We start from the raw sequence: 138,432 nt of genomic DNA on the forward strand, positions 1-138,432 counted from the left end.
CATTCCCATGTGTCCTGCCACTGGACGTGGGGGAGAAGAGCTCAGCGCCTCCCTCTCCCCTTCCCCTCCTCAGGAAGCTGTACAGAGCAATGAGGCCGCCCCTCAGCCTCCTTTTCTCCAAACTAGACAAGCCCAAAGTCCTTAGCCGCCCTCATAGGACATTCCCTCCCGCCTTTTCACCAGCTTTGTTGCCCTCCTCTGGAGGCATTCAAGGACCTTCACACCCTTCTGAAGTTGTGGGGCCTGGCACTGCACACAGTACTCAAGGTGAGGCTGCACCAGTGCTGAATCCAGCAGGATTGTCATCTCTTTTGACCGGGTGGTCATAGTGTGTTTGATGCACCCCAGGGTGCAGTTTGCCCCCTTGGCTGCTGGGGCACACAGGTGACTCGTGTTGAGCCTGCTGCTGACCAGCACCCCCAGATCACCCCCTGCAGGGCTGCTCTCCAGCCACTCCTCTCCCAGTTCGTACTTGTGCCCAGCATTACTCCATCCTAGGTGCAGAACCCATCATTTCAACTTGTTAATGTCACCCCATTAATCATCGCCTAATGCTCTAGTCTATCTAGATCCCTCTGCAAGGGATCTGGTCCCTCAAGAGAGTCAACAGCACCTCCCAGTTTGGTATCATCAGCAAACTTGCTAATGGTGCATTCAACTCCTGCATCCAGATAGTTTACAAATATGTTGAACAGAACTGGCTCTAGAACTGAGCCCTGAGGAACAGCGCTGCTGACTGATTGCCAGCCACATATAACCCCATTCACTACAACTCTTTGAGTTCTGCCTTTCAGCCAGTTCTTCATCCAGCGTACTGTGAATGCGCTCATCCCACAGTCAGACAGCTTGTTGAGAAGGATGTTGTGAGGGATGGTATCAAAAGCCTTACCAAAATCCAGAAAAACTACATCCAGCACCTTCCCTTCACCCACTAAGCAGGTGACCTTATCATAGAAGGTCATGATCTTTATCACATCAAATTAGTTAAACAGGACCTTCCCTTTGTGAACCCATGTTGACAACACTAGTTGAATGTCGGCCTCACATGGTGTCCAACAGGGCAGCTGCTCTGCCCAGCCTCAGCAGAGGCTGGGATGCTGGTGGTGCTTCTGGCACTGTCACACCAACTTTTGACTGCTGCTGTTCCCACTCCAAGGACTCTCCCCAATGTTACAAATTTTTGTACTTCACACATAAGCCTTCTTAAGCTGACTCCTTCATTGTTTTGAATTCTTTCTAATTCCCTGGTCACTGTTCAGTCCAGCTAGTTGCTGATGTCTTCTTTAACATGATCAGTTTTAGGCAAGTGATGGCAGTTTTGGGTATTCTGCTCCCCCATTGTGTAGGCACTCACTTTCTATCTTAACAGCTGCTTTTAACCAGGCCGTTCTGCAAAGACTGCACTTTGTGAGCACCCCCACAATTCTGCCAAGGGGGGAGCTTGGTGAATTTGCCCGCACCAACCATTGCAGTGAAACTCTGCAGCCCGTCCTACCCTGTCCATTGGGCAACTAGTCTCTGTGCCACAAAACTCTGTTTTGCCTGTTCACTGACTGCTGACCTCTACTCTCTTCTTTGCTGTGCAAAAGGGGCTGTGTGACCTCCTGAGGTCCCACTTGACACCTCTGTCTCCTCCCTTTTCGTATCTCCTCCCTGGCATGGAAATCTACCTTCTTTCCTTGCCTTCCTCCTCCTCCCCAGAATTGAGCCCACCCATCATCCTTTCCTTGCCCACAGCCATGTGTGGCCATACTTTCTGGGTCTTTAGACCCTGGTCCTGTTTCTTCCCTACCACTTTTGGGCAGAATTCAGTCATAATCATATGAAGGTCTCTTGGGTGGCGCTGAGCTACATATAGCCAGCCCTCTGCTGGAAGATGCTCAAACAAACTTTCCCCTTCCAGATTTACAGTCTTCTAGATTTCACAGAAAACAAAATAGACTTCTGTTCATTTTTGCTCAGGACATCCTCTTTGAAGTTGTGGAAGAACGTGTTTGTGCATGTGTTTGCTTTTCTGTAATGACTGCTCTAAATGCAGTATTAAAGAAACCAGAACCACCATTCAGTTATGTACTGCTGGACATTTGACTGCAAACACATACGTGGTCTGTATTTCTCATCAATACTCTTTATTATGTTTTCTTAGCCTTATTCCCCACCATGTGCCTTAATATACTTTGTTCTTTTCCTGATTTTTTTTTTTTTTTTAGCAAATCCCCAAAAGCAAATGATAAGCATGAAATTGAGTTAGGTAGCAACAGTAAACTGAAGATATTAATAGTCCTCAGCTTGGCATTTATAAGAGATGAGGATTATTTTCTGAAGTGGTACCCAATGAATGGTCAAAACAGTTTCTTAATTAACAGTATTAGGAGAAAATTCTGGGTATTGCCATGTGGCTTGATTTATATAAATGGGTCATGGAATGTTTTTTCTGTAGGTCTCTGAAACAAAAGGCATGTGCTGCACAGCCTACTGCTCCTCCCCCCATTTCAAATCAAGCAGAAGACATTTCAGTAGACAGATTTTGTGTTTATCCTATTTTTGGATGATATTGTAATGTTTCACACAATTTGATTTAAAGGGGATGGATACCTCCTGTTTACTTAATGGAACACTGTTGAACGTGTGTGGCCTTCTGCAGCAGACGTTTGACTAACTCCCATGTGCATCGCAATGCCTAGGTAGGCAGGCTGGCACTGGAGGCTGCTGCTGCTGCCTGTTACTATCAGTTGCACTGGGTAAGTTTTGCGAAGCATGTTCACACTGCAGCTGAGCCATCCATCTACCTCTCCCTCCCTTTTCATTTCCATCTGGTTTATTGTTCTGTCTGAATGGCCTTCAGTCCTCACCCTAGCCTCGCTCCTGGAAGACACGAATTGCCCAGGGATGGTCTGCAAGCACTGCAGCGGGGGCGCAGTGCTAAGGCTGGCACAGGCAGGCGTCAGCTCACAGCTGGTGAAAGTTCTGTGGTGTCATAGAATGATACAATCATAGAATCATTTAGGTTGGAAAAGAATTTTAAGGTCATCAAGTCCAACTGTTAATCCAGGACTGCCAGGTCCACCACTAAACCATGTCCCCACGAGCCACATCTCCATGTCTTTTGAATACCTCCAGGGACAACAACTCCACCGACTCCCTGGATAGCCTGTTCCAATGCTTGACAACACTTTCAGTGAAGAATTCTTCCTAATATCCAATCTGAATTTCCCTTGGCAGAACTTGAGGCTGTTTCCTCTTGTCCTATCACTTGTTATATGGGAGAAGAGACCGACCCCCACCTGTCTACACTCCCCATTCAGAGCGATAAGGTCTCCCCTCAGCCTCCTCCTCTCCAGGCTGAACACCCCCAGCTCCCTCAGCTGCTCCTCACAGGACTTGTGCCCCAGCCCCTTCCCCAGCCCCGTTGCCCTTCCCTGGACACGCTCCAGCCCCTCGACGTCCCTCCTGCAGCGAGGGGCCCGACACTGAACCCCGGGTTCGAGGTGCGGCCTCACCAGTGCCCGGTACAGGGGGCGGTCACTGCCCTGGCCCTGCTGGCCACACTGTTTCTGACACCAGCCAGGACGCTGCTGGCCCCTTGGCCACCTGGGCACACTGGGGGCTCATGCCCAGCCGGCTGTCAGCCAGCACCCCCAGGCCCTTTCCCACCGGGCAGTTCCCAGCCCCCTGCCCCAGCCTGTAGCGCTGCCTGGGGCTGGTGTGACCCATGGGCAGGGCCCGGCACTGAGCCTGGTTGAACCTCACACCACTGGCCTCGGCCCATCGGCCCAGCCTGCCCAGACCCCTCTGCAGAGCCTCCTGCCCTCCAGCAGATCAGTGCTCCCCCAGCTTAATGTCTGGCCCCAGTACTGAGCCCTGGGGAACACCACTTGTGAGTGGCAGCTGAGCAGATCTAACTCCATTCACCACCACTCTTTGGGCTCGGCCAGCCAGTCAGTTTTTTACCCAGAAAAGAGTAAGCCCACCCCAGTGAAGAGTGTCACTCCATCCTCAGTGGTGGTAGCTGCCTGCACGGGTTCCCTCTGCCAGCAGCAGTCCTGCTGGGCACAGCCTCACGCTTCACTGCCACTTCTGCCTCAGCACCAAGGAGACAGTAAGCAGCAGGATGACAGCCCAGCTCAGCCCACAGCCTCTTGTGCACAGGACCTATGGCCCCCTTTATCTCCCTTTCCTCCTCCTTCATAAAGGAAGGTCTCCTTCAGCTATGACAGTAGCCTGACTGTGGATCCCTTCCTGGAATAAAGCCCATTAATTCATACACTCAGGGACAGATCAGGCAAGAAGAAAGAGCATTTCAGTTGCTAACTGTTTATCCTTTCTTCCACTGCAGCAGGAAAATCCTATCAAAAGGAAGTTAATTATTTAAATGCCTCCTCCATTAGAATTGTTCATTCAGAGACGTTTCTTACACCTCAGTCACCCTGAGGCTTTACTTGCTTTGAGCAAATCTGTTGTGGGTTTATATTATTTACCAAATAGCACTGCTCCTGACCAAAAATTTAATAAAGATCTACTCAAGACAAAGCAGCCACTGTATTACAATACAGTTTTAGTCTGCACTGACTTAAAAAACGTTGTATTGTGCTGAAGATAATGGCACAGAGGGCAATTAGAGAAGCTGGAGAGGATCAAACACAGTAATAGGGATATAAAAGGAAACCTGCCTTCTTCATATGCTACTCCCCATGCATGTGAATACTTCCCTTTTATCTTTTTACGGATGTTTCAAATAACATAGTAATTACAAATTCAAAAGGATTTTTTTCACATAAAACCATCTCATCTTAGCCACTCTCCTGGGTAACGTTAGAGCAACTTCCCAAGGCTTGCAGTTAAGTTACCTGTCACTGCAAACACAGGATAGTTTTGTACAGGATATGGTGTAGTACTTTTGGGGCTCAGGTCTTGACCCAGAGCCTTCTGCAGGAATCAGAATAGATGATTACAGTGTCTTCTTCTTTTTTTTTTTTTTTTTTTTTTTGTCTATTGAAAGATACAAACTATCTTGGGCAGAAAACTGATTGAGCTGAATATTACTAAAGTATCATTGCAATCTAAACCAGTAGTCAACTGACTGAGAGTGTAGTGAAGTGTTAAGATAATTATGTAAGTAACTTAGTTATCATTTATAGCTGCCCTAGAAGATTTGTCCTACTACCTAGGATAAAAAATCAGCACTAGTGATTATGGAGTGACTTTGGGAGGTGCAAAACAGTGGATTGGTGCCCAAGGAGTATATGTGGTGGCAGCTGCAAAAACACTGTGAGAGGAAAGGTGATTAATAGGCATAGAGGGAGCCTTCAGTTTAGATCTGAATCAGTTCTGCTCAAAACCTGTAGGCAGCTAGGCAAGTCTGTGGAGCACACAGGACTGCATTTCCTTGTAAAACTTGCATATGGAGACTTCCAAGGGTGTGCATCTATGCATTGTTGGAATTTGGCTCAACAGGTAAGAGCAGAGATACGGTAATAGATACTTTTTCCTTATGAGCCTCTTCAAGCAGAACTCTGTTGCAAAGATAGTTAAGGGACTCAGTCCAAATCACCTTGAAATGAGAGTTTTCCCATTTGCTTCAGTGGGCCAAAGCACATTTATCATGAGCACTGAGTGCCACTGAAAGGGAGGAGGGCTGCCCATGTGCCCTGGTCCACAGCACGCTCATGCTGGCAAGCAGTGTTAGTGGAGAGAGGGAAGGAAAAGGTAGTAGCTGAGGTTTAAGACCCCCTAAGTCATCCTAATAAATTCATCCCCATGTACTGCTTTTGTAGTTAAATTCTTCCAAAACCAGCTGTTCTGAAAAATGCTGCCGCATATTTTCTTTGCAGTTTCTACAACATTATTCTTTGTTTGTGTGAGGAGTTATAGGAAGTATTTCCTTACTATTATGCTGCTATTTAACAGAATATTTCTCAGAATTGTTTTATACTATACAAAATAAAAGTAATCATAACAAAATGCCAATGTTGCACCTTGCAAATTTTGTCTTGCTTGTTTGTCAGCAAGGTCAGCACATAACCAGAGCCTTTTCAAGCTCACATCAAGTCCTGTTTTTGAGATTCACTTCCTGGCCTTTGAGATACTTAAAAACCTCAATTTGTCTCTTTTTTTCAATTCTCTCTCTTTTTTTTTTTTTTTTTAATAATTTTAACATTCTTGATCAGGTTCAAGGATCAGCTTTTTGGAGTGTCATATTCCATGAAATTGGAATGGCCAAGAAGTTTCTGTTCAAGAAGTCTCTCCCTCTGTCTCTCTCTGGAAGCACCTTTACATGTCATATGTGTTGATCTAGAGTTCTTAGAAAATATGATGATTATAAAAGGATATTTCAGGAGAGAGAACCCATTGGTTATAATACCTGTACACTGTGTAACATAAGTAAATTAATCACCTAAACAAAACAAAACTTTGAATTACATGCTAGGATTAATAGCTTGTCATGATCCATTTTCAATTATGTTTTTGTGCTTCTGATCACATGAAAAATGGATGTCCCTTATGTCTTCTGTGATAAAGAATAGTATCTCTTGAAAGATTGCGGGGGATTATACAAAACATGATATGCCCATAGCAAACGTGACGTACAGCAGACACGAACACAGGATGAAGAGCCTTCCCTGTGTTCAGCTCCTCTTGTACTTCCTGAAGGGAATGGCCTGTCAGCTGCTGTGACCCACAGCATCTTTGCAAGTACCAGTGATGTCTTCTGTTTGCGGGATGAAATCTTCTCTTTCTCACTTCCCTGAAATAAAGTCTGTGGAAAAAAAAAAAAAAAGGGGGGGGGGAGGGGGAGAAAAAGATCAAGGCAACCCCCAAATTTTCCATTTTCATTTGTCTTCCACTGATGTATGTGGCCTTGCTTCTGATATTTCTTCTTTTGCTAGGAACTGGCTCAAACTGCTTGGCAACTTCGTGGGACTAATGATCAAACCAGCAGACACTCTTGTGAAAGAGAAAGATTTGGTGTTTTCACTCACTGTAAAAATGGTCTGGATATATACTCCTATGTATCAATGCCTTCTGAGCAGAACCGAGTTTGAAGACATAAAAGTCTTTTGTTGTATTAATACCATCAATCATTAATTAGGAAGATATTTTTCTGTTTAAAGAAAAGGATCAGAATACATGGCATAAGCTTTTGCCAACTTATGGCCTTCATGGAGGGTGTTTTTCAGTGTGATTTAGTTTACAAGGTCTCTGGGGTTCTTTCACCACCACCAAGTATTTATATTTATGCTGTAAACAATAAATTGTATAAATTTCTCTTTTGCTGTTGTGCCTCAGAAATCTTGACAATGAGCATGCAGCCGTGCACCAAGACCTCTTCCTGACAGCCTGATGTTGCTGGTTTGCTCTGCCATGTGTTGCCTCTTAATTTATACATAGGTTGTTATTTATTTGAGACAGGCTTTTCGTACTTGCTTTTACACAGAACATAACACAACGAGGTGTAGTTCACACTGAAGAAAGGTGCATTATACCATGCTCCAACTGGGAAAAGGGGCAGGAAAATTAATCGGTACTGTTTTGCTGGGACTCATTTCATTAGGAAACGAGGCACTACAAATACACACACACATGGGAACCCTTAGATTAATAGAGGATGGGCTGGCAACAACATATGTACCAAGGATGCTCATTGGCTCTAGATCATGCAGCTGAGCCTGATTTATTATCACCAAGCGGGATGCCAAGAGGTGATTCTGACATACTGGGAGCTGGGGACATACAGAAGAGTGAAGAAATAGTATTATGCAGCTCAAGATGTGTTGTGTATGAATGTATTTGTAGGCTGGCTGGTGTGCGTTCTGGTTGCACTAATGTATTCCTATTGATATAAAATACTCGGGGTAGAACTGGACACTTAAAGATTAATCTAAATGTGTTTAAAAAGAAAGTAGCAGCAGAATCAGCAGGGAAAGCATTTGGTTTCTTCCTGTCTCCCTCTCTGTACCAGAGAAGAGTGATCTATGCACAACTCCTACAGCCTTTGCTCCCTTGATGCTGGAATAGCAGCAGAGGAACTCCAGGGTCATGCTTCTGGAGACCACCAAAGGCCAATTTGTGTTTAGCAGCACTTACCATCAGTTCTCTCAGCTGGGTTTTAAAGGCCTGAGCTTTTATATACAAGATATGGCCCAAAACCCAATAGTTCCTGAGACACAATAATGTTTGTTTGGGGTTTTTTTTTCTGTATTAGACTCTAGCTGGAAAGCAAGGCATGCAAATTGTCCTTGTTTTAGGTGAGATTTTGAAAAGATCACTTGGTTGACCACTGTCTTCACCCTTTCCTCGTGGATTTGCTTACATGGCAAGGTTCTTGGAGTCCACTTCTTTTGAAAATGAGAGCCCTCAGCTAACTGAGGGCATGTATTAAGAGTCCAACTGATCTGTCTGTTCTGTGTTGTCTCCTAATCTGTGTTCTCTGCCCTGTGCGAAGAAAGAAATACATTGATCAAGTGCCTGTGACACTGCAAAAGGAAGCTGGGAAAAAGCAATGAAAATAGGAGAAATTTATCCTTTTCTCTACCACCTTGTCTTGAAGTCAATGCAAGGGTATTCACAAACTGCATCCTTCCATTTGTGGTGTCTGACACTGCCATTAATCACAGCTCAAATGAGAAAAAAAAAAAAAAACAACCAAAAAAAACCACACCACCAAAAAACCCAGCCCAAAATACAAAGACCCACAGGATCTTTCTCCTGTGCTTTCTAATGCCCCACCAGTATGCTGTGCTGTGCAGTCCTGCCATCTGCCCTATAGACTGTGTCCACGTGCCTCACTGTGCCCACACTGGGCAAGTGTACATCACCAGTAATGGCACTGAAATAGGAGGAATTAGTGCACACCTGCAACATGTTCCAAGTTAGAGAGGTGAACACAATAAAGTGGTGGTGAAAGACATTCATCAGCTATTTAATGGAAATGTGACTTACACGTCAAATCCATTCGCTGATTAGCATCACCCTTCCTCTCAGGAAAGAAGGCTCCAGTATATTTTTCAGACTTGATTAATAATTTATTTGGCATCTGGAAGTCACAGCAAAACAGCTCATATGGAAAGGGAGGATGCAAATTGTATGCCTCTCCCAGGCACTACCAGCTTATTATTCACAGCTAGAAAACTATTTGTAAAATATTTGTGTAATTAATATTTTAAAGAGCATCTCTGGCACTTGGGTTGATTTCAGCATTCTCAAGGTGGAGGGGGCTGTGTGTGTGCTACAGATACCGTCATCTGGAAGGCATGCTCTCATCACCAACTGAACCAGACAAAAGAGGATTTAAGTATGTGAGGGAGCCGGCACTAGAATAAGGGGAGGCTTATTGCCTTTTGAATGGATGACAACCATCCATGGAAGACAAGGAGAACCTTTCCAAACTGGGACATTGGTCACGCACAGAGGGCACACTCTGCCTACCGTAAACAGGGCATTTGTAGAGCTCATGTCAGAGCATATTTAATGCAATAAAGCTGCTTACAGATTTTACAGCTGTACAGGTGATATATTACTGTCTTTCTGCAGGTATCACTCGAAGATGACCTCAATCATGTTGTGACAGCTTCCCTGATTGTCTTCTAGGAATTCATCTTCTAGAGTAATACACTATTTTTAGCTACTTCTACTGCCATGCCACTTGCTGTATGGTAGCTGCAGTATTTCTTCTCAGAGTTGTAATTCTGTTTACCAACCACAGATTCTCATGAGTTGCTAATAGCTCTCATTGTCGTATCAAGAGGATTTTAATAGACGAGGCCACTTAATCAACTGAAAAGGGAAAGAAAACCACTAAATGCTGTGTCATATTCAAGCTACAATTTTTCTTTTCTTTTTAAGTTTTTTTTTTCTTTTTAAAAGATTGAAGTTGCAGTAGTTGAAAAGGGGTAGCTGCCGTGCTCATTCTTGGTTTTTACAACCATGACTTTCAGAGTGCCAAAGTTTATATACCTAAATCTACAACTTGACCTACACAGTAATAGAAACCAAATATTCTCTTCTGATTATTTAACCCTGGCATGTGGACTGTATTCTTGTTATTATTGTTCACCACTTCTGGGGCCAGCATCCATTGGGTCCAATCCAGACCAGCTTTCCCCTACATTACACTCTGCACATATGTAGTCCAAGATAATGAAGAACAATTTGCCTGGGGTGGGACGATGAACCAGATGACCTCTCAAGTTCCCTATGAAGACTTGGTGTGCAAAGGTGGTGGCTGGGGACAGTGCTGACCTGAATGGCAGCATGTTCACATGCATGGCTATGTTGTGTGAAAAACTGTACCTTGTGGTGGCAATCTTATGGATGTGAGTTACAGATGCCTAAATAAGCATCTGGAACACAGGCAGTACCCCAGAAACAAAGATGACAAGAATAGGAAAGGAAGCAAAGACTTACCAAGCAGTCTGGTTGCTATTTATTTACCCACGCTGCCTCTCCTGGCTAATTTGACAGCCTGAATGAAATTGTCGGTGAGGAAAGTACTGTGAGCATGCAGAGTGTGCCGTGATTAGAAATGGCACTGTTGGGGAGAGGAGCATCAGAGCAGCCCAGCAGAAGTTATCTCTGTATTCCCTCTGCCTTTTCTCCTGAGAGATACTTGCCTTTTATTCCCAGCTCCTTTGCTTTCAGTCCTGTTGCAGCTTGCACCTCGTCAAATGTAAAATGCAGTTGCTTTCAGTGCAATGGAGGCAAAGGGAGCTCATGGTCCTTCTGCTCCTGGGTGGATAAAAATGCCACAGCGCTGATTCTGCATTGCAGGGAGGGGACAACCTCAATAACCAAAACAAGTCATACAGTTATTGAATAACTCGGGATCACTGGTTATCAAGATCTTTTTTCAAGTTCTCCCCATACAGAATATAAATGCCCCATAAAAATATTACTGCTTATTGACATTTGGCCACATTTATAAGTCAGTTGTCAGCAGCTAAATCAAGCCAGTGCTGAAGTGTTTAATTCTGGATACAACAGAATGCACTAGCCTTTGGCTATTCCACCCTGCTTTAAGCAAAAAGATAATGCAAAGTTTTTTCCTAAAAAATCACAAAATTACATGGGCTTGCGCATCCCTTGCTGTAACTATTTAGGAGCATGATTTAGAGTTGTTGTGTTCTGGAAAGGGGAATGTGGTTTGAGCTGAGGGTCCCAGAGCCATTTCACTTCAGCAGGTCTGAGAGGTTCTGCGTGAATGTGTCTTCCTTGCTGGTGAGGAAGCAAGCAGGGCTTGGTAACAGACCCAGGACAGTTTGGTGGCATATTCGTTCTCCATTACTACTAGGGTGCAACTGGGGATCCCAGTCAATGACCAGGATTTGGCATCCTTGACTCAGAAAGGGGTCCCATGTGTTGCCTTAGGGTCAGCCCATCTCCTTGTCACATTCTTGGAGTGCCATCACCTATTTTTATTGTCTCTTCCTTAGTAACAATACTTGGGCTGGAAACAGAGGCTTCCTGCACTTTATCCTTCCTCAGAGCACTGGCTGGGCACACATATGATTTAATCTCATGAAATCTCTTGCTGTATCTGAGGGGAAAAAAGGAACCAGCCTTGAAGAAAGGGTAACCTGCAAGGGTGCAAAAATGCATTCAAGAGTGTTGTGCAGCTGGCAGCATCTGGATGGTCAGTGGAGAAACCAGGTGGAATTTGTTTAGCTGAACACTTAGCACAACCTTGAAAAACTACAGACAGACTGTCCCTGTTCTTTTAAAGATCCAAATTCCCATTTTTTGGTGGCAGGAGAGCAAGAATTTAGGAAAGAAGATTTATGTATTTAATCCCTTCAGCTCGGTGAAGGGATGAGCTACATTCCAAAGCAGACTTTCAGAAGCTGAGAGTACAGCAGTGATTGACTGCATATTTATCCCAAATAAACATTTCCCAGGATGAATGGCACAGTTCAGAAGTTATTTCAGGAAAGGGACAATACCCTCAAAAGCACTAAGAAGCAAGCAAGCAAGCAGATACAGCAGAAAACACAATTATAGTAAAGCCAGCTTTGAAAAGACAGAGACCTTACAAGCCAGGGTTACTTTAGCCTGCAGTAAGGGAAGATTAATAATGAACATAGATTGCTCAAATGAATCATATCATAATGGATGTCCTCAATGTCTTGTGATGGATGGCTAGACAGCATTTAGTGCCACTAACACTGGTGATTGAACTGGAATACAAAGCAGGTAGGAAGGAGGTTTTGGTCAGGGAAGGGCATCGGCAGTGTCTGTCAGTAAGAGGGCAAAACCCACCTCCTGGGGAACAGCTATAGCCTCCAACCTGTGATGTAGGGGAGAAAACCAATGAGACTGGAACAGCCATTGCTTGGACAAGGACAGCAATGTCAGGCAACGCAGAGACTGATGGATGTGCTCAGGAGCAATCTTTATCACCTGGAGCTTCAGTGGACAGTTGCAGAGTTACATTGCATTAGGAGATTGCATGAAACTGGTTTTCTGCCCTGTGGTCTGCTTAAGCCAAAAAGCATTTTGCAGTTTGGGTAGAAGCCCAAGCATTTCATACTGCTTCGCTGTAGACCAGAGATAAGGCTATTAATAGGTTCTCTGTATATATCTTTTCCTAATACAGCAAGTAGCTCCTCAATTCACTAGCAAAGGTGGCAGAGTTTGCTAGCTGGCACCTGATAAATGCCGTCTCTGCCTCCCTGGCTTACCTGCCTGTAAATATATTCAGTGCAAGTTATTGAAAATTTGCTAGGTGGCAAAAAAAATGTCATGCAGGACTGGCTGGCTGGACCAGAGAAGCCGGAGTTTCTGACACTGTCCTGCACTACACACCCCTACCAGCCCCACCAGGGCCAGTTGTGTTCTTCTCCCACATCTCTCTTCCCAGGCCATGAAAATTATAACTGACCCACTAGAAAAAAAGTCAAAGCCTGTGAAACTGGAAAGAGCTACAAAAAATGTAGTAGTGGAAAAAAAAAAAAAAAGAGCATAACAAATGTTTCCTGCACAGACGATAGCCACAGTCAGAAAAAAAGAAAAAGAAAAAAAAAAAAACAAAACAACACCAGAAAACCAGAGAGAAAGGCTTTCATTACCCTCCTTGCTGGGTAGAAGCAAAACTAATTAAAAAAACAGTGGGACAAGGGGTATGCCATAAAGTCTCACCGCACAAGCATGGCCCCTTTCTTCTTTTTTTTTTGCTAAAATTTTTATACATTTCCAAGTCCTGCCCATCAGAATCTGTAGGTAACAAAGTCGAATAAGTTGCTAGACCCTGTCTTCTCTTCTGGGACCAGTGTTGCTGCAAGTGTGAAACAAGAAATGGAGGCGTTCCCGGTTGCACCGTGATTGCTTTTCCCCTTCTGACTGCACCATAGCCAGCTGGCAACCATAGCCACTGCTAATGGGGAAAGCAGTTTAGAAAGGAAGGAAAGTGTATCAGCAGTCTGGATGCCGTTCCAGTAGCAGCACTTAAAATGAAGCTGAAGTCACAAAATCGGTCAGCTCACCGTGGTCCTCAGCAACTGGCACCTGTGTCAGCACACCACAGAGGCAGAGGGAGAGAGGGAACAGGGAAAGAAGGAAGGAAGGGAGGAAGGAAGGGAGGAAGGAAGGGAGGAAGGAAGGAAGGAAGGAAGGAAGGGAGGGAGGGAGGGAGGGAGGGAGGGAGGAGAGAAGGAGGGAGGAGAGGGAGGGAGGAGAGGAGGAAAGAAAAGAAAGAAGGAATGTATTACTGTATAAAGACATGGGAACTGTGTGTTATATAGTGTCATTGATACTCCAGTAAACAGCATGATTATAAGCAACCTATTGCTCAAACAGGCTCTATGGTTAATAGCAAAAATTTACCAGTTAAATGTAACGGCCAAGCATCAATTCCCCTGTTAAAAAATGTCCAGAAAGTTTATGACCAAAGTCTCACTGTGGTCCTGTAATATGTGTGAAGTAAATGTAGCCCTTCAAATGCATTCGTAGTCTGATGCAGCCGTTACTTCTCCAGGCACTGACTCCTTGTCATGTCCGCTGTATTGAAGGTATGAGACAAAACAGCCGCTGGAAATAAAGTCTGAAAACTTTGCTCTGAAAAACAGCTTTCTGAAACTATGCAGTCCTATATTCAGCAGATCTCTGTCGGTCAGATCCTCTCTCAAGTGATTAAAATAAGCTCTCACCCACAGAAGAGCTGACACAGCCCAGAAAATTATTGACATAATGCAGAATGAGAAGAATGTATTCATTATGTTTCTGCTGTGATTAAGACTATAATATGAACTGACCGCTCAAATATCTTCCTTCCCCCAAACAATTGAGGTCTGGGCGTGCACTCTCAGCTCAGGGAAGGGTCCTTGGTGCCTGCTGCCCTACAAGGTACCACTGTCATGTGTCCTCCAGCTGCAGGGCCAGGCCAGTGCAAAATGTAGGGGCAGGAGAGGGAGAAAGGCCATAATAAAAACCTGCAATTTGGGCTTGGATGTTGTAAACATGGGCAAAGCGGTAAACACTGTGAGCATCTGACCTGGTGCACACAATCTGTGTGGTTTGAGCCCTGTGTATAATTAAAGAACACCTTTTACTCCATATACATCAGGGCTATGCAGCAGCACAGGAGCTGTTTTCCAGGTAGTACTCCAGGTCACTATCATTTCTACCGCAACAAACCAGCCCATTTGCCTGACGGAAAAAGACAGCAGCGCTGGGATGAACAAGCATGCAGCAAACTGTCTCACCCAGATCATAAGTCTTTATTTATCTTCAGCTCTGCTTGCCAGAGCAGGTGGTTTTCACATCTTTAAAAGCTCTTTGCTTCAGGTGTCTTTTATCACCTTGGATATGTTTACGAGACTCCTTGCTCCTTCTGTGCACACTTAAATTGAATTTATTCCCACGTTTTCTCCCTTCTTTGTTTCCACTCCTCCCCATACCTTCCCCTTCAGCAAGCTCATCCTGAGGAGATACTCATTTTGGGGAAAAACTCATGTCTGATTTTATGAGGATGTTTGTATGTATGCACAATCTCTGCAAGTCTCAGTTTGTTGGTGGCTTCTTCATGTCCCATTTTATTCATTTTTGAAGCTTAGAGCTGGGTTTCTACATCCTCTTCTGGAATCCTAATACGCAGCCTGAATTTCAAGGTCGTAAAGCTCTCTATAGATCTTACTGAGCTCTGAAATAAAGCCCCCAGGAACATGGTCTGGGAGAATAGAACGGAATAGTATAGAACAGAACAGAATAGAATAGAATATGATTTGTTTAGACTGGAAAAGTCCTTTAAAATCATTGAGTCCCACAGTCAACCTAGCTCTGCCAAGTCCACCACTAAACCATGTCCCTAAGCAGCACATCTCCATGTCTTTCAAATACCTCCAGGGAGGATGACTCAGCCATCTCCGTGGGCAGCCTGTTCCAATGCTTGACAACCTTTTGGTGAAGAATTTTCTCCTAATATCCAATCTAAACCTCCACCACCACAACTTGACACCATGTCCTCTTGTCCTACTGCTTCTTACTCGGGAGAAGACACTGACCCCCATCATGCTACAACCTCCTTTCAGGTAGTTGTAGAGTGTGATAAGGTCTCCCCTCAGCCTCCTCCACTCCAGGCTGAACCACCCCAGTTCCCTCAGTCACTCCTCACAGGACCTGTGCTCCAGACCCTTCACCAGTTTCATTGCCCTTCTTTTGCTACAGCACCTCGACGTCCCTCCTGCAGCGAGGAGCCCAAAGCTGAACCCAGGATTCGAGGTGCGGCCTCACCAGTGCCCAGTACAGGGGGCGGTCACTGCCCTGGCCCTGCTGGCCACACTGTTTCTGACACCAGCCAGGATGCTCAACAGAGGTGTAACATGGGATTGTATCTCAGACTCAATTCTAGGCTTGAACTGTTCAACTGTAGCTGCAGAACACTGCAGTAGGGACATTGTGAGCCTCCCAGCCATAAAATAAAAACAGATGATGCCTATTAGTGTTGCTATAGAGCCAGAGTGGCATTTTAGGATTTAAGGAGATACATGGTATTGCAGACGTTTTCTGTCTGTCCTAGCAAGAGATACAGGCAATGGAGTGCTGGAGCCCACTGCCAGAGGTGGAAAGGGTTGGAGGCATGAGGCTCAGGAACACACTGATGCCCCTTTGCTGGCCTCAGGGTTTGACTACAACTAATTGGCAGCACTTTATATCAAGCGAAGATGAAAACCCCAAGGTTCAGAAGCCAGGCTTCCCATGGAGAGAGGTCATGGAGGGTTGCTGAACATGCACACAAGTCCTGGCTTAACAAAATGCTGCCTAGCTTTCAGTATCAGAGGAGAGACCCTATTTCAGCTGAGGGAGAGCTGCCCAACAAGTAATTGCCTGGGAACAGAGTCACTGCTGGCACTTTGGGGTAATCAGGCAGAAAGGAAAGAAGGGATATGAGAGATGAGAAAGGTCACTGAGTATATGAGGACCAGTGCTTTTTGACACATGGGATTTGCATGTCCCAGAAACAGACAGGGTCTAATGAGGCAATCCAAAGGTTGAACAGGGGACTGAAGGTCTCCTTGAACTATTAATAACCAGCCACTGGGGTAGATTCTTTCAGCTCCACTAAAAACATAACTATCCTTTATTTCATATTGCAGTAAGGCTGATCTTAATACTGTTGTTGCTGAATTACTTTATTTGGCTTTGTTGCTTTTACATTGTCAAGACTTTATTTCTGTTGAGCAGCATGTACTCCTCACCTTGTTGCATGCTATACTAATAATGCTTTTATTATGTATTTTTAGATCCTTCCCACAGTGTGCAGAGATCTGTAGAGCTTTTTTAGCCCAGAATATCAACAAAGCTTACTGCCAAAGTTCCTGGTAGAGGTACTGCATCAACTTACTCTGATTGTCCCTTGAAAAAATTAGATTGTTGCAATGTGAGTGCAGAGCAGGGGTCAAGGTCCACTGCATATGAAAATGGAATTGATTACTCCCAATGAATAGAGGCTTGCAGCTCTTAAGAACACTATACAATAAATATATTGGCACATACTATGCATTTGGCATGCTAAACAGTTTACTGAACTACTCCCTGCAGCATATTTTAATGAAATGCTGACAGTTTGGCATCTTATTGGATAACTGCGTTCAGTGGCATCGGTCACAAATGACAGATGTTAAGGAAGGCATACAAAGCACCCTGTAAGATGGCAGCTCCTCTGTGACTTTCTGCTCCACGTTGCTACACTTTTGGAATTTATCATAGCCAGCAATTAGAAATCAATAATGAACACATGGCATTCCTCCAGTTCACCGTCTAGAAACTTCTGCCTCTAAGCTCCCCCACAAAAAAAAAAAAAAAAAATGGTATGCAGATATTCTTCCGGAAGAACTTGGTCTTATCTGCTGGAGTAATGGCATTAGCATTCCATGTTAGATGAGATGTGAGAAAGAACAACTTGCTGATGGAGGGGCTCTGCCTCTTGCTCCGGTCCTGCTTTGCTGGCTGGTACACAGGGCAATGCAGCTGATGATGGAAGGAACAGGAGATCCGCAAGGGCCACTCCCAGCTCCAGCTGTCTCTTAGACATGGCCAACACTGGCACAGAACCTAGGACTGGCCCTACCTCTCCACTGCTTTTCTGTCTCTTTTTTTCTGTGCCTGAGGAGAGGGTTTATTCATGACAAGATTAAAAAAAACACAACCCAAACACCTTTGTCACAGGTGGGGATTTTTTAAGCTGAAATAGTTCCACAGTGGAAGTAATCAAACTTTACAAACACTTCTTCCTATCTTATATCCTCACCTGCTCCTAATGCTACCATTACCTGAGGTCTCGTGCTACGATAATGTTTTTCTTACAGTCGCTGCGTCAAGACTATAAACAAATAAACCGGTAGGACCTCACCTCTCCCAGGATCACAGCTGCTTTTGAAGAAGGAAAGGCTGGAGACGTGGCCCTGATTCTTTATGTCGTTGGTGCCACCCGGTGTTGACAGACTGGAAGTGGCACTGCAAAAGCACCCGCTTGAGAAGTCTCGGCCGATGGTGCCTCTGGAGCATGTTCTGCAGCCCTGATGGCACTGCCAGTGTTGTGACCGAGGTGTAGGGAAGAACCAGGAGATGAGGATTTTTTTTTAAATTTCAGATGCTGGTTGAGATCGATTGGCATGAAAATGCATATGGGTGGTCGTCTAGGTATTTAGTATCTGCAGTAACCAGAGATCTCTCAAGTTAGTCTCCTCTGTGTGAAATATTATGCATTGGGCTGCCTGGCTGGAGAGCAGCCACTACACACAGGAATATGGTGACACATGATGAATTCACATGTGTGCCCGGTCCCGTGTCTTAGGCAAAGGTCTCCACGTTGAGAATGCCACATTGTAGGGGTGTCCTGTGTGTAGGTCCCTGCCACCAGGCACAGTCCTTGACTGAGCACTGTGGCCTCTCTCCCTAGGTTTTCCCATTTCCATGTAGCTGATGGACTCATCACACTGTGAGCAGCACACCACTGGTGCAAGTGATGGTAAGGAATGAAGGAACTGGGCACCTTGTGCAGAACCTGTAAGGTATTAAAAGTCCACACATTGCCAAACATTAACAGTTACATTCCATTCTCAATAACTGATATGCCTTTCAGATGGGCTAAAACGTTTTAAAAGGTCATGGTGTCTTTCTACAGTCTTTAGTGACCACCTCTCTCATGTACCAGCCAGAGATGCACTTTAAACAGGAGCCTTTTCCAGCCTGTTTCCACCCATTTCTCTTCATCAAAAGGCTCGTCTTTTCTCTAACACTTTCCTAAGTGTGAGGAGAGTGACTATGGGGGACACCAGCTGGTGTTCTCATGTGTGTTGAATGGATCTTAGGACCCATATTGACAGGAAAAGCTAAAAGTTCAGAAGCCTGCAGGAAATACACTCAGGACTTCTGGTATGGAAGCCATGCCCATTTTGATGGCTTATCCTTAAATCCAGCCTGGCCTAATTCTATGAACATTTCCAGCACCTGCAGCGCATACATTGTTACAGATTCAAACTGAAGGAAAATGGAAAGCATCACCTCGGCAATGCAGAGTGAGAGTCCTAGCTTCATTCTTTTAGTTGTGCAAAGAGCATATCTCACTCTGGGGGGTGGCATTCAGTTAACTGAACAGGGGGAAGCATGGGGCTGCAGACATGAAGTGTAACTGTACGAATAATTGGTTGCAAAAACACCTGTGTGAAAAATATGTTATGACCTCTTTACACAAAAACTGTTACTCGGTGTCACAACCCAAAAGGAGTTGTTTAGGACAAACTCACTCCCCTTGGGACCAGCAACCAAGGTCATGATACCCTTAGACTGAATTAAGGTGAACTGACACCAACCAACTAGTTTCTTGACTTACTAATACAAAATAGAAGGCATGCGGTTAGATACAATAGCTCAATGGCAGTTACTTTAACTGGATGAGCTAGTCCCATGCCACATTTTGTTACCTAGATGTGAGAACTATTCAATAAAAAGAAAGGGGAGGGGAGGGTGGTGGTGGTGGTGGTGGTGTGTGAAGAGGGAGAGAGGGTGAAGATACCACCACACATGGATCAAATTATGTCCTGTTGGTCTTCTTCACCCCCAGGTGCCTTGGTGGGGGGGTCCCACCCAAGCTTTCATCAGTTCAAGTTTTATGCTCTCAAGAGGACACCTCCTCATTTACATACAAAGTGAGGGTGGGTGTAGTCTGTGTAAGCTCAACATGTGAGCAGTGGTCAGTGGTCGAAGGGAGTCTTCATCAGTGGCTGTGAGGGGTTTAGGTAACCCTTGCTGTGCACATGAGCAGTTGCCAGATGTTACCACAGGCATTTCTTCCAGGAAGAGCTAGCTAGATCTCACCTTTGTGGAACCTAAAAACTTTACATCCTACATCACCTCCTTGTGGTTACAAAGTTATGCAACAGCTTGTTCCAGTTCCTCTCCAATCTGAGCAGAACCACTTTTTGTGGCAACAGCTCATTCCAGTCCCTCTCGAATTTGTGCACTAAGCAATATTTAAGGCAATTATCAATATATAAGTTCCTTGCACTAGGTAGAGTCCAAGTCACACTGTGGAAAAAAAAAAAACAAAAACCCAAAGAGCATCTCCATAAGAAAAGAGAAGAATGGCTTAATGATAACCTGCAACTTGCCACCAAATCAGGTGTGGATGACACTGACAAGGGTCCAAAATGGACCGGTCCCCTCTAAATGTGAACCTGTCTCAGCACAACACATATTTCTATCCTAGATGGATTATATATATTTTTGGTAGATACCTGAGGGGTTTGTCTCCTTTTTGAAGTTGGCAGCATTGTGTAGGTTGCTATGCCAATTCACTTCTCTCCGAATCGAACTGTGCTACACCATGACCCATGCCTCTCAGACTGCATTGAGCCTGGGAAGTTAGTTTGGCTTCAGATTTATATCCAGTGAGGAAGTGAGGAATTTTCTACCTCAGTGTTGTTTTGACCTTGACAGACAAGTCTTGTGGGGACAGTGTCATGGTTTAACCCCAGCCAGCAACTAAGCCCCACACAGCCACTCACTCACTCCCTCTGCATCAGGATGGGGGAGAGAATCAGAAGGGCAAAACTGAGAAAACAAGGGCTGAAACAAGGACAGTTTAATAGGTAAAGCAAAAAAGTTAATTCATTCACCACTTCCCATTGGCAGGCAGGTGTTCAGCCATCTTCAGGAAAGCAGGGCTCCATCACACGTAAAGGTTATTTGGGAAGACAAATGCTGTTAACTTTAGCCCCCGCCCCCCCTTCTTCTTCCCTCAGCTTTTATTGCCAAGCATGATGCCATATGTTATGGAACATCCCTTTGGTCGGTTTGGGTCAGCTGTCCCAGCTGGGTCCCCTCCCAGCTCCCTGTGCCCCCCCAGCCCACTCGCTAGTGGGGTGGGGTGAGAGGCAGAAAAGGCCTTGGCTCAGTGTAAGCACTGCTCAGCAGTAACTAAAACATCTCTACATTATCAACACCGTTTTCAGCAAAAATCATAGAATGGTTTGTGTTTGAAGGGACCTTAAAGAACATCTAGTTCCAAATTCCCTGCCATGGGCAGGGACACCTCCCACCAGACCAGGCTGCTCACAGCCCCATCCAGCCTGGCTTTGAGCGCTGCCAGGGATGGGGCAGCCACAGCTGCAACCTGCTCCCATGCCTCACCACCCTCACAATAAGTCCAAAGCATAGCCCTGTACTAGCTACTATGAAGAAAATAAACTGTATCCCAGCCAAAACTAACAGAAACAAGTACACAGATGTCTTAAGGAAGAAGTGTCAAAGAGGGCATCACAGGACTGTGTCCTTTCTCAGTGGTACTTAGTCTGATTTTGGTGCAACAGCTCTGCATTTCATCTATCAGAGAAAAGAGCCAAGTGCACTGTCACCAGTACTGGAAACCAAAGCTGCTGAAATAAGGCCACAGACCAAATACAATATATTATATGTTACCCTTGTTAAGAAGGGGTGTATATAGGAGAGCATGAGAAAATACCCAAGCAGTTGTGAAGGTGGGGATTCTTCTGAAACTCAGTGGAACTGCAGCTCTGAATTAGGGTAGTTCCAATGTTAAAGGCTATTGCTCTTACCTTCTGAAGACCTCCTCATTCCCTTTTTCTTAGTTCTTTCATATTACACTTCCTCAGTTCTAACAGATGAAGCCATCCACCTGTCCAGATACAAGCTTCCTCTTCTCCACCTGAACATTCTACTGCACTTGCAGGTCTTCTGGATACAGATTGTCCACTTGTCACTAACTTTGCTAAGTAGTTTGCACCCTTAGCTCCACCTTTGGCTTCTCCCTACGTACAGGTTTTGATCAAGAAGCCATAACTTTCCTTACGAACCAGAAAATCATCCCAGTAGGTTTCTTCTCCATTTTTCAGAAGTCCCGTGCTTGAGTTGCCCTTGCTTGGATTTCATTGGTTGAACTGTGATCCTAAACCAGCTTCTTCCACAGACACCATGACTTCTACTTTCTCTGACAGAACTAGGCACCTCTTGATTAGTGCTAAGAGGCAGAGGAATTTTTTTTCCTTGAGTGTTTCAAGGTTCCTGGTCCCAACCATTAAGGGAATATTGCCATCTACCTCTTTAAGAATGATTCTGTGGATCAGTCACCCCAGATGCAATGTTACCCCACTGTGATAAATTACCTTCATATGCAGTTTCAGCCAAGAGGAGTAACAGGGTACCTCCATGCAGACCATCCAGACCTTTGCGTTGTTAGTGTTTATCGATATGAGACAGATAAGAGATGTGAGTCAGTGCATATACATATGTTTCAGAGTATCATGGTGACTGAGTCACTAGAAGAAAGCTTACTCTTTCTTGAAGGATCACTTGATAACTTCTTGCCTAAAAGCATGAGAAAAGACATCTGACCTAAGAGAGAACCATGAGCATCTCTAAGCTTAGTACTACCTGTTCCCCAGATCCCAAAACTAACTATTCCCCATCTTCCTTTTCCCTTGTTATGTATGGGTCTCTGCTCTTCCAGTGGCTGTCATCCACTCCTAAATTCTAGGGACTGTGGCTGACCATGCTGTATGACAGTGTTTGACTGGCCCGTTACCCTGTGACAGGCCATATCTCACCTTCACTCACCTCTTGTCAAAGGGTTCATGCTGTCCACATGGATCAGCTGTCCCAAGTTAGCTCCAGAGGTGAAAAAACATGTTGTGGCTTCTGGAATTGTGGTAACTGGTTTATTCTTGGATTTCCAAGGCAACATACTGTCTCCCCTATTCATTCACACTTTGACCATAGACTTCCACTCCATCCAGTTAGCCGAGTCTCTTCCCTAGGCCTTCACAGAACAATGTCCTGTGTCCACTTTGCTCTTTTAGAGGTTGTTGCATAGTGTTACAGAAGTTAGAATAGCTCATTTACTATGTTTTACAATACATTTTCCCTTTTTCATTTATACTACCTTGACACAAGCCTACCTCAGCAGTAACTCACTGCACTGCCAGCTGGCAGTCTGACAGCTTGTATAAGCCTAGATTTGCAGTCAAAAACTCTGGGCAAACAGACAGCCATGGGTTACAGGGGATGGTTTTGACTCAAAAGCCTTACATGCAGTTTGTTAATGCATGGACACTGACATAAACTCGCAGCTTCAGGAAGTCCGGTTCTAGTCCCATTGCCCAGAAGGATGCCAGCAGCAGCACAAAAAGAGAAATAAATCAATCAGACAGTCTGTAAGTGCATTGCATAACTGGACAAATAAACAGATACTAGAAACAATAAAACACTGTAGCTATTTTCACCTTATCAGGCCGAGCCTTCCAGACAATCAATAGGGAGAAAAGGAAAGGTCACTGACTGCCAGAATAAATCTTACCCAAAAACCACAGCCAAACAGCAGTAGCTCCCACTGAGAAGAGAAAGACATGGCCTTATTGGCATAAAACCAAGATTAAAAAGTAGCAGTGAACAAAAGTTAAAGCATAAACACTATAGACTACAGAAATTATGTAGAAAAACAGGATATTCAAAGCATTGTTGGGGGTTTTTTTTATTATTTTCTCAGTTTCTTATAGCTACAGAGGTCTCTATTGCCTTTTGACACATGGAAAAAGAGTTTTGGAATAAAACTTGCTGAGCTAACCTGATCAATGCACTTGTAAAGTAATAGCTTTACATATATTTTCATGTTCTGGAGATTTTTTTTAGTTATAAAAATCTGAATATATTTAGAGTCCTAAAGATATTGTCCAGAGTAGCTTATTTTTATGTAGGTCAAATGCTGGTTTAAAGCTATTTCAGGACAGATTTTGGAGTCAAACTCACCTTCACTGAAGCAAATCGCTCAGGAATCAAGTGTTACTGAAGACAGTCTTCTGCCCTGTGCATAAGAAAAACTTGGCTGAACCCCCTGCCCAGCGATGGTGATGCTCGCCACAGGGTCACACACCTCAGTGGCTGCACTCGGGAAAGCTAACGTTAATCATGCTGCAAAGGAAGCTACTACTTGCCAGCCTGTGTTGGTTAAAAAAGTACAAGCTTCAGCTGTGAACCATTCACTTCTGATCTTAACCCACTATCTGGCACAGTTGTCCTCTGCTGCTTTATACCAGTCCAAAGCACAGAACATTTATTTCCCTGCTGTGTGTTACAGTGAAACCACAGTCCAGAAAATCTACAGCTTTATGGAATGCTCTGTCACCGCATGGGCCACACAAAGGCCTGCAACATGGCAAGAGATACTGCTATATGATCATTTACTGTAGAGAAATGAAGCTGACTTAATTATCATTGATAATATACAACTGTGGGCTGGCTTCAGGGGCAGCGGGTTGGCCAATGTAGATAAGATGCAGGCGGCTGGTTCTGTTAAGTGGTTGGGCAGCCAAGGAAAAGAAAGAACACACATCCTGAATGAGGTGAGACGAGGAGAAGGCAGCAGAGGGACTGACATGAAGAGTATGTTGGTATGAGATGGTAGAAGATCTTGTTGCAGCTTGATAGTCTGGAGAGTGCTGTGACAATTTACATCTTTCAAGCATCCTCCAGCAGTCTACAATTCTGCTTGGGTGTTAGTAGCCACCAGCTCTACATCCACCTGTGCTGTTAAAACCTAAAGTGATTATACATTGGACTCAGAGTTTGTTAACAGCTATAGACAGAAATCCTCATTTCTTTATGCCCATAAGTGTGCAGAGACCGGATCAGGAATCAGCCCTGCCCATTCAGCATGCTGAGCCAACACTAGATTGTATCCCCAACTACTTCAAATAAAAGAATTATTATGGCTACTTCATCTCTCTTTGTTGACACTGGCAACAAACAGATCCTCTGACAGAAGGAAGCTTTGATTAAAAATCTGAGGGAAAAGGGGAAGCCGTGCTTCCTAAGCTAGGTGTCCAGATACCATAGTTTAACCCCAGTAGGCAGCTTGGCAACTAAGCTGCTCGCTCACTACCTCCTGCACCAGGGTGAGGGAGACAAGAGAAAGGGTAAAGATGAGAAAAACCATAGGTTGAGATAAAGACAGTTTAATAAGTAAAGCAAAAGCCACATGTGCAAGCAAAGCAAAACAAGTAATTCATTCACCGCTTCCCATTGGCAGGCAGGTGCTCAGCCATCACCAAGAAAGCCAGGCTCCATCACATGTAACACTGTAACTCCAAACATCCCCCACTCCTCCTTCTTCCCTCAGCTTTTATTGCCGAGCATGATGCCATATGATATGGAATATCAATTTGTTCAGTTGTCCCAGCTGCATCCCCACCCATCTTCTTGTGCACCCCCAGACTACTCACTGGTGGGGCAGCAGATGAAACCGAAAGGGCCTTGACTCTGTATAAGCACATCCCTGTATTACAACACTATTTTCATCACAAATTTAAAACATAGACCCATACAAGCTACCATGAAGAAATTTAACCTTATCCCAGCTAAAACCAGCACACCAGGAATACTCAGGACTATTTTTTTCATTACCTTGTTAAACATCTAGGTCTTAGTAAAAAGCTTATGGTAGTAATAACCAAAACCTTTCATGACTCTATAGTTGTGAAGACAGGAGTTAGTGAAGGTAAATAGGGCAAAACACCTGGCTTTTTAGTCTGGTACCTAAATGAGATTTCCCTCCCTTTATTAGCAACATTATATAAATAAACAAGTATTTAACAGCAAAATACAGGAGTACCCCTGCAATGCACCTGAGGATAACTTGCATTAAGTGATAAATAACCTTCACAGAGACAAATTAAATTAATTGAGGTGATCAGGTATCACAGGCACAAAAAAGGTGTGGGCTGGATTGTAGTGGTTGCTTGTGGCAAAGAAGATCTTGCTCTACTGTCCTGTGACCGTACATCAGACTGAGGTGCAGACAGGGGTTTTCAGCAATGCTTTCTGAAGTGCTGATAACATTTGGATAAGGTGCCTGTATGAAACTTCTGAAGTGCTCATATGAGGAAAGCCTTGGTCCTTAGTAACTGTAAGTTGCTTGTCATCCTTTGTCAGCAAGCTCTTGCTCATTGCTGGCAACCTGCAGGAGGAAGATAGCACTATCTGTGTCTGTGCAGGCTAATGCCTGCCTGCAGAAAAATGCACTGAGCCTTTGGGCTAACAGAACATTCCACTTGCCCAGCCTGAAACCACTGGATGAAAATTACTAAAGGGGATGCACTATTATCTACCCAGTGGCACTAGAGACCTAGTAGACCCTGGATGGGTCAGGATCAGGAGCATTGTATGCCTCTCAGGAGAAGATCACTCTGGGCTGGGAGGTTACCATGGCAGGGTAAGTCATGTCACCTATCCAGTTGTGGCAGAAGCGATGCTATCTGTGAGTGAGTAGTTTGCTAGGTAGGGGAATCTCCATCAACATAAAGTGCAACATCAGGCAACAGTCAAATCTGTTATTTGTATGTGAACCTGACTACAAACAAGGTGAGCAGCTCCTGAACTACCTATGGACCAGCTGCATAGCTCTGATTAACACTGCCCAGAAGGACCTGAGCTGGGCAGCACCAGCAATAACCAATTGCTCTCTTCTTCAGAGAAAAGCAGTGTCAGGAACACAGATTTGGGCAGTCACGTAAGATTAACCATGGAGAAATATTAACTGTGCTGTAAATCTGAATGACAAAAGGAAAGTATAATAACACAAACATAGCCCATGCACCCTCAAAGTGACCTGCTCTTTGCAAAGATATTGCTTTTTGCCATGAGAAAAAGATCATCTCACAGAGACTACACTGAAAATGCCCTAAGGGAAAGAAAAGGCACATTGGTCAATGATAGGTGCAGAGACGGAATAACTCAGACTATAATTAAGGGGGAAAAGTTTCACTGCTCTCCTGATCTATTCTTAATATGCCAAAATGATTTATCAGAGACTTTAATTACATGAAGGAGTTAAGAGCTTATTTCTCTTTCCTATGAAGGAAAGATCACTGATGAGCTGCAACCAGGGGAGCATGCCACACTGAGACAACAACCTTTGCTAAAATACTTGGGAGAACAGAACCACAGTTTGAACTCTGCCCACTGAAAATAAGATTAAAGGTTATTGCTCATTATAAGTGCATGCTAGAGAAAACAGAAGAGCTTGTACTGATATTCACAGGGCTAAAAAATGGGTTGCAGACTTAGAACTTGAAGCTCCTGTAAGTTTTATGGGAATGAGGAAAAATCTACGTGGCTATAGGCCAAGCATAGCTCCTGGGTCTCTGTACATGCAAATAAGTTGCACCTAAATTTGGCATATGAATTTTGCTGATTTCATTCTGAATATTTTGCACAACATTAGGAAGTGTTGCAAAGCATGATGTCAGTGAAGAATGAGGAGGGAAAATACTGACAATTAAGTAAGCTTCAGAAAAAGCTATGAAAACTGCATAGCACAGCCTGCACAAGATCTTTCAGAACCAGTGCCTAAGTCTCTGTTTGAGCTCTTGTCCTGCTTGAGAGGTGTCTTAGTGCACGCAAATGTTTTGCTGATTGACTGGATACCAAGAAAAAATGAATTCCAAATCAGCTATAAGAACAAATGCAGTTGTTTATATAGCAATATAATAAAGGAAAATAGCATACAATATGATAAAAGGATTCAGTACTAGTTATTATGCACAATATGATGAAAGAGCAATAGGAGCAAAGCATGAAATCATTACTGCACAGCATTACAGAGACTAAGCAAAGGATACATCACCAATTACCACTTCATGCAAGCCCCATTGCAGGTGGCACCAGGAGTCTCTCAGTGCATCCACCTGTAGGTGAGGCTTCTGGCCCAGTCCCAGAACTTGCCCACCTTTATACTCAGTGAAAACCAAAAACAGTTTACCTATCTAGTGTATGTAATTTTTTAAGTTTAGGCTAAGTGCAGATGTGCACTGTCTCATGATTTGTAAGATACACACATGGTGGAGTGTTGGCCAGGCACCCAAGTATGGTGGAGTTGCCGTCATGACATAGCTGCACACAATATTTATTGTCTGGATGGTTCTGCTCATATCTTGCTTGTTCAGGGGGCTCAGGACAAACACCACCTGCTCATTAAAGTTGTCCCTGAGCTCTCTGTCCAAGACTTTTTCAAAAGCAGCAATCAATTAAATAGATTTTGACCGCACATGAGTGTATGTGCTACTGTATTACCTGTGTGTGCTTTTAGTCTCTGAAAAACGAGGTGCCACAAACCAGATGCAGGGATGTTTAGCTCCATCTTCTAACCTTATCCACAGGAGGCAAGAGACTAGAATAAAAATGTGTTCTCTGTGCCTACCACCTAACTCTCACACAACCTATGATACAGCTGTGCTGTGGGACAATTGCAAACCTGTAATTTCTTCCTGCGGATGAAGGCCCTGGGGTGATTTACAAAGCAAGCAACTGCAGCTGTTTTGGCTAGCTTTCACCATTTTGAATCAGATCCTGTAATTGTTTAGCACATATCTGTTTCATGCAGCCAGGAGTACAGTGTCTGATGGCCTGAGGCAGAATTTCTAATTTGCCCAAATAACATTCAGCATAAGCTCCATATGATAATTAATCAGTGGTCATTAAAGTAAGAGATACATATGATGTCTCTGATGTTTATTAAAGCCTTTTCATGTCATTTTAATCACAGTATTGCCATGGCAGGATTTCCTTTTATTTAAAACAAATTTTGTGCCTTACAAAGTGTTTTGGGGTTTGGTTTTTTTTCCCAGGTGCCTGAGAGTCATTTCTAATGATTATTTCTCTCTCTTAATAGTTTAGGATAATGATTATGGAAGCAGCACTGTGATAAAAATAGTCCCTAGATCAGGAGCCTCATACATCTCAGATGCAAATGTTTGGGTTTCCTTAAGCTTCGGTACAGACATTAGGCAGCATTACTGCTCCAGAACATTCATTCCCCAGAAAATGCAACAGGACTAAGCCTCTCTGAAGTAAGAACAGATAAAGTAAAAAAGACCAAAAAACAGGGCGGGGGGGGGGGGGGGATGAAACAAAATCAGCCAACTCAGGGATCAAAAAAGGAGTATCAGATTTTCCAGAACTCCAAACTCACAATTTAAAGCACGATGAATTTGCAGTCTACACTCACATCAAATCAAGAAGAAATTGATTTTTTTATGAGGAAAATGAAAGGTTATCCTGCTGCATGTTTCAGTGTCTTGAACAACAGCTTCAAAACTCATTTTCACAAGGCATCTGGGGATTTGGGGCCAGATCCTCAGTGCTATTTAGGTATGAAACTGACTGAAATCGCCAGCAGTGAAGGAAAAGGGAAGGAAGCAGAGCACTTGGCTCTAGTGACTCCTCAAGACAGGTGGGAATAAGAGGAGCCTGAGAATGCAACTCCTGACTGGTGAGGACAGGGAATATTTAAGATGTCTGTGGTGCATGAGATAAGAGCTGGGCTATTCAAAAGAGCAGAAGTTAAGCTTTACAGGAAGTTTAGGCAAGGTATTTTGTGTTATTTCTGTCCTGTTACACTCTCTCAAATTTTCTTTTGGATGGTCCTGTGTTTACACAACAGAAGGTGAACACAGAGATGAGTTAATACCTTTCATTACTAAATCAAAGCATTTGCTCTCCATCAAGGGATAAAATATAGCCACAAGACCAACTTTAGCTCATGACCTGCCATGGCATGATAGTACTCTTTAGCGTTCTAATATGGCATGGCAAAGTTAAGATTCTAATTGCAGTAGCAAGCTAAAGGGAAGATTTAGAAACATATCAAAGCATACATATACTTTCTACAGATACATTTTCACCTTTACATATTCATTTTTTTTCAAGCCTTTCCTGATCTAGTTTTTCTTTCTGCACCACAGTATCTGAATTTTACAGGTTAACTGTCTCCCACATATATCGTACCAGCTTCAGCACTTTTTGACATTATAGTAATATCACTTTACAGTTTAAAGCTTGCACTTGGTTGCTACCCAAAACCAACCTCCTAAATAAGTCCAAGCATTGTAACTTCAGAGAAATGTCATGTCTTCAGGAGGGATATTTTTCTAACAAGCAAAATCACTTTAATCTTTTCTTGGTAAAGAACTAGCTGCTGCATATATCATCCCATCTGCAATTCATTCGCTTACATTGAATATGGGCCTCTCAAGCAGCTAGTTTCTTCTACTTGTAGCTCTGCAGAGCTGAAAATCTTTGAAGGGCTGGCACCTACCAAAACCCCCACTTCAAGAAACTGTGCTATTTCAGACAGTTCATCTGTATCTATTGCATGCTCATTTTGGCTGGGATGGTGTTAAGTTTTGCTTTACCTATTAAACCGTCTTTATCTCACCCCACTAGTTTTCTCCCCTTTACCCTTCTGATTCTCTCCTCCATCCCGACATGGGGCGGGGGGCTTGGGGAGGGGGGGTGCGGGGAGTGTGCAAGTGGCTGCATGGTGCTTAGTTGCCAGCTGGGGTTAAAACACGACAGTCCTTTTTGGTGCTCAGTGGGGGGTTCGAAGGGTTCAAGATAATGACAGATTTGATTGGAATGTGCCAGATCAAATTTATAGCTGTTATTGCTGTTTAGCTATTGGCAGGCTCCTGTGCTTGCTATGGGGCTTGCTTGCTCTTTGTATATTTCAGTTTAACACTTGTTAGAAGCTGCTTTTTGCTTTCACTGCTTGCAGTACTGGCGTACTGCACATCATCTTACTCTGCTGTGTCTGGGAACATTTTGATGACAGCAGTGGCAATGCAGCTGGGCTGGCAGGTGACCAGGACATCGCAGCTGTTTCTGTGCTGCCATACTGGACAGGCTGGAACTCCAGTGTGAACTCAAGGCAAAGGGACTGTGACCTATGGATGAGTCCACATGGAAGCAGGACACCCCGAAGCATCCGTGGCCATGGATAAGTCCACACCAAAGCAGGTCCACTGTAGATGAATTGTAGAGGAATTATAGAGGAATGAAGCTGGGTTAATTAACATTGGTAATATACAGCTGTGGGCTGGCTTCAGGGGCGGCGGGTTGGCCGATGTGGATAATGTGCAGCTGTGGCTGGTTCTGTTAAGGGGTTACATAGCTCTAAGGGGTATGGAAGAGGTGAAGAGAGACCTGGAAGAAGCAGAGGGAGGAGATAGAGTATCCTGCATGCAGGAGAGACAGGGATAACCCCTGGGGGAAGAAGGGTGCCTGGATGAGGAGAGGCTGGCTGGAAGAGGAGTCTGGAGAAGAAAGAATACAGATGCAGCAGAGGCAAGAAGCAGGGTGGACTGACCTGAAGAGGATTAAGAAACAGCACGGACAGTAGATGAACTTCTGAAACCCTGTGGGGGATTAGTGGTTGTGCCGGGGCAAGGTCTGAGAACTACTAATTGAAGTTAACCTGGTATGGGGTGGTAAAAGCCTTGTTGCAGCTGGCTAGTTTTGAGAGTGCTGCGACAGTCCACATCAGTGTGTTTGTAGCCAGTTACGTCTGTGCCGCAGCAGGTATACCTCTGAAGGGATTGTGGCCCAAGGATCAGTCCGCACGGGAGCAAATACACCTCAAAGCATCTGTGGCTGTGCGTGAGTCTATGCTGCAGCAGGTATACCCCTGGAGAGACTGTGGCTCACAGATAAGGCTCCACTTGGAGCACATACAACTCTAAGGGGTTGCAGTCTGTGGATAAGCCCAAGCTGGAGCAGGGAGAAGGGGAGAAGTTCATTGCAAAGTTAAATGTGATGGTCTGGTTCAAAGGGAGATTGTAATGGAAATACCTTTAAATTGCTGTAACCCATTATTTGAGCTACAATATTTGACTTGTAGGAACCACCTGAACCAATAGAGGACAAGTCTTACAAGAAGCAGTGCAAGTGCAGCAGTGACCTGACCTGAGCTGTCTTTGGTGCCCAGTAAGTCCATGCAGCACATCACCTCTCCTGTGCTAAGTGGCCACCGTAACAGATAGAGCCCAAAGTCATGGACTACATGAACTCAGTGGACACTTTACAGGGCTGTCCCATGGACTAGGGGACTGATCTGTGTATTATATCAAAGAATGGGGAGGGTGGCTCTGGTTAATGAGGATTTATTGGATAACATGGGACCTAAGGATGATGTATATGGTATGGAATAAGGGGTAGAGAATGTCCTTGTTTTGGCTGGGGTAGAGTTACTTTTCTTCATGGTAACTTTTATGGGTCTATGTTTTGGATTTGTGCTGAGAACAGTGTTGATAACGCAGAAATGTTTTCGTTACTGCCGAGCAGCATTTACACTGAGCGAAGGCCTTTCCTGCCTCTCACCCCATCCCACCAGCGGGGGGTGGGGGGAGAGGGGGGCGGGGGCACCAGAAGCTGGGAGGTGACACAGCCAGGACAGTGACCCCAACTGACCAAAGGGATATCAGTACCACATGGCATCATGCTTGGCAATAAAAGCCAAGGGAAGAAGGAGGAAGGGGGGATGTTTGGACTTACGGTGTTACATGTGATAGAGCCCTGCTTTCCTGGTGATGGCTGAGCACCAGCCTGCCAATGGGAAGTAACGAGTGAATTCTTTGTTTTGCTTTGCTTGTGCATGTGTTTTTTGCTTTACCTATTAAAATTCTTTTATCTCAACCCATGAGCTTTCTCAGTTTTACCCTTCTGATTCTTTCCCCCATCCCCACACAGAGGGAGAGAGTGAGCAGCTGTGTGGTGCTTAATTGCTGGCCAGGGTTAAACCATGACACATTGCCACAGAAATCATTCACCACAGTATTGCTTTTGATGCTAAAATAAAGTGGCAGCTCCTAACAAAATCAGAAGATAAAATGACAAACTACTTAATCTGTTTCAGCTCCAGGGGTTCAGACTTCTTGTAAGTACTTACTTTAGCCCTTCACCAGGACTAAACTTTACTACTTGAAAACCCCACCAGAAGAGCTCTTCTTACCTGACCCCTGTCACGTAAACACACACACAACAGGATTACTCAGGCAAGAACGATTTGGGTAAATAAATATAACATAAAGATTACATGTCATTCAGCTGATGTTCTCATAGGCTACCATATGTGCTACTTGGAACAGTGAGATGGATTTTAACACAATAACTTGAAGTATTTTACTATTCTTAATATTTGGTACATTGATGAAATAACATTCATGTGGTAAAGCAAATACCCATTTAAAATTAACAGAGACAATGCTCTATGAGACAGTGTAGTTAATGTTACAGAACCAGGTTTTATCTTTCCTTTTTGATAAGGAAACAGCCAAAATATATCCTGTAATATCTGCTGCTATGCTTGCAGAATCCCTTGGTGCAAGTGGCTTGTTTAAAAATTATGTATTTTAATGCTGATTTCTGTGGTTCTCAGCAGGATTTAGGGCTTCAAACCCTGAAAATTCTACAGGGGAATTTTGCTTTTCCAGCGTCTTCTTTTGATGAGCTGGTTGGTTGGCTTCTTAAAAAAAAAAAAAAAAAGGGGGGGGGGGGGAGAAGAATAAGATCTAAATACAAGTTTTAGAAAAATGTTAACCCTAAAAGGTAATCCAAGCAAGAGCTTCAATAGAGTAACACAGACATATGTTTGAAGAGAACATTATAATGCTCTGGTTTTGCTTCAAGCTCAGCATTCTTTTTCACTTACCCTTGCAGCTGTGTAAAGTAGCAAATACGGGAGGGGAAGTCAATGCTGGCAGCTTTTCAACTCTCTTTCTTATGAGCTGTTTTCAGTGACAAACTGGGAGCTCCTCTGTGCTTTTCCTAAAGAGCCTAGAGATACCTTTCCTCTGAGATTGGCTGGCAGGTACAGAAGATCCCATTCTGGCAGAAGGTATCAGAAGTGGTTGTTCTACCACAGGGCATCTGTGAGTCCTGGGACCAGGAGTGGGTCTCAGCAGCCAGCTCTGCACGTGCCTTTCACCACCTTGGTCCTGGGGCTGGTCACCAGCCACTCCACACAGGGGCACGAAGCTCAGAAGTGCAGAGGAGTCCCCAGGCTGGGGGCAAAGCCTGAGGAGCACAGCATGGAGACCAATCATCCTGTCCAAGCTGTCAGTGCTCTGGGGCAAAGCATGAGTCGAGCTGGGGGCTGTGACAGTTTGCCTGTTCTGCAGGTCTGGGTAAGGCTGCAGTGGGGAAGATGCTCGCTGTTTGACAGCTCAACATCTCTGTTATTGTGCAAGGTGGGAGCAAGTGCTGGACAGTCGCTTCTTGCCCACAGGCTGCAGTCCTCTTGGTCTTGTTTGCACATCTTGGTTTGTTGATGTGTCAGCGTCCCCATAGTTGCTGAAGCAGCAGTCTTATTGTGCTGATCTTTCAGTCCACTGTTCCTTCTCTTGATCTGAACATGCTTTCTATGGGTAGGGTGCTCCTCCTGGACAGACAAGGTCCAGCTACCATTATGCTCTCCTGAATTTACAAATGCCTCATATTTAATTTGCCTGCTATTCTTTCAGATATTGACAAACTTTCTTTTATTTCTTCCTGAGTCATGGAAGAGGGAATGAAGTAAAACTTGTACTGTAATGACTGGGGCATGGATGGTGGGTGAGGAGGCCAGGTCTCGAGGAAAGGACCTCAAAGTATATGCAGGGGACACTGCAGATCAAGACTCCTTCCCAGCAGTCAAAGCATCTCCCGTGAGCAGCCCCAGGGTCTACTGCCCTCCTGATGGCAGCCTTGCTGGTGGCCTTGGCCATGTTCTTCACCTGGGACTGCTCCACTGTGCTGGGCAGTGGAGCATTGACCTCTGGCTTTCAGCCCCATGTGCAAGGACAGAAGGTCATGGCTAAGATCTAGAACAGGAGTCCTCAAACTTTTTAACCAGGGGGCCGGTGCGCAGATGAAGTGGCAGGCAGTCATCTGCGGCTGCTTGGTTCCCCCTCAACCCCCGGCTCGCGGGGGGGGGGGGGGTGGGGGGTGGGGGCAGGGGGGTCTGTAAATACCGGGGGCTGGATTTAGGACCCTGGGGGGCTGTATCTGGCCCGTGGGTCGTAGTTTGAGGACCCTGATCCAGAACATCCATTGGGCCAGGGGGAGGCTGAGGGACCATGGACCATGAGGGAACCTATGGGACTAAGACTCATCAAGTATATCTGGGGACTTGTGTAGAAAGACTACACAGGACATGTGGCAGAGATCTCTTGATCCTGAGGACAGCCAGAGCTGGAGAGGGGTGAGGGGAAGAAAACCCCCAGGTCCCTGGAGACACCAGAGTATTTGTAGAGCTGAGACACCCCGAAGATCCCTGGGGCACAGAGGGATATGCACATGGGGTGGGGGAATACCTTGGGGTAAGGATCCTCGGGACCATGGAGGATCTGTGGGGCAAAGACACCAGTGGAATCACTGGGGAACCCAAGGAATGTGGGAGTGGGTGATATCCATGGGGCCAAGGCACCCCCAGATGTCACCGGTGCCAGGGGAGGCCAGGGCTGTCCCACAGCATGGCAGGATGGCCACACACCCCAGCAGGGCTCTCACACCCCTGCAGATCCTAACTTTTGTTCTTGCTGAGGAAATTCCACCTCCACCCTGCGACAAGAAGGAAACAAACAAGGCGCCGACGCGTCTTGGATAATTTCTTTCACTTTCCAATGATTACCGAGAAATGGCAGCTGGCAGACCCAGGCGGGTATAAGAGGCTGCGACAGCCCAGTCCGGTGGGGAGATGCACCTGAGGTGGCCACAGCACAAGGTAGGGGCTGGCTCTGGGGCTGGGGACTCCCAAGGCTTTTGCACAGACCTTTTACAGACTTTAAACCCAAGAGAAGCAGGAGGATTTTGGGGGATATTTCTGTGGGTGCTTTCCCCTGGCAGGGTCTCCAGGCAGCCCCACATCTCTCCTGGGGCTTCATCCGCTCTCTCCTGCCTCACTTGGCCCTGGGGCTCACCCTGCAGAGCCTCAGCTGCCTCCGAGCTGCCACTTCCAGCCTCAGATCCACAGGCTGCCTGGGCACCCATGGGGCCAAGAAAGCCTCCCCATCTGGGTGAGGGCAAGGGGGGCTGACCCTGCCCCAGTTTCCCCTGTCCCAGCTCACAGCCAGGCCAGAACAGGGCACTGGGTCTCCCCATGCACCTGAAGCAGAGGCAGGAGGGTTTACAGCCCTGTTCAAATTGTGCTTGCCCATTCCTGCATCTCAGGAGAAATACTTGGCAGGAAAGGAGAAAAAATAATTTTGAATTGTTTTCTAGTTTTGCTGTTTCAGAGGAAAAAAACATAACTGCAAGCATGGGAAAGGTACTGAACAGGTGTAAAGCTTTTAGAGACCAAGCTAGAGAGAGAAGGAGCTGAGCAATGTGCAGTATGGCTGAGCGCAGTATCAGGGATGAGGGAGGGGAGGACACCAGAAAAAGTGTGAAGCAGGGCACAGAGTCTCCAGGACAGAAACTTCAGCTTTTTTGTTTTGCTTTCACAAATTAGAGCTGGACTGAGATGAACTGTGCTCATATAGAAAGTCTCAGTCCATAGAGGTTCCTTAAAATGCATCCATGAAGTCACATTTCCAGGAAAGGGTGTAAAAAACACCTGATTTTTCCATGAACATTTTTCCGGAACATTCTCAGAGGTGCTGACAAACCCCTACATGGCTTGAAGATGGATTTGAAATGAGTGAGGCTGCAACCACTAGATGAGGTTCTCTGCCTCACTGCATGAGGCAGGGGTAGGGATGGGGGAGATAAAACGACCAGACCTGGCATTCTCAGGCTGATCTTTATGTTCTTTTAACCTTTCCTTCAGATCTTTAGCTCTGAAGCTGCAAGTCTCATTGCTGAAGTTTTCTCCTTGTCTGCCCCGGTCTGAGCTACTGCAATGGAGGGTGTAGAGGGTGACAGAGAGGGCGAAAACAAAGAGAACCCTTATCCTGTTCCTCCTTCCACAGAGGAAGGCAGCAGTGACCTGCTACATGATAAAGAAGGTAACAGGAAATGTTGTGGGTGGAGATTATGTAAAACAGCCACCAACCGACCCCGGTGTTTATAATCTAGCAGCTTGCTTCTTCATACAGTAAGGAAAAGCCCAGTAAAACAATGAAAGCCTATTGAAGGCTTCCAGCTCCTGTAATGGAGGGTGAACTTTATCCTATGTTTAAAATATCTGAGCATTATTTTTAAGAAAATGTATATCAAGCTAATCTCCCATCAGTGCTACCAGGAAAAAAAAAAAAAAAAAAGCTGCTTCGCTTGGTAAAAAGAAAAAGATGGTGAACTCCCTTCGGTCTCCCTAGGCCCAAAGAAAGGTTGTCTGCAAGAAGCAGCACGTCATGTTATGTGACAGCCGGTCTCTTACCCCCCGGGGATTTTGTCAGGGAGCCTGCAGAACTAGAAGCAAAAGATGCCACAACTTGCATTAAAGGCCCTGTAACTAACTTTGTCCCCAGTGGGGACACAGACCCTGCCTTTACATTCCTATGCTGGTCCCAAACAATAGGGAGGAGCAGTGCTGATGCGTGCGATTTTACAGTGCTGTCAGCAGGTGGGACGGCTGGATGAGCACCACATTGCAGGCACAATCTGCTCTTACCACACAATTTAGACACAGGCAAGTTTGGTTCGGGGTGATTTCCCTTGGAAGGGCCAGAAATGTGGCAGAATTTCAGCAGCAGGAATCAAGAGCTTCCTGACTTCATAAAACTTGGTGTAAGCCCTGCCCAAAATGAGATCTTCTCGTCGTCTTTTCCATGTGCTTCTCTTTTACCCTTTTCAATGACATTTTCCTTCACTGCACTATTGTTAACTTGTCTCTACTAAATCTAGATAACTGGCTTGGATTAGATATTCCAGCTTTCAGCTGGCTCAGATGAGCCCACTCACTAGGGTGGAAAGCTGGGCACTCTGACTGCTGGCTCAGCCCAGACCTTTCAACAGATTCAAACTGGAAAAGGGGAGCATTCTGAAAACTGTTGATGCTCCTTCATTATTAGGAGCAAAGTGAGAGGGCTTGGTATTATTGTAGCAGATATGGTAAAGATAGACACTGGGCTCAATACATGCATTTTCTTGCACCAGGAATGAAATCTGCAGAACTGAAAAACAACAAGCAGCAACCTCTCGGCACAGACCATCTGACAGCTACCATGCTTGCACCCCAGGTATAAGCTATAGGACCGAACACTGAGGTGGGAACTCTGTTTCTCTAGGTCCAGGGTGGCCAAGTTACATAATTTATGAGCATCACTTAGCCAGGGTCTGGAGCTGCAGGGGAATCCAGGGACTCATCCCATATGACCTGAGCTTCACCCTATTTGCTGTCCCACAGAGAAGCTGGCAATATGAGTGGATACTTGCAGGTTGTAGACTCTCTTAACGACAGCTGGCTGGCAAGGGAAAGTAGTTACGAATGAGACAACCACATGCATTAGATCCCCAGAGCTGGAATTCATAGTCCTTCCCTGTGAAAGCCAGTCCTCCATAATCTTCTTTGAAGAGTGTATCCTGATTTTTAAAATATTCCCAAAGGAAAGCTGTGATACCACTTCATCTCTGGGATTGGTGAGAAGCGAGCCCTCAACCGAATATGACAGCAAGTCCTGGAAGATATTGCCCACCAATTCAGGTACAGCGTGTCTGGGAAATATCTTGATGAAGCAGAAAAGGTTAGGAAAACTGAGGCAAAAAGAAGGTCAGTATTCAATCTTAAGGAGTAGAAGGGCCTTCCTGCTCTCTCCTATATATTACCTTGCTGCTGCTCCCCTCACTGCCTGTGTTGCAGCATCATTGATTCACTTCCTGGCTCCTAAGAAGTGAGCCTGTGAGACAAAAGATGGGGCCAGCCCTGGGATTTGCCCTTTGAAGGGAGCACCCCTAAAAAGTGGCCTGGCTGAGACCTCTCCTGGATGATCGTTGCTCTACCCAGTTCTCTGACAAGTTAGTCTGCAGGTTCCTGCAAGCAGTGTTTCAGGCCCCAAGGCTTCCTGTGTGCCCCTCTGCTGGCCAGCTGGTGGCTTTGGGTCACAAAGGGAAGGGCAGGCACCAGCAATGGGACCAGGTGGAAACCTTGATCTCACTTTGTGCTCAGCTCCAACTGCTGCAGAGGAAGAGAAACTCCAGGTACACACAGCCAGTGCAGAACTCTTGAGAGATCATCATTCTCAACAGAAATCATTCTCCCAGTCCACAGATGACACCTCTGTCAGAGCTAACGAGGTGAGTTTTTAATTGACTATCACTGATGTCCAATGAATATACTCAGGCCAAAAAACTTGTGACAGAAGTCATGGGGTGAGAAAATTGTGCTTTACCTAAGACATTTCACTGGTGACTGAAACCCTTAAACTGAGATATTTAATGCTAAAGAAGATATATGCTGCTTCCTGTCTCACTAAAAAGGCCCCGTTAAGAAGCCTGAGTATCATCCTTGCTTGTTCTTCCAAGCTAGTGATTCCAAAGGGATGCCATGCCCCAGCACAGGGCTCTGGGAATGCTTTTGGGTGGAAGAAGCAGGAACAAAAGGATGGCTCTGACAATACTACAGAGCAGCTTGTACTCTGAAGAGATTTCCATATGGCCATGTCCACTCAGTATCCAGTTGTTTTATGTCTTCAGGATAGTTCTGAGAACTACTTTGACTTTGCCTTCTTTTTAACCATCATCATGGCAAATGAAATCTGGTGTCTTTCTGCTTTTTCTTCACCCATATAAAACAAACAAAAATCTAAAGTTTGAGGTCTGACCTATTTTTTTTCCCATGGAACGAATCCATCATGAGAAAGCAGTTTGGAGAAAGATAATTTCTGCTGAAAGGCTGTTTAATTTTTCTCACATAAAAAGTAAAATCTTTGCTTGAAAATTCAGATTTCCCACTGAAATTGGGAATTGATCATTTCCCACTTCATTGATCAAGCCCACTACCAAACTATAAAAGTTCTAGCCTAACAGATTGTATTGATTTATTGCCACGTAGAAGCAGGGTAAAATCTCTGAGTGTAAGTACACCTTCAAATTTCAGAACTTTGTGTGAACATTTGGGCATTACTGGATTAGGCTAAAATATTCTGAGAGGCTGGAATTTCTGTGCTGCCAGTATTCCTGAGACAAACAATATTAGGCCTTACACTGTTTATATCTTTTTCTTGCCTGCTTCAGGAGAAGTTATTCCCTGGCCAGGCCACAGCCTTGCTTTGCTTTAACATTGCCTCAAATGCTAGAGTTCTTCCAAAAGTCCTTTGGCACTTACGGAAGCCTGGGCTGATACAGCCCACAGCAGGGAGACTAATTATGGCCATTAGTACACATATTCTTCTCCTTGCTGTGGCCCAGCAACTCCACTCCAGGAAAAGGCCCATGCCCAACAAGTCCCAGCATACCAGCAGCAGTCTGCTGTGTCTGAGCTCACAGGGCAAGCATTATTTGAATGCCAGTTCCAGTCGAGTGGAGCTATCAGAAATCAAGGACCCCCAGCATTCAAGGAACTCAGAATGGCTTCTGAGTGGGAATCACACTGTAACTGTTAAAGAGCAAACTCAGTCATGGCTGAACTCCATGGGGACCTCTGAGGACAATGGGTGGAGGCTGTATTTCCCTCCCCTATACCATGCAGGGTAGCACTGTCACTAGCATGGAGTTTGCAAGGTGACACCTTGAGTTCAACTGCAGTTACGCTGAGATGCAGCTCTTCTCTTCACACTCATAATTTGCTGCATGCAAAGCAGAAATGACAAAAAGAAACACTGGCAGAAAGGCTGAATGGCTTCAGCTCTGCACCATCCCATGCCCTGTGCCTCTTGTGTTGTTTGGACTTCTGTGTTTGAATCAATGCTGGAGTTCTCTTTTTCTTTAATTTTAAAACTTTATTTTTGCAAGAATGAGATCGTGGATCACCAGAGGAGAGAGGAACTGGTAGAGCAAGAAAACTGTAACAGAAGAGGTAACTGATGAGTGTTTTTTAGCATTGCCATCGCTGCTCTAATGTGAATCTGATGCAAACTACTGTGAAGAGCAGGCCTGAGTGTGCAGGTCCTGGCTGGGAGTCAAAGGCTCCTGGCAATGCCACATGATTGTTAGATTGTTAGAATGCCTGGAGGTACTTGGCTTGCTGTCATGAACTACCCGTGGCAAAAGACAATTGATAAGAGAAGCCTCAAAGCTGATTGTTCAGCATAATTGTACATGCTGTCCTTCCACCCATTGTTCCCATCCGTAACTCCACCAATGTGGGGTGTGCTAACTGTTGTCCTTAGGCCCATTCTTTGCCCTCACTCTCACCCCCAGCAGAACAGATTGCTCCATGTCACTATCCCCAGTACAAAGCTGTACCAAGCATTGGTGGAGCTTGGCAAGATAGGTGGGAGGTCACACAAGTGGGCTGAGATTTTTGGTTCAAAGACCCAGAGGACCATACCCAAGCTGTGAGGATTTTAACTACAAGAGCTTCTCTCCCATTCCCAGTATGCAACTATCTTCTAGTTTTTCTCGGCCTGGTGCATCTTCTGATGATGTTAACCCAAACATTCTCCTCCCTTGCAGATGAACATGAAAGCAAAGAAAACCTAGGACCCAAGAGCAGGTTCGTTGATGTGGAGACTTATGCTGTGGGGTTTCCCATCAGACCTCAAGGAGCTTGAGATCTGGGTGCTTGCTGAGAAAACAGCTGTCTTTAGGAGGGGGTTAGCTTTAGTACTGTAAGGCTACTCCACCCTTAAACTCCTTCCTCAATCAGCAGATGGAGATGGAGACAAGTAGAGGCTCTGCAGGACAGGAGTTGGTCTCTGCAATGCCTCTTGGTCTACAGCATGCTGTCTGTATCTGAGTTATTCATACAATAGGTTGATACTTGCATGTAAGCAGCGGGGACCACTGTAAATACTTTATGGTAATCAGGATATTTCCAGGACTGGAGGAAATTATGCAGAAGACACTCCTCTTCCCAGAGCTGCAGCCAGAGGCTGGGAGAAATGCATGTGAGTGTTTGAATGATGCCCTGAAGTCCTGAGGTGGATCAGGTGAAGATGGCGACAGAGTGGTGGAAGGCATCTTGATGTGGACCTTACATTATTTCTTTCCCTTCCAACAGCTGCCTGGAGAATCCCTATCTGTCCAATGAAAGACTTCGAACGGAAGAAACAATGACCCTAGAGTTTGTTGCTGTAATGTCAAAAAAATCCAGGTTTTCTGAAAATTCATCCAAAATCTGTGTTGCTTTTTACAAGCAACCTGGGCAATACCAGGAAATTGCTCTTCTGAAAAAAAGGTAAAAATCATACCTAAATGTATGTTGATGCCACACTTTTCAAAAGCATATAGCTCACTCCAGATTTAGGGTCCCACCCTGGCCTTCAGCTCCAGACAAAGGCACCTAAATGTAGGTATCTGTATAAACGAGTTACAGCATTAAGTCTAACTTCTGTAGGTCCTGCATCAGATCTGCCAGTTCTTCACAGAGGTCTAAAACGTTACAGAGCTTTTCAAATGTCATCAGGTGACTTGCATGAGAGAAAATGGAGTGAGTCGAGACCTCAGTTCTGGTACAGTTGCAGCACTCAACAGGAATATCTCTAGATGTATTTCCCATTCTTTTTAGAAAACTAGGACCAGGGTTGTTCACATCAAGATGTCTTACCAATTATTTTTATTTTTTCCTGTCTGACAAACCTTCAAGCTCAGGTCAGATTATCAAGTTTTTGTCTGCCATTACAAAGGCCAGAAGCATTTTGTTGAACTTTGCATTTTGAATGTGAATGTTGGTTGCTCATTCTTGCTGTGTGAACTGACTTGTACAGCTAAAGGCCATCTGGGATTGAACCTGAAGGAAGCTTCTTATGGCATAGTAACTAATTCATCTTCTTCTTTACTCTGTTCTAGAAAAAACCTGATTGTGGGCCAAGCAATAATCCCCATTTCTGACCTACAGAAAGGACCAATTTTTTATAAATATGCTATCCTTAACCAAGTGCACTCAACTGACCATGAGATGAGATTATGTGATTTAGAGCATATATATGAAATGGACTCCAACAATATTGAGAGTCAATTACATCGAGTCATTAACATTCCCAAGGAAGAGATCAAAGCAGATGGTAAGTGTTATACTTTCTTCAAAGGCAGGACTGTAAGAGTGAAATATGACCAACAAATCCTCGCAGGCAGCAGGTGAACTTGAACGCTCCCTTGTTTTGCTTTGCAGTAGGGCAGCCCCTGCTTCCTACAATGGAAACATTGTTATTGTGGGGATTTTTGATGCATAGGCTTATAGGCTATTTATTTAACACAAACTGATTCTTTATGTAACACAAACACAAACTATTCTGCAAGGAGTGCTTAAGTTATTTAGCTTTTTCCCAGAATAAATTCAGGCTTTTCATTGTTGGGCAAAGAAGAGTGTGTAACGAAGCCTTGAATACCTTTGCATTTACCATCAGGCCTTCAGTTGCCATTCCAGAAGGGTGCAGGTGAGCTGGAGGACCAGTGTGAGATCTGATGTTTTGAATATGCCAGGATAACTGAAAAAGTAGGCACGTATTGTTAGGGCAATAGAATCAACCATGGGCTGTGCACACCAGACTCTAGATCTAAAGTACAGGTGAGATATCTAGGGCTGAATAAGCACGGTGAGTTCTGTGCATCAGTGGCTCAGTTATGGCTCAGCTGGGCTTGGCATTCATATAAAGCAATTGGTATCATTAGCTCAGAGTCAGTTTAAGACTAACCCTTTATAGGTTTGAAGGTTCATTCACAAACCTTGATTCCTCCCCAGGAACATGGACCATTTTTGAAAACATAAAGTGCTATTTTCATGAGGAGAAAAAAAGTTGCTTCAAATACTTGTCTTCCTTCAAACTTTGGTCTTCAAATACATTGCCTCAGAAGTCAGTCAACTTCAGTATTATAGAATACCTTGCAGATGAATTTCTCTGGCCCATCAGGCTCCAGAATAACTTTAAGACTATAGAAAGAAAACTAAAGATCTACACAGAGACCTTCAAAATTTATCTTGGGGATGCTGTGAAAGGCAAACCGTATTTTCCAACTGATCTTACTGAGCAAGTGGTAAGTATACACCAAGCCAAAGTAGCAAGTAGCTCTCAGGTAGACAGACTCATGAAGAGAAATTTCTGCAGCTACCTCTAATTCCATGTAGGATTCTGAACCACAGCCAGAGAACATCAAAAGGCTGGACCTTATTCTCATTGCTTTTTCCAATTTTGGGGTTGGACCCAAAGCCTGGTAAGGTCAAAGGAGATCTTCTATTGGAATCAGACCCAAATGGTGTCATTTGTAGAACTAGCTTTGAGGCTGATCCATGGAAAGACTACCCTGTTTTTGAGAATCCTGCATGGAAAAAAAAAAAATTTTACATGTAGTTATGTTCTGACTTCAATATCTGATTTTAAAGTCTAAAATTAGAGTCCAATTTGACTTTTTTCTCAGGGGTATGAACCAAGGGTAGGATGCATTTTAAGGATGCAGACACCTAAAATGAAATTGGCATACTAAAAAATAACTGGGTGCATACATGATGAATTTCTTAGCTCCTGTTGTAGGTGCTGAAAAGTAGACAATAGAGTCATTGAAGGACTGGAGAGAGAGTCAACCATTCAGTAGGCACTGATGTTTAGTCAGAGGAATGGCCTACCAGTCCTTATCAACTACAATGATGGATCCTGTCTGGGCTGAAACTGCTTCTTTCAGGGTTTTACTTTCCTGGGATGAGAACCACTTTCAGTGTGAACAGGTCCATCTGAGCAAGCTCCCCCTCCCCAGTTCCCTTAATTACCAGCAGAGACTGATCTGCAAGGGACAAAGGGGAGGCTGTTTGTCTTATCCTAAGGTGGACAGGTGGGATTTTTCCCTGGGCACATCCATCTCTTGCCATGGATTGAGCGGGAATCCTGGAAGAAAGTTCGAAGTCAATATTCTCATTGTTCATGGAAGTGAATCCCTTCCCTGCAAATACAATAAAAAGCCAAAATCTCCATGGCTAACAGAGACCACTGATGTCTCCTCCCATCCCAGCATGGCTTCTAGCTGAGATGGTACTAGGTCTGGATGGGATGGAGTTAACTTTCTTCATAGCATAAGGTGCCGTGCCTTGCATTTGTGGCTAAAAGCTGGAAGAGTGTTGATAACATGAATGTTTTGGCTACTGCTGAACAGTGCTTGTACAGCGTCTAGGCTTCCTCATTCTGCCCACTCCCCACAGTAAGTATGCTGGTGGTGGAGAAGAGGCTGGGAGGGGACATAAGCAAGACAGCTGACCCAAACCGACCAAAGGGGTATTCCATATCATATGATGTTGTCCTCAGCAACAATAGGTGAGACTGATGAGGAAGGAGGGATGTTCATAGTTATAGCTTTTGTCTTTCCAAGCAACTGTTACGCATGCTGAGACCCTGCCACCCAGGAAGGAGCTAGAAATCTTCACGCCAATGGGAAGTAGCATATTATTTTTTCTTTTTGCTTTGCTTACGTGCACAGCTTTTGCTTTCCCTATTTAACTGTCATCCTCTATTCATGACTCTTCTCACCTCCCTTGTGTTTTCACCCTGGCCCACAAGAGGAGATTTGGTGAGAAGCCTGGTGGGTGTTAGGCTGTTGGCCAGGCAAAACCCACTAGTGCTGTTCATGAGCTGAGGTGCCACATCCACCTGGCATAGTCTGGGGCTTGCCTCAGAGGGAGTCAGCAGGGTATATCCAGAAGAGAACTAGGTGCCTAGGTTACAGTCAGCTAGGTGCTGATGTTGTCTTACGCTGTGGATGTATCCTAAGAGGTCACACACAGTGGAAAGTTCGAAATACACCTGGGCTACTCAGGATGTAGAACAATGCCTTGCAAGTCACCCACAGGGAAATCTTAGTGAGAGGAGTTGAGTGACAGGTGCTGCATCTGTGTTTAGGTGAAAGTGTTTATCTGCCCTTTGGGTTTCTCAGTCATGGAGTTATGTTATACTCCTATACTAAGCTAGACCTCTGAACGAATCTCCATTATTCCTTTTTATTCCCTTTGATTTGCCAGCTCAGCTGGGAGACTGAAAATCTGTTTGCCTATACTACATCTGTGGTAGAACTTGAGCATCCTAGAACAGGTGGCTAGTATGGTCCTGGTGCCGGAGTGGATTCAGCACACAAGATCTGCTTGGTCAACTTCTGACAGCCAGGAGAACATTCTCCTTGGGCAGTAGGACGCTATGGAAGCTGAGAAATTTCTTAGCTGTTGCAAAGGCAGGAACCTGTCTTTAATTAAGTGGTCTAACTGCAAGGCTTTTGCCTCCAGATAATGTTTCTTAGCAACTTCCATCTTCCATCCTCCTTCCTGAACCCTTCCTAGCTCTTCAAGTAAAATTGTCTTGTCAGTCTTGGTGAAATTCTCCTTATTCTCATTTTCCAGTTGCATGATAACATGATAAAGTTCATGGACAAGATCCTTGAATTGCTGGAGACAGAGGAGCATAAAGATGATGGGCTGCTTTTTGCCTTACACACTTCATTTCATTATAAAATCCCACTAAGCAAAGAAGTAATCATCAAGATTGAAAAACTCTTCCAGGGCATTGGCCCGTTTCAAGGCAAATTCAAGTACCTGAAAGGAAAGAGGTAATTAAAAGTGCCATCCTACTTTCTTGAGTTACAGATCCTTCTGTAGCCATTCAGTTGTTTGGTCCATTTCGTCTATGAAGAAATTATGTGAAGACAGAGGTAGAATGTCATTCCCCAACACTTTCCCCTTCACTTCAGTGCTTCCTAGCTGTATTTCTGCCACTGGCTGCCAAAACCTGTGAAGCCTGTCCCCTCTGCCAGGTCTCCAATGGAAGGAGAGCTGCAGGTCCTGTATTTGGCAGGCAATCTCTTTGGTTTGAGATTCAGACCCTTACATTTATGCACATCTGTAGGTGTCTGGGCTTTTGTTATAAGCTTCGGAGATACAAGACTCAGGTGGGCATCTGTGTTGCTTTAGCTGCCATTAGGTGCCATTAGCTATCTCATCAAGACACCTGCTTGGCAATTGGAAAGGATTTTTATCTCCCAGAAGTTCTGGTTCATATCTGAAAACCCTGCAGGTCTACCTTAGATGTCCCAGACACCTCAAAGAGAATTAAACACTTCTGCATAGACAGTTGAATTGAGCCTTACAAAAATGGATATATTAGACCAAAGATTACTATATTCTGTCATGCCGTTTTGATATAACCTATAGAATTTGAGTTCTTTAGATTTTCCTTTGCTACATACAACTTACGGAGGGAGATTGTTACAGGAAAGCTGGGTGGGATTCATTTGTTGTAAATGAATGTCTGCTGATAAGGCTTCTAGAAGCAAGCTCTTGCTCTTTTTCACACATCTTCATGCAACTACATGTTGGCAAGATGAATGCCATTGGGTCAAGGGGAAAGGTTCTTAGGAAACATCGTAATAAGTGTTTATGGGAGCTCTGACCACTGACGGAGATTTTTGGTGATTTTCTTTTCAGCAAATATGTTTCATCTGTGAAGGGAATTTGCTTAAGTAATAAAAATGACACCTTGTGGATTTGGCTGATTCCATTGTTATATGCAATCACAGAGAAGACAGAGGATACCTTTTTTTCACAAACCATTCCCTTACAACATTTGTTGCAGCTGAGAAATGATGAAGAGAAGCAGAGGTAGGTTTGAAAGGGAGAGACCATCAAGGCTGGATTAGGGAAATAAGCTGTTCTACAATTGAAGTATTTTTGCATTGCTTTTGCTTGTGTACTTCTAACCACCAGAAACTTTGTGTTTCTTCCCTGGAATACAAGCCTTTGCCTTTCTCACACATCCTACTCCTGTCCTGGGCTCTTGACTAGATGACGAGGGTGTTTGAAGGTGAATGGAGGAAGGGGAAGACTAAGCTGAGGACTGTGCAGTCTCATTCAGACAGCTTGTTGTGAGTGGCTTTAGGGAGAGAACTATCCCTTGATCCTCATTTAGGTGTTGTTTCACAGGGAGAAAGGTGGATTGACCCCAAAATATCCTATCTGCAGGCAAACTGTACAGGGAGCAAAGGCATATATGTGCACTCACACGAGTTTCAAACACAGACTTCCTTCTTTAAAAGCCTCAAAAAAAAAATAGTCTTACTGTGTAAATTCACTTGCTATAAAATCCCAGATATCCCATTCAGCATCCAGCAACCTATTCTTTAAGCCCAGTGCCATGTTTGCCAGCTGCAGGAAAACATAAGACAGCACAAAGTGCTTCCTGATGCTCCAAAATTCATTTGCTGCTGATGGTCCATTTTCATAGGAAAGTCATGGCGATGATAGAGATTCACAAGTCATTCATTGAAAACTGCTTTCCTCTGGCAAAGACAGTCTTGGAGATGTTGGCACTGAAGAAATTCACCAAGGACTCTCTGCTCCAAATCAAGGTTCCACCTCAGCTCTTCCTGGATACTGTGTACCAACGCATTGTTAACATCGTGTCTAAACCATCCCAAGTGCATGTAAGGCAATCAGACAACATACACAGTAATAGATCGATTTCTTGTTACTGTTTCTTTCCTAGGCTATGGAAAGTTGTGCAGTTTTTTACAGGTGAGCCAGAAAGCCTCCTTGGCTCCTGAAGAAATTTTCAACAAATCCAAAAGGGTTGAATCGTAGGACCCTGGAATAAGAGCTCAATACAATACCCATGTTTTGAGAGAAGTGGCAACAGAGAAATGGCAAGGGGATCTCACTGGTTTTTGGCCTCATTGGAAAAATGGCTAGCAAATGCTGTATTGAGTGAATTTTAATTAGAAACTTTAAGCCATTTTTATATCCTGTCCCCAAAAGCAGCACGCAAAATGAACTCTGTGGAGATCAAGCCATTGAAACTTTGTTTAAAGCTGGAAAAGGATGAAAGAAGGAAGTTAAAGATCTAACTTGCATTTTGAGGGGAGTGATTATTTTTAAATCAAAATTTAGTTTGTTTGTGGGATCCTACTTCCTGCCATTCTCACTTACGTTTTGACTAGGCTGTTGTAATATCCTCTGAGGCCCTGGAGAGGAATTCCACTTAAAATCTACTTTTTTATGCTTATTATAGGATTTACGCCCAACACGCTCTAATTTGCACTTGAAAAAATCTGACCTAAGCACTCCCACACCATCCTCCAAACTTCAAAGATCTTGGAGACATGTGGCTTCTGTGGGACCTAAAGCAATTGTTTTAATAGCAGCTAGATCTGCCTTTCCATCTGGAAGTACTGGGCTTTTGGGCAGAAAAAAAATTCTCATAAGGTCCCACACTTACCAGTTTTCATAGGATACCACCTCAGCTATAGGAATAGAGGTGTTTTCACAGTTGTTTTCAGTGTATGTTTTTACCTTCTATTCAGGAAAAGGATTTGAATGGAGTTGTGGACAACATTGCTGAAAGGATGGCATTCTGGTTCAAGGACTTGTAAGTGCTAACCTTTTAAGAGGAGAAATACTGGGACAGGTCTGTAGAGGAGGCGAGAAGGAATGGCTATACTTGCAGTTGAGCAGAACAAGGGAGGTTGTAGTAATTTTCTTTGTTAGTTGTATGTCACAATCTTTTAAACCCCTCTGGGGCTGAGGAGTATATGGGAAGGAGTTTCACAGGGGAACTTGTCCTGTCAAACAGTCTACCTCCACCTCACCTTGTGGGATTCAGCTCCAAATTCAGACACATAAGTGGCTGTGGTTGGCAGAGACTGCGTAGCATTGTCCAGCAAATAGACAGTTAACCTTAAGTTTGTGTTGACTGTTATTCAAATGCTATTAGAATTAGGCATGGAGTGTACTGTGCTTTCCTCTGTCCACAGGTGCCTGCCACAGGGTTCCAAGCAGCTGATGAAGCCCACACATGAGGAGGATATCTTGCCATGTCTGAATTCAACATACGCGTTGCTTTTATTTTCCTTAAAGCACAGTTATGCAATGCCTATTACCTTGATAATGTCACTGCTACGGATACTTGACATGTTTGCTGAAAAATCAGATGTGTTGCAAGAAAATCAGGTAAACCCAACACCCATAGCTTTCATGAAGACACATACCCATGTCTTTTCATGAGAAGGGCCAGGATTTCAGGTTTGCTTCATTCAGGCATGGCCAACTCTTGGAATGACAGCAGAGTATGTAGCTACCTTTCTCAGTTACTTATTCTAACACTGTTGGAATTTGTGCTGGCGCAAATGAGGAGGGTGTGCATGAACAGAGAGGTGCAAAGAAAGATGGTAGTATCTCAAAGTCTGCCAGCCATTTTTTTTCTTGGAGACCCTTGATAGTTATGGGAAGAACTTCATTTTCACTCTGTACGTAGTAGTTAAGAATCAAAAGCTAGAGTGAAAATCTGGCTCTTCTTGCCAATTCTCTCTCTTTTTTTTTTTTTTTCTATTTATTTTATTTTCCAAGGAATTTCAGCAGTTTATCTTAGAAAGGTTCAATGAGTATGCAGGTTACATCAAGGAGTGGCTGGGAAAATCCTTGTTCAGACCACTCATGGGAAATAAACAGCTCCTGGAAACTGTCAATGTGAGTAGCAAGAACCCACAGAAGGGATAATCACCCACCCTGAAAGGTCTATCTATACCCTGAGGCCCAGGTGACCAGCTTTGCTTTTTTTGCCACAGGTGTGCCATGAGCTGTTCTCATTTAAGATCCTCTGTGTGGAATGGACTCAGAAATGGCAAAGCCTGATATACAGCATGGTAGAAAGTTGGCTGGAGAAAGTAAGTTATGGTTACTTAACTCCAAGCAGGAAGGGGTGATGCTCAGACTTCTCCTGATCCCAGGATGCTCTGTTTTGTCCCAGTCAGTGTTTGGATGATGAGGGCTGAAGCAGTCAGCTCCTTGCTAGTGTAGAAGCCTCCTGCACTGTGAGAACCCAATGATATTTGGCAAGGCCCCAGAAAAAAAATGCAGCTTAAGTATTTCCTTCTTGCAGGTAGATAACAGAAAACGTCTGGACCTCTACTTGGAATTCATGAAGAAGGACAAGTGTTGGAATACAAATCTGGAGAGCTGCTTTACAGATTGTGTCATTCAAAGTATTAAACACTTTATGAAAAGTGAGGTATGGAGTTTCCCTCTAAATAGCAACATCCCTTCTTGCACAGCTGGGAGTCTCTACCTACTGTCACACCGAGCTGACCTACCTTGCTAGCTGTAATCATTTGGCCTGCAGTGGGTTAATGGAGTGGGAGAGGAATTTTCTGTAAAGGTACAGGTTCTGCAAAGCTTATTTACAACTAAGAGGATAAATTTCTTGTCCTTACAGGAGCCCATCTTAGGAAAATTGGCTTCTGAAGTCCTCAAGAGAGACAGGTCAACTGCTAGGAAAGTGCTTTCTGCTGTTGCTGAGAAAATATTCTCAGACAAGATGAGCATGCTGGAAAATGTAAGCTTTGTTGACACCAGAGAAGCAGTTCTCACAGAGACGCTCAGCTCTCCTGTGACCTGTGATGTACTCTACGCTGTCAGTGAGTTTCCCACAGAATGGCTTTTTTAAAATTCTTGTTTTAGAAGTGAGCTTTGGTGGGCTCTGAGAGCCAAGCAACATCTGATGCATGTATCACTAAAATCCCACACCAAACAAAAGTTCAACCATGGAGCTGGGTGTAGTTTCTGATCAAGTTCTTTCTTTTGCTAGAAAGGAATATGAGGCTTCAGTAGCTCTGTTCAGAGATCTGCCAAGTTTATTGGCAATGCAAAATGGAAGAGGCAAAATAATCACATATCCTGGAAAAATTATGTTTCATTTCAGAAACTAAGAAGAATCTCAGTTTCTTTTTGCAGTTGAAATAGTGTTTTGTTGCACATTCATGGGAGGTGTTTCATTTTCTAAATAAAAATATGGGTATTAAAATAAATTACTCTCTGACAATGAAAAAAAGTAACAGAAATGCTAATTTTTAAACACCCCAGAGGTTTGTCTCAGACATGAAGGAGGATTATAACCAAATCTAGGCCAGAGTCCTCAAAAGACACGTTTTGTTTTCCATGTACCTGAAACAATTGAAAAATGCTATTTTACACTGACTAAGAACAATGCAACATTTTTGCCAAATGCTGGTGTTGGCCACCTAAGTGGAAAACAACCAAATCTGTCCAGTTCGCAAAGGTGGCTATAACAGATCCCCTTGCTATTCATGCCTTGGAGGTGGGGTGCTGTGAAGCTGCTAGCTCATCTTGGGGATGTATGTTAAAAAGGAATCTAGTGGGGAAACTGCTTCTTTTGAAATCACTGCTCTATCACTAGATTTCATCTATTTTACAGAAAAATCAGAGCACAAGCTTCAAAGTCAGATCAGTGAAAAAGTAAAAATCCTGCTTTCCCAGTTTTCTGATTTCTTCTACAATTTGAAGCACCAAGTTTTCTCAGGAGACATCTCCTGCAATGTACTGTCCATCATCTTGCAGCATCAAGAGCAATTTCAGAATATACTGTGCATCTGTGGTAAGCTCACAGTTTCCAAATTTATTTCCCCAAACAGTAGTTCCATGTGGTGTGTTTTCCCATGCAATGGGGCAAATAGAAAATATATCCATTGCAAAAGTATATAAAATACAAAGAAACCAAAAAATTATCTGCAAGAGAACAAACACAAAGGCAAAAAATATGAAAGCTGAATATAGGCAAGATTTTTAGCCCTGTTAACACTATGAAGGACAGAAAGCCACGCTTTTCTCTGTACAATGGATAGCAATTAAAATATTGAAGTGTTCTTATGATTTATTTAGAGAATTCTATTTGTGGTGTTAGAATCGCAGAAGGTTGGGTTGGATGGGACCTTTAAAGGTCATCTAGTTCAACCCTCCTGCAATGAGCCTGGACATCTTCAACTAGATCAGGCTGCTCAGAGCCCGTCCAACCTGGCCTTGAATGTTTCCCAAGACAGGGCATCTACCAGCTCTCTGGGCAACCTGTTCCAGGGGTTCACCACCCTCATTGTAAAAAATGTCTTCCTTACATCTAGACTGAATCTACTCTCTTCTAGTTTAAAATGATTACCTCTTGTCCTATCACAACAGGCCCTACTAAATAGTCTGTCCCCAAGACCCATCCAAGTATTAAAAGGCTTCTATAAAGTCTCCCTGGAGCCTTCTCTCCTCCAGACTGAACCACCCCAAGTCTCTCAGCTTGTCTTCATAGGAGAGGTGCTCCAGGCCTCTAATCATTTTTGTGGGGCTACTCCGTGTCTTTCCTGAGCTAAGGACTCCAGAGCTGAACACAGTACTCCAAGGTGAGGTCTCACCAGAGTGAAAAGATGGGCTGAATCACCTCCCTCAACCTGCTGGCCAGACTTCTTTTGATGCAACCCAGGCCACAGTTGACTTTCTGGGCTGAAAGCACACATTGCCTGGTCATGTCCAGCTTTTCATCCGACAGTACCCCTAAGTCCTCTGCAAAGCTGCTCTCAATCTTTTCATCCCCCAGCCTTCACTGATACCAGGGGTTGCCCCAACCCAGGTGCAGGACCTTGCACTTGGCCTTGCTGAACCTCATGAGGTTCACATTTTGAACTCGTCCAGGTCCCTCAGGATGGCAACTCATCCCTCAGGCATGTCAACCACACCACTCAGTTTAGTTTAGTGGGTTTAGTTTTTATTTTTCTGTTGTTATTTATGCTGATTACAGAATAACCTTCAAGATCACAGGCCAGTTTCAAAATAAATCAAGTAAATTTTACAAAACCTGGAAGAAATTTCTTTCAAATTCTTCTGCAATAATAATCTTTATCCATGTGTTTTAGGCTTTGGCAGTGGTCACATCAGAACAGCTCCGGATTGATACTGCTGCTTTTAGATCCAGCGACACTGCCTTTGTGCAAACTCAGGCTTGTGTTTTGGTTTTTTTTGTAACAGCAATGGTTATGTTTCTAGAAGCTCTTCTCTCTCTCCAAGTGGTTTTCTCAAAAATCCTTTATATCTGGAGGTCTGGGCATGAGTGGTTTTGTTTGTTTCTTTCCTCAGATTCCTCTGTCTCCAGCTGTATAGCAACAGTGCTGGAAGTCAGAAGGGAGGAATATGCACAACTGGAAGAGCAGAAGCAGCAGAGACTCTCATTTCTACATCTATGCAACAGCATAGGGGATGTGATAAGAGGTACCATACCATTCTATTTGAGAGGATTGGACTGCCTGTATGGTTTTTGAATGGGAACCTGTCTCCTGAAATAAAGACCTGGTAGCAAATCCTCCAAGAGATAATGCTGCGTGACTGTCTAGTGGCAAGCAGTAGCTGGGAAGACAGAGTAAGCAGGGAGTTCTTTAAAGAATAAAAGGAATGAGGAAAGTCTGGTAGGGGTTTATATATAGAAGGAACTCAGAATACTGGAAAAATCTTTCCATTGGGGAAGATTAAACAGTGCCAGGTATTTCATTTCTCTGAGACATATGAGGTTGGGTTAGCTACTTCAACAAGTGTTTGTAGGGTCAAAGTGCATTTCAGACAGGACAAAGAATTTCACACAAGATCTGGGACCTGAAAAGAGGACAGAACTAGCAAAAGGGAAAAAAAATGTATGTTGGTTGGGAAGACTGACCAGCGAGCTCTTTCTGCTGGACAATGGAACATGCATGTCCCAGTGTTGAAGTTCTTGGATTGGGTTCAGGAATCAGTAGAAGTGATTCTCCAGCTGGGGTAAGCCAAATGCTGGCGTAAGTCTCCTCAACCTCTACATCAGGGCCAAGCTGTTTTCCAACAGTACAGACTTGTTTCATGTTCCACAGTTTCAAGGCTATGGTTTGAAGGTTCCCTTCCTCATCATGGAACAATTGATTTTACCCCTTGTTTGTTTTGGTGTTGATCTTGGATTCAGTTTTTACCCAATAACTTTGCCACAAAGACAAATACACATCTCCCCCTGCCACACAAGCCCACACCCCTGCCTCTTTGGTGTTGCAGTCAGGTTCAAAATATTTCCATGCTTTGAGAGCAAGTGTCTTTCTAGCTGGAGAAATGCACTGAATTTTTCTTGTTTCCATCTTATTTAGTGGATAGAAGAGCTGTGAAGAAAAGCATCAGAAAAAGAGGATGTTTTAAGGATCAGATGTCTGTAAGCAGATTTTCTAACAATGGCAAGAAGAAAGCTCCTGAATTGCACTTCCTTTCTAAATACAGTGACATGATGAAAAAAATTCATATCTTAAAGGAAAGCAATTATTTTCAAAGACTTTGGAAGCAAAAAGCAGAAGAAATCAAAGCCAGAATCCCTGAAGAGAAAATTCTCTTGATAGAAGATGTGCAAGAAAACATTTATAAGCCAGCTGCTGCAGACTTTCAGAGTACCTATCTGGCCCTCAAAGACTTTTCCATCACCCTTGGGAATTTGCAGAGCCATTTTGAGAAGCAGTTAACAAATGAGAGTCAACTCACAAAGGAGTTTAGAATTATGGAGATGAGTGAAGGGAAAGGGAGTGGAAAAGCTGCCTGGGTAGATGCTGCAGTTGAGAAAATTAAAACCTACCTGACCCTGTCTACAGTGGTGAGCACTGCCAAGATGATTGATGAACTGCGGAAGACACTTAAGTTTAATGGAAATTTTCAGATTCTCGACGACTTAACAAAATACGTAAGTAGGACACACTTACTTACTTATACTTACTCAGTATAAGATATTCATATCTTATACTGAGTGCTCTTGTGGCTTCTGTGTTGGCAGGTCTGAATGGGGGACCTCTGCTTTTGTGTCTTAACTTTTAACTAAATCATACAGGACACAGTGGATGGAATTTTTCTTCTGGGATATAGATGTCACTGTTGTAGCAGTGTCCCTTTTAGCCTGGCACCTTTATAGTGGAGTAAGTGGAGTCAGGAATGTGATTCAGCTCACCCCTAGTCAGGCTCCTGCTTGTCCACAAATGAGTTCCCAGTGCCATTAAAGATGCCCAAAGGCATCTGAGGCAACTGTGCGAGGTGGATGGATGCAGGCATCTGTGCATCAGCAGCCAAATTCTGCATCAAGGGATCCTTATCAAGTGATTTGGAATAGACAGGGAAGTATTCTTTTCCCCAACCTCCATGGAAAGTTTCTGGCAGAACCAGGAATTAGAAACTCCAGGAGTTAAATAACAGATCCCAACCAAATATTCTCCACCAACACCAGCAATTCTTCCTTTGGCTTCCACATGTTCTTTATTGCAGATTTCCAATTCTGATTGCTCCAGTCCTGTAAAAGCTAAAATGTTATATTTTCATAACCTTGTTATTATAGTAGCAGTGATGGGGCACTGCAAGTGTAACTCCCAAGGAGCAGCTAGATATTCTGTAACATTTTGTACTCTGGATAGCTTTCCATGTTCTGTACAGGTTTCCCCAGAAATTTAAAATTTGAGCAGACCTTTTAAATTTTGTGGAAAGGTCCTTTTAGTGATCAGGACTTCAATGCAGATGTCAGACAAGTTTTATATCATAACTCTGTGCCTCTGCTGCATGGACTTGTACTGAAATAACCAGACTGGGTCTATTACATAGATTGGATGAGAGCAACAGAAGTCCCTGGGGAGCTGGCCCTTTGGAAAAGACCCTGAGTGGCTGATGAAACTTGGATGTGTGGGGTGGAGGCAGAGGTTAGTTTCCCTCTTCTCTTACCAAGGGACAAACATCAGTATGTCTTGGGTTTTTTTTGCAGGAAGAGGTGGAATTTAGGAATAAGACACTTGATTGTATGACCCAGGACTTAATGAATGTGAAAAATAGTTTGAGCAACCTTCCAGAAGCGGTGCTGGATTTTTTGAGGGAACTTCTTGAATGCACAAGGAAAGGCTTTGTCTCCTTGATCAAAACCATAATAAAAGGTGAGTTATACTGGAATGTAATAGAGTCATCAGATAAGAGCCATAATAGAAAGGGATCAGTTAATCCCTACTTGTCACAACAGCCAGAGGCATTGTATTAATCAACAATGTGAACTCCTCAACTATGAAGCTCCTCAACTATGTGTTTCGGGTTTTGATTTTATCTTTTTTTCTTTTTTCTTTATTATTTACAGACAAAACGGAAATCCCTGCATTTGTGGAGCTGGCCTCAATTTATGCAGGTGAAAATGACATAGATATTGACAAAGTGCAGTTCTTCCGTGATGCCGTGACTGCTTCAGCACCCATCATATTTGACCTGGGACCCACATCTGGATTTGAACATTTCTCTGCAGCCCTGTCATTCATCAGTGAAGCCACTGCAAAAGACCATAATCTGCCCAAGAAGCTGGTGAGTCTACAAATCCCTTGTTCCAAAATTACTCGCACTTGTACTAGAGGAATTAATTGCCAAAGTCTGGTGCCACGCCCTGGGGGAGTCAAGACATCCAAGTAGGCATAGCAAATATGAGGTAAAATTTATGAGAAATTGTCATGGTTTAACCCCGGCCAGCAACCAAGCCCCACGCAGCCGCCCGCTCACCCCCCCTCACCCAGAAGGGTGGGGAGGAGGATTGGAAAGGGATGTAAAACTCAAGGGTTGAGATAAGAACAATTTAATAGGTAAAGCAAAAGCCATGCACACAAGCAAAGCAAAGCAAGGAATTCATTCCCCACTTCCCTGGGCGGGCAGGTGCTCAGCCATCCCCAGGAGAGCAGGGCTCCGTCATGGGTGACGGTTACTCGGGAAGACAAACGCCGTAATGCCTCATGTCCCCCCCTTCCTTCTTCTTCCCCCAGTTTATATACTCAGCATGACGTCATATGGTATGGAATACCTCTTTGGCCAGCTTGGGTCAGCTGTCCTGGCTGTGTCCCCTCCCAATGTCCCGTGCCCCTCCAGCCCTCTGGCTGGCAGGGCCCAAGGAACTGAAAAGTCCTTGACTTAGTACAAACATCAACCAGCAACAACTAAACCCCAACATTTTTCTCACATCATAGCCAAAACACATCACTGTACTAAGAAGAAAATTAACTCTATCCCAGCTGAAACCAGGACAGAAATCTATGCTGTTTGGGACTGAAGTTCAGCAAGGACACCTTAAAAGACCTCACATGCCTCTGTGAGGGCAAATGGAGGAAACCCATTAGGTGTCATGTGCAGAATACAGTGAATCCAATGCTCTGTATTTTGGGAAAGTCTAGTCTAGCACTGTCTTGCATAATCCTCTCCACAGAAACTCTAACATCCTACTCGGGGTACCATTTAACTGACTCCCTTCCTCCAAATTGCCTAAAGACTGGCAAAGAACAGCAGCTTCACAAAATACTTATTCACTGGCTTTGGCTTTTGGAAAGCTTGTCAGATAGATGCAGACTTGGGTGCAACAGCTATGCTTTGTCTCTTCAGGTGCAGCAGGCACAAAAAAAACCCCATTCTTACCAAAATCGTCCTTACAGAGCTGACAAATAGGTATTAGCTTTCATTCTGTTGTGAAGTTTTTTGTGTTGCTTTTTATTTTTTAACAGAAAGATTCTTGTGATAACAGAGAGTGGATACAGATGGTTCATGATTCTTATGGCTCTATAGAACGTTCCTCAATCTCTCAAGCCAGAGACATAAACAACAGAGGGATTTTTATCATCTCAGCACCTCAAAAATTCAAGGTAATGGTTCTCCACACTGAAGAGTGCTTTCCAGTGGGTTGTTTCTGCCTAAAGACATTAATATCCTTGAAATTCATTTCCAAGGAGTATGTCAGATAGCAAATAGATCTCTAGTCAGGTTTGAAAGAAGCACAACCTTGTGTCACATTTTCCATTAATCCTTGGTTGTTTTCAAGGCAAAACAGACTTTTTTTATCCCCAGGGAGGAAAAGAAGCAATATTTTAATGCAAAAAATAACTTATCTGCTCACTGAGAAAGTAAAAAAAGGAAAAGGAAAGATTTAAAATGAGAACAGCCAACTCCATTTTTCAAGGAAAATGGTGCTTGCAGCACTCCCTGAAAGAGTGAGCCCTGCACAACAGAAGAGGGAAGGAATGATACACATCTTAAGACATGGGAAAACTTAATGTTTGGCTGTGATATGCAAGAATGTACTACTACCATTCTTAAAGGGCCATTGCACAAGGATGGGGAATTACACAGAAAAGAGGCAGAACGAGGCTGATCCTGTTACCTGCTTTCTAGGCTACCCTTGAGGACTGTGTTTCACTGCGATTACTGAAGGATGCCACAGAGGAAGCATCTCAGACAGATCAGAAGGCTAAAGGATACAGTCTGGCTCAGCTCATAGAGCTTCAGAACAAGCTTATGTTGGTCACCACAAAAGCTGAGCAAGGCAGAGAGGAGGCAAACCGCTTCCTGGAGGTAAGCCACAATGCAACACCAATATGTGCTTGGAAAACAGCCCATAAGGCTTGGGGTGTTTTGCTAAAATTATTTCATGGAGACATCCTTGGCCTTCAGCTCTGGCTCTTCAGGAACAGAGGTACCAATCTTGTGTGTAAGGCAAATTATAATTACAGCCTTGCAAGCTGATGGTGGACTGTGTGGAACTCTGACTTTCTGAGGTCTTGGCCTCATTCTGCATGTTAATGATGTGGGTATCTCCATCCAAGCAAGCTATCTAAGCTCCTGCTGCAGTGAATGAAGAGAAACAGGAGACTCCAGGAGTGTGATGGAGGTCACCCCAAGGTGCACACCCACCCCAAGCCAGATGCTTCACATACAAAAAACGGCTTTTTCTTATTTCTTATACAAGCTGTTTATTCAGATGTTTGAAGTGAGGTGTTCTCTCACATACCTGAGGACACACTCCAACTGCTTGCTCTCTGATCAATTGTAGGCAGGGCAGTACTTCAGTCAGAGATGAAGAAACCTCACAAGGGCCAAATATCTTGAAGGTGGTGATTCAGTGGGTGGGATACAGCTCATTATAATCTTCAGGGGTGGGATTTGCTTGCTACCTGAGACAATGGAGCTGTCCTTCCTCTATGGACCTCCTTCCCCCTGTAGGCATGTGCACGTTACTATGGAAAAGATATTTTTGAATAGTAGTAGAAGTCTTCCAGGAAAACACGCACTTCTAGAGCATTTCCTTGGCCAACAAATATATCCTGGGAAGAAGTATAAAAATTGAGCCAAACCCTTTTTCCTTTTTTTTTTCCTTTTTTTTCTTTTTTTTTTCTTTTTTCTTTCTTTTTTTTATCAGGTTTTACTAGATCTTTGGAAGAAAATGTAATGTGAAAAGTATTCAGTAGTTGTTGAAAATACATGATAATCCATTTCCATGTTTTGTCTGTGGCATGTTATAGATCCTGGAAAAAGTTCAAATGGTTGCAAAGCTGTACCTGCATCTTCTCAGAGCTGGCAATATCCTCTTCATAGACTGGAAGGCTGACATCTACTGCAATCCCCAACACAAAGTACAAGTTTACACAGAATTTAGAATTACTGGCACCCTTGTTCAGAGCACCAGACCCGTCCTGGAGGAGCTAGATGGGCTTTGCAAAGCAATGGAGTACTGCCTGGTAGAATGGAAGAAATATCTGGAGACTCAAAGGGACACCTACTATCATCTCAACCTGTTCACTTCACCTCAGCTCTTCTATTTATGTGGCCAACTAGCCAAAGCCCATAATAGTGTAATAGAGCCACAGGTTCTTAATATGCTTTCTGTCGTAAAGCGTGATATTGAAGCAGAAGATATTAGAAAAGCCCTGGAACAAGCCCTCATGACTCCACTCGACTCTGTCAACACATCAGCAGGAGAAATATCTGTTACCTGGCATAACTATGTCGTTCGTTTTCCCCAGCTCATCAACAGCCTGGCTGAATCTGGCTACGATGCAGCAGTGGCAAAGGCAGCGCTGCAGAGCTGCCTTTCAGACTCTGATGTTACAGAGCAGAACCTCATGAGTTTTGCCTTTCAACAAGGTGATGACAAGGAATTGGTTGAAAATCTGAGCAAATTATATGATGAGCAGAGAGAAGCCTTTCTGCAGAAGTCAAGGAAATTTAAAAATAGGAACATAGATGTCAACAAGGAATCTTTTAACACCCTTGCAGAAGGTGAACTGATCACCTTCTTTGAGAGTTTGCAATTCATCTGTGACAAGGTGTGTCTGCTCTGGAAAGCTTACTGGGAGAAATACCCTGAACTTGTATCAGACAAATACATCAGCCTGGATGTTTTTGGAGAAACACTGAAGCAGTTAGCAGCTCTTGAAACTACATGTATCAAGAGAAGTTTACCAGTAGGCCTTGAAGCCAGGAAACCTTCTCTCATCATGTGTAAAGAAGAGGAAATGTTGCTCTACATGCTCTCCGTTTACAGACACACAGAGACAGCACCTGTCCCAACATATGATGAGGTTCTGGTGTGCACACCTGACACAGAGGAGGAAGAAGTGGAGCTGATAGTTAGGAGAGCTCTTTCATCTGATTCTCAAAACCAGAAAATCTACTGCTTGCTAGGTGCTGAGAAATTAGCGTACAAAGTTTCCAAACAACTGGAGACCCACTTCTTCAGCCTGCTGCAATCTTCTACAGTCCCTGAGTACAGGTTCATTATCTTTTGCGATGCCAAAGCTCACAACTCTTACGTTATCACAGCCTTCAACACCTACAAAGTTACTATCCCGTGCTACTCTAAGACAGAAATCCAGACATACTTGAGCACACATCTCAAAGTGCCTTGTGGGACAGCCCCCATGGCTCAGGCCTTCGAAGAACCCTATCAGCAGAATGTGAAGTTCATCATTTCAGATCAAGCAGGAATGGGTAGGTGTTAGTAGTCCTACTGTGAGTCATGTCTCAAACCAGGAAGCTTTGAGAGGACCATGGCATACAACTGAAAGCCCTCTACTCTCCTCACATATGCTTAGTTTTGGGTAGTGAATTTCAAGAGAGGTTTTAGGCCACCTGGAAAGACTCCAGGTGACTGGGGAATGACAATGCAGTCTAGAAAACATGAACTTTGAGGGAGCTACAGTTGTCCAATTTAAAGAGAAAAAAATAATGGTGTGAGACTCTGGGAAAGAGCAAGAAACAAGACTGTCTCCTTAGGATAAGCTAGACCATAGAGACAGGAGTCAGTTGCCTGAATAAGCCTGGATGTCTTCTGAAGGACCATAGGCTAGCCCAGCTAGTGTCCATCTGCCATTCCAGAATGGGACAAGTGTTCTGTAGGCCCTTTGCAAGTCTCAGCAAGGTGTGCCATGCTTCCTACCATTTCTGAAACCTTTCAAGACATGTCTCCTTAGACAGTGAACTTTTCTGATATTTTATAGGGCACATCTAAGGTGAGTTGGTCAGGATCCAGGCCTTCTGGCTATGTCTGTACTAGTAACCTCAATGGGGCTGCAGTGGGGGCATGAGTTTGATCTTGCAATGGGCCATACTGCTGAAATTGTGAGCATAGACTTGGAAGATGTCCTTCATGTGACTGGGATCTGGTCCCAGGTATTGTTGTAAAGAGATTGTTGAGAGACGGTTACTCAGTTTGAAGGGAGTTCAGATGTCTGGAACAAGACTGTACTGTGCACAGGAAAGGGAGAGACTGACTCTGATGGTGAATCTTGGCCGTCTCTTCTGCTTCTGTTCCTTAGGGAAGTCTCACTTCGTGAACAACACCCTCCAAAAGATCCATGCCCAGCTTTGTGATTTACCAGTGGTTCACAAAACCATTAGGCTGCTGGAGTCAGAGATTGATTTCCAGTTCCTTCTGAAGGAGCTACTCTCTGTTGAGGAAATCCCAACTGAAACTCGGCCCATTGTCTTCCATATTGATGTGTCACCAGTGGTAAGAGTCTTTGTCTTGGTGGCTGAACATGGAGTGTCCAAGATCTCATAAGCTTTTATAGAAGAGGGTATTTGTGCAGCCTCTTGTGCTGGCTTATTCTCACATACAGTAGTAGGAACAGGTGCTTAAAATTTAAAGTGAGCAAGAGTTCTAGATACAGTTTGGAAGCTCAGGTGCCTGCATTTGCCTTGTTCCATGCCCACAGGTGCAGAAGCTGTATGATGTGGGTCCCATTTCATAAAAACAATCTTTCCTCTTACAGTGTACCAATCAGAGTGTAGGGCACTGGAGGATGGCTGAATTCAAACCAAGTGATCAGACACAGAAGCCCCCATACACAGGAAGCTCCATCTCACATCCAGTCTGGTACTTCTCTGGAAGAGGCTTTATTTAAACAAAAGGTAGCGGGCTTAGGGCAGAGGGTGAATCCACACAACCTATTTCTACCTCAGAAGGTCAGAGCACCAAGCATCCCATCATATTAACAGTTACAACTGTCTCAGTGTTGGTAGAATAGCAGTCCTGCACAAGAGTTGGAGCAAAGCTGTAACCTGGCGACAGGTACTACTACCTGCTGTGGTAGTAGAATAAGTGTGTTTTGATAGATATTTCCTTCACCAATTTGCAAATGTTTCTTCCCTGGCAGGTGTCAAGAGGTCTCTACCGATTGCTTATTGAGCTGTGCATCCTAAGACACATCCAGAGTCCCAACGGCTTGGTCTGGAAGTGTAAATCCTCTCATCTTTACTTGATTGAGTACCTGGCAAAAGGGAGAGGTGTTATCAGGACAAGGGAACAAGAGGTACTGCTTTGGGAGTGGTGTGCTCAGGTCAGAGGAACAGTAAGGGAGGATGTTAACATAACTAGGTCTGCACCTGCAGTAAAACCGCTAAATCCCAAGTCACTTTTAAGACTATGCATAATTTAGCATCTGTCTCTCCAATGGAGTAATGGCTTATCTATACAGAAACAAGCAGCTCCAGCATGTGCCTAGTCCAGAAAGGAAATGTAAGGCACTGTGCAGGGTTTGGGGCTTTTTTTCAGTTCATTCCTGGTGCAATATAGACATCCCACATGTTCAAAAAATAATGGAAGTCTCTTATATGAGAAATTAGCAAGGACACCCAAAAAGAGGAAATTAGGGATATGATGGAGAAAGAACATTATGAGTGGCCAGGAGAGGGTGAGTGGGGAGAAAGCATCCACCATCTCTTCCAACACAAGAACCAGTAGCATCAAACAGTATTAACAACACCAGCTCAGAACAAATGAAAAGGGAGTGATTCTTCATGGTATGGGTCATAAACCTGTGAGGGTCCTTGCCAAAGGGGGCTGTATGTGCCCCCTTTGGCCGGTTGACACAGCTGCAAGGTGAGTCTGGCCAAGTATTTGGAAAGGAAAGCTATTGTGGCCTACTAATTAGAGAAAGCAGATGAAGGTGGAGAGCACCCTGTGCTGAAACCTATCTGTTCGGCAGATCATTTGATGGTGGAAATAATCATGCTTGCTCTATTCTAGCTTTTCATTGGGCATCCACGCAGCACCAGGACCTCACAGGTTATGGGCAGGCTGGTATATATCCACCTGGGAGCATGCGTGGAGGCTTGGACAAATTTGACCTACATATGCTTTTCCTAGCTTCCTGACTTATTTATGTACAGAATAAAAAGCTCGTGCAGAAGGCTGGGCAACTGTCCTCATTGTAATGTGTGCATGCCTTACTGACTTTCTTTTAGGTGTCCAATGAAACAGAAGAAAAGTTCCTGGATCTTTTTCCTACAGTGAAATGTGTATCACCAATGCAGGTACTTGACCTGCTGGAACACCCCAGCTCTCGTTGTCTTTCTGAAATGAAAGAGGAATACTTCGATCGAGACATGTTAAAGAGTGAAGCTTTCCAAAGGTCTTACCAGTACCTCAGGAGATATAAAAGGGAGGAAAACCTTGACAGTTTCCTTTTCATCCCTGAGAGGACTGAAGGGACAGAGAAAGAGTGCCTGAAGATCTTACTGGAGTTCTGTGGGAGGCACAACCCTTCCTGGACTGAGCTTAGCAACTTCACTCATTTCCTAAACTTCCAGCTAAGGAAGTGTGAGAAATCAGTTTTCTGTAGCCCAGCAGTCGGAAAAGATTTCCAGGGGTTTAAAACATTTGTGGTAAAGTTCATGATCACCATGTCCAAGGACTTTGCTGTACCCTCTCTTGATATCTCTGATGAGAGTGTGTCTAGTGTAGGAAATGATGATGAGGAAAACAGCATTATGAGACAGTACCAGCTAAGACGAAAATGGGAACAAGAGTGCCACCCCTATATATTCTTCCATGCAGACAATCACTCCATGGAGTTCTTAGGTTTCCACATCAACAATAACTTGGATGCTATTGATGCCCATTCTCAGGCTGTTTTAGAAAGTAATGTTATCAAAGGTAATTTATACCATACCTTGAAAGCCCAGAATGTTCCTTTCAATAAGAAGTTTGAAGACTTGCCTAGAACAATGCAGCTGGAGACCCTCTGCAGAGTTTTTGGTGTGAGCTGCACCCAGGATCCAGATGAATCATACCAGCTGACACTGGACAACACCATGAAGATGCTTGCCATTCACCTGCGGTTCCAGTGTGGGATCCCTGTAATCATCATGGGCGAAACAGGCTGTGGGAAGACAAAGCTTGTGCAGTTCATGTGCAACCTGCAAAGGGCAGGCAGAGACATGCAGAACATGGTGGTGGTACGCGTCCATGGTGGCACTACCTCCAAGACCATCCACAAGAAGGTTAGGAAGGCAATCGAGCTGGCACTCATCAATGAAGAGAGGCACAAAGTTGACACTGTACTCTTTTTTGATGAAGCCAACACATCAGAAGCTATCTTTGCGATCAAAGAGGTGCTGTGTGATCACAGTGTAAACGGAGAGGTTATCACTGACTGTTTAAAAGTAGTAGCTGCTTGCAACCCTTACAAAAGGCACACAAAGGAAACCATAGAGAAACTTGAAAAAGCTGGCCTGGGATACCGAGTCCGGAGTGAAGACACACTGGAGAAACTGGGCTCTATTCCTTTGCGGCAGCTGGTGTATCGGGTCAAGCCCCTTCCACCTAGCTTACTGCCTCTGGTCTGGGATTTTGGGGAGCTGAATGAAAATACACGGAACCTGTACATCAGAGAGATTGTAAAATCCACCATGAAAACCAAGATTGCCTTTGGAAATTTGGACATCTTTACCAGTGTCATTTCAGCCTCTCAAAAGTTCCTTAGGAAGAATAAAGATGACTGCAGAATTGCCAGTCTTCGGGATATAGAGCGCTGCATGAACATTGCACTGTGGTTTTATAATTTGAGAGACCTGCTATTTCCGAAGATTGATGAGAAGAAGTATGAAAAGAAACAGAAGCCAATCTTAAATGATGCAGAAAGGGCCTTGGTCCTTTCAGTAGGAGCTTGCTATTATGTATCTTTGGAGAACCGCAAAGATTACCTGGAGGAGGTCGCAAAATGTTTTTCTGTCCCTGCATCCCAGCTGCAGCAAGAGATTGAGCTTTGCCAAGAGGTATTTCTTGATAACCTCTCTATTCCTGAGGCAACTGCCCGTAATGATGCTCTGAGGGAAAACATCTTCATGACAGTTCTATGCATGGACTTACGAGTTCCACTCTTTCTGGTTGGGAAGCCAGGAAGCTCAAAATCCCTGTCTAAAACCATTGCAGTGGATGCCATGCAGGGCAGGCTGTCCAAAAGCCAGTTGTTCAAAAGATTCAAGGAGATCCAGCTGGTGTCTTTTCAGTGCAGCCCCCATTCAAAGCCAGAAGGGATCATCTCCACTTTCCGACAATGTGCACAGTTCCAGAAGGGGAAGAATCTGGATGAGTTTGCATCCGTGGTCCTCCTGAATGAGATTGGTCTTGCAGAAGACTCAACAGAGATGCCACTGAAGACACTGCATCCTCTTCTTGAAGATGGAAGTGTTGATGATGAAAACCCAGAAGCTTACCAGAAAGTTGGTTTTGTGGGCATTTCAAACTGGGCCCTAGACCCTGCCAAAATGAACAGGGGTCTTCTTGTATTTCGGACTGACCCTAGCAAAGAAGAGCTCGTTAAAACTGCAAAGGGAATCTGCTCTGCATGGCCTCACCTTGAAAGCATTGAGAATTTGTTCCCTTCACTGGCAGAATTCTACTGCAAGGTGCTAAAAACACAAAAAAATGAGTTCTTTGGGCTCCGTGATTTCTACAGCTTGATCAAAATGATACTGTCCTACACCCAGGACAAGAAGTGCATCCCTCAAGAGGAGATTATTATAAAGGCCATTCAGAGAAACTTTGGAGGCTCTGATTTTATCAATCCTGTTGAGCTCTTCCGAAACTGCATCAGTGAGGTGTATCTGCCCCCTGACTTGGAAACCAGCCACACACTTCATTTACTGAAGGAAAATATGGGCAAACAGCAGGCAGGACTCATGTCTCGATACCTCCTGCTGCTGACAACCAACCGTGCAGCTTTCCACATCATCCAGATGACACAGCTTATAGATACTGAGAACTGTGAAATCATATTTGGCTCTGGTTTTCCACAGGACCAAGATTATTCCCAGGTATGCCGGTCTGTCAGCAGACTGAAGATCTGTATGGAGATAGGCAGGCCTGTTATTCTTTTAAATATACACAACCTTTATGAGAGCCTTTACGATGCACTCAACCAGTGCTTCGTTACCCTGGGGGGAAATTACTATGTGGACCTGGGTCTTGGCACTCACAGAGTGAAAAGCCGTGTGAAGGATGAGTTCAGACTCATTGTGATAGAGGAAAAGAATGTAGTCTATGCCCAGTTCCCCACACCACTACTGAACCGTCTGGAGAAGCACTACTTGGATATGAACACCATCCTAAACTGGCAGCAGCAACAGCTGAAGCAGGACCTGCAGACCTGGACCAAGCTGTTTGTCTCCATGGACAGCAGCAAGTTCACCAATGTTTTGTCCGCCAAGCCCAGCCCCAAGGAACAGGATGTCTTCATCGGCTTCAGCAATGACACGACTGCAACTGTTGCTTTGGAGAGCACTCAGGGCAGGTCCTGCGGTGTCCTTGAGCCCTATGAAGAGTCAGCACTCTCTATTGCCAAAAGGAAACTTGTTCAGTGTGCAACCCCTGACTCCATCCTGCGCCTTAAATACTCCCTTCTGGATGATGCTGAGAAGATCCAAGACTTGTACTTCAAAGAGCAGAAGCACAACAGCCTTGCTAATGTTTTGGAAGAGGCAGTTAAATGGCATCCAAGGAAAGAGACAACTGCTGGGCTCTGCCTACAGGTATGTGTGCTTCACGGTAAAGCAGTGAGAGTAGTCTTTATTTTCCAGATGAGGAAGGTTGCCATACAACCTCCATTAAGACACTGGATAAATTCCATTGCTGAACAGTGACAGGCTTCTGGCTGTCCTCTTTGGTCCCTGCTCTGTCAGTTGTATCATACATGTGTCTGGCTTCTGCATTGTGGTCCTCTGCAGTCAGGGTAGGCTCTGTTTCTCCTCTTGAGCCAGGTGTGGTGAATCTGTTAGCAAACAGAGAGTGGATGCCAGCTCCTAACTCTGAAGGCTTTGGAGGTTCAAGGCTAAGATATCCGGGCATCATTCATTGCCTGCAGACAAGTGACAAACATCACTGGTGATGCTGTGGGGATCTCAGCAAGCCTCCAGCAAGACTATAGGTAGTTCTTGAAATTCTGCAGGTTGTGGATCAAGTCCACTGCCCCCTGACATCTATTTTCAGTTGTGCATGCCACAGAAAGCATCCTGATCAGTTCTCCAGTGACTATCACAGGAGCTCATGAACCTGTGTTCCCTAAAAGGGTAGCAGCTGAATCCCCAGACAGAATCTACAGTACTAGGAGCCCACAGCCTTGGGAGAGTCAGCCCAGTAGAGTCACATGTGGATACCATCATGCTAGCCCCCTAATTTTGCATGGATAGGCTCTTCCACCCTCAAGACTTGCAGTGCTCATGCACATCTTCCAGCAGGATTCCTTTGGAGTCAATGTCTTACAGCATCTGAGTCATTCCTAAGGATGAAGCTGAAGTCTAAGTCTTGTGGCATGAGGAATCAGGGCTTTTCTGGTTATTGACTATATTCACAAACTTCTTCCCTGTAAGCAGGGCACATTTCTGAGTCTTGACTTTAGGAAGCACTGGAAAAGATCCAGAAGGGGATCACTTCAATTTTCCCACCTGTTAGGGATAGTAATACAACAACTACACAGTATTTCCCTGGAATTTATTTCCCTTTCACGGCAGGTTTCTACACATGCAAGACTTCTAAATGAGAGAGATTTAGAAAAGATAAGGAAGGCACTTAAACTTCAAAATAAAATCTACTGTCTCTTCCTAAGCCAGTTTGACACCGAATACTCTTTCCGGAAGGAACTCAGGTGAGGAAATATTTACTTCTCAACTTTCTTTGTTGCCATTATAGATTGGTGTTTTGGGGAAAGGGGCTGAGGGGCATCAGGGAGAGTGAAGAATAGATATGGTTTTATGAATAAAGTAATAACAGACTATTTCATTGTCTGCAGTAATTTTTTTGCACAATCGTCAGAAGGAAAATTCCTCCTCATCCAGTTTCACTTTGATGAGCCACAGAGCAGCCAAAGGCTTCTAGCTTGTGCCAAGTAAGCATCCTTACTTCTTTCTTCTCTCCTTCTGTATTTCCTTAGTCAGATGCAAAGGTAAGGGAAGATGCAGTAGCCAACTAGCCATGGGATATAGTATTGGTTTACTTGTTCAGTGGAGTCATTGCAGATGTTCTCACATATCTTTATGCGTGTATCTGTGTGTGCACACTCATGCCTATGTTCTGTAGCTTAAATTTCCAAGCCTGTGTTTGTTAAGATGTTAAGATAAAGCATCCCTAACATCTCAGCTTTAATTTGTCTAAAAAAGCATCTTCTTCATTCTGGAAACATGCTTTATACATCCTTCCCACATTAAAACCACCTTCCCCCATCACGGTTGACATACACAGCACAAGCTACTCCAAACAGGGCCTAACACAAAATAACTTTTTTCCTTTTATTCATCAAACCAAAGGACTTAAACTGACATCTGGTGCCATTTGAGACATCCTAGGGAACCAAGACACTCCTCAGGGCTGGCTGATAGGACACAGGGCCTTCAGAAGACTTAAACCCTCCTGGGCACCAGTGAATGCTGAAGTCATTGACAGTAGTATTATATGAAGTTGGTCTCAAGCCCTTGAAGTACATTAATGACATTGTCCCCCAACCAGACACATCCTCTCTCAATATGATCCCTCTTACCCTCTTTCTTACTCTCCCACATTTGCCGTTCATATCCTTTCTTCACCATCTCAGCTAATGTGCATGTTGTCTCCTGAAATGCTGTATTCTCGGTGGATTTGTGCTTTTCTAGAGAGGTACTTGAACTTTTCTGCTCCTAATTCTAGGAAAGCTATACTAGGTTTTGGCTCATTTCCCTGCAAGTCCTGGATTGGTCTGTGTTGTGGCTTTTGTTGTCTAATTTGTCTGTATGTTTGTGGAAGATATTGCTAATGTTATACCTGTGACTGCTTGAAAAATATATGATTGGGCAGAGACCCATACATACAATAAAACAAATCTAGATTAAAATAAAGATTTGATATTCAGCAGTAAGTGAAATTCATCATGAAAGAGCTTGCTGAGGCATGTGACTGAATCATTGTTTAGAGAGGGTGTAGGAGCCATATATGAGCATGGCTCTTGAAGTAGCCAGCACCATCCTTGGCTCTTGGCCTTGCCACTACAGCACAGTCACACCTCAAGCTGTTGGTCTTTCCTAAAGCTCTGTCAGAGCCCTGGAAAGGCAGGGGGTGACTTTGGGAGGCTCTCTGCCCAACTGACAGAGAGAACGGACATTTTAGCCTCTCTGTTCTCTTTCTAGGTACTGTATCATAGATGAGAGAAGGAAATCAACAGGCACAGGCCCATCACATGTTGTGCTGGCCACTCAAGTTCCACGAGTTCTGGGAGGCTGCAGCTACCTGGCATTTGACAGTGGTAAGGTTGCATTTGTTATTTGGGTCCAGGGAGAAAGTGGGAGGGAAGGGAGAGGTTGTGCAAGGGCAAGAAGAAGGATCCAGGAAACTACAGACCAGATAGCCTCACACTGATCCCTGAAAGATGATGCAGCAAATAATCACAGAATCACAGAATGTTTGGGGTTGGAAGGGACCACTGGAGACAATCTAGTCCAAACCTATGCTAAAAGCAGGTTTACCTAGAGCAAGTTGAACAGAATCACGTCCAGGTGGGGTTTGAAAATCTCCAGAGAAGGAGACTTTATAACCTCTCTGGCCAGCCTGTTCCAGTGCTCGCTTGTCACCCTCAAGGTAAAGCAGCTCTTCCTCATATTCAGGTGGACCTTCCCATGTTGCAGTTTGTGCCTGTTGCTCCTTGTCCTGTCACTGGGCACCACTGTGAAGAGCCTGGTCCCATCCTCTTGACACCCACCCTTAAGATACTTGTATGCACTGATAAGATCCCTCTCGGTCTTCTCCTCCCCAGGCTAACCAGGCCCAGCTCTCTCAGCCTTTCCCCACAAGGGAGATGCTCCAGTCCCCTCATCAGCTTTGTAGCCCTCCGCTGGGCCCTCTCCAGTAGTTCCCTGTCTCCCTTGAACTGGGGAGCCCAGCACTGGGCACAGCACTCCAGATGGGGCCTCACCAGGGCAGAACAGAGGGGAGGATCACCTCCCTCCACCTGCTGGCCATGCTCCTCCTGATGCACCCCAGGGTCCCATTGGCCACCTTGGCCACAAGGGCACACTGCTGGCTCATGGGCAACTTGCTGCCCACCAGAACTCCCAGGTCCTTCTCTTCAGAACTTTTTTTCCAGCAGGTCAGCCCCTTGCCTGTACTGGTGCATGGGATTGTTCCCCCCGAGGTGCAGGACCTTACGCTTGCGTTTGTTGAACTCCATGAGGTTCCTCCCCACCCAGCTCTCCAGCCTGTCCAGGTCTCGCTGAATGGCAGCGGAACCTTCTGGTGCATCAGCCACTCCTCCCAGTTTTGTATCATCAGCAACCTTGCTGAGGGTGCACTGTCCCTTCATCCAGGTTATTGACGTATAGGTTGAACAAGACTGAACCCAGCACTGACCCCTGGGGAACACCGCTGGCTACAGGCCTCCAGCAAGACTCTGTGCTGTTGTTCACAACTCTGAGCTCTGCCATTCAGCCAGTTCTCAATCCACCTCACTGTCCACACACTTTCACCCACATTCCTGATCTTACCTAGGAGGATGTAATGGGAGGCAGTGTCAAAAGCCTTGCTGAGGTCAAGATAGACAACATCCACTGCCCTGCCCTCGTGTACCCAGCCAGTCATTCCATCGTAGAAGTCTATCAGGTTGGTCAGGCATGATTTCCCCTTGGTGAATCCATGTTGACTACTCCTGGTAACCTTCTTTTTCTCCACATGCTTAGAGATTCTGGAAACCTTTTCCAGACGCATGGAAAGCGGTAAGTCAGCATGGATTTATGAATGACAGATCAAGTCTGAGCAACCTGATAGCTTTCTGTGATGAGATGACTGGCTTGGTGGATGAGGAAAGAATGGTAGACAGTGTTTATCTTGACTTTAGAAAGGGTTTTCACATTGTCTCCTGTAACATCCTCACTGACAAACTAATGAAAATGGGCAAGATAAATTGTGAATTTAACAAGTAGCTCTCAACTGCTGCACATAGGAGGTTTTGCTCAACAGCACGAAGTCCAGCTGGAGGCCAGTCACTAGTGGTGTTACCTTAAGAATAGATACTGGGACCAGTACTGTTTAACATCTTCATTAATGACTCGGATGACGGGACAGAGTATACCTTCAGTAAGTTTGCTGATGATACAAAACTGGGAGGAGTGGCTAATACACCAAAGGATCATGCTGCCATCCAAAGGCACCTGGACAGGCTGGACAAATGGGCTGATAGGAACATCATGAAGTTCAATAGAGGGAAGTGCAAAGTCCTACATACACTGAGGAATAACTCCAGGCACCAGTACAGGCTGGGTGCTGACCAGCTTGAAAGTGGCTTCATAGAGAAGAACCTGGTGGTCCTGATGGACTTCAAGTTTAACATGAGCTACCAATGTGTCCTTTTGGCAAAGGCAGCCAACATAGCCTTCATTAGGCAAAGTGCTTCCAACAGTTCAAAGAAGGTGATCCTTCCCCACTACTCAGTACCGGTGAGACCACACCTGTACTATTGCGTCCATTTCTGTGTCTCCCAGTATAAAAGACATGGACATACTGGAGGAAGCCGAGTAAAAGATCATGAAGATGTTTAAGGGACTGGAGCATCTTTCATATGAGGAGAGACTGAGAGAGCTGGGACAGTTCAGCTTGGAGAAGAGGAGGCTCGTGGGATCTTATCACTGTGTATACATGCATGACCAGAGGATGTAAAGAAGATGGAGCTAGATGCTTCTGTGGTGTCCTATGACAAAATAAGAGTCAATGAGCACAAACTGAAATAAAGAAATTCCATTCAAACATAAGAAAAAACTTCTTTATGTGGTCAAACACCTTTTGGGTTATAGGATCATTTTCTTCCGTAGTTAATGGGTGAGAATGTTAAGGCACCTGTGCACATTAGCACTGGGAAGATGGAAAGGGAGAAAGAGAATGATATGAGAAGCATGTCCTCCCTCAGAGCACAAAAGAAACAGGACATGATAAATCTTCCATCTCTCGATATCTTATTATCTAGGCTGCTGGTAGGGCAGGGCAGCCAAAGTTTCTTGATTTTTCTGGATGTATGTGATACACCAAGGAAAGCAGATCAACTGTTCACAGCAGTTATGTCTGGTACTACTATTTCTGTCATGTTTACTGTCTCCCCAGGTGAATGGATGTCAATCCACTTGGATGATCTGATGCCCTCAGACAACTTTACAGCGAACCCAGGAGATCTTGCCAAAATGACTGTTGCTAAGATTTTCAACAACGCTTGCCAGGGGCATAGCCTAACAGGTAATGAGCCACTTGCTTTTAACCTGCTACCTGCACGTCTGTGTCCTTTCTTCTGTGTCCCATTTGCTCCTTCTACAGCTTTAAGTTCAGCTAGATCAAGTGGGCTGTGGAGGCACTGCCTCTGAGTCTCAGCAGGACGTACTGTACTTGCTGTTTCTGAAGTCCTCACAGCACTGCATTTTTTATTCCTGGTCTGAAAGCTGTGAGCGTAGGGTAGCAGGGTACCTGAGCTAGTTCTTCAGTTACAATAGCAAATTGGCTGTAGTGCTGTGGCATTCAGCATACAGCAGACACACACTTACTTTGCTGTGATTTCCAGCAAGCCTTTCTGCTCACCTTGCACAAATAAAGCCACTAAATATTCCTGATCTGTTGAGTTCAAAGGCAACTTAATACATCCCTGCCATTGTTTCCAGGATGTGTGGACGAGGGGAGGCAGGAGCTTTTGGGGAGGAACTGCACTTCCTGTCCTGCTACACCCGCACTTCCTATGGGGTGCCAGCCAAAGCTGAGATCTGGTTACTGGGCAATTCTTCCCAGAGGGGACAAAGCCCAGGCTGAAATGTATGAGGTTGACAGCTTTGCAACCCTTTGTTAATTGTTAACAGATTCCAAATGCTTCCTTTGGGTAGAGGCATCTCTTTGTCAGGTTTTGACATTTTTTACAAAGGCGTCTTATGAATGATTGTGATTTCAGGTCCTCCAGAGGAATCTGCTGCTCTTGAAGATCCAGCCAAGTCCAGTCTTTCTACAGAAGGAAATGTATGCTTCATTTCTTTTTTCTCATTTCAGCTGCCTGACATTACACATGAACTGGTTTAAGAAACAATAGCTTTCCCAGGCATTTAGGGATTCCGTTATGCTGGTCCCTGGTTTAGATAGTACATTGGCTACAGGAAAAAGTAGTTGCAGGTCTTTGTGGGTCACACAATGAGGGTGAAGTGATCCCCACCTATAACAGACAAATACAAGGACAGAGGAGGCACATTTAAGCCTTCTGTGGACTTTGAAAAAGCATGAAATCACTGTCCCCATTTCTCCATCCCTTGCAGGGCTTTTGTCACTTCTGTGTAGTATTGGGATTGATTTACTAGGGATGGGATGGTGAAGTAGACGTACACCTGGGAGTCTATTGTGTCAAGTTAAGTAGGAATCGACAGAGCAAATGCAATGGAGTGTTAGGCAATACAATAACGTCCAAGCTTCTCCATTCACAGTTCCTCAGCATGGACTCTATGATCAAAGAGAGCATCCAGAAAGCTGTGATTCAGTTGGAAGACAAGACAGACAATAGTCGGCGTGCCATTAAGAGAATCACGATCATTTACAACTTACTTTTCCAGGATCATGGTAGAACCACACGTGAGTACAAACAAAGGCCCAGCGTGGGTTGGGTTATTTTTATTTCTGCAAGGCTGCATCTTGCGTATTGAAAACCATGAACAGGGGGAATGAAATGAGTGGTTTAATGATCTGTCCTGATGCTTGTCTATGAAAATATGTGGGGAGATCCCAAAGAAGAAAGGACTAGGTTTGCCTAGAGCCTCTTCTTCTCTCTATGCACCCCAAGTTGTGTGTTCTCAGAGTTTGCACTGGAACATCCAGCTTTTCACATGACCTTTGATGGAAAACTTGGTAGAAACATCTGAGGCAGAAGCCACTTTATACTCCCATGACTATTTCGGAGTCCAAAGTGACCCAAGTGATTCCTACATAGAATTGATACAAATTATTTGTGCAGGTGATGTGGTGTCTTCATAGAAAACTATGGCTTCAGCAAAATGGAAAGGGTCTGGTTTCAACAGAAAACAAGAACCAAAATCCTTGTAGATGCATTTGGAAATTATTCTTTCCTGCACATCGAAAGACTTTGTCACTGTGGTGCATGACTTGCTCTTTGAGCAACAGGTTCCTGTCAGGAGCCTAGGATGTTTGTTAACAACTGAAAAAGAAAAGACACCATGTTGCCACTTCAAAGATGTGGTGGGTCTGGAAAGTCCTTATGGTCACATGGCTAAGGCAGAATTTATTCTGTACTAAATTTTGATTATAAGAAAATTTCCCTTAGGAAAAGATATTTTCTTGTGATTGCATAATGACACCTTCATTCCTCAGCACAATACAGGATGAATTTTGCTTGTGGTGAAGCAAAACCATCAGTTTTATTTTATATTGATAACAGTGTCATCAGTGTCATACAGATAGGAACAGGATGCCAACCCTTCTGCAGTACTGTGACTATTCTTGTGACATACAATACTAAACATTTCTCCATATCAATATGAATATCAGAGTGTTTATACACCATAGAACCTAAATCACACAATTATTTTTAAAGAGAGAAGTGGATTTTCTTTCCTCCATCAAAAATGGCACGTGTTCAACAAACGTTGCCCCCAAAATCAACTCACTGAAAATAAAGAGGAAAGGGAAGAGGCTAGAGTAGAGTATAAAGCACTGGATTTTATTGTGGAAGAAAACCAAGAACTTTCATAGTGGTCGCTTTCTATGACTGGCTTTATGTTGACTGAAAACTTTGCATGGAAACGTCTTTCATTCAAATGTTTTAATAAATGTTGTTTTATAATTAGTTTCTAGTTGTTTTATGAATGTGCTGAAAAAGAGAATTTGCCACCTCCTAGAAGAACGTGAGAAAATAAGCTTTGAGCCAGGGGAGTGGGTCTTCCGCAGAGCTGTCTCCAGTGAGTTCATCCTTGAAGAAACTTCATTCAGGTACTTTTACCTGTGCAGCTCTTTCCAAATTTCTAACACGTCTGTTTCTGAGAGCATTAAAAAAGCTGTGGTGTGTGAAGCACAATATTTAATGGGGCTCAGATATGACAATTAGGAGGGATTTTGCTGTCTAGTATACAGAAGTAGATGTGAGTTTCTGATGAATAGAGGATTGGTCAGGTACAAGGAAAGCACTTAACAGGCCACGTTATCACTTCCAGGCATGCTCTGTGGATGCATTTAGAAGACATTGTGGCAAATCTGTTTGCTCAAATTCTCGCAGTGGTGGATGCAAACAACAACCTGGATCATCTCTTTCCGCTGTCTCCATTCTCAGAACTGTGGCTTCAGATGTTTGCAGAGGACTCATTCTTGAGTTTTAAATACACCAGCAAGTAAGAGACTTGGTGGGGAAATACAGTATGTACATTAGTGGAATTAAAACCTGCTTTCATAATCCAACCCTCTACAAAAAGAAATGGTAAAACAAGTCTGAAGTTAAGATAAGCTCACACAGCTCATAACTTATCCGTGATAAGTCTTTTGGGTCATGATTTTGGAATCAGAACTTTCCAGTTCTCTTAAACCTTCAGCAACTCAGGAATATTAGCAAGGAACTCCAGTTCCTTGGAATAGCGATTAACACAGAGTAAACTCAGAAACAGTAGGTCCGCATTTTAGCAACTTGAATTTGAGTTCCCTAAGGTAAGAGCAGATGAATCCCTTCCCCAGCATAAAATGTATCTAGTGTCCAACTATCACATTTCAATTGATCAGTCATCTTATTCTGAACAGTAGCTGTGGCAGACACAAGACAGGTGTCTGACTCGTTTGCCTTTCCCCTGCTGCAATGTTTTTTAGCCTTCAACTCCCAGTGACAGCAATTTTTTCTGGTCGTGCCTTGTTTTCACTGTTGCTGGTTTTTACAAAATATTTTTCTGTACTTTTTAACCTTTTAAGCAGAACATATACTAGTGGCAGTCAGAAATTTCTCTGTGATGCTTCAGTTCAGTATACACAGAGCACATTACATGTTTGCTTCATTCTATACTGTTTAAGGAAACAAGATGCTAAGATTTCGGTGTTGTCAATGACTGAAGACCCCAACACATCCATGTTTTGCCAGTTCCCATTCAGCTGGGTTCTGAAGGCCTACCTGGAGGAACTATGGGAGAAAGTCTATAATACGAGAGGTAACATCAGACTTTTCAAACAAGTGTTGTTCTTTAATCCAGGGAAGGTGATCTCCAAAATTTCCCATAATAGCCAAAGGTTGTGATAGGACCAACCGTAGCAGTTCTGTTCCCCACACAACCATAATGGCCTAAAATATCTGTTCTGCACTCCTAGTTTCCCGTCAACTTCTATTTTCAGGTTACCTGACATCTCTGTCCTTTCCTCTAGGTCATCCTAAAATACCTATGAAGGAACCAGCTGAATTTTTCCAATCACTGGTCAAGGATGTGTTGATGCCAGATGGCAGTAATCCAGAGATGATGCAGTGTTATACCAATGACTTTCTAAGGATGACTTTTCCTGGGCAAGATCATTCTGTCTATGAGGTAAACGCGGTCTGGTGGGGTATAAGCTTTAAAAGTCACTGGCTTGAGTCACAGGACTACAGATATCTATGGTTCCAAGAACTAGGGGGAAAAAATAGCTTCTCCTGTTCTGCATGCTTCCCAACAACTGTTGGTGCTCAGTCTTAATTCCACCTTGAGAAAAATATTTTTAATGGACAAGCTTCACTGGACTGTTTCAACAATGCTGAACACCATGCTCAGTCCCCTGCTGTTTGTTTGGAGCAGAAATAACACCTTTTATTTTATCTGCAGATTCTGTCAAAAGCTCTCCTAGTGAATGCAAAACAGCTCTGCTCCTCTGTGGGGCAGAGGAAGATAAGCTTCTCCCCCATTTGGCTTCATATGGAGTATTTCTACCTACGAGAGGAGTATCAACTCTTTGTTGACTTGGTAAAAATTGATGAGACTGTAACAAGTGACCTGCAAAAAAAGTATGAGAAGGACCCACCAGAAATGGTGAGCAAAAGGGAACAGCTGGTGTTTTGCAGAGCAAAGAGGCACAGCCTGTTTCTGCCTATGGTTACTAGCAAACACTCAGTGAAAGTGTGTAAGAGAAAAATAAGACTTCAGGAGATCTTTCCTTGGAAGTATTTTCCAGCTTCCAGTAAGTCTTAGGGAGTTTCTGAGTTAGTGGTCATATCCAGCTCATTCCCTACCAAAGGACCTGTCCTTCATCCTCCTCTAACCATTTCTTAATTCCATTTATACTTTTTTGTTTTCAAAATGTCTATAATTTAATCAGCATTATGTAGAAAAACATTACACATCCTTTTGCTTGTGTTATTCTGGGTATGACATTCATCTCTCCTTAGACAGTCAGACGTTATAGGTGATGGTAACAGTATTTAAATTCTGGGATGGGGTCCATGTCTGGATTCAGACACTGTAGCTTACATGTCTACAGGGATGTGCCTGTATTTGCAATGGTCATCTGATCACCTATGATTGTTAGTGAAAACATGGGCTACAGAGACAGTGGAGAGTGACTCACAACTGAATGGAGAGGCGCAGTCCAGTTGCCCAAAAGTAGGCATCTACTGACATTTAAGATACTCCCTGGCCTCCAGCTCCTGCTGCGGTAGGGCATGGGTCTCCTGTAGGTCTTGTAGGCCCTATACGCCAGCTGTGTGTAGATGTCTCAGACAACCAAAGGCATTTCAACTGACAGCAGAGACCTACAATAGGGCAACTGGATTCCACCTAAATATCTGTCTTTCCAAAGAACAATTGCTTCAATAATCTTAAACATCTCTCTGTGAAATGGAAGAACTGTTCTTTGGAGGTATCTGTTTCTCCCTCCTGAAAGTCAAGGGAACTGAAGGCAACAAGCTTAGAGCTGAAAGTTTCCCTGTGGAGGGAAAGCCATGCTCTGCTCCCAGTATTCAAACAGTGATCAAGACACAAGTGCAACACAGAGTTACACTATGGTACAATTACAGTTTCTGTACTCTTCTCACATCCTTACCTAATAAATTCCTGCTATGGTATTTGTTGCTGTGTACACCAAGGTAGAGTTTCAGAGAATTCTCCATCACAGCCTCCAAAGCTTTTTTTTTTTTTTCACCAAGGTGCAATGGGACCAGGTCAGCTATAAAAGCTGGATTTTTTTTCTCTCTCTCTAAATGTAGTTCCAGTTTATCACTCTTGACACCTTGAACATTCTCCTGAAGAAGGTGCAGCCCACAGGTAATCTTCGGTCATTTGAAGCCTGTACAGAATGGCTTAGAAGGGTCAAGTCCATTATGCCCTGGATGGAACAGATCAGTATTGACAATTACCAGCTTAATCTTCACCAGAAGAAAAGGGAGCTCCTGAGGAGTGTGTTGTAAGTCCAACCCTCAACAGACATATCTTCATCTTTCAAGTAAGAGGTTCTCTTTCAGACAAGCAAAACTTTTTTCCTTCAAATTGTCTCAGTGTATTTGCTAAAGATTCTGTCAACTCTCACCGGAAGGTTTGAAAACTAAAATGCTTGAAGCTTAAAAATACAATCTGTGGAGAAAGATTTCACATAATCTACCCTTTTTCCCTGGAGTTCCTAATCCAGTGTTTCAATTAATTGAAAGGTTTCATGCAAATATATAGGGCCTCATCTCACCTCTTCCATGAGCTGGTTGTTTGCACTGTGAGCTTAATCTATCCTTTCCTTGGGAAGCCATAATAGTTAGTTTGAGAACCTTAAGATCCCTGAAACTCTTGGCTCACTTCTAATCCTTTGCTCATTCTGTTGTCTGATTATCACAAAAGCATTGGCAAAATCACTCCAAAAAAGCTGTGTTAAGAACTACACATTTTAATCACGGCCACGCACCCAGCATTCTTAAACAGTAAGACCTGTTTTCCTGAACATCTGACTTCGTGCTTTCTCATGCCCAGGATATTTGCTGTAGTAGTGTAGGTATCTCCATAGACAAAACCCAGTAATGATTCAAGAAGTTTGGTCTGGAGACACTCCAACAAGTGAGGTAGACAGGACCATGCCATTTTTTTCTCTCTTTGCTTGGTTTAGTCTACCAAAGCAAGCCCAGGAGTTCTTGTGTCCTGAAATCATTTCACAGTACCCGAGACCTGTCATAGAAATATTGGTTGGAAGGGACCTCAGAAGTCTGTAGGCCAGCCTCCTGCTGAAAATTACACCATTAACCAACAGTAGAGGAGGTCACCTGTGGCTTTCTCTGGCAAGTCTTGAAGCTTTGTTTGGCATTTGCGTGTGTGTGTGTTTTCCAGACACGAGTGGACCTGCACCAACATTGTCTACATGTTCTTTGACCACATGCTGCACAATGAGACAGAAATAGATGAGAAGCTTCTGAGACTTCTTGGGAACCATTTCATCTTCATATGGAATGTATGTGCTCAGTGTAGTGCTTGCCTGGACAATTTATAGCCTTGGAGACAAGCAGAGTTTGAAAGGAGCCTTATCTTCCAGGGATTCCTCTGATTCCAGCTTGAGAGAGGGCATAGAAATAGGAAGAGGATGCAAAGAGGGTGGAAGCACCACCCAGTGCAAAAACCACTGAGATTTCAGAATCATATGAAAGCCCCCCCAAAATCAGAATTTTATGTAAAGGAAGGTTTCCTTGAAAGCTTAAGACATATTTCAGGCCAATTATCCCTGACATTACATGAGGAAAGACACTTTGTAGGCTTGTTTGATTTTGGTGGTTTATTATGTAATGTTGTGGTGCTGACATTACATGTTGGTCTTTTTTCATATGCCAGGAAGATATTTTCATTGAGCTTTTACCATCCTTTCTTTCCTACAGCGCCTGACTAAAACACAAAATTTTGAGCCAGCAGAAACTTTGAATTTGGTGACAGAAGTGCTCAAGAAATGCAATGAAAAAGCTGAAATTGTGTACCTTGTGTAAGTCCAAGCCAAAACAAACAAACAACCCAAACAACAACAACAAAAAAGCTCTTTCTGGGGACAAAAAATGATTTTTTGTAAGGGGTGGGGTAAGATTGTCACTAGCCAATGGAGATTAATCTCCTCAGGCCAAGGGATCCCCCCTGGAGACTACTAATGCCAAGGCATGTAATGCCCAACCTCAGGCGACCATGGAGCAAAGCCTTTTCCATGCGGTGTTGTGTCTGGCTGGTGTCAGAGACAACCCTGGAATTGAACACGGAGTAACTGAAGGTACTCACTAGTTAGACTGTGAATAAGGCCCAGCCCCCTCACCCAGCCAAGCCTTAGTATGTCAGGCCACATCTCTTAGGTGGGATGGTCCTTGGTGGAGCCATCCCCTTAATGAACTATCAGATGTTGCCCCTATTCTGTGCTCACCAGTAAGGCTAGTTAAAAGTTGCAATTCAGTTTTGATGCCCATGGCAAACATTGGGCATGAGAATCCCATGCCCACTCTCAGGTCTGGCACCAGTGTAAAATCAGCCCTGAGTTGTATCTTCCTTTGGTGACATCTTTCAGGAAGGGTGTGAAGGACTGCAAGAGCTGTCTACTGGAGATCACTGACCCGGCAGAGCTGCCCTGTGGACACATTTTCTGCTCGCAGTGCATTCGTGAGTGGAGCAGCAAGCACTGTAAGATCTGCAAGGCTAACTTCCCAGAAGATTACACACCCACTGCTACAGTGGCCACAAGGTATCCTGCAACCTGTAAAACAACTAGTTTTGTTGTGTCAGTCTCTACACCTTGTATAAAATATGGAAATAGTTACCAGAAAAGAGGCTACACCAACATCATTAACACATGAGCTCCACGGAAAAGTCATTATTCACCACCTGTAGCAAGCCCTTGGTGCTGAGAGGATTCACATGAAGAGATCTGGATTCAGTTCCAGCCCTTTTGCTTCCATCTCAACAGGTGGTCTATCCAGGCATACATACTACATGAGAATTCATTTGCCTTTGTTCTGTAGCTATCTTGAGTGGAAGCAGGAGAAAGGGAGAGTACAAGGAAGGAGAAAGTTTGTCCTCAGTATTCAAGGAAAAATGCTGTTAGTGGGTTTTCTGGGGGCTAATTCCCCTCTCTATTTAAAAAAATTATTTCTTCTCCACAGTCTAGGTGTACCTGATCTGGTCACATACAGAGAATCAGAAAAGACAAGTTGTTTCTTTGTTTTGTTGGGGTTTCATGGTAGATCTTGATTTTTTCTTCCCTACAGGGAAGCTGTTGCATCTCGCAACAAATTCCGGAGGAAATGTAACTCCTTCTTTGTGGAGTTTGTCACCACTTCTATCTTGGGAGACAGAGGCATACCATCCCCAGAAGTCATTACTCAACTGATCCAGTTTGTGGCCTGCAAGCCATCCAGCCCTGAGCACCAGGCAGTAAAAAGGGGTAAGAGCCTGATTTCACTAGCACCCTGATCTGATCTTGTACTGAAGAAAAATAATTAATGTCATCCTTCATTTTTAGTGTGCAAGTCAAAAAGTGAGCTGTCACCCTTTGAAGAGTGCATTGACACCAGTCCAACAGTCAAGTCCTCCCTCTTGAAACTGCTTCTGCGACATGGGTTAGCATGAGCTAGGTCCTGGCCTGACCACTGAGCCACACAGGCTACACAGATGCTCACATGCTGTCTTTTTTTGTCATAGGTTCAACAACATAAAGGTTCACCTGGAAAAATACCTTTCTGAGATGGAGAAAAAGATAACTTTCAACAAAATTAACTGGAACCATTTCTACTTCATGGTGGTGCATTGTCTGGAGGTAAGTGCAAGTATCTTTGAGTTGTTCTTGGAATCCATACTCAAATTAACCCTTACTCCCTGTCCTGCCCTTTGCAGATCATACTCTTCCTCTATCTTTCCCCCCACTGGCTCCTCAGGCTGTCTGGAACAGGCTGCTGACCCGCCTTGGTTCTGTGCCTAAGTGTAGTGTGGAAGAATCCAGGCCTGAGTTATAAGGTCCAGTGTACAGTCTGAATTTTGGAGCTGTGGCTCTTGAAGCCCAGGGATGCCCTGGCCTGATTTGTAAGCCACAAGAGCCTCCCTGCAGCATAAGTGACACTCTGAGCAGAACTGTCCCTGGTCTCTTCTCCAATTTGAACTGGAGCACTACTGATATGCACAAGCACACCTGTTCAACATACGATTCTCCACCAAGTGAACAAGAGAGGAGGCAGTCCTCTCCTGCCAGGGAAGCAGAGTTGGGGTTACCCTCAAAGGTGATGAAAAATACTCCACCTGTAAAGCAGAGCATTGCTACGGACTTGAGATTCACATGGTACAACATCACAGCAGAAATAAGTCTGCATCTGGTGAAAAGGCTTGGGAAAGAAGAAGGGATTATTCAGAACCTATGGCAGCTTTGGACTCTTAAGTTTCCCTCTCTCTTTCTGTTGAACAGGATTGTATGTATCCTTCCTCCCAAGATGATGCCAGCCAGCTTGCTGAAAGGTGCCTCTCTACTGCAGACCTTTCCGCTTTCTGCTCATGCAGGCTCTCAAAAATTGACACCCTCCAGTTCATAGCCCGCCTCCGGTTCTCCATCAGCCATGTGGCCACTGTGCTTGGCAGACAGGTGCTCTGCGGTGAGTCCTTCTGCTAGCCACAGAGAGCATGAGATTTTTGTTTTCTTATAAGCAGGTTTAGAACAAGCCAAACATTCACTAGTATAGGAGGTTCCTTCTGGGGGAAGAAAAAAAAAAAAAAAGAAAATAAAAGAAAAAAGTAAGTTTTGTCTAAATTTAAGGGGTTTAACAGATGATTTTTCAAGAGGTGATTCAGGATCAGAAGGCCTAATTTATTTCTTTTAGATCTAGATAATTTTTTTACCCTCTTAGTCTGACACTATAAAACTATTTTTTGTCAATATTGAAACTGAATAGGGTTAAACTAGCTACATTTTTATATAAATAGATCGCATCCAAAGATGTGTATGTTACACCCAAAACATATATGTTACCTAGAACTTGTTGATTCCCTCTGAAACCGTTTTCTTTTTACTGGATTATTTTCTCAGTATTGAAACATCCAGGTTTTGGTCAGCGTTAAAAGAAATTTATCTGAACATTGTCATTTCCCCTGAATAAGTAGTTCACCAGACTTAAGGGGTGGTGTGCAGCAGTGTATCAAGATAATCGTTTAAGTGGCTACAGGTAGGTGCATGTGCTAAGACTCCCTTCTCCCATTAGTCTGTTGAGAATGACATGCAGAATCTATGGAGTTCACACTGAACACATGAGTCTCTTGGTTTAGAAGTGACTGTATTGCACTTTAAACTCTGTTGAGTCACTTCCTTAGATCTTTGTCAGCTTTGAAGAGTGTTCAAGTCTGAGTGAAGAGACTGGCACAATCTTACCTCAACCCATATAATCAATGGAGGTAAGAGGAGACCCTTTATAAGGCCAAGATGTAAAATAGGCCAGAGGATTCCCACTTTTCTCAGCTACCTGGAATAGATCCATGAGATTGCTTTCCATCTTCTGGACAGCCTTGAGAGCTTTCCTCTCTGACCTAAGATAGATGCTAGAGAAGATTACCTGACCAAGAACCTATAAGCACAAAAAAACAGTGGGCCATTCAGTCCTCATATTCACTGCCCAGTATTCTACTTCCCTGCATGCTGTAGGTATTGAGAAGCCCAAGATACTATGGTTGCAGGCCATATTTCTACTCTTGGGGAAAAAGTGTTGTTGCAACCTAAGCAGGTAAAGTGTTTGCAAAAAGGTTCTATGATGTACAACTGCATGGGAGTGAGCTTAATAGGAAATCTCACTGGTACCTTCAGATCCAAACAGATCTCCTGGTGGGAACAAGCAAGAGGAGCAAGACCTGGTGAATGCAATGAAGAAGCTGGTGGTAAATGCACAGACACCATGGCCTCAAATATTCCTCATTAAAAATCTCCATAACAACTACGGTTTCATGCCAATGCAGGAGATTCTTCAGGCAGAAAAATGGATTTTACCTAGAGGGGTTGAAATTTCACAGGTGAGTGTCTTCTGAAAGCCCATCTGCAGGTCACTCAAGTTGTGTGATCCAGGCATGCAGATGCACCCAGGCTTTCTTTGCAGCCAGCTCTGAGGGTGTACAGCTGGCTAACTTGAGCCCTGCCTGATGAAATGTATCTTGTGTTGTAGCCGGTGTAACTTATCACAGACAATGAGATAGGAAACACTCAAGTAATTTTTCATTAAGTAATGAAAAATCAGTTTCATTCAGTTCAAGTAATGAAAAATATCTTCTTAGAGTCTTTCTTCCAATCTGAGGAGAGATAAAACCTCCTCTAGAGGACAATTCATTCCTCCTTTAAACCTGCTTAGCATGTGACTATTCGTGTATTTGAAAGACTGCAGAAATGGAACAATTGCACAGTAAAATTCAGGCAGAACAGATTTCAGACTCCATATCTCTGCAGCACCCCGAGCTTGCCCCCATGATACAAATACAAATTTTAGAAAATGCAAAACCAGTTCGTAATATTCATAACATAAAAATAACATGATCATTTGTGAGGGGTCCATATGAATGCTTCAGTGGGCTTGAGATAACCTTCTACATGCTGGTGGTATCTTCATTATAATAATGTAACTTACATCTGTGTTTCACAGCATATGAGTACCTGGTCAAATATAACACTGATGTTATCAGTGCTGGACAGAGCAAAAAGTCAAATAAATAACAAAGATCCCCAGGAAGTCCAGAGACTGGTGGTGAGTATCTATTGTGTCTCCCACAGATTTCTATGGGGTGTTTGTAGAAAGCTATAGGAATTTCTTCCTGAGTTGGAGACAAGGATCATCACATTTATATTAAAAAACCCCACTTTTTAACCCTACCAGTGGGTACCTCATGAAGAGATGCCTTATGGGACTCCTTAGATTCCATCTGGGTTTGTTTTTTTTTTCAATTTGTTTTCTAGCCTGTCATAAAACAAATGGAAAACATCCTCCAAACACCAATGCTCCCAGAAGAGACTCTGGAAAAAAAGATGAAGAAAATCATGGATGCTCTGTGCAGACACAAAAACAATGTCTTGATGGAGGTGGTCTTTCACACTGCATTTACTCTGGCCTTATCCCAAAGTCCCCTCACTCAACTTTTCAGGAATATCTGCTTTAAGCCTCATGTGGTAAAGGTAAGTCAAGATGTGGGAATACAGATACTTCCCTTCATGATAACATCATTGGGCTGGTCCCGCTTTTACACAATCAGCTCTGTCAGCTTACAGCCAGATTTGGTTTAGGTCACATATGGAGCCTTGTAGTTCTGCTCCCTTCCCGACAGTCCACCAGGAGCAAACTGAGACTGTTCATCACTATCTGTACTGAAAGCAAGGGATGCAAATTGCTGGTGATGCCCATCTCTCTCTGGTTGAATCTAAGGGAGCCTAGAGGCCAGGCAAATATCAGCTGTTGATTGAGCTTATATGACTCAAATTGTAGCCCAAATGTCTTCATTCTAGACCACAATATGCCAGCTGTCAGGTAAGATAAACTTTTTACTAGACTATACCCCACTTTGCATCTAATGATGGACAAATTATTCCCATTATTTGAGGAGTGCAGAAAGCAACTGAGATATGCATTGCACATCTCTTGGCCGTGAAGACAATGGCAGTGTCCAGGTTTCAGAAACACAGAATGGTCAGAGTTGGAAGGGACCTCTGGACATCATCTAGTCCAATCCCCTGTCAAATAAGCAAGTTCTCCTAGGGCAGGTTGAACAGAATCACGTCCAGGTGAGGTTTGAAAATCTCCAGAGAAGGAGACTTTATAACCTCTCTGGCCAGCCTGTTCCAGTGCTCGCTTGTCACCCTCAAGGTAAAGCAGCTCTTCCTCATATTCAGGTGGACCTTCCCATGTTGCAGTTTGTGCCCGTTGCTCCTTGTCCTGTCACTGGGCACCACTGTGAAGAGCCTGGTCCCATCCTCTTGACACCCACCCTTAAGATACTTGTATGCACTGATAAGATCCCTCTCGGTCTTCTCTTCCCCAGGCTAACCAGGCCCAGCTCTCTCAGCCTTTCCCCATAAGGGAGATGCTCCAGTCCCCTCATCAGCTTTGCAGCCCCCTGCTGGGCCCTCTCCAGTAGTTCCCTGTCTCCCTTGAACTGGGGAGCCCAGCACTGGGCACAGCACTCCAGATGGGGCCTCACCAGGGCAGAGCAGAGGGGAGGATCACCTCCCTCCACCTGCTGGCCACGCTCCTCCTGATGCACCCCAGGGTCCCATTGGCCACCTTGGCCACAAGGGCACACTGCTGGCTCATGGGCAACTTGCTGCCCACCAGAACTCCCAGGTCCTTCTCTTCAGAACTTTTTTTCCAGCAGGTCAGCTCCTTGCCTGTACTGGTGCATGGGATTGTTCCCCCCGAGGTGCAGGACCCTACACTTGCCTTTGTTGAACTCCATGAGGTTCCTCCCCACCCAGCTCTCCAGCCTGTCCAGGTCTCGCTGAATGGCAGCACAGCCTTCTGGTGCATCAGCCACCCCTCCCAGTTCTGCATCATCAGCAACTTTGCTGGGGGCACACTCTGTCCCTTCATCCAGGTCATTGATGAATAAGTTGAACAGGGCTGGACCCAGCACTGACCCCTGGGGAACACCGCTGGCTACAGGCCTCCAGCGAGACTCTGTGCTGCTGTTCACAACTCTCTGAGCTCTGCCATTCGGCCAGTTCTCAATCCACCTCACTGTCCCCTCTAGTCCACGCTTCATGAACTTACCTATAAGGATGTTGTGGGAGACAGTATCAGGTTATGCTCTTTCACCCTGAATCCTCAGTTTGTTAGGCAGATACCAAAGAAGTGATGAAGATGTTAACTTGCGTGTTGCTGTTCTTGTAAACCCAGCTATCCCCAATGTATGTCCAGTTGATATAATGCTATGTCCCTTGGTCTATGTCTCTGTCAAGCTTTTTCATGTTCTCATTCGTACCTAATGTTTTTATCTCCAGAAATTATTTCTCCAGTAGATGAGAAGTGAACTAGGAAAATTGTTATATAATTTCTCAACTTTTTCTTTACACCTGTGTTTCCTTTCTAAGGGGTCCTACCTTCCTACCATGCCTGAAGACCTGCTTTTTGATCAGAAGAACTGGAAAATTGGTCAATATGATACACCTTGGGGTAAGTGCTGAGGAAATTTTGCTTCTTTCCAGCTATATGGATGGCAGACACAGGCAACATGCTATAAATGTGCCATGAGATAGACTGGCCAGGGATTGAAGGGAAAGAAGGAACAGGTGGATGGAGGGAAGGGTGCCTTTCTTCAAAGCTACCTCTGTGTTTCTGTTGAGTGCTTTACCAATCTCCTTTTGGCTGCAGCAACTCCAGGCCCATTTATAGCAAATTCTTGTGAGAACCATGTTGTGAGACCAGATCCCAGTAGATGGGAAGAAGGTCTTACTTGCGAGGAGCCTGGTCTGTTGCCCTCCCAGTGAATTTCTGGCTGTGCTTATATCACAAATGATTTGGTAATTGGAAGAAAATTGACTGATTACTCTAATTCCTTTTCATACACAGTTTGTCAGTGCGGATCATACTGGATCATCACCAACGTAAGTGTCTTTTGGTTTTTTGTAATGCTGAGGATCTTCTGTCTGCTGTTAAGTTTTTTGCCCTACATCTTACCCTGCTGTCATTTCTTTACCTACAGTGTGGGAATCCTGTGGAAGTCAAACAATGCCTATGTGGTGCCAAAATTGGAGGAATTAATCACATACCTGAGAGAGGTTTTGTGAGGAAGGAAATGTAAGTTGGTGCTCTCCAGCCTAGAGCCCAAAAGAGATCAACAGAGCTGCAGCCACTTGACCCTCTTTTTATTCTCTGGGCACAGGGGAAACACTGTAGGTGGGCAGAGCAAGGTCTTTGTGACCCAGGGTCCAGTTGCAGGAAAAAATCTTGGAAATACCTACTGGGGGGAACAGAAAGGAAAGAAAGCCTGAGTGGCATGAAACAGCTAGAAAGAGCATTTCTTCGCAGCAGTTCTTTTCTTCCAAAAGTCTCATCTCGTGCCACATTCACATTTGTTCTGAACCAATGCTGACAAAGCCTCCACCAATGTTAACTTATATGAGAAGAGCCCAGTCACTGAGAGTGTAAACTGAATTACATTTCCTTAACACAGCACGGAAGATAAAACAGGAAAAGGATACATCCTTGGAAGCCCTTCAATACGGAGAATTGAACTGGAGAGGGACCTGTCACCTGCCTCTGTCTGTCTTGCAAGAGCTCTGCTGCATTGTTCCATGCTGCTGGGGATCTATACAGATAAACAGGTGAGACAGCCCTTGCTTCATTTCCTTCCCTTACCTCCTGTCTGCCTGTCCTCTCCACTAAGCCTGCAGCTTCCGCATGATGAATAGTTTCTTCCCTGCTCTGGGAGGAATCTTTCTTGAGAGCTAAATTAAAAAAACATCCTGTCTTCCAGGCAATTCTAAGTCTAATGACAGAGAAGCCAAAGGATGTGGCAAAATTCTTCTGGGACCACCTTGAAAAAGATATTGAATGCCTGGCAGTGGCACTTAGCAGAAACATGGAGGATGCCACAGTGACTGTCCATCTGTTTCTCCAGCACTTGAGCAACAGTACAACAGTTAAAGGTACATTCCATGCAATGGGAGGGTACGAACAGGCTTACCTCAGATTGGTTTTCACATGGCCACTGGAACTGGTGACTCTTATCCCATGACTGTAGCTGTTCTCTACAGATTCCAGTGTCTACTGGGTCAGGGTTCATATTTTGCTTTGCAATTCCTACAGGGCAAAACATGGCCTTCGATATTCTGCTTAGACAAGAAGACCGAAGGAAGTGGGAAACCTGCTTTAAAACACTGACTCAGCCATTCTTCCAGGTATGCGAGGGACTAGCCACTGTGTTTCCAGGGATCCCATATACTAACTATCACTTTGTTAGGTATCAACTGCAGAGCCCACACAGGCTCTGATGTGGTGTGATCCAATGAGCTAGGACATTCCCACATGCAATGAACAGGTTCATCACCTCTTTTTTGAGATGCTTTTTATATGTTGATGCAAATCCCCTTTAAAAAAAAAATATGGCTCTTTGCCTTGGAGGGCAAGAAAATACCCTTTTGTTTTCTTCTTGGGCAATTTTGTTCTTGTCCAAGCTTCATTTTTCATCATGAAGTTTTTGCTGTGTCTTCCCTTTCTTCAGAACGACCATTATCTTCCCTCGTGAGAAGACTTGTAAATTCTCCCAAACACTTTTGTAACAAAAAGCAGCTCCTAACAACCCTTCAAATTCCACAGGCCTGGGAGCAGAGCCTTACTTCTGTCAAACAGCAGAGGATAAGAGATCCTCAGGGCTCCAGCCTGCTCCTACAAATAGCTTATGGTGAGATTCCTCCTTTTGAAGACCAGCCAAACCTTGGACTGATCGGCCTGTCCTACATGTGGAGATTTGAACAGAAGATGTCCATCCAAACCCTGATGCATCTCCTTCAGCAAGAACAACAAGAAGGCAAAGGAAATTGCTATCCTGTTCTTCTGGAGCTCATGTCTAAGGTGTGTTGTAGAAACATTCCTCCTTTTTCAAATCAGAGACAGGCACCATGTGGATTCACCATTGTTGGTGTCAGTGAGGCACTAAGGTGACTCATTTCCCTGGTTTTCCCAGCACAGTGCCCTTCTCCTGAATGCCACACAATGCCAGACACAATCCTGGTTCCTCATATAAGTGTGTGGATAGCAAAGTCATGTTGCATTTTCCCTTCCAGCTCCAAAACATCCAGTATGTTCAACACTTGCCTGACATTTTCAGTCTGCAGAAAGCTCTGATCCACTTCTTCCAGAACAGCCATGCTGGGGAAACATACTCAGTACAACAGTTTCTAGAACTTTCAGGTATGACATGGACATATTCTAATCCTAGTAAACTGGCCTCTACTACTCCTCAACACCCACATGCTCTGCTCTGATGTTATAGCAGGACCTGTGATTTCTGTTGCAAGCTGTGAGGGACCAGCAAACACAAGACTGCTCCAAAGGAAGATGAGCCAGAACCTAAGGGTGACCATAGCACAGACCAGGCAGCAATCAGGGTACAGTCCCACAGCATCAGGACAAGGCCAGGGTAGTGACAGAACCAGGTTCTGTCAACAGCCCAGTGATCATAGCACTAGGCAAGGAAATTAGTACAGAAGTCATCCTGAAGTCCAGTCAATAAGTTGTGAGACCAGGAGACAGGACTTCTTACAACTCAGGCACTGTTGTGAGCTTACATGTATCTCCTGGGCCCATGCAGAAGGGATGAGGTGGATTCCCCACATCAGGCTGCTCAGGGATAGTAAGGCCTGACACAAGTTCACAGTATGACTGTCAGTCATCTCCATCTTTATGGCCATCTTTGGGGTTTGAGGGAGAGGCTAGAGAACTCTGAGATACTGGAATGATCTCTGAAATATTGGAACGCATCTTGGGCAGATTGCCTCCCACCCTCATAGTAGGTATAGCCAGCAGGACTTGAGAAACTTGTAGATTTGTCCTGTTGTTTCACCCATGAATGGGCTACATACACGAGACAAGTTTTTAAGACTGTAGGCAGGTATATTAGCGTGGTGTACATGAACTGGCATTCGGTACCCGCTGGATGCCAGGTACGGTATAAATGGTATAATATGAGCTAGAAAAAAAGTAACTCTGGTTAAGCTTGGAGCCACAGCTGTGAATGGCAACCAACGCGCAGCCTAACACAGTTTACTGATCAGCTGTACACTATAAGCTATATCTTTCAGGGAAACTAAACCTTTTTCAGTTGTTTTCTCTTGGGAGCATGCATTGACACTGCTGTTTTTCTCCCCGCTCTGTGCCTGAAGAGGACCAGCGTTCAACTTTTTGCCGAGCTATAGGGACCATCCAGAAAGTCTGGAGCAATATCAGAATGAAACCACTGTGCTCAGGTATTTTGACTTCCCAGGTATTGTTACTTCCCTTTTCTAAGCCATTGATCAAGGCTGGAATCCATGCCAGTTGCTGAGCTCACTTTATTTTGACCCTCTAGCTGAAAACAAATCTAAAAGCCTTCCAAAACGACAAAACCTAATATAAAAAACCTCAAAAAGCTTTTAACAAAGTCTAGCCAGAGTTTTCCCCTGGGAAGAATTCTTCCTAACACCACATTAGCAGAAGAGAAACCCTCCATTTTGTTACAGATGTCAGAGTCCCCCTGGACCTCTTGCCAAAGGACATCAATGCCAGCACTGCTGTCCTGAAACTCCTCCCAACTCCACTTTCTGTCGGTCACCTTGTGACAAGCCTTCTCATACAGCTCCAGAACAGTTGTGTGGACACAGCTACACAGATCACAAAGGAAAAGCAACGGTACATTTCAAACCATTTCTCTGGAGCAATTCAGGACTTGTCTAGAGCTGCACGTGTCACTGACTGCAAAGTGGCATGAGGTAAGAAACAACCTGCTATCCTTAACAGCAAAGGGTAACTTCTTCTCTCCCAGGACCATCTCTGCAGAAGAAGTGAAACCATCTTCAGTGCTGAAGATAACTGAGAATGATCTGATCATTGCAACACTGGCCAACTCCCAGTATGTGATAGATGAAAATGGCACCAAGACAACTCATTTTGACTTCCAGGCATTGCAGCGGCAAGTGATCCAACGTTTTATCAGTGGGAAACCTATCATCAAAGCTCAGGTGAGTTTAGCACGATGCCCTTTCAGCACAAGCCAAATTGCAGTGCTCCAGGCCAGCAGAGGGTGTAGGATTTTACTTCCAGCACCTAGTACTCCCCTCTCCAGAGCTGGAGCAAACACAAATTAAGGTGCTTGCACCTTTGGCAGCCCACCACTCCACATCTATCTGCATTCCATGGATTTTAACAGTTGTGTGGTCAAAAAACATTCTGTGCTCAGCAAATCTTGGTGCTATGAAAGGCACTGTGAGCTTTTCTATTCAAAGCCTGCAGGGGAGGTTGGCCTGGATTTTCTTATAAACAAGGAGTCAGATACAGTCTAAAAAGACTCAAGAGAGTTGAGTTCCTGGGCATAGTATAGGGCTGGAGTCTAATGTGAGTCTCTGAACTGTATTGGAGAAGCCAGCCTTCTTCCGTGCTATTCATCTTCACTTATCCACATTAGCCTTTGGCTTTTCTCTGGAAGCTCTCAAGGGACAAGAACTGCAAATAATTATTCCCATCTGAAAAGGTGGGCCAGAGATACGTACCTCAAAAATTAAGGCTTGCAAGACAGCAATCTATTTAGGTACCTAAGTCCTTTCAGCCCCTTAAAAAACTTCCCATAACTCTCAGGCAGTTATGTAAACTTCACCTGAGGTTCTCCTATGACTGCTGGTTGCCCCAGCTATTTCCTATGTCAGAGGAAGCGCCTACTGGGTGTTTGGATGTGTGAAATGTGAAAATCTGGCCACAAGAAAGTGGGAAAAAGGGATTCAAGGGCATTATAACATGGCTGTCACATAGTCGTTCAGGTCTACATCCTTGTCCAGAAATAGAGTAAGATAAGCAGAGCAACTGACATACAGTCACACAGAAACTGAAATAGTTTGGCTGGAGGGACCTCGGGATGTTTCTGGTCCAATTGTTTTCTCCAAATAAGGCTAACTTCAAAGCAAAAGCAGATTGCTCAGGGTGTTGTACAGTTGGATTTTGGAAATCTCCAAAGACAGAAATTCACCACCTCTCTACCCCTCTGTTCTGATGTTTTAACGTCCTCACCGTGAAAATGTATTCTGCATGCTTAAGTAGGAGATCCCTGGCTGCCCCTTGTCCTTATTGTCTTCACTGCAATCCCTCTTTTAGTAGTGGATAAGCAACTAGCATCTCCCCATAAAGGTCTGTTTTACAGGGTGAACAATCCCCTGCATTCTGTTCTGCAGCCCCTCAATCATCTTTTTTGTCTCTGCTGGACTCACTTCAATTTTTCAATTACTTTTGTACTGAAGAATCGCAAATTTGAAACAGTACTCAAGCATAATCTGGTAGATGATGAATAGATCGGAAAAATCATTTCTTTTGTCCTGCTGGCCACACTCCTGCTAATATAGCCTGCTGGGCACGTGACTTTTTTCACCATAAATGCACACTGCTGACTCCTGTTCAACCTGTCCACCAGGACACACAGGTCTTTTCTGCAAAGCTGCTCCAGAGCTGGTCTGCTCTCAGCCTGTGCTGTTGCATATGATTGTTCCATCCCAGATGCAGGATTTTGCATTTGTCTTTGTTGAACTTCATGAGGTTCCTGTTGGCCCATTTCTCCAGCATGTTGAGAACCCTCTAAATGGCAGCCATGCCCTCTAGCATATCAGCCCCTTTCCTCAATTTGGTATCATCCACAAACTTGCTGAAATGTCATGTCAGTTATTGCTGAAGTATCTTAACAACATCAGCCAGCTCCCTCAGCACCATTGGATGCATTTGTCTGGTTCCATGGGCCTGTGTATATCCAGCTACACTGGGTCTGGCTGAGATGGAGTTAATTTTCATCATAGCTGCTCATATGGTGCTGTGTTTTAGATTTGTGACCAAAACGTGCTGATAACACACCAATGATTCAACTATCGCTGAGCTGTATTTGCACAGCATCAAAGGCCTTCTCCATTTCTCATTCTGCTCCCCCTCAGTGAATAGATTGGAGATGTGCAAAAAGGTTGGGAGGGGCCACAGCCAGGCAGATGACCCAAACTAACCAAAGAGATATTCTATGACAAATAACATCATGCTCAGCAATAAAATGGAGACAAAGTGGTTTTAGGGAGGTTCATCAGTCTGCCCATGGGAGGTGGTGAGCGATTTCCTTTAATATAACTTGTTTCTCACTTTTATTTTTATTTTCCTTTTTTGCTGTCCCACTGGGGGTAAGGAAAGGAGGGAAGTGAGTGAGGAGCTCTGTGGTACTTGGATGCCACAACAGCAACTTATCTCTGTAGTCCCTAATTTGTTCCTCTTTTTTTTGTGACATGCCTTTAAACTTTGCCATTAAACACAGAGGGCTGAAAGCAGACATTTAAAGTAAAAAACAAGGCAAAGGAAGCACCAAGTATCTCAATGAGTACCTTTTCCATGCCCTTTGTCAGTAGGTCCCGTTCCTTGTTGAGCAGTGGACCTAGTTTTTATCTGGTTTTCCTTTTGCTAATGACATAGTGATGTAGAAGCCGTTCTTGGTGGCCTTCACATCCCTCAGCAATTTCAGCTCCCGATGAGCTTTGTCTTTCCTAACTCCACCCTTGCATGCCCAAGTAGTGTCTCTATATTCCACTTGGGTAGCCCCTCCCTGCTTTTGCCTCCACTATACCTCCTATGCTAGGCTATCACTGCCACTGGCCCTGCAGCCCAAGGCATGGGTAGCTGTGTCCTACTGCATGGTCACAAGTTTCCAGTTTGGCCTGTGCCAAGTGATACTTCAAAGCCATTCATTTGCTTTCCAGACCGCTCCATCCTTTGCACTGAACAGCATGAAGACTCTGCAGCACACAAAAATGAAAGTGAGAGAACAGCTGGCACAGGTACAAAAAGAGCTTACAATTTTTTCCATCCAAGCTTTCCTCTGCCTTGTAATACTTATTAATAAGCCACCCCAAGGGACAGAGATCTCAACAAAGAATATGGCACCTGCAGGATGTGTAAAAAGGTCTGAGTCCAAACCAGACAGATGGCTGGAGCCTCATAAGGAGCCAATTTTCTTTGCTGGCTCTGAAGGGAATCCAGGCAGCTCAGGTGGAGTTATCTGTACAAGTGTCTAAACCAAAGGGATATGGTGACCACAGCACACCATGCACTGGCATGGTGGATCAGTACAAGTACCAGCTTCAAGGTTATTGTTCCTGCTTACAACTACGCTGGGGAACCCATGTCCTTGTACAGCCTGTGTCTTTCCCACGTAAACACTGGACATCACCCAGGTGTACCTAACTCTCCCTTTGATAAGAGGGCAGAACTGGTACCAAAGTTTATACCGTCACTTTGCTGTACAGACACACTTGTTGGACCCTGACTTCACGTGTCAGAGTCACAGTCTGGCTATATTTCTCCTGATAGGAATCTCTAAGTGTGAACCAGCTGAAACAGATCATGGAAGAAGCCCGATCAGTGAATGCTATTTCCCAAACACTTGCCACCTTAAAAGTGGCTGCCGAGTTCCTGGCCGTGACCGGTGAGGACCCAAAGCGTCAGTTGTCTGAGTATGTAAAAAATGAGCTGAAGATGGATGCAGGTGTAGAACAGTTCAGAGACATGCCGGTAAGCAAGGCGCTTTGCTTGTACTGAATCAGAAACTGGATTAATGTTTCCAACCTTCATACCCTCCCCTAAGAATTAAGACACCACCTTTTAAGTCACTTTTTTGTGAGCTAACCCAGAACATGGCCAATGGAGGCTTTCTGACAAGCAGGAACTGGTTGACTAGTTGTCCATCTGTTTTCTCCTCCTCCAGGTGGTACTGAACACTCAGCTGAAGCACATCCTGTCTCTGTGGCAGACATTGTCAGCAAAGAGATCTGTGCTGTTGGTGCAGATGAATCAGGTGAAAGAGAGAGCTCAGTTCACAAAACTGTCCACAAGAGCTAGGGGAAGGGAGAAAAATTTTTACAAAGTTGATTTTCTGTGGAAAACTTTGGAAATGGGTAGGAAAATAACAGGAATATTTTGTGGGTTTTGTATCTTTCCATTCAGCAGTCTTATGTGACTTACATTACATAAGACCCTTGGAAAACGGTGGCCCACAAGATTCTGTGCTAGAAGCAGTGGTACTTTCTGGCATGGGTCACATCAGCAGCCGGTGCTGTGGTCTCTGGTGTCCCTGGCATAAGAGTCAGGAACAAAGAGGGTTCCAGTTCCACCTCTTCCATCAGTTGTAGCCCCGAGATGGTCTTTGCAGGGAGTCCCTGGCCATCGTCTTGCTGATGTTGTCTGTCATTGCAGAATCCCTTCTGCCTGGTTCCTGAGCAGTACCATGAGGAGTTGAGTGCAGAGATGGAGAAGGCTCTGACTACTGCACTCTCGACAGTGAACCTGGACTTGTTCCTCATTGAGCTCCATGAGATGATCGCTGTGTCTCTGGATAGCTTTAATCCACAGTGGGAGTAAGAGCAGATTTTTCTTGGTTTGTTCCTGAGGTAGATACCAACTCCTTAGACCCAGATGAAAGGTGTCTTGAAGTCCTTTTTAAGGTGGACTCTTGAAACTTGCCGGAGGGAGGGGCCATGCCTTCCAAAAGTGGGAGTTACTGCAGCTGTGATGAGCATCATCAGGTTTTTTTGTGATGCCCAAGTAAAGAGAACAATGCAAATGTAAAATTACAAGAGCAAATAATACAAAAACAAACAAACAAAAAAAAAGAGCAAAGAATGTAAAGAGTAAAATACATCAGAAACCCCAGTACTTTCAATTCATCTGGCATGTCATGGGGAAGCAAAAGAACCACTAAAAATCATATGGTCATGGAGACTGAGGTTGGGGGTGCCCTCTGGAAGTCTATAGTCTACCCTTTTGATTCAGGAAGGTCTGAGTTCAAAGCTACAGCAGACTGTTCAAGGACTTGTCCAGTTGTGTCATTGTGTCCTCTGCATTGTCCCAGGGCTGCATCACCCATGTGAAGAATATTTATTTTATTTTATTTTTGCATTTAGTGGGGATTTCCACTGTTGTATATTGTGTTTGTTAATTCCTGTCTTTTCACTGGGCAGTTCAAGAAGAGGCTGGCTTAATCTTCTTGCAACCTTCCCACTACATTCTTAAAGATGCATTTAGAGTTTCCCTTTACCTTCTCTGAAGACTGAATAACCCAGTTCTCTACCTTCTCTTCATATGTTCTGTGCTCCAGACCTCTAATCATACTGGTTGCACTCCGCTGAACTCACTTTAAAAGATCAATGTTTTTCTTGCACTTGGAGCACAATATCAGGCACAATCCTCCAGATGGGATTTCACAGAAGAGAAAAATTAACCGACTAGCTACATTCTTGTTCATACAGTTCAGTGTGTGTTTGGCCTGGGGAGAAAAAAAAAGAGGGATCATGTAAGGGAACAAAAAAGGTGCCCCCTATACAAGACCACTGAGAAACCCTAATGTGAGCATATGGCCACACCACCTCCCTTTCCCTGTTTCTTGCATGAGGAAGGTTTCCCAATGCCACAGTGACAGCATGACAGACCCCGTGAAGGGGGGAGCTGGGCATATATCTCGATGAGTGCAGATAGGTTTGGCATGCTGTGTTATACCTGAGATGGGAGAGGCAGTCAGTGAAGCCAAGAGAGCTCAGCTTTGAGGAGGCCACAGCCTATGGGTTCTGTTGACAATGTTGACCAACAGTTGCCCACATTGTTGTCTGATACCACTGGAGATATCCCAGAGAACACTGCCCAGGTTCCAGCTGCAAGGCCGTCTTAGGTGTACCAGTGCAGAATGGCATTGACTGCTGGCATTGCCTGCCACGGTCAGGGCATTTGGAAACCCAGCAGTCTTTCAGACACTTAAAATTATAATCTGTCTCACCCACAGGCTAAAAGAAACTTTCAGATTGTTCCTGGAAGACAGGCAAGATGATGACTCCATTGCAAACCTGACAGGCACTTTGAGTCCAAACCTGCTACTGAAGGATGTTGTTTCCGTCTGGAAGACAGCTGTGAGGACCAGCAAACTTCATAGCTCTATTTACATCCAGGAATGACCAACCTAACTCTGGCAAACTCCTCCAGGAATTTACTCACCTGCAGCTTCTCCAACCCAGTTTTCAGCACCCTGAGTGCCTTAATTGTCCTGACAGACCTCATGCAGGAGTTCCACCCACACACCCACTGTCCACTGGTCCAGGAGCTCTACTTAATCTCAGCCCTGGGCCTTCTGTCCCCTCCTCAGCTATGTTGTAGGTGCACTGTTGTCCAGCCTTGACAATCCTGATTTGCTCCCTAGTCTTCCTGCATTGACCTTGGACCTGTCTCATCACCTCACCTTGTTTGGTGATCACTGGGCAGTCAATAGAATCTGGTTCTGCCCATGTTCTGTGGAACTGTGCCAGGTTGGTGGGGACACTGTCCTGCTTCTGCCTGGGTCACCCTCTTCTCCCAGCTCACTTTCCTGTGTGGGACAGCCCCACGCCTGCTGCTCCCTGACAAAAATTTCCCCATAAACCATTCAGTTTGTTGTCAATTTATTGCATTTAAGTTTCAGAGCAGGTTACCAAAAAAAAACCCAATCAACTGGAAAGGGGTAGGGAAAGGGAATCTCATTTTAATGCTTAGTACTGTGTTTGTGCTTTTTCCTAATAGCTTTGATAGCATATTCAAGGCAGCAAAAGCAATGTAAGCAAAAATACACCTAGAAATAAAAGGAAAAGCGAGAAACCTACAGCAGCTGCAGCACTGCAGAATGGATCAGCAGTGGTACAACCACAGTAACAATGCACTTCACAGCTGTGGTGAAGAGCCATATTTTATATGCATATCTGGGGACTCTTCACTTTGAAAGAGATTATGTCACCCTTTCAGCTGGCCCAGATCAGGTCTTCAGGTCATCCTGACCTAGTAGTACATGTTGTGCTTCCTTATTGGTCCCAACTGTGTTTTCTTTGGTATCCCCAAAATTAATCCCAGTTCCCAAGACTGAATTCCTCTGGTGATGAGTGATTGACAGTTGGTGAGTAATTTATAGTCCTGGGGCTATGAATATCATCTTGTGCCTGTATTTTCAAGGCCTCTGCTCTTACCCTATGTCTGTACTCCTCTTTGCATTTTTATTTTAGGGTCATACATATTTTATTCTGCATATAGTAACTACTTTTTACTAGTGTTAGTCACTATATATGTGTGTGTGTGTATATATATATACACAAAAATATAGATGTGTATGTATATATGCATGCATATGTTTATATATATAAATAGATATACACATGTGCACACACAAAAACTATTGCCATGGTAGAACACACAACCGTACAGCACAGGCTGTAAAGCTCAGACAAGTTTAGGTGCTATAAGCTCATGGAGCAAGGAAAGGACAGGTCCTTCTACTGGTGCAAAGCAAAACCTGGGCTTCCACTTCTCCCCTCTGCAACTTAGCATTTGAGCAGCAAAATGTAGAATAACTGGCTCATCTCCTTTCACGAAGCCAGCGGAGGATGACACAGGGACATGAGCCAGGCTTCTGTGGATATAAACAAGCTGGGCTCTCCCACAGTGATGTCTTCTTGGAGTAGCTCTGTAGAGACTTGGATGTGAGGTCTGCTATAGGTCTAGGGATTGAGAGCCAGGGGCCCTGCTCCAGGCTCCAAAAACTGGCCAAGACCTCTGATGGGAACTGGAAGCCTGTTGAAAACTGTTCCAGTACAGAGATAGGATGTAAGAACAAAATGCACAAATATCGTTGTTGTGGTATGCAAACTGTGCACCTGAGACGAGAAACAGATTTTGCTTAATCAGCATAGGTAGGTAAGGCTAAAACGCAGTAATTCTGCCCCCAAAAAAACATAAAATGTAAATCAAATGCTACCAGTGTGGACCGCACAGTCAGAAGGGAGTATTGTAACGTAAGATATCCTTCATCTAAAGAATTGTATCGGTAATACCATAATAGGCCTAAAATGGCCAAGTGACAGTGTCAGAAACCCTGGATTTGTGTATGAATGTAGCAGAGTTGAGACTAATGACTGATTAAGCTTAGACTGTTTATTTGGGAGGAGTCAGAAGGGCAAAAAAGAGGTGCAAGGGAGGCAAAAATGTGGATTCAGGAAAAGGGCAAAAGGGAAAAAAGGGGCAATGAGGTTTAAGATTGGGTAGAGAATAAAGAAGGGTGAGAAGCTTCTGATGGGAGGAGTGCAGATGCTGAAGCTGAGCTGTGGACCCAACACCACTGGAGATGCTGGAGGGAACCCCCCTTGGAGAACATGCTGGTCTCTCCACCAGGCTGGTCCACAAGACTTGGTGTGAGAGGGTGCAGTAAAGATGCATAAACTTATAAGGAAGGATAGACTTGTTACCTAAATGCAGGCAGAAAGGCAATAGACTTGCAGGTTAAAAAGTGCTTGATTTGTAAGATTTCTTGGGAGTAACATAATTATGTATCTGTACTAATACTAATAATAAGCAATAGGTTAATCACTCTGTATTACTTGCAGTGACACAAATGTGAATTATGCTACTAAAAAGGGGCGCATTTATAAGGTAGTTAAGGTATTAAAAGATTTGTAGATGTGTGTTTTGCTTAATTAATAAACATCATTACCATCTCAGTCCACTACCTCACAAGCCTCCAATTGAAAGGACAAAAGTTGGGCTTAGAGAGTAGCTGCTTTTCCACCCTTGGGAAGAACAGAAGACAAGGAAATGTGATTGAGACACACAGTGGACCTTCTTTCAGCAAAAAAGGGCTTTTAATAGGTCTAAGGAAGTTTAAACCCTTCACAGGGATTTCTAAGGGCCTATGGCCACAGATATCCTGTGGCATAGCGGAGCAAACAGGGGTGATAGGAGCTGCTCATCACTGAGATGTGATGGGGAGAGATGGGGAGAGAGGATGTCCCCATTTCTGAAAAAGGCCGTAGTAGGGCCATGCCTGCCCCTCTGCCTTTTTCTTCAACACAAAAGGTTTGGAGTGGAGAGCACAGCGGGTGGTGGGGAAGCCAGTATTTGGACTGAAGTGCTCCCCAGACTATGTCTTTGGTATTTGGCCAGCCATTTCACCCTCTGCTTGAATGGGAAACTCCTTTTCCATTCCCTTCCAGCACAAGGTCTCCCACATTGGCCAGAATTTCCTTGGATGAACCTTGGTGAAGACAAAGACTGACCATACCACATAACGTTGCCCAGACAGCAAGCTGATGGCATCTCCATCCTTGGAGTCATTGAATCCGCCGTTGGCCATGGCCAGTGCAAGCCACACTCAGCTGTTGGAGGCCATCAGGGCAACCTGGGATGGGGCTGAGTTCTTCACCTTCATCCATCCATCCATCCATGGCTTTATGCAGAGCTGCCACAGATCCCTGAAGTGCTGCAAGTACTGCAGGGTGCAGGTCAAGGTGTGCCAGGACAAAATGACAGACTGGGAAACAGATGAGCCTTGGCCACCACCTATTTCAAGGCCTTTCTTTGCAGCCAGGTGTGGGTTGAGGAGGAAGAGGAAGAAGAGGGAAGGATGGAAATTTATATCATCTGTCAGAATCCACTCAAGAGGAAACTAAATTCTTCCGATCTCACCCTAGGTAGACAAGCTTGGTTTTACCAATACATCAAAACTTCCAATTTTCACTTTGTGACACATTCACAGCAAAACAAAAAGCCATAAATCACAGAGCAGTGGGATGATTGATTTAACTTAATAAAGACAAACAGTAGGAGGAGAAAGTAAATCATACAGATGGGCTTGATTTATGGCTACAAAAGTGATGTACCAGCCTATATACACAGATGAAACTGTCTCCAGCAGTAGCTGGGGATGTAAACCTCTGTCTGCAATCCCAGTCATCGCCTTCTTATCCCCTTGGGGCCAATGGCCTGAGCCCAAGGCCCCAAAGCCCAGCTCTGACACAGCCCTCCTGGCTGTGCAGCTGCAGCTCAGGCTGCTGCGGGTGTTGCGCATTTGTCAGGAGGAGCCATGAGACATGGGTAGAGCGCAGCCAGGAAAGGGGACACGGTGACACCACAGGCACAGAGGTAGCGTGGTTGAGGTGGCATCACTACCAGCTCAAGCGTTCATAAGAAAAACCCATCATGGGAAGGTATAAAACCCTGAAGAAGCTAAGAGGGACCTGAAATAAGGAAACTCATCACCACTGAGGATGTGCCCTGGGGCTGCAGAGACCAACTCTTCTCGCTCCGAGGTGGTGCCTGTGCAGCTGGCAAAGGCGCCGGTGCTGTACGGGGGCAGTGAGCTGCCTGTGCTCGGCTGGGCAGCTCGTTAAGCCCCGGCTATCCTGTGTGTGTAGCCAGCAAATACTAGCGTTGTGCTTTGGAGCTGTGTGTGTCCTTGCAGCACCTCCTTGCACATGCTGAAGGGTGCCCAAACAGAGTGACCCTGGGGGGAGGCTCAGATCTCACTGGGGCTCCTGTACTAAGCACCACAAGCGAGACACAGATGAAGACTGCTTGCAGGGGGGAAGACAGACTCTCGTCTTTTGGCATGCTGTGTTATACATACACGTATACGTATACGTATGCGTACGCGTACGCATACACATACACATACACATACACATATACATATACATATACATATACATATACATATACATATACATATACATATACATCAAAAAGTGACGTTTAGGATCTGGGTCACGCAGTATGAGCCCAGCCATGGCAGCCGGTTAACTGCACAGGCAAAAGTGTCCCGGGGGAGGCAAGAAAAGCATTTACAGTCTGCTAGGAGCGCACCAAAGTCAAGACTTATTAATGTTGCTGGCTATGGGCTTTGTGGAAAGTTGCAGCTACATTGACTAGTCCACTAAAATGGTAAAGTGAGGACCTGGAGAGAAAATTGCAGGTCTAGAAAAGGGGAAAATGGAATTAAAATAGGGAACTGAATTGCTGAAGGAACTGAGGCAGAAACACGTGTGCCTCTGCAGCAAAGATCCTGCCATCCACACCGGTGTGGGGTGAGGCCAGGCAGGATGGGATGGAGCTTACAAGAGCTAACACAGCAGAAACTTGAGACCAGCATCCAGATCAGCAACAAGCACCCGTGAGGACAATGGCAAGAGAGACTCAGCATTTGCCAGAGGATGACTGAGTGTTTGGAAGAGCCATGCAGCAGCAGGCTGTGGCTGCGACCCTCTGAGAGGGATTCCTGGGTGAGACATTGATCCCTGGGCCAGGGAAGGGGGCTGTGTGGTCTGATCACAGGCTGGATCTTGAGGAGCCACCAGGTTACTCCCCTCCCCTCTGACTGTTCCTCAGCAAAGTGCTGGACCCCTGACCCCTCTCATGTCCCCTGTCACCACTGGCACACAGCTGCTGGTGAAGGGATACAGGAGCAAGCTTGAGACAAGCTGAGTCAAGGCCTGGAACGAGCCAGAGCTATATGATGGTTGCTAGGACCCTGTGTAGATACTGCTGTACAGTGGTAGTGGGACTTGCAGGAGCCCCACAAACAGCCATGAGTGATGATAACCCCACCGCAGCATCATCCAACCTCAACCCAGCATCAGCAGCACTGGAGGAAGAAGCTGGGGGAGAACACCAGGCCATCTGCAGAGGACTGTAGAGGTATTGCTGCTTTCCCTAACCGTGGTGCAGCTGCTCAGTTTGGAATAAAAGAGAGCTGAGGAAGGACCAGAGGCGGGTGTTTTTTTTAATCAAGAAAGCAGGTACTGAATACAGGTTCAGATTTCACGCAGGAGGGACGAAGACAGCAACATAATGCTGAGGTTCAAAATTAAACCTGCAATGACGGATGGATAGGTACCAGCTGCTAGGGCAATTACTGAACCCGTAAATCAACATCATTTGACTCAGCTCTAGCTGAAGAGGAAAGTCATTCAGGCAGAACAATTTTACCAGGCACAGATAGAAAATGTAAAGAGAAAGAAGGTCTGTGAAACACTCTAAGTAGTAACATTTGCTACTAATTGTCTGCTCCACGGAAAACAAAGTTAATGGAGAAAAGCCAGTATTTCAAAGCTGAGGCAAAGGCCAGTGACACCAGAGACAGAGGTGGACGAGGGATTTTCACAGGTCAAAAAGCTGAGGACTGAAGGAGAAAACATAAATGCTCAGAGAGGGTCACCTTTCAGCGCCTTTTAAGAACAAACTGAATTAACTAAACAACAAGAGCTGTAAAAGGAACAAACAGTAAGGCCTGACCCAGACAGACCCAATTCTGCACATTAGGGGTGCCCACCTCCTAAAAACCTCCAGCTGGTCCTGCCCAGAGCTATCCAAACTTTACAGGGGGCAAGCAGCAACTAGAGCGCTGATCTCAACAAAGCGAATACACATAGTCCTAAAGAGCTAACAGGTGTAGGAGCCTCAGCTGGCTCAATGCAAGATGCCCTTGGGGAGCCCAGAGAGCCACCAAGCAAAGCAGCCGTGACCTATATGGGACATGAAGTAGAAACACAGATTTTAGGACTGTTTCATATGTTTTATGAACACAGCCGTGACCTATATTGGACATGAAGTAGAAACACAGATTTTAGGACTGTTTCAGATGGTGCAGCCAGTGCTTTAGGGATCCTAATGCTCTGGCAACCTGCCCTGTGTGTGTTATGGTAAATGTGGAGTTCTTGGAAAACAGCCAAACTTCAGTTGCACATTCTGTACATGGTATTTTGATCTATGGACCCTCTTGTGCAACCATGACAGCAAATAAAGAGCTAGTTCTGCAGGTGAGGAAACTGCGTTTCAGTTTAGGTGACCAAAGATCCAACTAGTACAGTGAGAACTTAAAGAGCTGGGCATAATTTTAGCTCAAGAGGTCACTGATAAACAACAGGTGGAATTCATTGAAATACACACACGCAGCCCAACACGCCCAAATTGTATCAGGATTATGGACCTTGCAAAGAATATTTAGCTTTCCAGAAGTTTTATTCCAACGTTAGCAGGCAAAAGCTGGATGCTGACCATGTCCCTCAAGGAGAAGAGATGGTGACCATGGGACCCAGACCAGGCACGGCACCAAGGCAGCTGAAGGAAGATTTTGCTCAGGTTCCTGCGCTGGCACACCCCAGCATAGGAGACCCATTGCATATTCAGTAGCCCATCACTGGCAAGGTGGGGGCAGCCTTGATGCAAAAGGAAAAACTATGTGCAGGGCAAGAGCTCTGACAGCCCTGCAGCCAGCTCTCGCACTCTGTGGAGGAACATGTACGAGCCAGGGGACAAAGGGAAGTCACCCCCGGCACAGACCTAGCAAATGCACAGCGCCAGGAGAGCTCACAACAGCAGGTAGCAAACCACAGCTAGTGCTGCAGACAGCAGCCCTAACAAATCAGGGAAAACACTGCAGCTATTTGGGTAAGCATAAAAACATACACAAAAATGAAAGCACTCCTCCACTCAGTTCAAGCAGCTGAAACTCGGGCTGCTAAAGAAATACTACAAAATGAGGACTGAGAGAAACTACTTTTTTCATGGATTTGACAAGCTGTCTGACTACCAACATGGGAAAACAAAGGGTCATGTTCAGGACAGTTACATGTTACCCTCTGGGAACAAGTGGCCCAAACCCTAAGGAAAATAAATGGTGATAAACAAGTAATACAAGTGAAAGCCCACCAAAAATCAGATAGAAAAAGGGGACTCAGGTAACAAAGTGGATGCTCTAGCAAAGGCTGCAGCCCTAAGAGCCGTGGAGTACACAGAGACAGAGCAGCTGCTCTAATATGGAACAACATTTTGGGAGTCAAGCAATGATTTCACATAAAAGGGCATTCCCAAAGCTCTGACTCAATGGGCAGAGTGAACTGAATATTCAAGCAAGACTTTGGAAAGATGGCCAGCGGCATAGGAAAAGACTGAGATAAAAAACTTCCAGTTACTCTAATAGTGTATTTTCTGTCCCTGTCATACATGGATCTTCTCACATGGCAATGACTGGCCAAGAAATAAGACACTCAGTCCCAGTGCGTTGATAATGAAGTACCAGATGATTATCAGATAAAAATATTAAGTATTCAAGAGCTCCATATTCAAATAAAACAAATTGTAAAAATAAAAATAATTTTTAAAAAATCAAAAGATAGCTATCCAGCTAGGGTGCAACTTAAAAAAAAAAAAGGGGGGGGGGGGATGGGAAAGGTGGCAGTCTTGGGAAACCACAGAACTACAACGAGTGCAATGCAGGAGGGCAGGCTGTGTGCTAGTGTTTCAGTGAATCCCCACAGGGGCTTTCCCAGAAAGGGCAAGATCCAGTTGTAACCATGGAAATTGTCAGCCCTACAGTGTAGCACACAGAAATACCAAACATTGCAAGGAGCAAACCTATCTTGGAAAAAAAGATTTCATCAATCCTAGTTCAAGCTTTGGGAAAAGGCACTCAAAAACATAATAACCACCTTGATGAGTTTTGTTGGGTAGTGTTACAGGGTGGTCCACCATGGGACAAGAACTCAAAGGGAAACAGCTCAGCTTACTGATATTGCTGTTGGCTCCAGTAAGTCCTGTCAAGCAAGTGTGTAAGTATGGAAAGAATCTAGGACAGATGAGTAATAAATAATAAAACACTATGATTGAATTGGGACAGAAGTAACAATCTCAGAGTACAAATAGCTATTAGAGGACATTTATACCTGTCTAGTAATCACGGCTTACCCAAGGCAATTTACATAATTGTTCAAATGCAGATGGTTAACTGAACAACTTAGCTGGTATATGATAAACTTAATCCTTAATCAGTTTTAAATCAACATCTCTTTTAGCAGGAAAGAAAGTTAAAGACACCGGCTTTTAATAGTATTGAACACCCTAGCCATCAAAAATCTCTTTTCATGTCCAAGCTGCAACAAAGCATCAAGAAGCAACATTAAAAGGTCTCTGCGGTGAGACTGACTATGCCTAGAAAACATGAGGATTTCAGTAGCTGTCTTTCTGCTGCACTAAAATGTCACCCTGGCATTACTACTTGCTTATTTATGCCAAATATAAAGAAAATTTGTTTACTAGTGGAAAAAGATGGAACTGAAGGACATTGAGCAAATAAAGAACAAAAGCAATCAAAAGATCACAGAGAAATAGTGCCTTGTTGGCTGGAATATTAGCTAATAACTTAGAATAAGATATTTGCTTTGCTACATGAATTAACTTAGAATAGAATAACTTGCTCTATGGATAATCAGTTCTGGTGCCATCCCCTGACACTGCGAACTACTGCAGTTTATATAGATTACTGACGTTTGCATAGATTATAACAAGGTGAGACATATATTTTACATATCTACTAGAAAATACACAAGTGTGAACATTGCTGTCACTGAAGGGCAAGTATTAAACATCAGTGAAACCCACTTTTATATGTCTGAAGTTGTTATGTAGTATAATGCTTTGCATTATGCATACTTTGATTTGTATATGTTCAAGCTGGAAAGAAAGATTCACAGTTGATGTCTTCATGTCGCCAGCACTAAGGTTGCACTGTCAGGTAAAGAAACACTTGTCAGTCTTTGTAAAAACACACCCCAAACAGCTAATGTGACTTTCAGCACCATCATCCACCATGTCACAGTTCCTCGAACATCACATCAGATGTTCATGCTGCCAGCTTGCTGCAGAGAGCACAACATGACACAGCTCCAGGCCTGGGAGCAGAGCAGCATCATGCCCTGCATGGACGAGGGAGCGGGGCAAGGATGGCTCCCACAGACCTGCGGGAACCTTTATCCCAGCCAGTGGCTGCAGCACATCAGGCAGAGGTGCCAGATGAGTCTCAACATGGTACCAAGCCCTAATACCATGCATGGGGATGGCTTCCACAATCAAATGATATCAGATGGTGATGGCATGCATGAGCAGATGCTGGGAGCTGCAAACTGTCCACAACTGCAGCTGTCATCTCCTCACTCCTGGCCAGGGCAAACTGCACCCATGGCCCATGCCTGCACCCATGGCCCCAAAGCCCAGGTCTGATACAGCCCTTGTGCCTGCACAGCCACAGCTCCGGCTGCCGCGGCCACGGCACACCCAGGAGGGAGCAGCTGTGAGTCACCCACGGAGCAGAGCCAGGCAAGGACTCTGTGGTGGGTTGACCCTGGCTGGACGCCGGATGCCCACCAAAGCTGCTCCATCGCTCCCTCCTCAGCTGGGCCGGGGAGAGAAAATACAAGGAGAGGCTCCTGGGTGGAGGTACGGGCAGGGAGAGATGGCTCTGCAGTGACCGTCACGGGCAGAACTGGCTCGGCTCGAATCAGTCCAGTTTATTACCAATCAGATCAGAGCAGGGTAACCAGAAATAAACCCAAACGTTAAGAACACCTGCCCCGGCCCTGCCCGCAGCCCGGCCCCGGGGGGGAGCTGCTCCCCGCGGGCTCCGTGGGCTGGGGGCACAGCCTGCCCCGCCGGGGCTGCCCCGCGGGCTGGGGGAGCCGCTGCTGCGGCGCCCGGAGCCCCCCGGCCCCCCTGCACCGCCCGGGGCTGCGGGGCTGCTGCGCTCGCACGGTCCCGCTCCCCTCTCGCCGCGGCGGCTCTTGCGCTGCAGCTTCTCCCCCTTCTTCAGCACACGAGCCGGGGGGCTCCCGCCGTCGCTGGGGGCTCGGCCTCGGCCAGCGGTGGGTCTGTCCTGGAGCCGGCTGGCACCGGCCCCATCGGGCATGGGGGAGCTTCCAGCAGCTTCTCACCAAAGCCGCCCCGTGCCCACCCCGCTACCAACACCTTGCCAGGCAAACGCAATACAGACACAAAGGCGACACTGCAGGCAGGGGCAGGGTGTTGACATCCATCACTACATGCTCAAAGGTTAGGGGGAAAACCCCAGCATGGAAATTTGCAGAGCTGCGTGTGCCCTACTCGCCGGCTGTCTTTGCGTCTGCCAAATGCTGCCCAGACAGGGCAAGCTGGGGGGATGGCAACTGCAGTCAGCAGAAGTGACAACCGCATTGAGGTCACTGTCTTGAAGCCCAGGTCCCCTGCCTGGGGACCAGTAGATCTGGCCTGAGAATGTGTTGCTGTAAAAAACCCTTATGCTTCAATTCAGCCTTGACCTGCACTGGCCTTTGAACCTGCAGAGAAAAGGAGAGGTTACAGATTTTGTTTGAATTGGCAGATAATCCTGGGTTTCTTTTTAAGAAAACAGGAGTTTCTAAAAAATGTGCCATTCCTGCTGCTACACTTTGTTCTTTTTACTGTGTTCACTTTGTTCTGTGTTCACTTTGCCTCTGCCCAACATAATCTCTTTTGAACATGTATACGGGCAAGTATCTTGGGCACATACAAAGGTGCGTTATACGTATCCTGCTGCAGCATGAAGAAAAGACACTGCCCATTTAGCCATGGTGCCCATTTACACAGTAGTGGCCAGTATCCAGTGGTTTAGCAGGTTCAGACAGCCCTTTCCTGTGTCTGGGTACTATCCACATAAGTCATTTTAATCTGTCACTTAATGGGAATGGTTCAAAAGCCCCAAGACTATCCCTGGCCATCTCTGCACTGTCGGTGAGCTGTTCAGTCACTCTCGCCCTGCCAAAGGTTGTCCTGTCTTAAGCCTGGTCTTGTACTTTCCTCTTCAATATAGTGTGTGAGCTGCTTCTTGGGCCTAAGTGGGGTAAAAAACTTCTGTGCCAGGTGTTTGGATCTTTCTGGACCTCCAGGATTTCAGACCTTCTAGCCATGGTGGATGCATAGCCTGGAGGTGGTGCTTAGACACCGAAGCCCGAAGCCCGGGAGGAGTCAACAGGGATCACACAGACCTAGCAGGGCATGTTCCTGTGCTCTCTGCTCCCTGCCCAGAATGACACATGGCTAGAAGGAAATCAAAGGATTTTGAAGACAGCCATTTCAGAAACCTTGGAAAGATTTTTCACTCTGCTCTGCAACAGTGGCTCCAGAGGTCTCAGAGTTGCTCTGTGAGCCCCAGAAGTGCACAGGTGGAGACAGCCCCTGCCTGGCAAGAGTCTATGGTGTAAGTAGACAAGACAAATTACAGATGACAAGAAGGAAATATGATTATCCAAATTTTACACAAGGGGAATTGAATCTATTTAGATACATATAGGGCAAAAATTTTCAAAGACACAAGGTAGGATCCAGCACCCAAATTCTAACTGATGGCCAAGTGTCTGATCCAGTACATGCTCCAAAACTCTTCCCTGAAATTACTTGCTCAAGGTCACCAGCAAAGTTTGCAACAGAGCTAGGTACCTGTTCCCAGACTCCTGAGTCACGGCACTTTAATCACAAGGCCACCCTCCGTTCTGGAGAACAGCTTCTCCACACTACACTTGCATGCAGCTGAGCACAAACAATTTGTATGCACATTCTCAGAACACCATTAAAAAGGAGAGTGAACATCAAAGCAAAAGCACAATTTTTGTTGGAGCTAACACTGATTAGTACTTCTTCGCAGAATTTGCCAAGCTCTACTATTGATTAAAAATAATTGAATTATAACATTCAGTTCACATTTACTCTGCTATGGTTGCTGGAGTGTTTCTAAGTGGGCAAACATCCCTGTGATCATGTTATTTGGTTCTCATAGTGCTGCAGGCTGAACAAGGGTATAAATATGCAAAAGCTGCTCCGTTTTACTGTTGCATGGATACTAAGCAGATGGATAGATGAACAAAACTCCTTCTTAGAAAGCAAGTGCTCTTGTCAATACAGACTGCACCCATCTGGCTCAGTTCTCCACCCGGGAAAAAGGTGAACATCATATTTAAACCATATCCCATTTTTTCTGAACACAGTGGTAGAATTAACAGCTTGGTGCGCTGTTTCTGTTTCTGCAATAACACATTGTGGATCCCACTGGACAATCCCTTCCGAAGCACAGAAAGACACTCTGCTATCACTTGCCTCCATCTCCCTTCTAAGCAAAATGGGTACAGCCATGTCACCGCCACGGACCACATCTGCAGTGGGGCAGCTGCACCATCCAGCCACCCTGTAAGGGTCCAGCAGTCTCTCCCACAAGATGCTGAAGGCATTGCCGGGCCAGCCATGGACCATTCCTGTTAAAGCAGTGGTACCAGACCTTCCTCTAAATCCCTGCTACCCGAAGCACCCATCCACAAACTGCAGCAGCGACCATGACCCAGTGCTCATACCAGTGCCCCGCTGGCAAGTGACTGGAGGTGGTCTGGGTTATGTGTCCCCACTGCTGAACCGACTTAATGCCTCTGTGAGCTGCAGAAACAGTGTGTCCCAGTATCCAGCATTTCCCCCTCAATCCCAGCCACCTGGGATTGAGATTCCTCTCGCCATCCTGTATGAAAATAAAACACAAGCAAACCCAGTACAACAACCCCCAATAAAAGCCAAATGAATTCTGAGACAACAGAAATTTGGCCAAGATGGAATTTTCCGGATTACAGGCCCCACTCTAATGCAGGTCACAGCTCTGAAGGAGTGACCAGGATGAGCATCGCATGGGGGCTGTGCCAGCAGGAACCAGAGCAAGGAGCTCTCCCATGGCCAGCTCCCCTCTAGAATTCAGGCGCTGCCTCCCTGGGAATCAGCAGGAACTCAGGGCAGGTATCCAGTTTCCACTCCATGCACATACTCCATGGGTGTCTTCATCAGCATACCCCATCCCGCAGACCTGACAGAGAAAGGCTTAATGATGCATGTTCACAAAACTATGAAGCCCAAGCAAAGGACTGAGCATAAAGTTGTTTTTCTATCAAGACCACAGCTGCTTTTGGAGAGAAAATTGACCTTTTTGTGCAGTTCTGATTTGCAATGAAAAATGGAGGGGGAGGGGGGGTGAAGTAAGCTTGAGCTTTGAATGTTTATTTACTAGTTTTTTTACTATTTTTATATCTATTAATTTGGTTTCTTTCCTTGCCTACATGCAAACACGTAAAGTCCTTGTTCTTAATTTGCAGGGCACTGCCTTACACCTTACAGACCAGCAGAGCTCCAGGACGCCCAGCTGTGAAATGCAGTGTTCAACTACGCAGATGCTTCCCCTCTTACGAGGAAAAGATGATATGCACTTGGAGGTGGCTTGTCTGAAACCCACCAGCAACGATCAAATGACTCCAAGGCAGGTAATAGTTATGGCTCATTCCCAAAGGCAAGGAATCATTATCATATTCTAAGCCCCTGAGTTACAGTTGTCCCTTAATCACCCTTTCTGTGGATGATGTGGGGAACTTGTGTGGAATAAGCACTTCCTTTCAGTAGCTATTGGCTTCAGTTTAAAGTGATGAATGCTCAGATCACTGGTATTGAGCTGTTTATGAACAGACAGAAAGGCACAAGAGATGTTACAGTAATAAATATTCAGCAGGTGCCTGTAGAAGAAAAGTATAAATATGCAAAATTGCTCCACTTCGTGGCTATATTAGAAGGCACGGGGGAGTGCAAATCCTTTTCTTTATATTGCTTTGAGGGGGTTTCCTTTTTTTAATTCAGTAATTTTGTTTCTTCTCCAGCTTTCTGTTCAGCAGCCCACAGAGGATGTGGGATCATGACCTGTGCGGCTGTGTGTCCGGTGTCACTGCCGGCACTGGGAACCAGGTGCCAGCTACCATGTCACGCCAGCTCCTTCCCTGACCACCTTCTCAGGGAGCTGCTCTGCCCTGGGGGGCACACAGGGTGATGCTGAGGTGGACACATTTCACCCCAAGGAAAATCCAGCCACTGGAGACAGGGCAGAGCTGGTGGGGCTGAGGGGTCCAGTGTGGTCCTGCCTTGATGCTTAGTGCGGTCTCACATCTGGGCATCTGCCATGTCCCACATCACATGAATTGCTGCAAAGCTCATCCTTGTCCTCCTAAGCATTAATAATGTGGAAACTACTAAAGGGAAAATGTGCTTTTAGTAAGCAGGGAGTGCCATGGCTGTGTAATGCTGCAGACAGCTGCAGATGTGGTCTTCCTCTTGGGGTTTCTTTTCCTTCTTCCACCTCATATGTCTCGGTTACGCAGAATAAGCACAAAGGTGCCTTTTTCTGATGTCTCTGTAAACTTAAGCATATGCAGCTATTCCAAATCATGCTGTGAAATGGGGGGTGGGGGGGGTGGGGGGGGTAGTGGGGGGTGGAGCAGTAAACCTTACAGTCCTGGGCACAGGGGAGGAGAGCAGGACTGAGCAACATGGCCCAGCTCTGCTGCTGTTAGCTCTCATCTGCACTGATAGCTGTTCGGTCACTGCACCCTCAAAAAGCCGTGTGCAACCCTGAACCCCTGCTAGGGGACAGAATCACCGGTAGGATCACTTCTCCAGCAGGGAGGGAAGACAAACAATGTCACCCCCACTTTGTGCTCTCAAGTCCAACTGATTTCGAAAGTTCTTTCTTCTACATGCTGCTTGTGCTAGCAGAAGGCACTAACTGACCTTGCAGTTTTTCTTTGGAAATTCAACTGTTACTCAGTTTAAGTGTTCCTGGAACATACACTTGCTGTCTTTCTGGAAATCTGTAGATCTTCTTCCTGCTCATACGGGATAGTGTTGCTGCTACAAACTCTGCAGAGCTGGGAAATATCCATTGTGTCCTCCCTCAAACACAAAATATTTCATTTCTGGCCCGTGCAGGGTCAGTTTTGTGATCAGCAAATAAATTTATCTAATTCTCAAAATATAGTTTCAAGAGTGCAGCCAATGTGCAAAGCCCTAATTTGATAGGTGGACCCTGCAGTGTAGTCTTTCTCTTCCAGAGCTGTCAGAAAACATTTTGTAATTCCAAGGCAGGGAGATGACCCCAGTAACATTTGAAATGTGCCCATACTGCAGATGGATGTGTCAGTACTTTAGACAAGTAACTGGTCATTTTTATGAAGCTAATGTCAGTAATACGATTCCCAAAAGACTATACATCACCAAAGGAGAATTTTGTTGTTTTAAAATGCAGACACAGAGGAAAACTAGAATCACAGAATAATTTAGACTGCAGTGGACCTCTGCTGGTCATGTAGTCCAATATCCACTCAAAGCAGAGACAACTTCAAAATAACATTCTGTAGCTCAGGCCTTTCAGTAATTTTTTTTTTTTCTCAGTGAGTAATTTTCACCTCTTCTGTCCTTTGACTCTGAAATTACAATTCCACATCTTGCCTAACACCTCTGCAGGGACAGGCCTCTGGAATTCAGCACTTACCACCACCCCCACCCCCTTCCTTCTGCAGCATCTGCACTTCAATCAGCATCGACAATTTCAGTTTCTCCTCTCCATCTCCCTCTTCTTTTCCCTCTCCTCCTCTCCATGCCTTCTGGGGGCTGGGGAGAGCTTAAAAACCTGAGCGAAATACTGGCTGAGAATGGGGTGAGTTGAGAGCAGCGCTAGAAAGCCACCAGGGTCAAAAAAAAAAAAAAAAAAAAAAAAAGGAAAAGGGGGCACAACTGGAGAGAATTGTTAATATTGCCCTATGCCAGTTTGAATGATGGAGTAAAATCGCCCTGAGGATACGGGATACAAGGAGCAGTGAGCTCTGCAGCAGGCTGGGGAGCAGTGCTTGTGCTGAGGCCATTAGCTGGGTCTGAGGCCACAAAGCCCCTGGGCTGGACCCCAGCACCCCCGGAGCTGGACAACAGCACCTCAGGGCTGGCTTCCAGCACCCTGGGGCCGGACCCCAGCACCCCGGGGCCGGACCCCAGCACCCCCGGGGCCGGACCCCAACACCCCAGGGCTGGCTCTCAGCACCCCGGGGCCGGACCCCAGCACCCCGGGGCCGGACCCCAGCACCCCCGGGGCCGGACCCCAACACCCCAGGGCTGGCTCTCAGCACCCCGGGGCCGGACCCCAGCGCCCCGGGGCCGGCGGCGGGTGCGGGCGGTGCTGCAGCGCTGCCTGCCCTCCACCACCAGCTGGTAGAAAGGCTGCGCCGGCACGGGAGCTCCCCCGGCAGCCCGCAATACTCGGGCAGCCCGCTAGGCGGTGCCGGCCTAAACGCTGGAAAAACCACCCTGCTGGATGCCAACTCTGCTTGTTCTGCGAGGCGCCCTGCCTGTGCACAGGGGACCCCCCGCTGAGCAGCGGGAACGACGACCGTGGCCGCAGGGGGACCCACCTTGCCGGCCCTTTGCCCGGAGATGCCCACTCCGGGCACCCACCCGCCCGCCCGTGGCATATGCTCAGCCACAGGCAGTGCTGCAGAAATACCCCTCCTGCCCCACCAGCAGGCACAGGGACCCCTGGGTGCCCCCAGCAGCAGCAGCAGCATGTGGGTGCAGCCAGGTGCACGTGTTCTTACAGGGTGCCAAATAGACACAAACACACCAAAAAAAAAAAAAAACAAAAAACACCAGAACAAACAAAAAAAACCCCACCACAGATTAGCAAAATTTCTGAGGAAGTGCTGACATATTTTCTCACCCAGATGCACCCACATGCTTTGGCCAAAAGTACACCTTGCCCCAACGCCAGCAGAGTGCAAACCCCATTGAGGGTGCGGAGCTCAGCCCCATGTGCAGTCCAGCCCTTGACCCAGGGGAAGCCAGCACCAGCTGTGTGAGGAGGTGACACCCAACCTGTCCATCCACTACACACCTCCTGGCATCTTAACGCCATCTCTCCCTCAACCAGTGAAATGAAGGGCTCTCCCTCCTCACACAGGGTCTGTCTCCAGGGCAGGGAAAGGGTTTCACATCATCCTGGCAGCACCTCAGAGCTGCAAGCACATGAAACATGGTTATCAACCACTTCATGCCAGGTATTTCCCACTTTGCACCAAACAAGCATGCCACGCCAAGAGGTGACACAGCCTTTCCCCAGATGAAGCTCCCTTCTCCCTGAGCCAGGCTGCTCAGAGGGGCTGTGTTGCCTGGGATGCATCACCTCTCTTTCTCGACAGCAAGCAGCAGTGCCACCACCACAAGGTGTCGCAGGACACGTGCTGCCCTGGGAAGGTGTCACTTAGGCAGAGAGCACAGCTGAGGAGGAAAATCGCAAGGTAGTCACCCAAACTGCTACTCCCATGAGACACAGATCATTTTGACACCCTCAGAAGATGCACCATCATCACCGCTAGTGAAACCTCGCGGGGCAGGAATTAAGAAGCCAGCACACAGCAGCATTTCCTCGGAAGTGCTGCAGTTTACTCATTGGGTTATTTCTTTTTGCTCATATTTGGCACTCTAAGAAAATACGGACCATTCAGACAAAGCTTAAGTTACATTAGATTTGTTTGCTTTTACACCGTGTAAAGGTCCTTTCTGGCATTTTTATAAGTATGCAATTCACAGAAATAACTGCTGTGCTCTGTACCACACACCCATCCCAGTTACAGTGACTTACCCCGTTGCCCAAAGCTCCTAGGTTTTTGTTTGGTTGTGTTTTTTTTAACATGGCACAAGCAAACAGCATTGGGAACACGGTGACCCAACAAGTTAGAGCACGCAGGTTTCCCTCCATACCAGACCTTCACATTAGTTTCTAGAGAAAACCCCTTTTTATGGCTTTTTCAGTCCAGATTACGGTGTCACCTCATGTCTAAGGAGGAGCCAGCACAGCCCACAGTCTTCGCTTAGACAAGGCACAGCCACCTAACCAACACGGTCTCCAGAAGGGGCACTGACAAATCTGTGTTTCCTGACCTCACCCCATATGTTCCTCTTGCTTTCCCACTCTTGCCCACTAATTTTCCTTTGTCTTGGAGCAGCCACAACCAGGATACTCCAAGCTGTTGAGTGAAAAAATCCTACAAGAAATGGTGTTACTGTGGTGAGCCCAGGGCACATGACTCTCAAGGCAGAGGAAGAACGCCTTTTTGCTCAGCCAAAGAGTTACCAGTTCACATCCCCTTAGACAGATGATTCACAGTGAACTTGGGTCTTACCCTGAGTTGTGCTGTACCTAGTGAGCTCAGAGATCACAAGTAAGAGACCACCTCATCATCAGCCCCTGGAACCGCTGAAAAAGGGAAACAATTTGGCAAATTGAGTCATACTAACAGTCTGGCGATGACCAACACTGCGCTGTTGCAAATGAAGTGTTCATCAGAAGCAGTTCAGTCAGTGCTACTGACAGGTCCAAACAGAAAATCAGGGCCCGAGGCTTTGTCTAAAATCAAAACTTTCTGTAGTTTAATGGAATTCAATTAACAAACCAAATTCCTTAAACCAGTGCAAATCCCTGAGCAGGCCATCTTAATCAGCTGTGCCTTAAGGCTTGTTTACAGACAGTTTAGTGCTGCATTGACCATTACTGTATAGCTTCTGTATGTCAGTGTAACTCATCTGAGGAGAGGCCTCATTATACCAGGGGATGCCCTGATGTAGCTGGAGTGATTTCCAGGCAGAGTTAACGGAAACAACACAAGCATTGTGGCATTGTGTGTGTGATTTCAAACCACCACCCATTTGATTTAAGCCAAACTAGGTTTAGACAAAGTTAAGCTGTCCCTACAGTATTGTCTTAGTCTTAAATCACTCCATATGCTTTCACTTTCTCCAGCTGAGAAACAAATGGTCTCATTAGTGAGACTGTAGGACAAGATGTGTATTAGCTTTAAACTGCCTTGAGTAGGCTCCAAACGTAGCTAACATGTTAGCTTAAGATCAGTGTCGTCAGCACAGCACAATTACACCAAACATACCAACAAGAAGGCCAGTTCTGCATGTCTCCTTATTTTAAATCATCCACACACTCACCTCAAACCACTTGCAGTTCATCACTGAAAGGCATTATTACCAAGCAGTAGCATCTCTTATCTTTCTTCCCTGGGGGCATTGCTCCACCATCATGTGCCAACAGCCACAAGCCATGCCATCCAGCACAACCAGGCAGGAAGATTAATGCAGAACCACGTCTGCTTTAATGAATTCAGCCTCTCCCAGCACAGGCACAAGCTAAATATGCCTGAGGGTTCTTGGCCTCAAAGCTATGAGATGGTCTTCTTAACTGTCACATGACTGCATGTGCCGCTAGTAGACAGCACCCGAGGGAGAGGCCTGCCTGCAGTGAAGGGCTGCACAGCTGTGTTGCTTCTGAAGAAATTGGAAACTACATAAAATCAGTGTTTATGGAACAGTTTGTTGACTTCTATTGACTTGACTTGAGTACCAGAGCTCAGGCCTTTGCTCCTGGCTTTGTCACCAGCTCTCCATATGGCCCTAATCCCCTCCTTGTGACTTGGCTCCTCTTCTGCCTTTTTGTCTCTCCTGTACACTGAAGTCAAAGGTGTTTTGGGGTGGGAACAAACACTTCACCCTCAGAAGTTTTCAAGCTGCAACTGGATGAAGCCCTGAGCAGCCTGGTCTGACCTCAGAGCTGACCGTGCTGTGAGCAGGAGGTTGGAGCAGAAGCCTCCTGAGGTCCCTCCCAGTCTGAGCTACCCCGCAGTGCTGTGGTTCACAGCAAATAGCACACGAGTCAGTGTTGGGCTGGGAGAAAGGAGACAGAAAAAGACTTCAAAGAACAAATATTTTTGGCTGTAAGATCATCCTTACTACAAAAAATACCTTCTGCATTCTTAATTATATGACATTCACCAAATAAGGAAGTCTACCAGGACATTCAACGATGCAGCTAGCTCATGGAGTGCTTTGGGAAGCAACAGAAAATGAACAGATTCTGTGTATTGGGAGTTCAGGCCAAAACTTTCAACTTTGTCTGTTAGAGTTTAAACTTGTCTGTACAAAGACAGAAAAATGAAACTACAGCTACTTAAGTTAGGTGCAGATTAGGCCATGAAAGCTTGAAATCAGAACAATATAAATGAAACCATCATGAAGGTCTAAGGTTATCTCCTGTATACAGCCTCCTCCTTAACACAATCAATTCATTTCCTCTGAAGACTCAGAAGAATAGTATCAGTAACCATAGTAACACTGAAATATAAGTATCATTTTTAGCTTCATGATGTAGGCTGCACAAAATAAGAGAACGCATTTTGAAAGTTTTCGTCACAACATACTTTAATTTTTCATGGGTTTATTTTAATAATGGATCATGTATCTGGGGTTTTTTTAAGTTGTTCTTAAAATTTTCATTGAGAGATGACTGATTTGCATTCATTGTAGCTTGCAGCGAGGAAGTCAGTGGAGCCTGAGCTCTTCTGCCTCCCACTGCAGCCTCCTCAGCACTGAGGAGGTAACTTTGGTCCCCTGTCCTCATCTCTTCTGCACCCAAGCAGAGTTTGAAACTCCTGTTTCAACCTGTGGAAGATGCCCAAATGGTTATTTCTGAGCACCGCACCACCAGCCAGCCCAATGGGTCCCAAATACCCAAATCAGTGGCTTCCTGCCACTGCTCCTTCAGCTGGAGGATAAGCTGGGTCCATTAATGAGCATGAGTGTCCTGTGAGCCCTGAGGCATCGGGCTGTGGCCCATCAGACCTCAGCACCGGGGGCCTCTGCACCATGGCCCTGGAATGCCTGGGGCATGGCGGGCTCTGCCCAGCACAGCACCCACCTGAGAGCAGCCCTCGCAGCAGGATGCTCATCACAACAACCTCTAAACTCCATGCGTACCAACATGCTGGGGACACTGTCTCCTGGAGATCAACATTTATCTGATTTGACTGCATGTCTTATCTAACATATAGCACTACTGTTAGAGCTGGCAGCCACTTTTTTTTTTTTTTTTTTTTTGGTAATCATTTTTCCTAGGTGACACAATATCCCAATGATTATCAGTTTTTCCTTTCCAATTCTGAGATGTCTGCTATGTCAGCTTCCAAATTTAAAAACAAGCATACCCATTCCCTGATTTCAGCTTGCAGTGGAAGCACATACCCCTTGATACAGTTACCTCTGTGTGTGTGTTTGTATGTGCGTACACACATGCACCTTGTTTAAATAGAACTTTGATCTTCAGACTGATCATCACTGTTTCTCTCCTGGGTTATCAGTCTTTACCACTCATCCAAAGATGTAGATTTTTTCATGCCTTCACCCCAGATGACGTGCCTTTTCAGATGCTACACCTCTTTGCTTTCTCACAGTTCTTTATTAATCTCACAGACTTTTTCTATTTTGAACACCACTTTCTAACATTTCTAAATGTAGAACCCAGATTTTCAAAAGCTTATGATGAGTATGAACTCTGCATTATTTCTTTTCCTCATTTCCTAAAACATAACCTGAGATTGATTTTCAGTCTTTCTGCATTGACACTTGGCACTGGGAGCATTTCAGCAAAGACAGCCACAAGAAAAGGCAAACCACCATTCAGCTACTCCCTACAAGCCTCTGCAGAGGTCTACAAGATCTCGCACTGTTGCATCCAGCTGGCATCACAAACCCAATTACCAATATGCTTGGCAAGCAAAGTATCTTCCATTTTAACTTGCTTCTTCCCATCCATGGAGAGAAATTCCCTTCAGCAGTCCCAGAGGGAATACCTCCAATGCAAGTGGGTACAGAGTCCTCACTTGGCAGAGGGGGTCTACTAACAGGATCATTTCTCCCTCTGACAGCTTGCTGCCTTTCTGCCATTAAACTGTTTTCTCCCGCAACAGCCTGGGTCTGCTGGCCTGGAAGTGAGATTTTTCTATTATTTGCCTCAAAGTCTTGATGACAGACCTTTTTCTTTATTCCCAGCTTTAGTTTCTCATTAAAATAGGGGTGGGGTTTTTTCGCCTTTAGCCTTGCTCTAGAGTGGTTTGTACTGAGCTGAGCCCCTTTTATCCCAAATGGAAGACTTCTCACCTCTGATAAACTAGGGTCCTTCATGGGGATTTAAATCTGCAGTACAATGAAAGTCAAACTATATCAATTACATGTTAACCTACAGAAGACTGTTCATGTACCTGAACAAAAAGAACATGACAAAGCCCTGGAAGTGTTTACGAGATTTGAAAGATTGTATAACAGCGAGAGGTGGTGAACAGTGGGTAGCATTTAAATGCATCCTGTGAATCATAAGCTTCTGCAAACTAGGGTTTAACATTGAAAGTTATCCCAAAAGTACTGTCTGCTTGTCTTCAGAAGCAGAGAAGGTGTTTTCTTCAAACAGACAGCTACAGACTCTATTATTTCACCAAAGAAATGGCAGAGGAGAGAAGGGAAGAAACACAATTACTGTAAGGCATTTTGAAAATTAGTAGAAAAAACTTATCTTGGACCTAGCAGGCAGACAGACCCATTATCTTGTCTGCCTGCTAGATAAGATGCTGCCAGCATGTGTTGAGTTTGGGAAGTTCATCCCCACGATTGAAGTCGTCAATAACAAAAAAGCTGCCGGAGTGTCTGTGGTGGGTGCCTGTTAGGGGGCACTGGTCACCCCCGGGTGATGCTGGGGCTCAGGTTCGCGTGCCAGTGCAAGTGCAGGACATCAGGCTCAGTGGGAGGGTTTGCACCGACCTCAGCAACTAGAGTCTGGCTCCTAATCAGCCTGTACAAAAGGTATGCCTACCAACAACTGTCTCTTTGAAGTATTGGCTCCTTTGTGATTTTAATTTTTGTTTAAAAAAAAAAAGAGAAAGTGAAAAAGGTTCTGTTATTACAAACAGAAGAATGCTGAAAATGATGTGGGAACAGCAATTACACTCCCACATACTGTGGCCCAAAACAGGGAGGAAAATTGTTTCATTTTTCTCCAGAAATTCCTGTCTGCCATTTTGGGGCAATGTTGAAGTACTGGACTGGTTTGATCAAAGCCTTCCTATGCTGTCAAACTTGCTAATAATTCATGAAGTGTAAGGGACAGAAACCTGTCACAAATATAATAGTACATTTTTTAAAGATGTTGACCATATTCTTTCTATCAGCACCTGCGAATAGGCACCTCTTTTAAATGCTTAACAGTTTTCAGCTTAATGCTGAAAGCATGATTTAATTCAGTGAGTCAATGAATCAGTTGCTGCAGATGTGCTTCCAAGGGATGTGCTCATTGCAATGTCTGGCAAACCATTTCTGCCACCTCTCCATTCACATCATGATGCAAATTCTACAACTAAGCTGAAACTTTCGGTGCACTTAAGTGATGCACTCTGAGTAACAGCAGACAAATCCACAAAGTCATCCCTTAAGCTCTTAATATTCATGTCTCTTCCACTGAATCTCAGTTGTGCATGCTCTGACCTCAGTGTAAAGCATTTAGGATTAATGTCCACATTTTAAAGAGCAGTCACTATTTTGGTGACCTATTCTTGCCCTACTGGAGGGCCAGCTTGAGAAAGTGGACCTGAAACTGGATACAAGACCTGATTTTCAGGTGGCACAGAGCCTCCCTCTCCAAGAATCAGACAATTTTTTCTTGATTTTTCTGATGGAAGACTAATCCAAGAGTATCTGTTTCTGACTGACTGTTCTTGCATCCTCATTTTTATTCCAGGATGGGTTAGAGAGCAGTGGGAAAAAGCAGGAAAGCCTCAGAGGAGAAACAGAGTGGCTTGTTTTTACCCACCAGCCCATAAAGTCTCTCAAAATCTTCCAAAACTCATCAACTCTTTCAATCTCTGTTCACTCAGGAGACAGCAGAGTCCCTTCGTACCTGAGGGCAAGAACATTGCCTCATCTGCTCTCCCTGCCAAGCTGTTCTGCACCGAAAAGGCCCATCAGCCATCACCTCAGGTATGCAAGGGAATGGCATATTATGGGAATGCTGCAGCTTTCAGTGTTACAGGAGTAGTGGCTCTCTACAGGCTTTGAGGCAGACAGCAAGCTGGCCAAGTCCTGAGCTGTCTGAGGCCATATATATATATATATATATATATATACATATACATATATATATATACACATATACTATAACCAAAGAGAAAAAAGCACTCCCCACCAAAAACTGAGCCTGGCATCAGTAAGGTGATGTTCCCATCAGCTACTAACAGCAATGGGGGGGGGGGGGGGGGGGGGGGGGGGGGGGGGGGGGTGCGGGCAGAAAGATCATTGAAAAGAAGTGGTGTCTGATGGAGCTTTCAGACTTACACATTGAAATAATAAGACTAATAGGCTATACGTCTTTCCAACTACAGGTACTTCTGTTTAAGAGAGACTTTTTGGAATCATAGGTAATAGGTTTCTCCTTCATCTCATTGAAGAAAATCTTAAGCCCTGGATATGAGACTATATCATAAGCAGCCTTAATCAACTTAGTAACACAATCCTATTCTCTGAACCTGATAAAACACAGTTAGTGAAGACAAGCCCCCTGTTGCTTCTGTTTTGAAATAATCAGACTTCTTAACATACCATTTGGAAAACTGGAATTGCTTTTGTTGTGGATCATAAGTGCAAAATTTTGTCACTACAGTTGGGATGTGAGGGCAAAATGATCAGAAGATATTGCAAATCCAGAAGATAATGTAAAAGATATACCTAGCAAAAGGGAGATCTCTCCCTGCCATAGGTAGAATTTTACATACTCATTGGAAAGGAGTTGAGAAATAATTCTGCAATAAAAGACTTATTGGCACCAAATAAAAAAGGACAAATAGAAACACAAACTTTGAAACCCCAAGTATGTATATTTAAATTCTTAGAGGGGTTGCTTGCCAGAGCCAAATTTAATATTCAAGGTCAAAAGAAAACTTGTACAGAAAATCTCTATCTAAGTCAAGATTGCTCATTAATCTGATTGATAGGAAAAATAGCATGGGAAGGAAGAAGTATGCCCTTTTCCTCCTTAGCATAAGATCAGTACATTTAGCCATCAATGTTTCTGGAGTTTTAATTCAGCTGAATGAAAGGAATTGACTTTTAGAGGTTGGGAGTTGGCACAATCATCAAATCCAGCAATTTTAGCCAAGGTGTCAAGGTGCATACTTAAGAAACAAGATGTCCCAAATCATTTGTCAGCTTTGAAAGGTGCTGGCGAAGATTTGCATTCTAGCATTTCATCATTCCAAAGACTCCTAAAATGCTTTGTAACCCTAATGAAATGTAGGGTACAGTTGGTAACCACTGCCCATTTCTTAGTACTTCTGTTATGGTTTTTTATTTAAACCAATAACCCTGTATTTGTAAAGGGAACCCTTTTTTTCCAAAGTGGAAAATTAAGGTTCTTGGTGCCATCGAAAAGAAGCTACAAGTTCGTATGACTGAAAAACAATGTCCTTTTAGGAGATTCACACCTCACTCTAAAATCTCTAAAATCAGAGGTGATAATCGAAATACAATCCATTACATATGGTTCATTGGACTGGAAAATAAATGTTAAAATCACACTTAGAGAAAAGTTAATAACTGATAGAAGAACAAATTGTAAGCTTTCTGCATTTGGCAAACTTGTTTCACTATTAAACAGTCTCCAGAGATGCTGAAGTCCAAACTAGCTGCTCCACTAGCACCTTTAAAACTAAGACCATTTTATTGAAGTCTTGAAATGCAAGATATTGATACAAGTAATGAAGTACAATTAAGACAACTGCAGAAAGAGTGGCAGTAATTGGTAACGATATGCGCAGTGGTACTTGTCAGTCTTGAGTTCTGCTCCAGATGAAATGAGTAAGATAATAGGCTGAGTACCCTGCTAAACTATGCAGAAATTAGTAACCAGACCAGCATTAGTTACTCAGCGCACAGATAGAAAGGCACGTAATTTTAAATGGTCTCTCCATGTCTTTCAATTCATTAATACAATTTTAAATGTCAGGCTTATTACTGAAGCCTCAATTTTGCTGACAATAGGCCTTTACTTAAAATCACAGCAGATGCAGCAATTTTCTAAGTACAGACCAAAAGGCTCCAGAGCTGTTGCAAATGTTGCTACAGATTTTGGACTTTGGAAGTATTCATGTCACATAAGCTGTCTAAAAGCTAGGTGCCTAGCCTTGGTTAATGGTTAAGTTCCCTCCCTAGTCAATGGGGGAAGTGAATCACCCTTCGAAATGCCTTTCTCTGCCTCTCTGGCCATTGGTGGAGGCTATTTCATAAGCTTAGCCTGGTCCTTACTTCTAGATGACTGAAGGCAGGTGAAGTGAAGCCTGCCTGCCATGACTTCAGTGCCTCACAGACAGGTACAGGTCCCACAGAGGGGGTCTCAGAGGTGTGGAGAAAATGTCCCAGGTGACGTTGCGCGCTGGTGACATGGATTTTTCCAGCATCCCTGCAGTATATGAAGGGAAACTGCCACTAATCAGTCAGCAGTTTTGAGTACCTCATCTCCTATATTTGGCACTTCACATGATACCATGTTGCCAACACTGACTTTTCAGCTGTAACCAGCACATGTGCAAAAAACAGATGGAATTAACTGCGTAATGGAAATACTGGGTTTAGAAATAACTGTTTGTTAGAAGAAGCCAGGTTTCGGAGTTAATAATATAACAGGAAATCAACCTAGCGAGATAGATGAGATACATAATCAGTGAAGCCGTGTTGATTGAAATAGTACTTTAATAACTTCCACTTTTTAAACGCTGTCACAAACAAATCAATGGATGTCAGTCAATTTATGATTCTTGTGGTTAGAGATTAGTTCCCGGGAAATGGCTGCAATGTCTTAGCATGAATACACAGTATTAAATAATTATTCAATGTGAAGGAATGCTCTTCACCAGTACTGCCAACAACCCTGAACATTGTTTTGCCTAAGTAAAGAATATAAGTTGTGGTCCATAATTATATTATTTTTGCCGCCTTTGTTCAAATGTGAGGATGTACTCTGCAGTCACAACAGGGTTCATTTAGTGAAAGTGCCTCTGGGTTTACCAGCTGATGCCCCTTCTCAAGGTATGGTTAGCTAAGGCGATAAGGGTAGTTAACCCAAGGTAGCAAACAGTTGCAGATCATCCATGTACTTAGAGATGCCTACACGTGAGTTAGGCACCTAGGGCATACTGTGGTCAGCAGAGATACGGGACTCAGTTCAGACAGGTGTTTAGTGCCCTCTCTGGTCCCCAGCTTCTCTTACAGAAGGTCCTGTGCCACATGCACCAGCCCACATGGATGTCTTGGATACTCAAGGACAGGACATCTCAGTCAGCACTAGGCACCTATGTGCAGACAGCTGGATTGAATTCTGAGCAAGTGCAGACAGCAGACCCCAGAGAATAATTCTGTTCACCTTGACGTATTTACCCACTGCTTGGCTCAGTTTTCCATACATGAATGCTGTTTGGGATGCCATGGGACACCCAAGACATCCACATGCAGCTGGAAGATGCCCCCATGACCTACAAGGGACCATGGCCTGCTGGAGGCCAGGCAGCTTAAATGACATTATGTGCAGGCACACAACCAGGCATGCAAGTCTCTAGTGCCTGCTGCTGAGCAGCTCCCTCCGTCCCAGGGATGTTTCAGCTGGGATGCCATTACCCGTGATGGGGTCCTCAGCACTAGTGCTCTCAGCCCCCTATATTTAGATTTGATAATCTCAAACTGAGTCGTGTCCTGAATGCTGGACAGTTATGTCTTGTCTTTTACTGTTTTGCTGAAGAAGCTGGAGTAGCCTCTGTGGAGTTTTATTTCTTAAGAGCTTAGCAATACTCATGGGTCTAAAAGGCCTGGAGAAGTTTTCTTTTCCACTCTTTGCATAGATGCAGGGAACATCAAGAGAAATGGATAGTGCCTGCAGCACTCATGCAGAGGACTCTGAGGCTAACTCTCCATGATGTCACCTCTCCTCCCTGACCTACCCTCCTTTCCCCCAGCACGTTAATCAGATCAGCCTTCACTACCCTGTCCCAATCTCACCTGAAAGGCATCTGCCTCTTACTCCATGTGCTGCAAAATCAGGGTGCAGAAGAAGAACAGCAAAATACAAGGAGGGAAGGGACAGCACATCAAGGAGTTGTTTTGTGAGGTTGATGACTCTGCTAAATTCATTCTTGCTGTAATCCTGCTACATGTAATAAACTGCAGAGACAAACTCACCCCAATGCCCATGGGCTCTCATAAGTTGCCTCCTATGGGCCCAACCCAAAGCCTATGGAAATCAATGCATCTCACTTCAATGATCTTGAAATGACCTTGTCATCATTTCTTCTGCTCCCTGTCTTTTCTCCTCTGTTTTCCCTCTGCTGCAAAATTTTACTGCCTTAAATGTGTCGTGAATTATGGCAACCAGCTACTCAAATCTGATTCTTTCAGGAGTCTGTATTATGTTCTGCCAGATAATCCATCTGTGCAAATCAACCTGAAAACAGGAATTTAGCCCTGCAGAAATTAAGCTGAGAGAAAACAGAAAGAAACTACCATTTGAAATGTAGATCTGCTACTGAAATTTTGAAAAGATGTGGCCATGATCTCAGTTAATCTGTTCCACCTGTGACACTCTCCTATAAATAATAGTATTCTCTCTGGGTTTGCATGTCTTCATAAATCTACTGCAAGTGGACTGTGTCAAAGTTTAGCTACAAATGCTAAAATTTGTTATTCATCTATTGAACCAGCCTCAAGTGACACTTTCTCTTCTTATTTTGAACTTAGGGTGGCTGGACCAGGCTTATACCTGAGTAAAAGGCTAAGTCACATCCCGTGTTCCTCCTACCATGGGGGACATGCCAGCTGATGCATCCAGCCACAACACAGCCAGCTAATTTGTATTTTCCAGATAACCACAAGGCATGATAATGACTTTGAATTAGTACAGCTGGGGACTTAGCTATGATTTAGCCAAACCTAGATGAGAAGTGCTGCCCTTCTTTCCCAGCCTCCTGTGTTTAACCACATTTCAACAAAGACAACAAAAACAGAAACAACAAAAAAACCCAACAAAATCAGAAAAATAATTTCTGCTTTTCCTTAGCATAATGGATATACTTCCAAATGTCCATAATTCCCATTTACAGATATACATATAAAGAAAATGAAGCACTGCTCAGGAAAGGGTACGGTTAGAGAGAAGGACAGGACGAAGAGAAGCCAGACTCTTGCAAAAAGACATAAATCATCCCGGGAGCAAATAAATGGTAAGTGAGCTGGCAGGAAGGCCATGGAAGATAATCACAACCAGCTCAGAGCAGGTGAGGCCTCAGCTGACCCCTGTCCACCCCCATTGTCCTCAAAAACATATTGGAGAAACATGTTTGAGGGATGACACAGTTTACAGTTCATTTTCCCTTGGGTAAAAGGACAACTAGGTGACCTGCAAGGAGCCATCTAGCCCTTTTTTTTCCCAGCTATAATTCTCAGCCATGTAGGAAACTGACACAAGAAAAGGGGCCAGTGCATCCAATATCACACCTGGGTTCCCATCTAGGAATCAGGAGTATGGCATGTCCCATGACGTCCACAGCTTTGACACTACTAGCAAAAACACCTGTTTAAAAGGATACTGATTCTGTTTCCATTTAAAACAAACAGCAGCTGGTTTCCTATGCTCTTTCATACAACCTAAAAAGTAATCGTTTAGTGGCTTCTTCAATAAAGGCATGGAAGATTTCTTTGGCTGAAAGCTGTTAAATATTTGAGTTGATTTACAATGAAAGCCACGAGTAGAAAGCAAGCTCTGTTGCACTGATTTCTCAGTACATAGCAAGGAGCATCTCCTATGACCAGGCTGAGAGTTTGCAGACTTGAGAACTAAGGTATGTTGCATAAATAACCTGGGGTTTCCTATGCTGCTATACCCAGGTAAATACTCAGTAATTTCACTGATTTCAACAGAGATCGAAGTTAATCTAACTAATCCATGTTAGAGTTTTATCTGTATTGGATGGAAGTCCACTACAGTAATTTTCTTGGAAGGACCATAGGATCAAGCCTTTGTACTCTTCCTGAGTCAGAATCTGTCCAGGACACTTAAACTTAGATTTTCGCTCAGGATGTTGCACATAGTACACATAACTGCACAATGGACACCTGGGATACAAGTCTCATTCTCTTAATGGTTAAAAACTGGCCTTTTACTGCCTCCTGTAAAAAATATTGACTCATTTATTAAATTACTGTTATTAGGGCTGTCAGATACCAGTAAATGACTGAGATGGTTTTTTTCACCTTTGCATCCTATTTCATTGCTGCCGTGCAACACATGCCTTTGCATACCAACTGAATGAGGAAGCGTTGCACATTGTAGCAGCAATGAATTGTTTCTTTGCTTAAGGGACACTGCTCAGTGAGGAGACCAGGAGTTTGTAAGGTAATTAATGACCATCCTTTACTTTGAGTCCTCAGCTTTACCTGATTAGCTTGGGGAGACAGTAAACAGGGCAGTGAGTGTTTCTTTGCTTTATCTCAACAAAAATGTAAGTGGGTTCACTGGAAGGTTTAACCAAAGGGGTTGAAGACTTTTTATCCCCCAAGATGCCCATTTATTTCAGTCCTCTCAAGACACAGTAACTTTAGAAATGACTAGGTTTCTGATCCCAGTTCCACTATTAATGGGAATTTGTCTGCATCTCAAAAGCTGCCAGCTTCAATCAGCAGGCTGGGACGAAGGGTGAAAGGGCAGCACCAGACAAGCATCATGGCTAGCCTGCTACCAGTACGTGAGACAGCTGGCTAATGCTAGCTCACATATTTGCCCTGTACAGCCATCACTCCCAAAGCTGTTTGACAGACACATTTTCGGACAGACCAAAACCATCACAGCCCCTCCAGAAGGACTCTGTGAAATAAAAATTAAGCCCTATACATCATCTTGTCGACTACAAATTTATATTACTTGGGCTTTGTGAGTAAACAGAGCATCAACCACTGAGGTGTCATTCTGCATCAACTCCTGAGCAGTCAGTGCTTCACAGATTGCCACTCAGTAGGTGATACGATACTGTTCGTTATGTTCAGTGGGAAATGACAACACATTTTTCATAGTACTTGAATGTGATTTGTCCACAGTACAAGTACATGGTGAACACTGCAATTGCCATTTCTCACTAATTATGCGGAAAAATCCACCAAGGGAAAAATAAACTCCTGCAATAGCTTCTTAGCTAACAAGAAAAGGACATGAAAGGTAAATGTACATCTCTAGAAATAAATAGAATATTCCATCCATAAAGAAGCAGAACTACTACCAGCAAATTGTTTTTTACCCTCAAGGGCTTTGAAGAAAGAAAAGGGAAGGTTAGATTCACAGCAAAGTGCAGGGTACTGAGTCACTGCACAGAGCACAAGGAATTGTACCCAAGGCATTGCTGCTGAGGCAAAGCTACTTGTATTTAAGGTTGATTGAACAGGACAACCAACAAGGATATGTTCAGGTGCTCTGATTCCTACAACGGGGTATGCAAGCAAGGCTTTTGAGGGGTGGCATTCAGGTGGCACTACGCCAGAGATGTCAATAGTTCTGGTTCAGAAAGAGTATTGAAAATAACATTAATTAAGGTCTTAGCTATGTTATTAACTTTGTGCCCATAATTTCAAGGACAAAATGTTTGGACTGAATTTCCCTTCTCTTGCCTACTGTTTCTACAAATTAGGTCTGGTTATCACCACAAGTACTGACCACAGGAGCATTCAGAGGTGTTAAATGCAAGCAGAGTTCAGATTTGCTGCTGGAACTGACCCACCTGGAGAGGAGTTCAGCTAATAGAAAAAGCTATGTTTCATAATGGGGGAAAAAAAGATTATTATACAGCTTTTAGGGCTCACCCATTTTCCATTTCATTTTCACAATTTTCTTAGCCAAAAAACCCAAACACATAATAAATGACAATCCAAATTTTTTAAAAAATTGTACCGTTTTTTGACATCTTTAAGTGGCATATTTTCAGAAGATGAGTGATTAGCACTAGTTTTATTCGTTAATAGAGTTAGTGGAAAAGAAACAACCTGACGTCTTTGGCCCCAGTCACCAGGGTCCTCTTCAGGGCATTGCACTCTCCTAAGTTAATTTGGAGTTTATCTGAATGGTCTTTCAGGTCTAGCTAGCATGATGCACTATAAAGTGGATTGGGACCAAGCCCATGCAGGACACCAACTAACAGCAGGTCTAACCCTAACATATACAAGCCAAAATGTCTGCAACAGGCTGACAGTAATCATCAGCCAAGACATAAGAAAGAACATAATTTTCTGGGCATCTTAACTACTCTCAGGGGGGAAAAAAAAACCAATCCTGGACCAATTTTAAATGTAAGGTGAGTACTTGCTATCAACATTGTTCTCACACCAAATCTAAAACACAGCACTGCACCAGCTACTAAGAAGAAAATTAACTCCATCCCAGCTGAAACCAGGACACACAAGCAATCCCACCAACGAGTCAGGAAGGACGAGCTACCACAAACACCCTGATGCTCTTTAATGCCTCCTCAGATTTGCACAGAGCTACAAGACTGCTCCTTAAGTCCCTCATCCTCAGCCCTGCTTCTCTGAGCTTGCTAAAATAGACTTTGCTGCCTGGTTTTGCTTTTCCTCTCTGCTTTCCGAACTCACCTAAAGGTCTGGGAGTGGGGTCTCCACCCTCAATTGTGGCTGAAGTCCCCGGTGTCAGCTGCCACGCTGTTATCCCAGCTCCTGCCCATTCCCGGCTCAGAGCCCTGGGGTCAGCAGTCAGGTAAGAAGCTTGGCCTTTAGTGCAAATCAACCCCATTTCTAACTCTTGCCATGGAGGAATAAAGTATAGAGATGTGGGGAGGGAGGGCCAGAAAGGAAAATAAATGGGTATTTTAAAGAAAACAGCACCAATGGGCACAGGGTGCAGGGGGTGTGTGGTAGGGCACGGAATCTGAGTCACAACTTTTCAGCAACTGAATCTGGTAATTTTGTGAACATCCTTACCCCCACCTCACCTCTATTGAGCTGCTGCCCTTCAAGATAATCACTTTAAAAGGGCTACTAGCAACTAGTCCCTGCTGAGTACGAGGGATGGGCAATCTGCTGCGCCAGAGACCAAGGAAGCTGATGAGCAGAGCCCCCATGGCACACAGAGAGCTGGAGCTCAGGGCCATGACATCGGGAGCTCAGGGCTATGACATCTTGCAGAACAGAAGAGAGAGAGGCTTCAGACCCCTGTTCCTCCAGCCCATGCTTCAGCCTGAGCCAAGATGCTTCAGATACCTGATTAGCGGCATCTTGCTCTGGCACCTGCAATTCTTTGCTGGCACATTTGACCTTTAATTTGGAAAGGAAACATTCAGTCTGGCCTTCTACCTTGGAAAGGATGCTGGCATCTGCCACATATTTTCACTTGGAAGAGAAAGTAATACCTGGTCTCTTTAATACAGTAGATAGCTGGAGTGACCCATGGGACAAGCTAGATGGATATTTTGGGAATGGTGATTCTTAACTAAAAGCTCAGCTTGGAGGGGCTTTCCATGTTTGTGAGCCTGCAGGTAGTTTGGTATTTATTTAGCTGCTAGTATGTGCGAGTTCCTCTGACACTAAACAAGCTCCAGCACGTTCAGGGCTTTAAATATTCCTCCCAGACCACGGTACCGCCTTTGACCTTAAGGGAGCTGGAGCATGCCTGCTTACAGCACGAGTCCAGAATGTCCTTCAGCAGAGGACATCTTCCATCACATAGCACCCAGGAGCAGTGAGGGCCCTGGAAGCTCATGCCAGGGTCATAAAAGGGCTTTGAGGGGACATTGTCCGTGAACCAGGCACTGTACTGGGAAGGGAGACAATACAGAGCAGAGCACAGTCACCAAGCAAACATACCGTCACTTGGCACAATCAAGTGTTGCTGTTTTTAAGCTGATTAAGACCTAATGAGTTATAATAATGAAGCCATAAAAGCTCTGGTGTATGGCACGTCACCGTTTGGTCTGTGCCTACATGATCAGGGGCAGCCTTTGGGCCAGCAGAGATGGAACAGAGCGTTGTATTCTTCCAGTCAGGCTATGTGTTAAAAGTACTGCAGGAGATACCAAAAGGACTCTCTGGATGCAGAAGGAGCTGCTTTTTGGATGGCAGCACACTGCCTGTTTTTAAAGAGGGCCTTACAAATGCTTTTCAAGATGTCAAACAGGGAAACAAAGAACAACAACAGGTAGGAACAAGAGGCTCACTCACTCCCAAAAGCAATTAAAACATTCATGTGCTTTGCAATATATTAATACATGCCCTGGACGGCACAGTTATTTTCCTCCTATCTTTGGGGAGGATGGCTTAGATGCATTTACTTCTCCATGCTTTTTGAGCATCACCTATGCTGAGCATGCAAGAACATTAAAGTAGGACAAGAAATGCAGAGATTCAATAAATACAGCGATACAGTGCTCCAGTTAAGAGTGCTTAAGTAGCCCTGGTAGCCACATTTTCTGAGCATCTCTCAGCCTTTTCTCAATGTGTTCATTCTCATAGCACTTCCATAATACTTTCTAAACCTGTGTGACACAGGAATATATAAATACAGGTAGTAAGTCATTTGACTCTCTATCCATTACACCACATCTGTACAAGTAAATAAAACAGCTTCGGGACTATTATCTGACCAACTGGCACAGCACAGCCTACATCCATGTAGATACCCTCTATCCCAAAACAGAGCAGCCTCGTCCAAACTGCCTGCAGGGCACAGTCCCCAGCCTGTGCTAAACCAGGCTTTGTCTGACACAGCATGAGCTGGCCCAGGCCAGAACAATGCGGGAAGCGTGCCACAAACTTGGCACAAACAAAGGTGATGGTGGGATAGTCACTCTGAGCTGCCCTTTGGGAGCACTCAGTTCCCAGCTGGGGCTGTGCACGGAGCCAGGCACCCGCAGCTCTGCACAGCGGCTGCTTGGAGTGGTCACTTGTAGACAGCAATGCCACCAAAAGTGATAGTGGTTCATCCAAAAGCAACACACATGAGAGCTCCTGTGATCAACACCACCTGCCAGGTTATAGCAACAGTTTTCTGCAATGAGTGCAGGTGCAGAATTAACAGAAACATGACCCTGGCTGGTTTGCAGGTTAGTGCAATAAGACCGCAATAACTTTGTTTTAGTTTACTGCAAAACCCATTAGCAGTTGCATTTGAAACAAACAGGGCTCTTCCCATAACCACTAGTGCGTAACCTGTGATCCGTCATTTTTCCCTTAAATGTTCATACCATCACTGAATGCTTTCTCTGGACAGAAAAACAGATCAAGATTTCATAAAGCCCGGCACAAAATCACTGAGCAGAGGGGAAAAATGACCCTCTAGCAAAATCTTTCCTGGTGAAACCACATTCATCAAATAGGGGGAAAATCTGGCAAAATAAAACAATTTTTCAATATATCTGTTAAGTACTGCACTTCTTGAGAATCAAAAGCAATAAACAGCACAAGCAACAGGTGCAGAACATCACATGGCATGGGTAATGTCACCCTCCCTGACAGTACACAGATGTCAGGATCCAGTGGGGAAAAAAAGGCTTTTAAAAACATACCTGATTTGATTGTTACTCCACGGATAAAACAAAGAGTTCACAGATGAGTATGTAGAAAGTATTTAATTTTATATTTATATATAGAAATATATATAAAAAACCTCCCCCAAGCATTAGCTGAAGCTCTTAAAAATACATGGGCACACATAAAATATCTTTACTCCAGCACCAGCTGGAGTTATCGTAGTTTACACTAACAGAATTTTCGAAAAAAAAAACTTCCCAAAAGGCTCAGTTTCCTACACAACCCCCACAACATAGTGGTGAAGTATGAGCACCAGCCAGCCAGGAATGCACAGTGAGAAGCTGCACCATGAAGCTGCTTTCCCAGCTGAACCAGGCACCTCCAAAGTAAAGGTTTTGCAGCTGCATCTGCTCAGAGTAAAATGTTATTTCACGTGCAATGGTCAGTGGAGTTGCCAACAGTACAGAACTAATTGTATGAGGTTTTATCAGCTTTCTAGCACACACCATAGTATCCCAGTGTCATAAAGCCAGACCTGGGGGACCACAAGGAGAGAGAGGAGTCATTTACTACCAATACGCTATTGCTCCCAGATTCACTTCAGTATCTTCATAGCTATTATCTATAAAGTACCAGTAATCACTTATATTTTTCACCTTTTCATAAACATTCTCTCTCAGAAGGAATACTCAAATAATATGGTCACATAAAATTTCATTGTCAGTAGCTACTTCTTACAGTTATAATCTGTCCTCCAAAAGACAACAGACAGCTTTACAAAGGTCCACTTGAGGGCCTCCTTGAAGGCATCTGGAGAAAAATGATGACACAAGAATGGGTTTGAACCCAAAGCAGAAGACATTTCAAGAGAAGCAAATTTGAGCGTGAGACTCATCGAAGAACTGGATTCAGTGAGTAACCTGAGAGCCTTGTAGCTGAATAAGATAGAACGAACCTCACATATTTCTGTGTATTTGACCTTAAACAAAGCAATGACTTTCTCACATGTTCTGCTTTAGTGTAATATAGATTTTTTAGTTTTTATTTTTAAAAATACAGTTCTCATAATACTGAACTCTTAGTGCTATGAATGATTTTAGGGTAGCTGGAAAAGTAGAGGCAAAAATATACCAGGTTTAGGGGTGATCCTGAAGAAGACCAATTCCCTCTCAGACTCCTCAGAGCCCTGGTAGATAATTTAGATATCCAGGAGTGGGCTGAGAAACATGCGTGAGCAGTCAGACTGACGCCGAGTGTTGGTGGCGTGCGACAGAGCAGTAGGGAAACTCTCTGAGTCACTAAAGCTTCCCCAAATTCATGCCATCACGTTTCACAGCTCATGTGAGGTACCACGCTGGCACATTGACACCGCCAGCAGTACTTAAGCAATCTTGTTTTAAACCTGCTCAGACACACTGTTAGCTACAGTGAAGTCATAGTATTAATCCAGTTAGAGAGCACTAAACTGGGTATCTTACGAATTTCTGCCCAATATGGATGAGAAGCAATTGACCAGCAGGCTGCATTTTTGCTTGTTGTTTTAAACTTTAGCCTTCTTCCAGACACATAATTCACCCAGCCAAACAATAAATTGCATTAAAGTAGGAATCATTCACCTACTCTCAGAGAGGGTTAACCCCAGAGTATGACATCATTTCAATCAAATGTAATTAATCCTCAAAATAAGGACTGATATGGGGAGAGTTGTTGCGACATCTCAGGCAGGGACCTGGCATTTTCCTAATATAGAAGATTGTCCCTTGTGTAAAAATGGTAGATTAATCATACTGATTAAGTGTGATGAAAATATACATGCAGTAATACTAGCAGATGATCCTGAAAATGTATTAACAGAAAATGAGACGGGAACTGCAGGTTTCATTCAGATTTGCTGCAAGCTCTGTTCAGATAACAGGATACAAACTCAACCTTATGCAGACTATTACTGGAGTATCGTCCTTCTGCAACCGCAGCCTTCACCAACACATTTGGAGAAGCGTACAAAGAGGCTTGGTTCACACAGCGTTATGCCTAGAGCCAGTCCTGGTACATATCAAGCTAATATTTTGGCAAGGTGCTTATAAACTGTTACCAAAATGGCTAAGCCAAGCCCAAGCTGCAAGGTTCTAATCTTTGGTTAGTAATGCCTCTTGCAGAAAGAGGGAAGACTAAATTCATGGCCTGACCGATGTCAAGCAACTCTTTCAAGTTAAAGACTCACTGCTACCTACTAAAAAGCAGCAAATACGAGAACAAGTGATGTGCTTTTGAGTAAGATCCAGAAAAGGCAAAGACAGCAGCCTTGTGATTTTTCAGTACTTAGTTCCCTCTAACATGACATTAGATTGTCCCAAGAACACCCAGCTCTGTCTTTAACAGATTATAGCTCTAAGAAGCAGCCTGTGGATGTTTTCTCCATGGTAGGGAACCATTCCTCTGCTCAAGAAACTGGGAAAGTTTGGTTCTTTGCCAACCAAAATCCCAGTGGAGAGAAACTACCCAAGGATACAAAGTGGACACAAACCTCATGCAGAACACCTAGGCACCAGAACCCTGAACACACCCACCACGCAGGACTGTTAGCAGGGGCAAAACCCACAAATGGACATGAGCTAAATTCAAAGCTGCCTAATGTTGCCATCAAGCAATTCCTGCCATCCCCAACAAGAAGGATCCTACAGCATCACGTGGATGTGGGACACCCAGGAGCTCACTGTTTCTCCCATCTATCCCAGAAAGCAAGCGGCTCTGCACTCATCCTCTCAGCAAACACCAAGACAGATTTGCCTCCAGTAAGACAAATCCATTGAGGATTTTTCAATAACAGCCTGTCCCAAATTGGCCAGGATTTCATTAAAAGCAGAAACACAAGTGCTCTGGTACCAAGGCAGATACACGGCCAGCCTCTTCCCACCTCCGTACCTCCTGCTGGGTTAGTAATTGTACTAATGGTGTTTCATTACTAACCTGTATCTCTCCCTAGGACACAGTATGGATGTTTCCGATACACGGTGGAACCTCTACCACTAGCTGCTGAGTTCTTTCATGTATGATCAATAAACAATCCACTGAACTCCATAAACCTTAGAAGCTGATGATACACTTGTTGCCAGAATGTGTTGTGGCATACATCTAAGGTATATTGCTCCTGGGGCCGTTGGCACAGTGAGCAGCGTGGACTCTTAGCACTTCCCAGAATAGTACTCTTAACAAGTGTTCATTTTAATTTGAACAGTTGCTGCAAGCAGTGAGGCAGACAAGCCTCCCCCATGCTGTGCATGTTTATGTATAAATGTAAATCTTTCCTACCTTTCATCTGTGAAAGCTGAAACATCACCAAATGTCCTCGTTTACTGAAAACCCACATGCTGCTGCTGACAGAGAAGCAGCTTTCCATTTGGCATTATGTATCTTCCTCTAGACCTGCACTAAATTAATTTTGGATCGTAATAAATAATTGTAGTATTATTTTTACTTGAACCAGGGTGGCAATCACAATACATCATAGTTAATCTTTTGTATAGACAGTGGAATGCAGGAATACTTTGGAGGACTTCAAGACATTTAAAAGATTAACCACCCCTTTTTCAGGGTAGGTCTAGCACTGGGCAAGTATATTTGGGTTAGGAAGGCATTTCTGAGCTGTCTTTTCACCTCTGCCTAAGATGCCAC

The 138,432-nt window shown here is 44.6% G+C and overlaps 1 protein-coding gene and 1 long non-coding RNA gene across 5 annotated transcripts; both read left to right on the plus strand.

Moving 5' to 3' along the window:
• Positions 1-25,997: 25,997 nt before the first annotated feature.
• Positions 25,998-32,155, plus strand: LOC130144021 (uncharacterized). Of its 2 annotated transcripts, none has more exons than XR_008819985.1 (3): positions 25,998-26,212; positions 30,611-31,761; positions 32,119-32,155. It is a non-coding gene; the product is annotated as an uncharacterized LOC130144021 (long non-coding RNA). The 2 variants fall into 2 exon arrangements; XR_008819984.1 differs by lacking the exon at positions 32,119-32,155 and having other exon boundaries at positions 30,611-30,795; positions 31,676-32,112.
• A 3,193-nt stretch (positions 32,156-35,348) lies between these two features.
• Positions 35,349-101,366, plus strand: LOC130144397 (E3 ubiquitin-protein ligase rnf213-alpha-like). Of its 3 annotated transcripts, none has more exons than XM_056327989.1 (69): positions 35,349-35,536; positions 36,581-36,758; positions 37,849-37,931; positions 38,299-38,395; positions 38,741-38,985; positions 40,642-40,705; positions 41,305-41,344; positions 41,670-41,738; positions 41,852-42,028; positions 42,640-42,854; positions 43,532-43,824; positions 46,163-46,368; positions 47,243-47,416; positions 48,039-48,237; positions 49,114-49,178; positions 49,564-49,759; positions 50,156-50,275; positions 50,374-50,472; positions 50,688-50,816; positions 51,021-51,222; positions 52,020-52,199; positions 53,717-53,848; positions 54,739-55,316; positions 56,376-56,541; positions 56,736-56,953; positions 58,132-58,269; positions 58,796-58,975; positions 59,923-61,390; positions 62,218-62,411; positions 63,058-63,213; positions 64,148-67,714; positions 68,693-68,826; positions 68,971-69,066; positions 70,337-70,452; positions 73,293-73,421; positions 74,119-74,183; positions 74,639-74,783; positions 76,013-76,154; positions 76,376-76,549; positions 77,214-77,347; positions 77,559-77,716; positions 77,990-78,193; positions 79,366-79,562; positions 80,465-80,585; positions 81,004-81,104; positions 81,669-81,842; positions 82,366-82,541; positions 82,620-82,716; positions 82,799-82,913; positions 83,553-83,736; positions 84,936-85,138; positions 85,759-85,860; positions 86,070-86,285; positions 88,194-88,275; positions 88,672-88,706; positions 88,805-88,899; positions 89,276-89,426; positions 89,579-89,750; positions 89,911-90,002; positions 90,421-90,675; positions 90,888-91,014; positions 91,986-92,069; positions 92,322-92,490; positions 92,624-92,819; positions 95,568-95,645; positions 96,178-96,378; positions 96,572-96,661; positions 97,060-97,220; positions 98,639-101,366. In XM_056327989.1, exons 2-69 carry the CDS (start codon positions 36,653-36,655, stop codon positions 98,805-98,807), a joined length of 15,096 nt encoding a protein of 5,031 aa, XP_056183964.1. In that variant the 5' UTR covers positions 35,349-35,536; positions 36,581-36,652; the 3' UTR covers positions 98,808-101,366. The 3 variants fall into 3 exon arrangements, with proteins under 3 accessions (XP_056183964.1, XP_056183966.1, XP_056183965.1); XM_056327991.1 differs by having other exon boundaries at positions 38,858-38,985; XM_056327990.1 differs by lacking the exon at positions 41,670-41,738.
• Positions 101,367-138,432: the final 37,066 nt, after the last annotated feature.

This window comes from Falco biarmicus, chromosome 2, assembly GCF_023638135.1.
Source record: "Falco biarmicus isolate bFalBia1 chromosome 2, bFalBia1.pri, whole genome shotgun sequence".
NCBI classification, from domain to species: Eukaryota; Metazoa; Chordata; class Aves; order Falconiformes; family Falconidae; genus Falco; species Falco biarmicus.

Excerpts from the sequence above, each read along its gene's own strand:
- LOC130144397 (XM_056327989.1), top strand. The coding sequence starts at position 36,653 with ATGGAGGGTGTAGAGGGTGACAGAGAGGGCGAAAACAAAGAGAACCCT. Across the intron at positions 40,706-41,304 it reads AGAAAACTGTAACAGAAGAG|ATGAACATGAAAGCAAAGAA; the intron begins GTAACTGATGAG and ends CCTCCCTTGCAG. Across the intron at positions 81,843-82,365 it reads ACTGCTACAGTGGCCACAAG|GGAAGCTGTTGCATCTCGCA; the intron begins GTATCCTGCAAC and ends TCTTCCCTACAG.